Source organism: Furipterus horrens, unplaced genomic scaffold (assembly GCF_987537825.1).
Source record: "Furipterus horrens unplaced genomic scaffold, mFurHor1.1.pri manual_scaffold_6, whole genome shotgun sequence".
In the NCBI taxonomy this organism is placed as follows: domain Eukaryota; kingdom Metazoa; phylum Chordata; class Mammalia; order Chiroptera; family Furipteridae; genus Furipterus; species Furipterus horrens.
Window position 1 is genome coordinate 182,736,749 of NW_028327176.1, and position 131,123 is coordinate 182,867,871.

Sequence of the window (131,123 nt, forward strand, 5' to 3'; positions counted from 1 at the left end):
AAGACTCCATAATTTCATACTCTGAAATAATCAGTGTTTCAAATTCTCCCGTAGAAAGTAAAATTCAAATATTTCATCTGTAATATCATCCATAGAATTCTCAAGAGCACAATGACATTCAAAACAACATCCAGATGATTATTTCACTTTTCAGAATTTTCATTGATTTAGCAGCAGGAGCAGCTGGAGATTTGGGAATCTTTTCTCATGTAATTAATTTTGATCCCAATGAAGTTGTAATGAAGTAACACGTTGGGAGGAGGGAAGGAAGGTGAAGTAGATCTAGTTTCACTGTTGATTTTCTATCTTGGGAGTGACAAGAAGTCATTAAAAAAATTAAAAAGCAGCAGATAAAATTGAGATAATTCCTTGGAAATAGAGAATCACACCAGGACATCAACTGAGATTTGGATGGGAGCTCTATAAAACGGGAGAAAATACTCAACCTCCCTTTTTGTACAATTCTAATAATTCTTTTTCAGGTCAAACATTGATTGGTCTTTTTATTGGGTTCTTAATCACATGTAAAGACTAATCGAAGTATATTATGATGTCATAGACAACATTATAGCAAATCCGAGATTAAAAATTCACAAAAGGCTTCAAGTTAATAAAGAGACATTAAAACCTCTCAAGTTTATAATGTACCGGTACATCTCTTTAATGTCTCTCTCTTTTTTTTTTAAGTAAGCAGTGTTGATTAATGAAACCAAAGTTTCCAGCTTTAAAAAGTCCCAAGCATTTTGGCTGACTCCTAACTCAACAAAAGGTTGAATTAATGTTAAATATATATATATATAATTTTATTTTATTTTATTTATTTATTTTTAAAAATATCTGTTTTTTTAAAATAATTTATTTATTTATTTATTTGTTTATTTATTTTTAGACGGTTGTCTCTCACTTGCGCCCCCAACTGGGGAGCTGGCGTGCAACCTAGTCGTGTGCCCTGCCTGGGAATCGAACCAGCGACACTTGGCTCACAGGCCGACGCTCAATCCACTGAGCTACACCAGCCAGGGCGTTTAAAAATATATATATATTTTAAATGTTGGATACTTATGGGACTCCTTTAGAATCTGTGAAAGGACTTAAAATCTGAGGATTACTTTAACTTGATCTCCTTGGAGTGTAGAAACCTTCCAGGTACCTTCAGCTACCCTCTAAAAATGTGTCCTGAGAAATGCTCACTTCATATTGGGCAAATCATTTGCCATGTCTTGGTTCCAGTCATAAGCGGGTTTAGAGCAGCCCAACTCTAGAAAAATGAGGAGCCACAGCAATACTGCCTTATTGGTGAATACATTTCAATTACGTTCATTCATTCGTTTATATTTAGACAATCTTGAACAAGTCACAGCAGTTATGCCAAATTAGTTCTCTGTAAATAATTGCTTCGGCAAAGGCTTCCACAGTGGCTGAAAATATATAAATGAGGTAAATATATATACACAAATGAAAGAATTAACTCCGTCGTAATCTTAGACTTGAGTCAGTAGTCTATTTTAAATCTTGAGAAATGAAATTGATACACAAATGGCTGGCTATATACACTTAACCCCAAAGCAATAGAGTCTTTAAAAGTTATAAGAATAGCACTTGCCTATACTTGTATATATGATGTATATCTACAGATGGTTGGCCTTGGACTTCATCTGTATAGTGAATTTTTCTATAGCGTCTATGAGAATTTAGATTATTAGTTATACATGAATTGAATAAAATTGCTAATTCTTCTAGTTCACTTTCTTTATAATTAGTAAATGCAAGAGAGGTGAGTAGGAGTTGGATTATTAGATGACAGATATCTTGAGGTAAGTAATTGGTTCAAAAAAAGTGGGCCTTTTAATCAGAGAAAGACTAATACAGAGAAAGACATTATGATTTCACTTATATGTGGAATCTAATGAACAAAAAATCCCAAACAAGCAAAATAGAAACAGATTCATAGATACAGAGAGCAGACTGACAGCTGTCAGAGGGGAGGAGATGGGGGGCTGGGTGAGAAAGGTGAACAATTGAACAAAACAAACAAACAAACAAAACAACAAGCCTCAGAGACACAGGATGGTGATTACCAGAGGGAAAGGGGGGTGGGGGGAAGTGGGAAGGGGGTAAAGGGGGGATAAATGGTGATGGAGGGAAACTTAACTTGGGGTGGTGAACACATAATACAATATACAGATGATGTATTATAGAATTGTACCCCTGAAACCTACATAATTTTATTAACCCATGTCACCCCAATAAATTCAGTTAAAATAAATATATTGCTCTTTTCTTTTTTTTTTTTTTTTTTAAGGGAAAACAAAGGAGTGATAAGTGGTATTAGTTTCAAGAGTGAAGAGTTGACAGGTCTAAGTGAAATTGCCTGAAGGCTTTGTAGCTAGAGAAAGAATCTGCGGGGTAGAGTTAAGTGTTGGTTTGAAACTCTGTTTTAATAATTGTAATTACTATTGGCCTTTCAAGAGGCTGTATTAACTCAGTTGTAAAATGCTTTACATTTATGAAGTCATTTAAAACATTTTAATATGTTTTGCGTATGCACAAGATGTCTAGCTACAACTCTAAATTTTATTGGTAAATCTTGTGTGACCTGTCTTTCTGGAGAAGCTAGCATAAAACGTACAAGTTCAGCCTGCTCTGTGGGCAACGTGTGTTTGTTTTTGAGAAATCTCAAGTTGTTTTTTATGAGAACATTAACTCTCACAGGGAAACAACTCTACCACCAACTGCCCCATGGGAGAAGACGTGTGGGAGCACCTGCGTCCTGCTGTTGCGAGGAGCAGGGGCTGCTGGGGAGAAAGCGAGGTAACTGTCAGCGTGGGTTGAGAAGTGGGAAATACAGAACACCTGCCTTCCTCTCCATCATTGACACAAATGCAAGCAATTCTGAAGGAGTCTTCAAGGCCCTAACAAAGAAAACCTGGGTCACTGGATTTCGAGCCTGGAGTGGGAAGAAAGTAACTGTGCTTGGTACCTCAGAGGCGCTCAATAAATATGTGTTGAAAGAATGAATGAACGAGTGAATGATTGAACAAACTTTGTAACATTCTGAAGAGCTAATAGCATATCCAAGAAGGTTGGGATGTCTTACTGCTGGGGTAGTAAATAACATAACCACTCCTCTTAGCAAGAATAGGAGTATTTCCCATCTACAAGTGAGATGGGAAAGATCCTTTGGTCAGTCTAGGAACCAAAGGCGGTCATGTGTGTGCTTGTGTGAATCTACAAAGGAGCCCGTTATTCTTAACACCTTCTTCTCATGGAGCCGTTTCAGGCAGAAAAGGGAGTAGTAGAATGTGCATATTTTTAAAAGTAAGATTTTGCTTAAAAAAAAAAAAAGAACATGAAGCCTGGCTGGTGTGGCTCAGTGGGTTGGGTGCCATCCTGCGAACCAGAGGGTCACTGGTTCGATTCCCAGTCAGGACACATGCCCGGGTTGCTGGCCAGGTCCCCAGTTGGGGGTGTGCAAGAGGCAACCACACATTGATGTTTCTCTCCCTTTTTCTCCCTCCCTTCTCCTTTCTCTAAAAATAAATAAATTAAATATTTACAAAAAAAAGAACACAAGCATTTTCACAGCCTGCAAACTCAACATGATGCAAGTAGTTGCTAATCTAAGCAGATATTGGTGATGTCTTCCTCAGCATGTGGATTGTATACTGTCGGTGTGAAATCTTTGACCTTGCAATCTGTAAAGGCTAGGAGATGTGAGAAGCTTTGTTAAGAGTTTCCCAAGAACTGAATAAATGTAATCTTACAGAATGGGAACTCTTGATAATATTTGTACCACTTACTGATACATTCTCGAATGTGCTGAGTTCATTGTTCTCACAAGGGCTTCAACAGTGTGGTTAGCTCTCAATATCCTAGCTGAGGCCTAAACGCGACTTTTCTCTGACAATCCTGAGAAGAGAGAATCCTCCCGGAGCTTCCTACAGGAGAATGAAGTGTTGAGCCACCCAGCGTCAGATGGTTGGGCTCCTCACAATTCCATCTGCCAGCTGCGGAACCTTGAGCACGTGGTTTAATTTCTCAGAGCCTACTTTCTCCCAGCACGTGGATAAAATGAGAATAATAGGACCTATTTCCTAGGGTGGTTGTTGTAAGGATTAAATGTGATTGTGGGCACAAAGTGCTTTGAACAGTGCCTGGTACAGAGTAAGTAATGTTTCCTAAATAGTCAAATTTTAAGTTGAAGTGGGTGAAGTGCTTAAAAATGCTGAAAGCCAACCTTTGGCAAATATATTGCTTCTTAAGGGGTAAAATTCCAGAGAAAGTGGTCCTTGTGTACCTTCAAATAAAAATGATAAATTCAGAAAAATTTATTCCAGATAAGTAACAATTAATTAGGCACAAAATATTCTAACGCTGAACCACTGTTTACATCAACTCTCTACTAAATTGTATTAAATCTGGGTATGGGATATTTCTCTGGCATCTAATGTCAATATTCCAATTATATGTGAAAACTAAGGCACCTAATATGCCAGTTAAAACTGGGATAATTCTTCCTGCAGCCCCACCACCTTCGCGTTTATGTGCCATATAATCCAGCTAAAAATTTAATGTCGTTCAAATATGTATAGATCGCCTGCTTTATTCATATAACAAACACTACACTCAAGAGCATGAAGGAAAAGAAAGCAAGCCGCTTAGGCTGATACTATTTAGAGCCCTTATCTGTGGAGAAATACTGATGCAAACGAACAGATCTATCCCATCCCGGTCCAGCATGGCGCACGAAGTGGCCTGGACCTCCGGCACCAGGCCCTCATTTCCAGTAACTCGTCTCATTTCTCCAAATCCCCCAGGGCAAGGAGGGCGGCCAGTGCTGCTGATGACATCGCCTGACATCACGGTTCCGGAAGACAGGAGAGCGTGGGGCCGCTCGGCCCACCTCGTCCGTGGCCTGACTGCATTAACCTCTCAGTCCCCCGCTGCTGCCACGTGAGGTGTCCTAATATGGTCCGACAACGGAGGAGCCGAGGCGCGCTGGCCTTTCTCTTGCTAGTGGGGAGGAGGCAGGAACAAGCGTTCAGAGGCACACAATCTGAAGCAAAGCAAATAGGGCTTTGGGGGTCGCTTCTGGGCGACCTGAAAGTCAACCGCAGCAGAAGCTCCTGCCTCAGGGTATCTATTATTTAAGAAACCCCAGCTAATGCAGTCTCCCCGGAGGCTCGCTGCCCTCCCGCCCCTCACCATCGACAACCCTGGGTCGTCCCCGGGCTCTGGTCCCCATTTCTGAACGGGGGGCGCCCTGGGGGCTGCTCGCCCCGACCTCGGCTCGCCACTCTCGCTGCGCTTTGGGTCCCGGCGGCCTGGGGATAGATGCTGCTGAAAGGCGTGTCTGGGCTGTGCTCATGTGATAAAGCGAGGGAAAAACAAGGGGGAGGAGGAGGAGGCAAAGAGGTGGCTTTTTTTTTTTTTTTTTTTCTTTTAAGGAGTTTGCCGCGAGCGCGTCTCTAGCATTCGCAGTCTGGGCGCGTTCCGAGGAGGAGTGGGGGACGAGAGCGCTCCTGGGACCTCGCGGGCGCACGGCTTCTGGCTCTGCCCGGCGTCCCTGTGATTTGCACAAGGCGTAACCCGGCGGCTGGGCGCGGGAGAACTGCGGAGAAGCCATGGGTGCTGGGAGCTCCACCGAGCAGCGGAGCCCGGAGCAGCCGGAGGCGGGGAGCCGGCCGACGGCCGAGCCCGAGCCCAGCGGCGGTGGCCCCGCGGCGGAGGCGGCCCCTCTTGGAGCTCCGGGGCACCCGGCCATCGCGGCCGCGGACCCAGCCACCAAGGTACGGGAGCGCCGGGCCACCTGACGCGGGGAGGCGGGGGTAGGGGAATCCCTCCGATTTCTGCCTGTAAGAAGTTCCCGGACCGTCCAACCCCTCTGCAAACTCTTTTCAGGTTTTTTTGTTGTTGTTGCGCCGAGGCGAGACCAGAGCAGCAGCGAGTGTGTGTGTGTGTGGGGGGGGGGGTGCTCGTATCTTCGTCGCGGGTCTCCAGGGGAGGCGACTGCGCCATCCGCAGTCATAAAACCCTGCCCTTGCGCGCCGCTAACCGAGCCTTTCTCCACACTCTTCCGGTGGCAGCGACCCAGCCCGCGATGCCTGGGCTGCGTGGGGAATCCGTGGAGAACTGATCCCCGGGCCGGTCCCTGAGCCCCCGGCTCCGCTTTCTCCCAGGTGCGGAAAGTCAGCTGCATGGCCAGGACCCGCGCTGTAGCCTGGCGAACGGGTCACCCGTGGGATCCCCGCCCCGTACAGTTCTTGTTACCAGCTGTGCCTGGAGCGACCTGGTTTTGGTACCCAGTCCTCCTGCGGCGGCTGGAGCAGGCGCCGCCTTCCTGATGCAGAGAAAGCCTGGGGTGTAGCTCGCTGGGAGCCAGAGAAAACCTGGGCAGACGCTGCATTTCCTAAAGCAATGACAGGTCTCTCAAACAAGGCAGCGTCTTCCTTTTCGCTCAGTGCATTGCCTGTGGACTCAGTTGGATAAACAAATACTGGAGTAGTTAGAAGTCCTTCAAGGATGCGGTCTGGCATACGTGAGCATTCCCTGTATTCTGGTCTATAGAGGTAGTGCTGAACCTGCTAGGAAATGTGCATTTTATAGTCTCAAGCCTTAAAGGCTGAAATATAGCTGCTTGGCCACTACAGCAGCCAAGTTTCTACTTGTTCCCATCATTGGATTTTAGATCTATTTTCCAGCATGTGCGTTCATTAGCAAAGCTTCGTCCAGTTTGCTTTGTGATACCCTTAATAGAAAGATGTGGACAGTTGTACTTCATGTTTTTTTTTAAACAATCCATGTGTCGAATTTGAAGATAGAGATTATATGAGGACTTTTACGAGTTATCTCATGATGTATAGATGGGTAACACATATTAATGCACAGGCAAATATATAGGGTGGGAAAAAACCAAGCTGAAATCTAGGTAAATTTTATAAAACTATGACCTCATTGTCTTACCTCTTTAGCTGCCCCATTCTAGTTTGGGCTGAGACTGTTCTTAATAATTAGATTACCTTTAGTCTTTAACTTATAACTACTTGTAAAACCTATGGCCCTTCCAGCTGTAGGTACTATCAAGTACACGTACTAACTACCCAGTATATCTAGATTTTCTAACAGGTGCCTAAGCCTTGGGCCTAAGGAATGTATTGTTCTTTTGAGGTCTGAATCACATTTTAATAGTTATTGTACATCCCTTTTTAATGCCAACTACTGTCAAGTGGTGGTATAACCAGTATTTAGAGTCCGGTAATGAAAATAACTTTAAATGTGTAACTGCTAATAGCTTACTGTCAGGTGCATTTTTTCCTGAGCTTTTACTACTCAGATTTTCTTATTAACAGTTCACAGTGAAATATGGTGCTCCCATCCCAATAAACTCTTAATTTCTTCATTTAAAAATATTCCTTCCATTAAAAAAAATTTATTGATTTTGAATTAAAAGAGAGAGAGAGAGAAACATCAATTTGTTCCACTTATTTATGCATTGATTGGTTGATTCTTGTATGTGTTTTGACCAGGGATCAAACCCACAGCCTTGGCATATCGGGATGACGTTCTGACCAATTTGAATTACCCACCAGGGCTCCATTTTCTAATCCTCTTCTCTTTATGTCCTTCTTCTATAATCTCCCTCTTTTCTGGCCACCACCATCTTGAATCGGCCATGGTAGAAACGGCTGTACCATGTCCTTTAAAAAATGACTTAAATGACATCCAGAATATCACTGAACTTTTTGGCATTCTGCCCAGTTATCAATTTGGAGGCAATCAATACACTTACATGTATCCTTGGAAGATGTGTAGTTTTTCATTTCAATTAGCAAAATTTATCTCTCAGGTTTTGAGGACTTAAGTGTTTTCAGAAGAACTCTCTCATTAAGAATGACTCAGCACATGGCTCCTGCCTCCCCTCTCATCCAGTTAAGCTCCCATTCCTGACCCCTGAGTAGTTCCATCTGCCATTCTAGGCTCTCACACCACCATGGGCTCTTCTTCCCAGCAGTTTCCACATTTGTCAGTTTGGTGACTTGACTAGAAAGTGTTTTTCTAGCTATTCTGAATATTTCACAAGGGCAGGAACCATATCTGTTTTGGTTATAGCAGGAGTTCTCCCAGATGTTGCATGCTGCCTGGCAGGTAGCAGGCTCTCAGGAAGGGGTGTAATGGCTCCCTGGTTTTGATTGGAGACTATCAAGTTCGAGAATACCCTTAGCCCATCTCATTTTTCTACAGTTTAACCTTTGACCTTCTATCATAATCCATCTTAAGTAACAGACAGTGATTACATCAAGTCATTCTCTTTAGTTGTTAATAGATCTAGTGAGTACTTTGGGAGAAATTCAGATTTGGGGATTTTGGTTTCCATTTCCCTAGAAAGAGTGGCATCCTGGGCAATTTCGAATTGCCTGTAATCTCAAATAGACAAATATATTGGCCACCAATATGCAAGTGGCTCAAATGAAACCACTTCAATGCATTGAATTAGTTATGAATTACATCTTGAGCTTTCTTGTTTAGGTCTATGGACATTTGAGGAGGTTTAGACTAATCCATCATTCCCTTTCCACTAGTAGAATGCTGATCATTAACCCAAGGCTGTTAGCAGATTTTTTCCCCCATCTAAATGATACTCATATCATATGCCTACTGCCTATTTAGCAATCCAGCTGACTTTCCCTTTTTCTGCCAATTTCAGTTACCAGCTACTCACTGAATAAGTGCTCACACGGCAAAAGATGTTACAATGAGTTATTACTTCTATCAGGTCAAACTTGATTACTCAAGCCTAACATTTAGATGAAGAAGTCTTGTTTTTGATCTGTGGTATTCTTCAGTAAATTGGGAGGAGTCTTATCTTCCTGTCAATCTTTTACAGTCTTAATATGTAAATTCTGGAAGAAAGTGGCTTGATCAGTTATTTTCCAGGTTTAATTTTGAGACTTGGCTATTTTGGCCACTGCAGGGAGCAGGAATATTAGACTGCCAAACACAAGCGGCAAATAGAGCCACGTTCATCTTCAGTCATCTGTTTTAAATTTTGTCTTCCAAAGAGTTTTAAATCAGGTGGCAATACAGAGTGGAGTATATTGGATATAATTGACAAATTTACCTCCATGATTCTAGCACATCTTGATTCTGGAGACAAGCTCCAGGCCGTCTGGACAGTCATAATTTTCTAAATTAGCCCTTCTGTATTTTCTGTTCAGTCAGTGACTTCAGAGCTAGAAATGGAACAGTGGTCATTTGCAACAGTGTGAGGCCAATGTCCCTGGCACGTGGGAGGATGGGACCTCCGGTCAGTCCATCAGGCTGTGGTTCCATTTGATTATACAAGAGCTGAATCACCAAAATGTAAACATGTACTCAAATGGAAGAATCCATTATCTGATTAGTAGCTTGAAGGATGTCTTTGCCTTTCGTGCATTAAAACGGACAATTGAGTTGACTGAATGTATCTCATAATTCCTCTTCCAGCCTGAAATAGGATGCTTTCTTCTCTTACTTGCTCTCTGTTTACGGGATGGGAATGGAGCCTGAAGGTGGCTTTGATGTGATTATGTCACTAGTTTTACACCAAAAGGACCGGAATTTAAGATGATTAGGTGAGAATTACATGTTTGTTAATGGAGTGGTATTCTTATGTGTGTGGCTACCTGTATTCTTATGGATTTTCCCCAGATTATAAGAAGTGCTGCTATCTGACTGGAATACAGTCCCAAAATTGGAGATGTAGGTGTGAGGATGGCCATTTAGGACAGCCATGGCCTGTGAGGACTGCAGGGCCTTCTCTTGAATCTGTTACAGTCTTTTAGGCCAATAGCTCTATGAAATCAGTGGAGATTTCCACTTGAAATATGTCCCTCTGTAAGGCACAGACCTCAGGTGCACATCCTTTTGAATTAATTTTGGGTCAGCTGAGCTCTGTGACTGGACAGCTTTAAACTGATGTTATAAAGATCATTCTAGTTTGGTATCTTATGGGATGATTAATAAAATGGAAATAAAATGTCTTATTTTAAAATATGATGGAATTTGTTTTTCCTTCATCAGCTTTAACACATATTCAGTGTTGTAGAACATCAAAGAAAGGAAAATCTAACTACGTGGAGCTTGTCCTTGGCCTCTGTATGCTGTAGTCATTCATGAAGTGAGAAATGAGAATTTGTAGTACTCTTATGTTCTGAGAAAAATATAGTCAGTGCTTTTAGCTCGTGAAAAAATCCTGAATATCCTTGAACTCAATTCTTATTCTCTTATAACCAAAAAATGTTTACAATTTAGAATGTTTAATTTAAGAATAATACAATGGAAAAAAAGCAGGATTTGGAAGGGAGAAGCTCTATATGTAAGCATATTTTCAATACATTCTTGAAAAAATCTATAATTATAATTGATCAACCTGTCTATTTTGTTTTGGAGCCATTTTCCTGCAAATCAGCACCATGTTAGAGAATGTAAGTAGGGGTAGGATTTTGTACCCATGATCATCCTTTCGTGTCCTACTCATTAGTACATAAAGGATTGGGGTGAAGATATCAATAACCAATAGTTTCAATCATATATGCCTTTCTATTTGTTATCATGAATAATTAAGTTTTCATAAAGCTGACTGTAGATCTGATACCATTTTTGAATTGTAAAGATTTTGCAAGATGATCAAAAGCATTTGTTTACTCTTATTAAAATAATTTTTATTTAAAGGTATTGCATAACAGGATTCATTTAACATTTGTTTTTCTAAAAATGTTAGTGGCTGAGAACCTCAATTTGTAGAGTGTGGTAAAAAGTGAAAATTACCTATTCTTTCTGACCCTCAAGTACCCACTGTTGACAATAGTTTGAAATCGGTGTTTGTGGTTTCTTGCTTAGTCTTTCAAAAACTATACATGGGCAAGGATATAAATAAAAATAGTTCCATCTTTAACAGATAAGATTATATTATATATATTCAGCTACTTCAGGTTTTGGATATCTTTTCGTATCAGGACTTAAAGGTCTACTCCTATTCTTATTAATGGCTACATACATAAATTTCTCCTTTATGGGTTGAAGTACCATAATGATGTAGCCAATCCCCTATGTTTATATATATATTTCCCTAGTCTTTTGCTATATAAAATTGACACAGGGAATAATATCCTAGTTCAGATATCTTTCTATGTGTGCAAATGTATCTTTAGGGTAGATTTCTGAAGTAGAATTGCTGGATCAAAAGATTTATACTTATTTACAATTCTGAGAGCCCTCTCTAAATCTCTTTTTTGAAGAGATTCCACCACTTTGCCTCCCTCCTGTGTAGGTCAACATTTGCTTCCCAGTGCCTTCGCCTCAGTGGACAGCAGATTGTTGAATACTGGCCAATCTGCACCCCATTTGGCACCTGGATTTCCTTGGTGCAGTTTTATTTATGAGGCTGAGTACCTTGCCCTGTATGTTGGGCTACCCAATCAGGAGCTGGACTGGCTTTCAGAGCATTTAAGGTGATGGTTTATTTTACAGCTGATCCATTTTTAAGGACTTTTTCTCCCCCCAGAAATTATTCAAAATAGGGGAAAAGCAAGTTTAAGAACAAAAAGGCGCCTGAGAGACTGTTCTTTTTTACTCCCTTTTTCCCCCCAAATTAGTAAACTGTCCTTAAATTTATTTGCCTAGACAATGACCTACTTTTTCGGCCATCAATTTAGAGTTTTTCCCTCTGGGAGCAATCTAAAATCTAGTTGCCAGAAATTTCTTCATACTTCCTGATCCATGAAATGTTGGAAAAACGGATTGGGGGCTGCAGAAATCCACTTCCCCTGGGCTTTGTCCTTTCTCATTCTCTTAACAAATGATAGCCTGGCTCGGTTAACTGGAATAAATGTGTTTTCCCAGAAAAACGTAGGTGTTCAACACTCTGGAAACTTCAGGATCTTTCCCAGACACTGCTAGTCTTCTCTTAATTCAAGTATTCATTCAAGTTCAAATGTTTTTGTCTTTCCTAAAGCTTCTCCATGATGTTAAAAAAAAATTAGGAGAAACCCTGTAATTTCATTCTGTCTAACCTTAACCAGTTATAATAAAATGTCATTGTTATGTTTGGTTAGAAAATGAGACAAGCCACAACTTAAGCAGAGGAGGTTACTACAACTGTTTGTTATATGCCGACATTGCCATTCGTGGGAGTGTTGAGAGATTGTATTTTCCCTGGTTCCCAAACCTGGTTGTGCAATTCCATCACCTGGGGATCTTTTGAAAGACGCCCTTGGATCTGTCCTGGGTGCACTGAATCAGAAAGTGTGTCAGTTGTAGGTCTGAGCTTCAGTAGCCTCAGCGCTCTCTAGTATTCTGATTTGCCCGTTGGCTTAAGGAGGGAGATAGGATGTAGGAGCTGATGGAGGGCCAGGGCCAGGCAGTCCAGGCTGTGGTGACTACAGCACAGACTGATTGAGGTTGGAGCTAGTGTGGGTAGGAGAGTGGGTTTCAGATGATGTTGGAAGACTTCTTAGGTATTTTCCGTTTCACATCTGCAGGAGAAAATAAAGGAAAATATTTTCCCTGCATAGTTTCAGTCCTTTATGCTCCTGTTTTGAGACCGTGTGCTGTGAGAAGAGATTTTCCTAAAAAGAACGTGCTGTTCAGAGTGAATAGGTGTTGAACCAAATGCTTTCATATTTCCTGAGCAAGGAGCAGCCACGTGTCCACGTTCACTGTTTTCATTTCCACCTGATTGCCTCTTAAACCTTTTCCCTCATTGATCAGTTTTAAACTGCCTTTGTGCTAGGGAAGTAGGCAGCAGCCAAGGGCTGACTTTATGGCATCTGGCTGCTCCAAAACCTGTGACGACGTCTTAAAACCAGCCTTTCCCCGCTGCTTATCACTATTCAGTTGTGATTCCATAACCATTTCTTTACTGCTTTCTGGGCTGTAGGAACCCATGCTAGGAACCACGGAGATGCAGAGAGAATTCCAGAGCTCAGTCCTAAAAAAGATTGATGTTCTCCCTTTCATATATTTTGCTCTTTAATTCACTAGAAAGTTGATGATTTATGTCTAGAGGGAGAGATCTCAATTCATTTTCCATACAGTTCCCTATTGTTCCAGCACCACTGATTAAATAGTCTGGCCTGTTAAAACTCAAGTTTCCATATATGGGTTAATCTGTTTATTGATTTTGTTTTATTTTTAAAAATTTGCTACTGTGTTTTTGTACACTAAGTTAAAAGCATTAAGGGACCCTGGCTGGTGTGGCTCAGTGGATTGAGCACCGGCCTGCGAATCAAAATGTCGCGGGTTTGATTCCCAGTCAGGGCACATGCAGGCCAGGTCCCCAGTTGGGGGCGCATGAGAGGCAACCACATAGTGATGTTTCTCTCCCTCTCTTTCTATCTCCCTTCCCCTCTCTCTAAAGATAAATAATTTTAAAAAAAGAGGGAATATCAGTTAAAAATTTAAAAAAAGCATTAAGGGAGTGGCTGAAAATCTAGTCAATTATAATAGCAAGTCCATGGGTTGAAGTACTTTTATCTTCTACATCTGAGGTGTTGCCCTCGTTGCTCATGGTGGTGTATATATACAAGGTGTAAGAAAGTGGGAAGCAGGTGTTACAAACTTAGTTTGCCTTCTTGGCATGTAGTAACATTATGCAATAAAAAGTTAATTTAGTATCTCCTAACCACTTACCATATGAAAGGCACAGGTCTAGATGCTTTGGGAGATAAAGAAATAAGACAACATAGCATTACCCTTTCGAACCCAGGTGAGTCGATAGGGTCCGGCTAGAGGAAGCGGACGGTGACAAAAATTGAAGTAAGTTGGAGGGACAGTAGAACAATTGCCATTAGCTGGTCTGTGTCTGTTCAGTGCATTGCTCAGATAACTGCTGTAGAAAGTAGAACATTTCAGAAAGTGTTCAGGCAGATAAAAGGTCATTAGTTGGGAGGGCAGAGTGTACGTGGCATATTAAGGACTAAACAATTGTAAGGGCATGGCAGGAAGAGGATGATAAATAGAGTTTCAGCCAGTCATCACAAGAGCCGTACAGGCAACAGAGAACCAGGGAAGGTTTGTGATAGAAAGCCACGCAAAGACACAGAAGTGCACGCATGGCTGATGCACTGCTGGGAGACCATCTCACATGCCACCATGCAGTGGGGGCGGTGGGTGTGAGACTGGAGTGGCTGGCTTGGGGAGATTCTGTTGGCAAACACTTCCACAATATGGTAGGTGTGTGTATCAGATACTAGTAGGGGACAGGGAATAAGGACTCAGCTTGGGAGCAGTCAGAAATAACTGAGGTTTCCAAAGTTGGAAAACAGTACCTCAGTTTCTCCAGTAGTCAGACAAGAACGTCTCCCTCATGAGGTTGGCCTCAGTCACCCTCTGCTGTGTACCCCGCCGCTCCGACACTGATTTCTCTTTAGAAGGGAGAGCATCACTCCCTAGTAAGAACTTTGAAAAGAGAAGAGGTTTGCAGCGGACTCTGTAGGTGATGAGACCCGTGCCATTTCTCTTAACAGAGGTCTGCGTCGGAGCAGAGACCACAGGCATCGGGGCGATCCAGGCTTGTGGGGCGGTGGGTGTTGGATCACAGCGCAAGGTCAGGTAGCACAGAATAAGAGATGGTAGTACTGAAGGAGCTGTTGGTGGTGTCAATGGAGAATGTGGAACCAAAAGTGAATATTAATTAAAGGCGATACAACAGATGGCACTGGACTGCACAGCTGCGGGATCACCGCTTCATCAGGCAGCAGTGACCATGAACCCCAGCACACTGCGTCCACCTGAATATGAAAGAGCCTCATGGCTGACTCTGTTCCTTCCATTTGTAGGCAGAGAAACTAGGTAGCTTGGGGAGTTTTATCTTTATTTATCATCTTTCTTCTTTGTAATTCTTTCCATCTCCACTGTCTGTCCTTGAGGCCGTTGTTCAGGGGACGATTTAGGGTTTGTTGTTTTTCATTATGTCAGAGCACATGATTTCTTGCTGAATCGAGCCATTCCAGGCTCTGGGTTTTGTCTGCTGCACTGTTCCGTTTCTATTGTCGCTCCCTGACATTGACCAGCCTTATTGGAGACACGCTCCGTTTCATCCTCGATAAGTTTTCCTTACTCCCGCAAATACGTATTGTTGTGATGCATTAAATAAGAGTGTTGATGGATGGGATGGTTTTTAAGCCTTTCATAAAAATTTTCATTCTGCGTGATAATTTTTCACTAAATCAACACACTCTTGTAGAATGCCTCGTAAGAAACTTTTGTTTGAAATTATCCTTCACTTGGGTATATATATAAAATAGTCTTATCCACACCAGTAACATATTGAATGCTATGCAAAACTCAATCATAGGTTTGGTCTATCTACTTTAAATTTATAATTGGTATACAGTGCTGTATGAATTGAGGTGGGGGATAGGATTATAATCTACAGGAAATTTCTAAGAATTAGCCAGTCTCTGATGAATTTTTCTTAATTATTTCAGAAGTGAGACATTTAACCAATATTTAGACATGAGTTCCTGACTCCTATAGTGTTAACGTAATTTGTTTTAAGGATTTTATTTATTTTTAGAGAGATGGGGAGGGAGGGAGAAAGAGAGGGAGAGAAACATCAATGTGTGGTTGCCTCCTGTGCACCCACAACTGGGGACCTGGCCCGCAACCCAGGCATGTGCCCTGACTGGGAATTGCTCTGGCGAGCCTTTGGTTTGAAGGCCAGTGCTCAATCCACTGAGTCACACCAGCCAGGGCTAACATAGATAATTAAATGGAAAATTTTGTTCTTGTTCTGCTCCTTTTTATATGAATTAAGTTACTAAAAAGCAGTGAAAAATGTCACCATTAGGGTTTACTAAATCCAGTCCTGATTATTAAGATCTTTTCTCCAATCCTGATGAAACCTACTATATAAAATTTAAACAAAAAATAGTTGACAGAAAGTAATAGGGGCCAAAATTCAGTTGATTGGTCTTAATATCTAATTGTTTTTTTCCTTGTGAAGCCTTCAGGAGTTTAAAATCAATATGATGTCAGTTTTAGATCTGTGTTTTGTTTTGTTTACATTATAGAAAATTTGTTTTACTTTGATTAAAACGAAGATTGGTTACTCTTTTGGTACTCATTAAAGACACATTCGTTTTTTTGTCCTGTAATGGGAGCTTCTGTGGTGACTAACGACGACCTGCAATATTATCTAGAGTCAAAGCAGTGATGAGAGATTTCAAGTCACTTCTGGAACTGCGCCTGTTAAGAGTCCTCTGTGACAGAGAGGAATGCAAAGAATGCTGAAGTATTCAGGGAAGTAGGTCATGGTTGAAAGTACTACATTTGTCAGAGAAAGTTTCCCAAGCGGTGGCTGTGGTCTGATCCCTACTCCTTACCCAGGGTGCTTTGGTCATAGGCAAACTAGGTGACTGAAGGGACTTGCAGCCTCTGGGAAGGCTGGGCTAAAGGGCAGATTCCCCACGTGTGCCTGCACTCCCTGTACCAAAAATAAAAGTGAGGGCAGTAGATTGGAGACTAGAAAATCATAGACGTGATTTTTTTCTTAATTGCATGGCTTTGAGATAATTATTTAAAGAGTAGATAGGCAGACAATGTATAAGTGTATTTTGGAAGAAAAAGGAAAATTAGAGCCTTCTTTTTTCTGCCAGTTATCAGGCACTGCAGGGTACCCACTGAATTACCTGTAATTACCTTGGACCTTAGTACTCACAGTCTATTGTGGATTTAACAAACTTGTGGAAACCATAACTTGGCGTTAAGTTTCAGTTAAGTGCTGAACAAGAGGTACAAAAATGACAGATCCCAAAGGCGAAAGAGAGAGCACATACTGGTACACTAGGAAAGGTGGCATGGGGGATATGGTAAGCCGAATGTTGGTGTCCCACCCCCCCACCCCCACCCCCAAATCCGTGTGTTGAAATTAACCCTCCATGTGCTGGTACTAGGAGATGGGGTCTCAGGAAGGTGAGTAGGTCATGAAGGTGGGCCCCCATCATGGGATTAGTGCCCTTAGAAGGAAAGACACCAAAGAGCTTTTCTTATAATCAGAGACCGCCTTCAGCAAACCAGAAAGAGAGCTCTCACCAGGAACCAAGTCAGTCCTGGAAATGTGGGACTTTCAGCTTCCCTAACTGTGAGAAAGAAATGTGGTCTAAGTCACCCAGTGCATGGTAGTTTTTCATCATCGCCTGAGCTAAGACTGGGAATGGAATTGATGGTGAATTTTTGAAGGATGAGATACTTGAGAGGAAGCAAGAAAATAATATTTCAAATAATTTTTTAAAAGTGAGCCTCATCTTACTGGGAGAGATATGGAGTGAAAAATAGCCTAGGAAAAATTTTAACTGCAGGACTCTTCAGAAACTTTTAAATATTGGTATTAATTATGTCTCTGCAAAGGGGACAGGTAGTGTGCATTTCACCCAAATACAATTAGGAAATGCCAGGCCAGAGAGGAGAGAACAATTAGAATTGTGACTGAGAAGCTCGGGGAGGTGGCTTGTTTGTGGCTGTGCTGTGGACAGTTCTGAATACTTGGGTGTGGTTTCTGCATTTGCTGTGATTGGCAGTGGGAAACCCATAATTAATTGGAACCTACATATCTACATCTATTAGGATGTAGGTGGGGAGTTGAAACTTAACTCTCTATTTCCAGTCTGAGATTGAGAATAATTCTGAGATATTAAGGAAATATTTTTAGGGGGGTGGGGGGGACAAGGAGGTTGGAATTTTTTTATTTAAATTTTTTTTTAGTTTAATTTTTTTTTAAACAAGGTTACTTTATTTTATTATTTTATTTTATTTATCTTTTTAGAGAGGGGGAAAGGAGAAAGAGAGGGAGAGGAACATCAGTGTGGGGTTGCCTCTCACGCCCCCAAATGGGGACCTGGCGTGCAACCTAGTCATGTGCCCTGACTGGGAATCGAACCAGCGACACTTGGTTTGCAGGCCGACGCTCAATCCACTGAGCCACAGCAGCCAGGGCGTAAGGAGGTTGGATTTTTATTTCATATAAAAATGATTATATTTTTTTATACACCTACTTTTTAAATTAACAACTTGTAGAAAGTTTCTTACTCTCTGCGTAAAATGGAAAAAGAAGGAATATGTCCCAGTTTCTAAATGTACATTATTTGAGAAATGCCTCACATCGCCCCGGAATGAAATATTTCATTTACATCTAAACTTGATGATACCTCTGGGGGGGGTGGGGGTGAGAGAAAGAAATAGAAAATGGAGGCAACAATAAGGCTCGTTAAAATTTTGTGGATAGAGTGCACTCTGGATCAATTTCATTGTTCAAATAATCCCAATAATTGTACCAGGTTGAGTTTGTATTTTCAGTCTGCGGTAAGTCTAATAACTGTTTATAGACTCAATTTCTGTGGCACTTATTAAGTGCTCTGAGGGCCAAACATCCCGGTGCAAGCAGCATTATGCCTTAAACTTCTCCTTAACCATGTTTTCTGGGGCCAAAGACAATTAGACTACAGTGGAGTTAAATGCTGTAAATTATTGTGTTCCTCAGACCCTTTCCAGCTCCTGCAGTGAATACTAGAGGTATTGTCACTGCATATGAACTTGAACGAAGATCGGGGAAGGTCGAAACAGAGCCTTCTTGAATGGAGTTGCAAATCCTTCCTCTGGCAAATGAGAGTAAAGGAAAATGTCACCCGTTTGTTGCTTTTTATGGTCATGAAGAAGGAAAAATCCCCAAAGCTTATGATTCCTTTGCTATGAGCTGACCAGCTGGCTTATTTCGGCTTCGGATAAGAAGTTGAGAGAGACACTGATGTATTTTTTTCCTTGAGCCTGATCAAAGCAAATAACTGTATTCTGGGATTGCAACTAAGCTTCGTTTTTAAGAAAGCTGCTCCTTTGTAAAACCTAAAAATCAGTGCAGGGCTTTTCTTTTAAGATTGCATTGGGCCCTATAAGCAGAAGCAACTTAATCTAGGCATGAAGTACAGATTCTTCCTTCATAATAAATACTAAAACTGTTTATTTTTAAAATTGGTATATATGCACCTAAAGTTTAATAGACCCACTTATTGACCCCTGTCGTCACTGTAACTTCTCAGGCTCCTTCTCACCCGAAGCGCTAACTGGACACGAGGGCGGGGCGGGAGGCATGTGTCAGTATTGTGTGTGTATAGAAATCCGCAGAGAATGAACTCATCAATGCTAAGTCTTAAGCGTCAGGTGCATATAGGAAGAGACAACGTAGAGCTCCTTCTCTCCGTGACTGTCAAGTTACCAACTGGTATCCCGGATTTGAGAAACTCTCAGGGACCAGGCTATCTTGGGGGAACTTGTACACCCTTTTCCCTGTCTTACCAGTTGCTCGTCGCTTCTGCGAGGTCAGTGGCATCATCCCCATGCTAAAAATGAGCCAAGTCAGTGAACATTGAACTCAGATGCCAATGCCCTCTGCCTTTATAGGTATTATAGGGTGTATTACTATATCTTCTGTCAAATCAATGGCAAACAATTCTTCTTTATCAGCCAGCCAGTTATTTCAGATGCTGTCCTCACTCTTTCTACCCTGTCACAGCCTGGAGACAGCTGATGCCAGGTTGTAGGCACTCTTTGGGTGGGAGACAGGATACTCACCTCAATCCATACCTCCTATTCTTTTCCCTGAGTCCAGCCTGGGACAGGCGGAGAGGAGACTATTCTAGGAGGAAAGCTCATGGGACACTGCAGGGATTGGACGACAGAGAGGAAGGGAATGGAGACATCAGCTTGGAGATGGCCCAACAGCCATGTGAGCCAAGGTGACAGCTGGAGCAGGGTGTGGCCTTTAACAGAGGTGGGACTAGACAGCTGACGCTTGAGGATTAGAGGCAAAAGCCTATTAGCTCTCTAGTGTTGATGTTTAAAGCAGTTTACTAGTTTTGTCTGCTAACAGTATAAAAGATGTGTGTTTACTGCAAAATCCCAGGCAGTTCTTTTGCCTGTAAATGCTACATGAAGAGAGTATGCTATACTAATACATGTAAAGATGCATTTTTTTCATACTATAAACATGTATGTAATACTTCTGGTTAAAAAGTTAACTTAGCTTCAAAAATCCTGTTTATGTAGATGATGTAGACTGAATTTAAATATGTAGGAAAATAGAATTTGTCTAAAAGCTTATATTTTAGGGAAAAAGTCAAATTTATGCCTGTAAATCAAAGCAGTCTTTTCTTTTATGAAACAGTTTTATTGATAGATAATGCACATAACATACAGTTCACGTGTTTAAAATGTATAATTCGGTGTTGTTGTTTTTTAGTAATAATACATTCTTAACTGAAAAACAGGAGGCAGGTGATATTTTTTAAATTGATCTGAGTTAGATTCTTTTTATTTATTTATTTATTTATTTATTTTTATTTTTTTGGTTTTTCAATTACAGTTGTCCCCTTTTCCCCCCTGAGTTAGACTCTTATGGCTGCTTAAAACTTTTCCTTCATAAGAATTCAGTTGGCTGCTTCTAAAAATTTTTTGAAAATTGAAGTCTAAAAAGGAAACTCCTATTGCTGTTTGAACTTTAAATAGTCACCAAGGGATTTCATGACCAATTAAATCAGTTAGCTAAACTAACTTTAATCCGGTAGACTTAAAATATAGCAGGAGAAAACTCAAAAAAAAAAAAAAAAAAAAAAAAAAACAGAAGAAACTGAACTTGAATATTAACACTCTGGAAGGAAAAACCACTTAGTTTAAAATTCAAGAATAATAATACTTGTTAAAAATCATAACAGTACATGCATCAGTGTAGAAAGCAATTCTTTCTCCTTACCTCTCCATCCCTCATCAGTCTCTCTCATCAAAAGGAAACACATTATCATCAACATCATCGTTGTTATCATCATCATCATCACCATCATCCTTTCTGGCTTAGAATGGATTATTCAACACATGTATGAGGAAAAAATATTGGTGATCCCTAGGAATCAGCTTGGGTTCACTAAGAATAAACTCAGCATTCATATTTATTTAATTTTCTTTTATGTTCTTTTTATTGTTCTTTCTTCCTTTCTTGGTCTTTTTTGTTGTTAACTGATGGTGATTTGTATTTCACCAAAGAGATTTTTGACAAAAAGAACCCCAAATTTCCCCCTCCCCTTAGTCCCTGGTAACCACTGATCTCTGAAGTGGCCTAATGGAAAGCGGGAGAACCTGTACTGTGAGCCAGAGAGCATCTGTCAGGGCACAAAGGACAGACTGGGAGCCCCTCAGGAGGCCCAGCTCCCCTGCCCTGCATGTGTCTCTTGATCACCTATATTCACAAACTTCAATACAGGCAAGATCTCTACTTCATGTAAATATGATTACATCTGATCCTTCTTCTTAGCTCCACAAATATCAAGTATTATTTTATTTTATTTATTTGTTTTTAGAGAGAGGGGAAAGGAGAAAGAGAGGGAGAGAAACATCAATGTGTGGTTGCCTCTCATGTGCCCCCAACTGGGGACCTGGCGTGCATCCTAGGCATGTGCCGTGACTGGAAATCAAACCAGTGACACTTGGTTCACAGGCCGACGCTCAATCCACTGAGCCACAGCAGCCAAGTCTGATCACTTTCTATATTTCTAAAGATTTGCCTACTCTGGGCATTTCATATAGATGAAATTATATAGTATGTGGCCTTTTGTGTCTGGCTTGTTTCATTTGGTGTAATGTTTGCAAGACTCATCCATGTCGTAGCATGTATCAGTACTTCATTTCTTTTTCTTGTCAAATAGTGTTGCATTGTATGCATATGCCCCACATTTTAGTCATGTGTGCATCAGTTCATGGACATCCGGGTTCTTTCCACGTTCTGGGTATTGTGAATAATTCTGCTCCAAGCGTTAGTGTACAAGCTTTCGCATGGGCACGCGTTTTCATTTCTCTTGGGTACTTAGCTAGGCGTAGAATGGCTGGGGTACGCGTTGACTCTATATTTAACCTTTGGGGAGCTGGCAGACTGTTCTCCAGAGCAGCCACACCATTTCACTTTCTCACCAGCAGTGCACCAGGGTTCCAGTTTCTCCACCTCCTCCCCAACACTTGTTACCTGCCTTTTTGATGCGGGGGCGGGGGCGTGGGGTGGGATTAGGCGGGGTGTGAAGTGGTCTCTCTCTGTGGTTTTGACTTCCATTGCCCTGATGGGTAATGAGGTTGCTCCTGTTGGTTTTTAGTGAACTAAATTTCTGGCGTTCTTCTTATAGGCCAAGTAAAGCTAAAAAATTAAAGATGCCTTCTGAAATGACTGTGTGACAGACACCACAATGAGCCCAAGTGGATATTATGCATTGTGCAGTCTTGACTATTCAAGCCTGTGCCTTTCTGCCTTCTGAAAAATGGTTCTTACAGCCCTGACCTAATGGATATGAAGTATTGTTTCTAGATGGGAGAGTTGCTCAAGTAATACAATGTTCGATGGTGGGAGTGAGCGAAAGTGGTGAGAATTTCTGTTGGTTAAATGCCTCGCACCAGAGGCAATTTCTTCTGGAAGATTCGTCAGTCATCAACATTTTGCCAGATTTACTTTCTTTCTATTATTTATAACTTGTTGTTGTTGAAACTTTTAGACATCAAAATACTTCATTCCTAAAGAGTTTAGCAATGTCTCCTAAGAATAAATTCCTGCATTCCTCTGCTTAACCGTGGTACCATGATCATACTTGGGAAACTGAATATTAATTTAATGACCTGTCTAATATAGACTCCATATTCAAACTTCCCCTGTTATTCCTTAAATACATTTTATACCGGCGTTAAAAAAAAAAAAAATTGGGTCCAGGAGTTAATCAAGGTTCCGAAACTGCATTCAATTATGTTTCTTTTTAAAGTCTCTTAAACTAGAACGCTTTTCCTGCCTTCCTGTTTTCCATGGGATTTACTTTTGTGAAGCGCTCAGGCCAGTTTCTTGCCCAGTGGATTTGTCAGACCAGCTTTTCTATTATTATATCCGGGCTGCACATTCTCAGCCAGAACCCACCTACCTGATGTGGCGTCCTATTACATCACACCAGGAGCCTGATTGCCTCATAAAGGTAACGGCGAGCTTGGTGATAGAAAGGTCTGCTTTTCCCCATGGGGTCATATGGTCGTTGGATGCCCCGTATTCTGTTGGCAATGTTTCCGCATCCATCAATGGTTGCCTGAATCACATCGGGGGTTGCAAAATGGTTCTCATCCATCATTCTTTCTACATTTCTATATCTTGCATTCTTCTGAAGCGCCTTTCATTTTTACCTTTCTCTCTCCTTTTTTTCCCCTTAAAGTTAAAAATTTTTTGCCCTGGTCAGTGTGGCTCAGTGGGTTGGGCATTGTCCCACAAACCAAAAGGTTGAGAGTTCGATTCCTGGTCAGGGCACATGCCTAGGTTGTGAGCCTGGTCCCCAGTTGGGGTACATACGACAGGCAGCCAGTCAATGCATCTCTCCCTCTCTCCCTCCCTTCCCCTCTCTCTAAAAGTGAATTAATCAATTAATTAAGGTTATGAGCATATTTCCAATTTTTATTTATTTCAAACTTATAGCATGGAAAGAAACCTGTATGCCAATTCAAAGACTTCCCTTGGTAGGGACATTTAATAAAATAAGAGAATGATTAGCTTATTATTGTTAGACTGGTTAAAAGAATGGGATCGAGATGGTCATCCTGAAGATCACCTGGTGTCGGTGGTGATGGTTGAGGAGGCGGGTGCGGGGGGGTGGGGGGGATGGCAGGGAAGTAGTTCACTGGAATAACAGATCCTTTAAATTTTTTAATCCTTACCTGTGGACATTTTTTCATTGCTTTGAGAGAGAGGGAGAGAGAGGCAAAGGGCGGGGGGGAGAGAGAGAGAGAGAACGAGAGAGAACCCGTGACCCTTTGGTCTGTGGGTCAACGCTCCAACCAACTGAACCACACTACCACACTGGCCAGGGCAGGAATAATAATTGGCAGAAAGGTTGATCTTTTTTTCCCCCTGAAGGAAGTTATGAATTATATGATGAAACAGAACAAACAAAAATTCTGTTCCAGACCAGGTAGGGGTCTTTAAGCATTGTAAATATGGAAATTAGAAGCTGTAGAAAGAGTTAAAAAGTACCAAAAAAAAAAAAAAAAAAATAGAAGTTCCAATTTAGCACAACCATTATCTCTTTTTATATATTCTTAGAAAAAAGGAATGTTTGTGACTTGGTGTCAGTTCACAATTTTATAGATCGTTTCTAGCTTCGAAAGCATTAAAAACCAACTCAGGTTGTAGAAACAATGGCATGAAAACAGAGGTATGAACTCTAAGCCAGTTTTCACAAACCTGTTTGACCCGTATGTGGGGACCCTGATGCCGATTGTATTACCCTCCTGTCCCTCCACTGGAGCCCTTGGTCAGCCTTGAAGAGTGCACGCACATTTTCCATCTAGAAAAGGAAAAAAGCCTGTGGACAAACAGATTTTTGAAAAACAAATTTACCCTCCAAGAAGGTGATAAACAAAACAGCCTGACTGAGACCTTCCCTGAGAAATCCCCATTATAGGAGTCATTACATTTCTAAAATTCACATTTTGTAGTAGAAGACATTTGAATGAATGAATCGTTAAGCATTAAAAAAAAAAAATCAGAATACTGTACATATTTTATATTGATTTAGTAATTTAAATATTAACAACAAAGCATATACACTGTACTATGCCTGGAAGGAGCAAGCTTTTTTATAGAATGGCTTTCCTGCCATCTGTCTCATGAGGACCTCCTGCATTTCATTTTCTGCGCCAAGTTGGGCTTTTGTAATTTTCACTCCAGTGTGGGATTGCAGAAGAGCTGGTTTGCCTTCTTATTTGTGTCAGATGATTTTATGCAGATTAAACCAATAGAATACTGCATTGACTTGGGAAACTGTTCTAATTATCTAAACATCTAAGATGACTGGTCTTGTTTAATGTTTAGCATTCATCCTTGCAGGAGGCAGATAGCTAGTAAATAATAAAAATTAGATTGAACATAGTTATTAATTGATGACATCACTGACCGTTTGTCTTGGTCTAATAATGGTTGGTTAAAAAATTGGTCAGACTGAAATTTTGTGTGAACATTATTATGATTGACCCTAAAGATTATGTTGAGTCTGAATGGACCTTGAAATACAGTGATTGGTGTAGCACAATAAATCTTGTCTTCCTTTTATCCTTCCCTGTTCCTGGTCATTTGTTTTTTTAATCTTGAACAAAATTTGAATGTAGCAAAGGTAAAATACTGTAGAAGTTAATGTGAATAGCATGGTGTTCCGGCGGTTGGAGTGATTGTAGCAAGCTCCAGAGGAGAGCCAGGAAGGAACTGAAAATGTGGATTCCTACCTCCAAGCTGTTTGCTTCACGTTACAAGTGATTAAGACATTTTCCCAGGTGCCAGTACATTCAGTTGCACGTTTCTGTTTCTGCTTAGGGCTTTAGTGGAACTGAGAAAAGGCGGCCAATGAAACTGAGTTAGCTTTGTCAGCGTTTCGGGGGTGGGTAGGAGCTGTGCTGTTCGCTCCCACCTCTGAACGTGTCACCTCAGTGAGCCTCCCTTTGGACAGAACGTCCCCAAGCCTCACACAAAGGGAAGCCAGCAGGGTTGGGAGTGGCTCCAGGAGCACAATGCACCAGGAGATCCAAGATTTGAAGGAACTTACTTATCATTTATTTTGCCTTTCCCACCCCGCCCCCACAAGCCACAGTGTTTTATCACAATCATATGCTTTTATGAAAGATATAGCTGGCCCATTGATGTCATTGTCCCTTTATTGATTTATCTATTTAATAAGATGAATACCGAGACTTGGGTTTTAAAAGATTATCCCGTATGGAATGATAGGGGAAGATTGCATTTTTCTTGGCAGTTTTGAGGGGGGGAATTCTTTGTGTGTGCGTTTCCACAGGCACATACTCAGTTTCAGCTACGTATTTAAAGCAAATCTTGCTCTTGGACATTTAGTTAACAAGCAAACACACCAACCTAAAAACAAATAGAGCACCTCATAAAATCCTGAAAGCCCAAAAGAAAATGAATCCGTCCTTCCCCAGGGGTGATGACTTCTGCAGCTGTTTAAAGGTGGGTTCTGCATGTTGGGGCTCCCGATCTCCATAGGAGCAGATGGAGAGGCCGAGCAAACGTCTGAGTGTGGTTATTAATCAATGTGGTTGCAAGAAATGTTTGTCAGTTATAAATGGTACATAGACTGGAATGCTATACTAAGCAAAATGCATGTTCATAATGTAAAAGAAAGCCTGGAATTTGTATCTTTTTTGGGGGTGGAGACCTCTTATGATGATCACACCAATACAGATAAAACTCACTTTCTGTACCTACCTGCTCCTTTAAAAAGTGTTTTTAAGATGCAAAATGAATGGAAGGAGGGCCCGTGGTATATATATTATTTCTTAACGTTGAGATGTTTACAACAGGAGAACTTTATAGAAATGAAATAATTTGAAATGATACCTGTTGAATTCCTTTACCTTAAAATTTGATGCTTAATAAATAATAGATGCTCAATAAATACGTATTGAATGAGTTAACTCATGGATCTTAAAAGTAACCAGTTTCCTTAACAAAACAGGAAGACTTAAACCCACAAGTAGACTGTTGCATCCTACTTAACCATTTTCTTTGGTGTGCTATATTTAAACAGGGCTGGAAATCCAACTTACTTAACTTTGTTCTTTTTGAACAAACATAAAAAGGCATTTTAAATGATAATGAAAATATACATAGGAACAAATTTTAGGAGTGATGTGTGGATTTTGTAAGAATTTATTCTCCAACTGTATTGGTTCTCCTGGCACTGGTGTTTTTCCTAATACTAAATAAAGCATTAACCATTGAAATATATGAGACCTGTTAAGCCTGCCTTTAAGGAATAGCTAACAGGCACGCGTGAGCGTGTGCATGCGTGTGTGTGTATTTTTTTTAGGGAAGAAACATTTCTGTTACTACTATGGAAGAGGGATAGTGGAATTTGCCCATATTCTCCTCTGTATTTTATTTCAAATCTACAATAATGAAAATGTAGATTTTCATCACTTAAGATAGTATTTGAAAAATTCATGAATTAATTTAATGTTAATTTCTGTGCAGAAGATAATCTTTGGGATGCTAATGTATGAATGTGGGTAGAATCACAATGAAGCAGAATCCAAGTGTAGTTTATTGCTATTAAAAAAGAATAAGAATTCTAAATCCGGTTTGACTCAGTGTTTTGGAAAAGTCCTTTCTTTGAACCCAGTTTTGTTAGAGCTCACGTTCTCTCTGCAATGGTGTTTCTGGTGTTACAATTATTAAAAGATAGTGTCTAGTTCATGACTTAACTTAGAACAGTGAGTTTAAAACTGTTCTTCATGAAAACTTACCTCATTCTTTCTAAAATTCCTTGACTAAATGTTTAAAGTTATAGTGGATTTAAAATTGAGAACAACAACCCTTGAGTGTTAGTGGTACCTGTATTCCCTCAGTGGCCTGGAGTGCTCACACCCGGAACCTTATTCTAACTCTTGGGAAAACAGACAGTATTGTAGTAAAAGATTGTATTCCTTGGTATTATCTTATTAAAGTGTTATCTTTTTCTTTTCTTATTTTTTAAGGAGAGGGGTGGGGGCAGGGAGAAGGAGACAGGAACAGTGGCCTGGAAGCTGAGCATTTTTAGCATGGCTTCTATTCCTAATAAGGTCTTTGACCTTGGACAAGGGACATTCTTTCAGGGCTTGGTTCTCAGCAGGATAATGAAGGACTGTTGTAGATGATCTTGAGGATGAACACTTCAAACTCTAATGTTCCTTTCCTTTTAAAAAATATCATAGTATTAGATACTTTATTTAATACTCACAACCCCCCATTTTGGCATTGGGTTTTTAATTTGTTTGTTTAGTTCTTAATTTATGAATTGTAAGCCTGTGAATCTTGGGGTTGCCGTCAGGTTGGAATATTTCCATTTCGCTTTCACTTATAGAATAACCATTCCTTATGCTTCCATGTCACTTAAAAAATATATTACAGTAAACTGAGCCAGTCTCTATATTTGCCAGTGAACACATGACAGCTTATTTCTGTGCCCTCCTCTTGTTATTTCCTTGGGGTAAACTTCCAGGCTTTTGGGCTAAGTAGAAAGCCTGTGTTTTGCAGTCAAGATGTAGATTTGAATCCCCAGTCTGCCACTTCCCTAAGACCAGTGGCTTGACTAGTGAGCGTCCTTCTACAGACTGGATGGAAGCTTGTTAAAGGGTGTGTGTTCACAACTGATGCTAATTTTGATGCCACTGGGAACAAATGAGATGTCACTGCCTCATCCCTGATATTGGTAGACTTGACTTAGACAGGTGATGGATGGCATGTGTCTTAGCCTTGCTTTGGTTTTTGCACGCCTTTAGTTTATGAGAGCTGATAAATATATGTCTATGCGTTGATTCATGGATTTAATTTCATGTTATAAACAGTACTTATTGCCCGCTTTATCTACTGGAGTCATAACTATGTGCTTCAAAACTCATGGTTCATGCTTCCACATCTGCAGGCATTCCCTCAGCTAATATTTTATTTTCCAAATTTTTTTTTTTAGTGAGTTGAGTTGCTGAAAGTATCTTCCCTTAGAGCAGTGGTTCTCAACCTGTGGGTCGCGACCCCTTTGGGAGTCGAATGACCCTTTCACAGGGGTCGCCTAAGACCATCGGAAAACAGATATAATTACATATTGTTTTTGTGATTGATCACTATGCTTTAGTTATGTTCAATTTGTAACAATGAAAATACATCCTGCATATCAGATATTTACATTACAATTCATAACAGTAGCAGAATTACAGTTATGAAGTAGCAACAAAAATAATTTTATGGTCAGGGGTCACCACAACATGAGGAACTGTATTAAAGGGTCACGGCATCAGGAAGGTTGAGAACCACTGCCTTAGTAGTTTCATAGGGTTTGGGTTTCCAGGCAAAGCCCCAGTCCTGGCTTAACCCATTGTATCCTGATGATACCACAGAATGTTAAGTCATTAACTCCTGTAGTCCTCTCAACCTTTGAGGTATCTGTACTATTAAATGAAATGTTGCATCCTCTTATCTCGGCAAGTAAACCTTTGTAATGACCTGGAAGGCCTGAGTTTAGAATTCTAGATCCCAGACCTTCTATGTTAGAAGGTGGTAATGCGGGGACCATGACCTCTGGTCTGTCCACTTCCTGACCCCGGCTGCTCCCCACACCTTGAGGGGCCTCCAGCATGAGCAGGTGACTGTCCAGCCCACTGTCCATGCTCTGTCCCAACCCCCATCCTACTCCATAGCAAGTGCCCTTTGGGTGGCACCCTGGCCTAGGGATGCTCTGGGAACTCCACAGTCTTGGGTCCCAGTGCATGTAGGGTGTTGATTTCAGGTAGGTCTGTCCTCTTGGTTCTTGAAGGTGAGGGAAGGGCCAGAGGAGGGCCAGAATGCGACTCTCTGAAGTGGGGGTGTTACAGAAACAGGGGAGTCCAAAAATCCCCAGAGTTTGCGGCTGGGGGATGGGGAGAAGGAAGCAGCTTTCAGAATGCCTCCACATGCCTGAGGCTGGTGGCTAGTGTCTTTCTTATGCAAAATGGCTTTAATGCATCCAAAGCCTCAGGTAGATGGGAGGAGTCTTGAACCAGGGGACTGTATGGAAAGCACACAGAGCCTATGTGGGGTTCTGCCAATGGTCAGAACTGTTTGCAAGGCCCACTGCGTCAGAGGACGCAGTCAGGGATATATAAGCAGCTGCGGACATTTTAGTTCTCGCTCTCTCTCGCTCTCTCTCTCTTGCTCTCTCTCTCGCTCTCTCGCCCCCTCCATGTGGCTTGGTGAAGGGGCCTTCTCCATGCGGAATAAAGAAGCTAAGTTCTCCATGTGGCTTGGAGAAGGGGTCTCCAGACTGCTTTAAGAGGCTCTGGCTCTCGTGTGCTCCCTCCATGTGGCTTGGAGAAGGGGTCTCCAGGCTGCTTTAAGAGGCTCTCGCCATGCGGTTTTGAGGAGAGGAGATCCACGTGGTTTGCAGGAAGAAGGCAGTTTACAAGGAGGCTGAGAATCCAGGCGGTCCTGCATTGAGAGCTGGAGGGCATCACAGCACAGAAAGGACCTCCCCAATCAGCACTGAGTGATTGGCAGCTACTGGTAAAGCTGAACTGTGTTAGGAAAGTAGGGAAAGGGTTTCTCTAACTTTTCTAAAACTAGCCTGGTTTGGTAGGGGGGAGGCAAGGATATGTGTTTGTGGGTATTTTAAAGAGCATAAGACTTAACAGCAGAAATCCGCAAATAACTAAATCTATATGACTGTTAAATAAACAGTTCTTTTTCTTTTCACTGAACTCTGGTATTGAGAGTTATAAATCTGGCGGCGGGCAATCGGGCCCCTAACTAAAGAGCCCGTGGGTTTGTTTTCAATTGGAGCAGCCCAGGGTTCTGTAACAGGGGGCCCTTTGGCTGTGGTCTCAGGGTGTTGCTACCGTGTTTCTTTGAAGCAACAGCTTTCCCCCTGAACCCTCTTGTCTGTTTACTTGATCCATTAATCCTGGGCTAGTCAGAAAGAAATCCTCAACCTTCCCCAGTCACCTGTGAATTTTTTAAAAATATTTTTAGATTTTTAAATTTATTTTTAGGGAGAGGGGAAGGGAGGGAGAAAGAGAAGGAGAGAAACATCGGTGTGCGGTTGCCTCCCCAACTGGGGACCTGGCTAGAAACCTAGGCATGAGCCCTGACTGGGAATTGAACCAGCGACCCTTTGGTTCACAGGTTGTCACTCAGTGCACTGAGCCACAGCAGCCAGAGCCACGTGTGAATTTTTATCCAACATGATTGCATACCATGTTCTGGAAAGCAAGAGCTAAACCAGGATGAAAACTCAGCTCCGTGAGGGTGGGGCAGCATCTCCCTTACATACCCAGCACATAACACATAATGTGCATTAAGTAAGTAATTACTGAATTTAAGCTTGACCAGTGTTAGGGATAAAGAAGCCAGTGACTTTCAAACCAGTAGGAGATAATGAACAGAAGCATCATGGAAAAGGGGCGAGGAAATGACATTCCGCAGCTCCTCACACAATCTCTGGGATCAAAAGGAGGAAGACTGTCCTCACCAAACACAGAGAAATGGAAAGATGGAGCTGGATAACTTTGCAAATAAGTCGGAGATAGACCTCTAACTAGATTCCCCTTTGTTAATCACACCCTGAGTTAAGTAGTTAATCGAGTTAGATTGTAAACCAGGATTAACCAGTCAAGGAGAAATGGGGGAGAAGGGGGGGGCTCATTGCGTTAGTATAAAACCAATTTTCTTTGTCTGCTTTGCACACGCATGCCCCTGGCTGGCGGTGCGCCCGACTCTGCAGACTCGTGAATCAACGCCTGGCTTTGCTGCTGAAGTCCTGTGTCCTGGTGTTTTATTGTGAGCGCTTCTCACGCCAACACCCCCCTCCACACATACAGTAGTACAGCAGCCCCTCCTAGCCTAGGGAGCAAGCTCCAGGTGCTGGTTTGGGGGGCGGGGGGGCGGTTGGAGAGAAGGCCGCCCCCTCCAAAGCGTGATCCCACCAGCCTCCTTCCCTGGCAACCCCCCTCCCCCACCCAGCAACTGGTGCACAGGGGCTGGGCTGGCAATCTCCAGTGCGCCCTGGGAGGTCCTGCTATCAAGGTTGGGAGTTTCCAGGCGCCACGCAGTGATGAGGCACAGGGGTCAGCAGTGATGTGGCCGCCCACCCCACCCTTCTTGAACATGGACCGAGGAGTCTGACAAGTGCACGAGTCAGGGGCTCCCCAGAAAGCTGCTCTTGGGACGCGGCAATGAAAGTGACTGGGGCAGCACTGCTTGCTGCGAGGTGGAGTCCTGAGGCCTCTGCAGCGGGCCTGGGGCGCAGCACTGGCCGCCCTAGCGCAGTGCGCCCGGGCAGCTGGGCGTGAGCCGAGCACCGGATGGGACCGGACGGATCGTGAGCTGTGCCTGGGCAGAGCGAAGCCGGAGGAAACTCTGGTGGGGGTCCATCGTGGTCTTGACATGCAAATCAGTGGTCCGACCTGGGCATTGGCGCAAAAGACTGATCCAATCATCTAGTAGCTGGTTCCCTCCCAAGATTCCCTCGGATAGCTTGGCGCTGTGGCCTTCGAACCCATGAAGTTTTATCCGGTAAAGTGAATGATTAGAGGTACTGGGACCAAACGATCTCAACGTGTTCTCAGACTTTGGAAGAGTAAGAAGCCCGGCCAGCTGGCTGGAGCCGGGGTTGGAATGTGAGCACCTAGTGGGACACTTGGTAACCAGAACGGGATGAATCCAACGCCTGGTTAAGGCACGCGACGGCAAGGCTCATCAGACCTCAGAAAAAGTGATTATCCCAACAGCAATCTGAAACTAGAGGTAGACAGCAGGGAATGGATTAAGAGATTGAGGAACCCTGCTCCTATCCCTGGGGCCTTGTCAGGACTAGGCATTCTGGCGGAGGTGGGGCTGAAGCTGGGGGGACGGTGGTGAGAGAACAGTATAAAGACAGAAAGCCCAGTCGGCCTGCGAGCCAAGTGTCGCTGGTTTGATTCCCAGTCAGGGCACGTGACTAGGTTGCACACCAGGTCCCCAGTTGGGGGCACGAGTGAGAGGCAACCACACAGTGATGTTTCTCTCCCTCTCTTTCTCCTTTCCCCTCTCTCTAAAAATAAAATAAACAAACAATTAAAAAAAAAAAGAAAGAAAGCCCAGAATTAAAAGCGGTGAACACGGATGGATTTCTTCAAAGCTCAGCAACTGTCCCTCACATAACTCAGCCTCAGAGTTGTTATTTCCCATCGGCTCGTCTCCAAAATACATATTTCAGGTTGATACTTCCTATCCAGGGTCTCCACCCTGGTTCCAGCTCTGAACAGGATGCAGTAGCAGCCTCCCCGCCTCCTCTTGGCCCCCAGATTGATGGTTTGGGGGATTTTTAGGATTGTTTGCTTATGGGCATCTTACATCCAGTAAAGCACATGATCTTAAGGCTATAGCTTGATGGATTCTTACAGAATGAACACATGTATAAAGAGCTCCCAGATCAGTTTCTAGAATATTTATTACCAGTGCTCCAGAAGCCTCCCTTGCGGGCGCTCCCAATGATTACTCCCTACTGTGGTCCCCAAAGTCTGCATGTTGAAGCCCTAACCCCTAGTGTAGCTGTATTTGGAGATAGGGCCTATGAGGAGGTCATTAGATTCAATGAGGCCCTACAGTGGGGCCCAGATTAAAAGTATCTGTATCCTTATAAGGAGAGACACCAATGAGAGCTCCGGGTCACTCTGGTTTTCTCTCCCCCACCCCCCCCCTTCGCCCTGTGAGCACACAGTGGGAAAGCAGTCATCTCCAAGCTCAGAATCAGGCCCTTACCAGAAACCACATTGGCTGGCCCCTTGATCTTGAACTTCCCCATCCTCCAGAATTGAGAGAGAAATGTCTGTTGTTTAACTACCCAGGCTATGGCATTTTTGTTTCAGCAGCTCAAGCAGACTAATACGGAGACTTTGGAGACTGGTCTGAGAAGGTCCATAAAGAGAATAAAAAGCAAGGTGCAGAATGCGTGCGCAATGGCCTGGCTTGCAAGATTCTGTGACTTCAAGACTAGATAGTACGAAGGCCATCATTTATGAAGCAAAAGAGTAAGGATACTTGAGCTCAAGTAAGACTAATGCCATTATAAAAACTTACACGTGAAAGCAAAATGCTGTCCCCTACTCCTCAGAGGCAATAAATGGAAACACTTTTATAGGACATTTGCTAACCTAATTGATGTAAAAACTTTTCAGTCTCAAAAGTATTTTCTGTTATGTGAATGGATACCAAATCATGTTTTTCTGTCTTGGCAGTGACTCACATTTCTGAGTTTGCCATTGAACTGTTTTTTCCTCGCCAGGAGGTGATCTTACACATCAGAGAACTGCTTTTCCCTCAGTGGAGAGTTTATGGAAAAGATGAAAAGAGGATGTTTTCTAGCAGAAGAATGCACAAGTTTAAGACAGATGTATAGTAAAAGAATCAAAGTTCTTTTTTGAAGTAACTTCTGCAGTCATAGGTCACTCTTGTTTCGGGGAAAAAATCAGCCTCGTGAAAAAAAGGAGGGGGGGCCTAGATTGTGTAAAGAAAACAGAAAAATATTCATTGTATTGCAGTTTCCCATTTGGATGAGTAGTAGTGGGAGAGAAAATCATTTGTACAGTCTGCATGATGAAGGAAGCCGATACATTTTTCAGTTTCTGTGAATTTGAAGCAAATCATTTCCTGTAAGATAACGATTGATCCCAAAGGGACAGAGGCCTTGTGATCATTCACAGCTATAATGTGGTATCTGCTGGAGGTGATAAGTTACAAAAAGATGAAGATAACAATTTTGAGAGCGGGTCATTGATCAGGATGCTTGTTTAGGAACAGCCATTTTTCCTGCAGAAGCAAACTTCCTGTAGGAATTGCATTAAGTTGAAAGGATTTTTGTTCCTATTTCAAATCAAGTCAGCAGGAAAAGCTGGCATGCGTCTTCCCAGCTCTGTGTTCTGATATCCAAATAATTTCTCCCTGGCTTGCTCTCAAAGAAAGTTCAAGATCAATAGCAGCCCACACTGCTTCATGAGGAACCACCACCCCGAGTTAGGCCAGGTGTTGCCTTGCATTCTTCAAAAACCAAAACAAAGAAGCTTCCTTTTTGACTCATTGAAATGAGACTATTGGAGACTATTTTGCCACCAGTTTAAAGTCTTTGCTTCTGGAAATCATTTAACTTGCTTACAAGTCTTTTGCCAAGTGGTTGAAGAATCAGCCATTTCCACTTATTATTTATTGAAGCACTTTGTGGGTGAAACAAGCCACTTTCTAGTCTTTGTCTATCCAGGTGTCAAAGCAGAGTAACTTGCTGTACTTGACTGAGAGTCTTGGATACGATCTGATACAAAGAAGGTTAGCACTCAGAGCTCAGGAGCTCAGGGCTTAAAGTTTATAAAACAAAACAATCAAACAAGAACCAGAGCTGACGCTGTTGACTGATCAAGATCCCACAGTTGTTGGGGTGGCCAAGCCAGCTGAGATGGTGGTAAATGTATTTTATTGGGTTAAAGACACACAGGCACATCACTCAAACGGACTTTTCAAACGATAGGCGCTACAAGACAGTGCTATTGGAAAGTTGGTAGTTAAACCTCCGGGTTACAGAGATCTCCTAAAATAGTCATATTTTGGGGTAGGGTCTGGGATACGTCTGGTTATCACACACTCCTCTCACCCCCAAGCCACCCCGCCTCAGGAGTAAATGCCTCCTGCCTCCTGAATCAGGACGGGACTCCTTGAGGGTGCTGATGTGGGGAACAAGGCCTGCTCTGTGCATCCCTGTGTTACTGATGAAGCTAAAAATTAAGGCATTAATGGCATTACTGAATGTTCTCTGTAATAGCTGGCAGCTCTAAAAGCTATTTTGACAGGGATAACATATGATTTATAAATTAGGTTAATGGAGTCCCTTTTTAATGGAAAATGCACTTATGGAAGATCACTTATGTTCATGTAATAATTAAGCACCTACTGCAAGTGCTTTCCTCTCTTAGGGTTGTGTATTTCTGGAGGATCTTTTTTTTTTACTAGACATTATAGGACACTTTTTCTTTTTTTCTGTGACCAGGCAAATTTTGTAGGAGAGGGTGGTGAGGCTGTCCAGATGTCGCTTCCCTTGTGAGGTTGTAATAGACTTGACTCTTAGCTCGTCCAGAGTCAAGGCTGAGCGATGCTTACCTTGCAAAGGTTTCTGCTGTGTAACCTGGATTGTGATCCTTTGCTCCATAGGTAACACGGTGATGAGCATGTTTGGGGTTTGGGCCAGTTTTGTTTTTGTTTTGCTTTGTTTTGTGTTAATACACATTCATTGTCCGGAAAACATATTAAGTATCTTAGAATAGTCACCATATTTTTTTTAAACAAAAAAATTATTTTAGCACCTATTAATGCTTATAAGAGCTAGTATTTGGAGTTCCTTCTCCACTGAGTTCAGGTAGCCTGACGGGACCATTTGGGTGACACGAACCCTGGGTAGTGTCTCAAGAAGCCAAAGCGCCATCTTTGCTGAGCACTTGAAAGGAGAGTGGGGTAGGAGACCCCTCCGTCTCGCTGCATCAGCTGGGCTCCGGGATGAGCCAAGGCCCAGCAGGGACTGGCAGGATGTAATACAGAAGCGGTGCTCACCGCTGTCCCTCACCCAGCCCTCGAACCCCTACTGTTGAGTGGTCCCAGAGGAAGCTCTCAAGCGAAGCCCATGGGTCCCTGGCCCTGAGATCTCCAAGCTCAGTTAGGACCCCACTGTCGTTTCACCAAATGCTGCCTTCCTCTCCCCTGCCCCGCAGCGGGGACTCCCAACCTTCACCAGTCTCTTTGTTTTTACCTCTCCCCCTCCCCCAGCCAGTAACCTCCCCTCCCCTCCTTAGAAGTTATTCCTGCGAGGTCCCGCTCATAAAACTACCTGCATGGAAACAGCCTCCCTGGGCATGGAAACTTACCTCTTGCAAACTCACCTGCATGCTGATTTGATTTTTTTTTTTTTTTTTTTTTTGAGAGTTGGTTTCCAGTTACAAATAACCAAATCCAGGGTCCCCACTCACCAATTGTCAGATTCCTTTAGTCCCGTATCATGCCACTGGGACAGTGCCTGCCCTGGAATCTCCTGGGGAGCTTTAGAAATGACTAAATGAGAGATTCTGATTTAATTCGGTTGGGCTTTGGCCACAACATCAACTCTGCAAGGCTTTAGCCAGCCTATAGGTGAAGAAACAGGCTCAGAGCCTGAGAAATGGGCTCAAACGCCTCCGCTGAGCTGGGGTTCTCTCCCTGCCTATGTAATTTAAAGCATGTGTTTCCATTCATTACATGATGCTCTGCTGGGTCCACAGAAGCACGGGAGCATTTTTACCAGTTAAGGGAAAGGTCCTGCCACGACCTGCCTTTTATGAAGCAAGGGGCCTAGACAAAGTCCTCGTTTTACTCACAGACTAACTGAAAAACACTGGCTGTGCCCCGGGAGCTGCAGGGCTGGGTGTACGTCACTTTGATTCGGCCGTTTGCATTCCAGGGAGTGCTGAGCTAAGTGCACACGTCAGAGAAACCCATTTCAGTTCGTCATTTTAATTCTGCTATTAACCATCCTGAAGCCCCAAATGGAATCTCCAAAATGGCCTCTGCAAGTCCATTATTAGAGCTGAATGTTTAATAACTTTCTTAAGTAATTCCTGCCATGGTGCATTGGAAACTGTCTTTAGGTTTTTTTGTTTTGGTGTTTTGATTTGTTTTTTACATAGAAGGAGGCTTTTCTGGAAGCCCCTCAGGATGGCTTAATAGAGCTCTCGCTGGCCCCTCCCCTTCCTTCCTTGTCCCCCGCCTACCATTCTACCAGCTGTGGGTGGGAGAGGTTGTGGCAGTGGGACCCCGACTTAGCAGGTGTCAGAAAGCAGCAGGTGTAAGGCAGACACTTAATCAATTGAGAAGCAGCTTGGAATTCAGTCTTGGAAGCATGGATGTGCTTTATTAGCAAACAGAGCACAGCTCTTTGTGGATTAGCAATTTGCTGCTTTTCGATTCCGTTTCTGAAGTGTTTCAGTGATTGTGCTAGAAATATTTGGAGTACAACATTAGAGGATCACAGGTGTTATTCTCGGTTAAATCACATTAACTTAGATGGGCCATCTTTGCAAATTAAGTTCATTCTATTGAAAATAAGGCAGACGATGGCGCTTGCTCGTTTTTGTTTTCGATGGAATGGAGCACAGACTTGGAAGGGAAGGGGCAACAGGGTGATGGAGAAGTTCTAGCGATTTAAAAAAATCAGCAGTCATTTTAAGCCATGTGGGTCAAAGGCAGTACAGCCACTAACTTTAGATGCTGATAATGTATGTTATTTAACTTTGACAGTTATCTCAATTATCCTTCTAATTAAATAGTATGTTGCCTGTGTTGGGCGATATTTGGAGTTGCTTCTGTTCCCATCTCCGTGTATCACGCCCATCACCAGGGTGGAGCACCTGCCGGGGGCAGCGGGATGCTTAACCAACCAACCGACAACCAACCAATCAACAAACGAGCAAATAAACATACTTCTTGGGATGGGAGAAGAGCTTCTTATCAGAGATCTTCTTGTGCCTCCTCCTTTCCTGTGTCTGCCTTCTCTCCTCTAAATAGGTGATGGGCTTCCAGTGTTGGACCCTCACTCAAGCCCAGATGTACATCCTCTTTTGGATAGTGGAGTGTGATGTGCACTGTGTGTTTCTCATTACTGATTCTCTCCATGGTGAGGTTTCTCATATCGTATCTTGGGGGCATGCCTTTGATTAGAAGAAGTAACATTAGCATCCAAAATTTTTTGAACCTTAAAATGTAAAGTTTACTTGAGATAATGATGCTGGTTTCCAACTTTTGTCAAAATTATTTCTCTGCCAGACTAAGAAACTATTTAGCCTTTCTGTGGCATGCTGTGGATTTCAAAACATTTTATATTATCAAATTCCTAAGCAGGGATGTGTATTTCACTACCAAATGCAGATCCGTTTGAGAAAAGCAGCCACTTAACGAGAGAGTTTACTTGAAGGTGACGTGGTGTGCAGGAAATATGTGGGATCTTGACTTCTGTGTTGACCATGGGTGGGACTAGTATGAACTTGCTGGTGCAGGGACTCGAAAGGAACTAGGCATGACAATTGTCAGAAATGTCTCAGAACACAAACCGGTGCTTTTAGGCTACGTGTTTTCATTGTTGTCTTCCCAGGAATATTTTGCATTTGGGGTCTGTGGGGGCCTTGTGAAGTCAAGATGGACACTGATTTGTCCTTTACATCGTGGAGGTGCAACAACTTGGAAGGGGGGAAATACCTTGTCTTAGACATTCGTGGTCTGTATTATAACACTAGAATATAAGCTTTAGGGGTCTGTATCCTGAGGTGTCTAACTTGGCAAGATTTGTGTACAAGATCTTGATAAGATATGGGCCCCACCCCTTAGGGCCCAATGTCAAATAATTAACTAATAAATGTTAAGTGTTCACTTTTCTGTTGAGTATGGAATGTGAACATTGTTCTGTAGTTTAAGAAGAGTTTAAGTAACGTGAGAAAGGGACTTGTTTCCTGTCCTTAAGACAAAAAACCATTTGAATTGTTGGTTGCTTAGTCTGTTTCCCCAAGTGGACACTCTAGTTCAACCATGAGTAAGATCTATGCTAAATGGCTTGTATTGTTGATTCCTATAACTAGGAATGATTTTCTTGGTTTAAGGCAAGGTGGGGATGGGGGGAAGAATACAGTTCTTCAAGTTCAGTGCATCCATCCCTTAGAGTTCTTTTTTTGATTCTGTGAAGGTGAGTAGTGATTCTTCCCCAGGAGCATTAGGTGGCACATTTGGGTTTGGGAACAAGGATGCCTCATGTCCTGCAATTCCTTCATGCAGTTTCCACCTAGAGGATGATGCTGATGGTGTCAGAGGCTCAGTCTAGGATTCACGGGGTTCTTCAGTCGTATTTCTCCAGCATCTCTCTGTCCTAAGTGCGATACAGACCTAAATGTGGGTGCTCCCAACATTCCAAGGTAGGCATTTCACAGACTTCTGGTTGACCATCTTCACACAGTGAATTGCTGTCAGTGGTGGGTGGTGCCTTTTATTTTCCTCATCTCAAGCAGAGATCTTATAAATTCCCTTTGCCTGAAATCAGCACAGTTGATCTCTCACCTCCCCAGATTTAGAGAGCTCTTTGTTTTCTTTTGCATACTTTCCCAGAGAATCCAGGAGTTTTAATACTTTTAAAAACAACCATAACTTTTTACAGTAGGGTAATATTTGACTGAAGTGTTGTATGTTAAAATATACTGCATTTATCCTGGTGACTTTAGTTTTGGGGAATGTTAGTAGCTGTGGCTCAAAAAGGGTCCTGTAAGTCATTTTAGAAAATGCTACAATGATCTCCTCCTTAGAGGTTCAGAATGCACATTGAAAAAGTCTCCAAAGTCTGAGTAAATCTGCTTAACTTTGTCTAGATCAGTTTCCCAAGCCAATTTGAGCGCAGAACACTTCCGAGATAACACCTGGTATAATGATATTGGTACACCTGGTAAAGTACCAATATTCTTATATACTATTTTGGAAAAAAGCTGATCTATGAAATTTAGGGGCCTAATTTGTAGACAATATTCTCTCTCTCTCTTTAAAGATTTTATTTCTTTTTAATGACAGGGGAAGGGAAGGAGAAAGAGAGAGAGAGAAATATGATGTGGGAGAGAAACATTGATTGGTTGCCTCTCATACACATCCCAGCTGGGGACCAGGCCTGCGTCCCAGGCAGGTACCCTGACCGGGAATCAGACTGGCGACCACCCCACTGAGCCACACTGGTCCGGGCTGTAGACAACATTCTTAATAAAATGAGTTCACTTGTAGTGGCCAATATCCTTTGGGATTTGACTATTAAAATGTGATATTATTTTCTAAGACACTCAACAATTTGAATATTTGAATATTATTCATTTGAATTGCAAATCAGTTTTGCACACTAACAGCAAACTAGTGATTTCGGTGCCTCTCTTAGTTTTCATTCTTCGTCTCATGTCTGGAGGAATGAGTCTGAGTTTTTCATGAATTCTCCTGTAAACTATGAGACATCAGGGATCCATACAGTGACCAGAGACTCTCTGGTGTATATATATATACCCTGCGCCCAGTGGCATTTAAGGACCTGCAAGCTCATGTGCTGTGCTGATACTAGTCCAGAAACTTCCCTTATATAGTGAGCCTTGCAATTTCAAAGGCAAAATAAGATTTATGTTTGCATTCTGAACATTTAGAATTGCCTCCACTAGGATTTAATGAAATTTATGGAGCACAGCAAAAGCGGTCTAAGCCAGTCAAGTATGAACTTGGTTACACGTTGCTTTTTGGTGAGTATTTTTAACTCCTGGCAGTTGGTTGGGGACTGCGAGTCAGACCTCAGAAGTGAAAAGCTGCAAGATAAAATGGTAGCACCCGCAGGGTCCAGGCAGCTGGACCATGTGTTTTCATTGTACGGGGCTGGGAACCACAGTGACTGGAGACGGCGAGGGGTGCCCACCCCCTCTGCTGGGCCCTTCAGACTCACGCAGGCCTGTTAGAAACAATGTCACCAGTCAGGACTTTTTATTTTTATTTTTGTTAGTTTCCTGTGCATCCCTCTGGAATTTCTTTATTTCTTTTTTTATGTTTCCTCTATGGATTTTCTTTTTTTTTTAAGTATATTTTATTGATTATGCTATTACAGTTGTCTCAATTTTTTTCCTCTTTGCCCCCTCTGCCTGCCCCCACCCTCCAGCAATGCCCCCACCCCCTACGTAGTTCATGTCCGTGGGTCACGCATACAGTCAGAATATTTTCGTTCACTGGTTTTGTTTTGTGGAATGTCTGAGTGGAAAGAAGTAGCGTGAAATTAAAAACAAGCAGAGGTTTTATTTAAAGATCACAGGCTTCGGGGCGTGAGTCTTGAAGAGGGGAAAGCTGCCACACATACAGGAGGGTCTCTCGTCTCCTTTAGGAGGACAATGGGGATCTGAAAGAGATCTCTAAAGGTCAGCTCTCGGAGAGAAGGACTTCTTGTATTCGCAGGTCACCAGCACCCCTCCCGACCTGGGGCACAAACTCGTCTCGGTTTCATGTGGTCTGAGAGAGCTTTTGGCTCCGGGGGTGGACAGTGCCTCTGAAACTGGATATGCCGTTCATATTCTGTCTCTTTGAAAAGCCTTGCAAGTTAAAAGGTCTCCTCGTATTTTTCTTTTGCAGATCGCCTTAAATCTTTTTCAAATTCACGGAATATAAATGTATCTTTCTTACTAATAAAAGGATTGCCATAGCACCACTGACTATATATCTTAAGCTAATTAGAAATTAGATCATTACCAAGGGATGAAACATTTTACTCCTTAAGACATGAAACAATTAAAAATTCTGTTGACAGTTTTGACGTCTTCTTGACATTACAGATTTTGGTGACTGTACCCCAAAGTTAAACTGTGAGAAGCTTCTCTAAAGAAAACTTATTTTTTTCTTTTAATTCTGAAAAGTTTTAAACCATATGCAAGAGTAGAGAACAATATAACACACCCGTGTATTCATCACCAGCTTCTGCTGTAATCAACATGTTACCAATCTTATTTTGTATAATTTTAATTTTCAAATTTTATTTCAGTACTTTAAAACACAAGATACGTCATCTGTAGAGCCATCATTATATATCTCTAAGAGCTGAGGATTTAATAAAATATTATAACCATGTTGTTATATCACATATGACAGACTTCACAATCATTTTTTAGAATCATAAAAGAAAGCCTTTAAAAGTACTTGGACGCTGATGTTTCTCTAAGGTTTCACGTCTGCATCTCAGAGGTGGATTGCCCTGTTGCGGAGCATGGCTGTGTCGGGGAGGCACAGAGAGAGTAAAGAGCCTCATCCAGCTTGCTCACGAAACTGACAGTCCACATTCCTTATTATATGCATTACTGATGGAGTAATTGGTTCCCACATGTAGCCTCTATTTTAGTTGCTGCCTGTTTCTAGAAATCTAAATATACATCAGATCATTTTCTGTGTCTTTGTGTTTAAATGAAAAGGGGAATGAAATATTCTTCCCATTGCCTGGGTTGTTGGTTGTTCTGACAGTTTGATCCTAGCGGTATGAATTTGACTTCTATAAAATAAGTCTTCAGCCATTAGGTGGTGAACTTTTTCAGTGATGGTGGGGCATGGGCTCACTAACAGGTACTGTGGAACTGTGTGTGTGTGTGTGTGTGTGTGTGTGTGTGCGCGTGTGTGGAGGGTCATTACAGTCCTAATCCCACAGTAACATAACCTACTTTTGCTACCTGAGGGTCAAACCAATCAGGAACCCCAGGCAGAAAAGGCCACACCGCTCCAGCCGTGGGTGCCTCTTGCTGTGACAGTCTGCTCCAAGGTCACAGCCGTGTTACTGCTCTTGAGCTGCAACGTTGAGAGCCTGTTATCAAGGCAGTGAGACATGCGTTCCCCGTACAGAGCTGTGTCTAGATGTTGGATTCCCTTGTCTCAAGTCTAATGCTGCTTCCTTCAAAGCCCTCACCACAGACATGAGGACAGTTTATAAAAGGCGACCTTGGTGTGATATCGGGGCTGGGGAAATGTTGGATTCGAGCATGTCCTTTGACCGAGTGGACTGAGACTCATAAAATGGCTGCTGAGTGCTTTGCAAGTTAGGGAGAGCATTTTCCCCAATATTCTTTCATTTGAATCCCCAAACAATCCAAAAACAGAGATGGTATTAGTACCGGTTTATAACTGGGGGGATGAGCTCAGAGATACGTTTCCACGGCTAACGCGAGCTTAGACTCAAACCCAGATCTTGCACATGCTGTCCTGTCCCCTGGCTCCCCAGACCTTTCATGCTTTAAAAAGAACGGGGAACAGCTCAGGGAGTCAGGGAGCTCTCCTCCATTTAGACCCCTGTGTAAACGACCTTGCCCCTCTCCTCCTGCCTGGACCGTGGAAAGTGAGGAGACTGAGAAGTCTCCACTCCAGCGTTCTGCTGGGTGCAGGGCGTGAGCAAAGCGGGCAGGAACTCTGGCAGCTTTTCTTCTATAGAGGTCACGTGATGCCCTTTAGCTCACAGTTGTTGGGAGCAAACGGCGCACAAAAAATAGCTGAAACTCATGTTACTAGTTGACGTTAAAAACTTATCATGTGTTAGGTGATATTCCACATATTCTTTCACGTAGAGAAAAATGAGTTCTTTCCCCAGGTTACAGAGAAAGGGACAGCGTGAGAGGCTACATAAGGTGTCCAAGGCTACAGATCAAGTAAGACCTTGCTGTCGCGGCCACCTCCTGTTTGCTGGCCTGCGACGTGGGGAAATGATTGTAAAGTACCAGATTGGAAGTACTGAGTCTTGTGCCAGAGAACCCAGCCCCCTCACCCTGCTTCTGTCTGCTCTGAGCTCATGCCACCCAGGGTTGAGTGAATAAGATTTGGTTTGCATTAAAAAAAGCTCCTGAAATATGATTTCACTGTTCAGTTTCTATCTTAAAGCCATTCTATTTTCCCATGAAAATTCATGGGACTCATAGAAGTTAGAATTAAAATGCTTCACTTTCTTAACTGTTTCCTGCCCACACTAAAAGTAATCTAAAAAGAAACAACTTGTGAAGGAAAGGCTCTCCCACCACCCAGTTATAAAAGTAATCATGTCAATTAGAGAAAGAACAGAACACAGGAAAGTAAAAAAATAAAGGGTAGCAAATAATCTTCCTTCCCTTCCCAATGATAATTTGGTATGTTGTGATATTAACAATTTTGGTAGTATAGTTGCTATTTTATAGTATGTTCTTGTATGTATTTATGATCATTCTGTATATGTAACTGTTTAGTTTGCTTTTTAAATTTAATATGATGACGTAAATTACATCTCTACACCGTTATATATGCTTTGTAGGTACCACTTTTAGTGCCTGCAAACTAGGCTGTAACCATCCCCCCAGTTTTGGGTATTCATGGTTTGAAGGGGTCTTTTTTGTTTTTTTGTTATCTTTTCTTTCCTTCTGAGTTTTTTGGAGTGACCTTAACTCTAGGAATTAGATCAATTTCGTTTCATTAACCAAAGCGTCCCCTCTTCTATCCCTTGCGCTCTGTCCTAAAGTTTTATGCCCTGTTTAGATTCGGATTTTACAAAGATTTCCGCTTAGGTTCGTTTGAAATGTAATGGTTCCTTTTAAAACAACTCTTTCAGTTACTTTTCCAACACCTTTTGGAAACCACAAAGAATTCTGTTAGTATTCTGTAAATGGTAGCCAAATGAAAGGGAAAACTTTTTAGCACAAAACATAACCTAGGATGGTAGGTATTCTCAGAATGACTTAAGACTTCCATTCTTACAGCCGGGGCCCTTTTTATGACCTGGGCGGTCTGGTTGTTTCCTAACTTAGCTACTCTGCTCCTGAGCAACTCAGCCCTGAGGCAGAGCATTTAGACCACCCGTGTTGCTCGGTTCACCTGGTTTGAGCTTCACTTCCTGGAGCTGCAGAACTTCTCAGGGCCCTGCTTCCTTGGCTGGGATCACAGCGGTAGCTTCCTTATGGCGGAGGATTGAATGAGCAAACGTATATGAACGTGTCTGTGAAATGAGGACATTACTATATGAGGAGCCTCCGAGTGGTGATATTCTCAGCTCTGTCTTGGTTGGTGTTTTTGTTAATGGCTTGGCTAAGGACATTAATATGCCAGTCACATGTGGAGAGAATATGAACAGAGGAGTTAAAGCTTCATGAGGGCACTTTGGTCCGTTGGCTCAGAAGATCTGAAAAGATTTATGTTTTCCCTTTTTTTGTAAATTAAATTTATTGGGGTGACGTTGGTTAATAAGATTATAGTTTCAAGTGTATTTTTTTTTTAATTGTTGACACTGTTACAGATGTCCTCCACTTTCCACTCCTTTGTGCCCCTCCCCCTCGTCCCAGCCCTGGGCCTGTACCACATCGATGTCTGTGCCCCTGGGCAGTGTACCTTTCTGTGACACATCTCCTGCATGTTGCATGATGTGCCCACCACCCAAGGTCAGGTCATCTTCTGTCAGCACGTATTTGACCTCTTTACCCTTTACTACCCCACCCCACTTCCTTCTGGTAACCACCACACCATTGTCTGTGTCTGAGTTTTTCATTGTTTTCTTGTTTGTTCAGTTGTTACTTTGGGTTTTATATCCCATATATGAGTGAAATCAAATGATTCTTAACTCTTTCTGACTGATTTTGCTCAGCATGATATTCTCAGGTCCATCTATGTTGTCACAACACTTATTGTTACAGAGCAGGTCCCTCCAAATCCCCAGAGCCTGCGGTGGGGGGATAGGGAAAGGGACAGCTTTCAAGAAGCCTTGGCATATCTGACTGGTAGCTGGTGTCTTAGTTATGCAAATGGCTTTGATTCTTCCAAGGCCTCCAAGGAGATGGGAGGGGTTTTGACTTTGGAATGGTGAGGAAAGAGTATACAGGGCCTGCGCAAGGTTCTGCGAATGGTCAGAACTGGTTACCATGCCCACTGCGTCACAGGTCACCGTCAGGGATTTAAAAGTAAGGCAGCAGTCATTTGGGGAGAACTCCACATGGTCTGCAAGGGAGAGTCGTCGGCAGCCGTCCGTCTCGAGAGACGATGGTGTAGCTTCTTAAGAGTCTATCTGCACCGCCGAGAATGGCTGTGCAGTCCGACTCGGGAGTGACACGGTATCTGTCTCCTCCCGTGTTGAATCGACATCTTGCGATGACGCTGGAGTGTCCTCTCCAGTGGAGCTGAAGCTACAGAGCCTGGGCAGGGTGATATGGAGGGTCTGCTGTTGCCCATGCAGCAGACCCCCCCTCTCTTCGCAGCTGAAGGGTCCAAGGGAAAGACGGAGTCAATACAGCTTGGCTTCAGGTGCGCCGCAGGAGTTGCCGGTGTTGACTACAACGTCGAACCGCCTTAGGGACTCCGGCTCCGGATTTTCTGTCGGGGTTTACTCCCCTAGCCTTTCCCCTGAAGAGGTATGCCGCAAGGCAGCGGAGGTTTTTTGGAGTCAGAGTTTTCCTTCTCTGATGTGCCCTGACTGGAAGATCGAACCAGCGACACTTAGCTTGCAGGCCGACGCTCAATCCACTGAGCCAAACCAGCCAGGGCTGCAAGGGAGAGTACCATGTGGTTTTACAAGGAAAGAGAGATCCTTGCAGCTTTGAAGGCAAAGGCAGGAAAGAACCATGTGTGATCCAGTGCAACACAGCACATGTTTCCCTGGACTGTTGGACGGAGGCTGATGACATCGTACCCCAGATCCTGAAGGAGACAGCTCATGGATAAGGGATGGGGAACTTCTAGGCATGTTTTTGGCTTATAGCCTTTTGGGGAATAAGGGAAGTGCTGAGTCTGTGGGAGAACAGGGCTCTGAGCAGGAGTGCTCACAGCCCCGCCCCAGGTTGGAATGTTGTAAATAAAGACCCATTTTTCTCAACACTAATTGTTGGGTCTTACACCAAAGCACCATGTGAAAGAACCCCCTTTTGCCTAGTAAGTCAGGTTAATAGCATGCTTATAGCTTAAGAGCCCAGGGACTGTAGGGGTCAATGTATTTTTTTATGTTTATAATGATGAAGTGAATAAAGAGAACACCATGTCTCTTCCCTAATCCATCTCCGAAGGATAAAACCAAACAGCAATTCCACAGAGGAGTTAAAAATTTGGGATATGTAATCCCTGACTTTTTTTAAGGCTTCTGCAAACATCGGAGCAAGCACTCTCTCCTGCCCTCCCTGTTAGTTATTTTTATTTTATTTTAAAGGAATCATAAAGGAATCAAACATTCTCAGCAGCTTGCTTTTGTTCCACTTCAATTGGACATCAGTGTGACTAAACTTACCTCATTCCCTTCAGTGCTGTTTATTATATGGATATCTCATAATTTCATGCATAGCTGTTGCTATTATAAGTTGCTGTACATGGCATGCCTTTGTGCCAGCACTTGCATGCGTGTGTAAAGCCATATCTGGTAGAACGGGTGGTGGAGCCAATGGGTGTGCACACTTAAAATTATTCTCCAAAGATATTGTTTACTGATTTCTACTCTTGATTTCTATTTTCTTCTGTTTGGTTTTCTTAAAGGTTTATTTTCAAAACACTTTCTATTCGAATGAAGAAAACACATTGAAGAGTTTTCTTGACACATCTTGTCGTGGATTTAAAATCCCTCCCGGATCATCTTTTTTATTCTAATTGTTTATGTGTGTGTCCTTCTTCTATTCACAAGATTCTGGTTCCTACCGCCCCTTAACGGTTCTGCTTTGTGGGGGTTGCTATGGGAGTCAGGTGATTTACGTGCTCAGGGCCTCATCTATCTCCTGGACTGGAGGACCCTGGGTACCGCCCACCTCTGCTGTCACCTAGTGAGAAGGAATAGCCAGGAGCATCACTTCCGTGGGGAGCAGCGTGACCTTAGCAGGCTCACCTCCGCTTCCCCAACACCCTGACAGCTGTCAAGAGCTCATCTGTTTTGTTCACTCATTAAAGAGCTTGATGCTCCTACTGCTGACCGCTGCGCAGAAGAAAGCGGGACAGGGGACATCGGGTCCTTTTCCTGAGATGTCCGGGCGACCATTTTGGAGATTCTCAGCTCTTTTCTTACGGGAATGAGTGGAAAAAACTGTTGCTGGAAGCATTGGAGGTCTTTTTTTCAGAATTTGTTTAGTTGTAATGTGGTATTACTCTTCGGGAATAAACTCTGGCTGACCTACTCGAAGGATATAAGCTTGAAAACACTGAGGGTTTTGATTTGCTCAAAGGAGGCGCTTACCCTTTTTGAAGCACAAATCCAGTGGGAAAACAGGTTTTCTGGTGCTTGCTACGTTTAAGTGCAAGGAGCAAGGCTTTCAAGTCGAGTTCCCATCTCAGAAGACATAATTTTTCAGAGAATGGCTTATGACAGGCCGGATATGTGCTTATTGATTATTGATAAAGAAATGCATCCTCAGTGTATGAAACAATTAGGTCATGAAAAGCGTGTATTCTCCTTTTTTTTAATGTATTTTAAAGAATGCCCATGTGCATATATAGACACATAGAAAGGACAGAAAGGACTTCAAATGTTAAGTAGCTGTGGGCTAGGTTTCGTATGATTTAGGGCGACCCTAATGTATGTGTAACTCTCAGAGGCACGGGAACCGTTAGTAATAGTATGAATTATTTAAATGGTCGGGGATGGGAGAAAAGGAAAACAAAACCCCCTTTTTATGGCAAGGAGAAAAGTTAATTACCCATTCTCAAGAACACACGAGGTTTTGTACAAAGCATTTCTAAGTGAAACACAGAATGGTGAAAATGTCTGAGTGTGGCTAGGAATGAAGCCCCATTTTTGTGTGGGGTGTTGGTGTGTCTTAGACTCTGAATGCTCACTTGAGATGTCACCCATGGGGCACAGCTTGGGTACACTTGCTGGATCCAAACTATGCGTGGGCTAAAATAGGCTCCAAACTTAATGTTCACACCGTCACCATCAAAGTCAATTCATTCATGCCTTCCTGTGGTAGAGACAGTTGCCCTGTGGTCTCTGGGAATGCCTAATCCAAAATTTATTTACCACACTTCAGATACAAGGAAGGCTAGCAGGTGATCTCAGTTTATTTTTTAATTTTAATTTATTTTTAGAGAGAGGGAAAGGTAGAGAGAGAGAGAGGGAGAGAAACATTAATGTATGAGAGGAACAGTGATCGGTTGCCTCTCTCACACCCCCTCTGGGGACCTGGCTCGAAACCCAGGCATGTGCCCTGACCGGGGGTCAAACCGGCGACCTTTCAGTTTGCAGGCCGGCACTAAATCCACTGAGCCACTCCAGCCAGAGCTGATCTCAGTTTTTAAGACTCATTTTACTTACATCATCTAATATACTTCACTATATCCATGTATCACTTCTAAACGTAGATGAAAGTTTGTGCCCTGTGTCCTGTAAGATCCTTCACGTTTGAAGATACTTGATCTGACTCCGGCTAAAAATATTTCAGATTTAATAATTAACAAAAAAGTATGAGAAATCTCTCAAGAATTATAGAAACTCTGTAGAATGGTAAATTCTGTAAAACTTCAGAGTTCTGTTTCCTAAACCAGGAGCACAATTGATCAACATTTCCTGAGGTATTAGAATGGCTCTCTCATGTTTCCTATTTACAGCAGTCCCTCTCTGTATCACGGTTCACTTATCACGGCCTCACTGTATCGTGGGATTTTTAAAAATATTATATTTAATTATTTATCGTGGATTTTTTGCTATGTTGCGGGATTTTGCAGTACTGTATGCATATGTTGTTAAAGTTACGAAGATTTAAGAGTGCAGAATATGTTTAAGACCATAAGCAGTGTTTATAAAAGTGTGGAAAAGGTTAATAAGGGAGTAGGAAAGGTTAATAAGGGAGCGGGAATGGTTTATAAGAGTGGGAAGGTTTATAAGGCCTTAATATATATATAAATACTAAAATAAATCGAAGGCTCCTACTTCGCGGATTTTCACCTATCATGGGGGGTCTAGAACGTAATACCCTCAGTAAGTGAGGGAACACTGTAGTTGCCATATTATGGGCTATATGTCAACATTGTTTTATTTAAGATTCATTGGGTTACCGTGTAGCCTTACAATAATATGTTTCTTGCTCCCCTTCCCTGATTCTTCACGTTGTTAATCAAATATAAGTCTAACCTGTGCACCTAGCTAGTGATATTTAGTTAAAATACTCTTAATCGCTGACATTTTTGCTGATGAGCATTGTGGAGACCCTGCCCCTCCTTTGCTTTGTCATTGGGTTTCATTTAAAAGTCCCATCTTTCATATTTCGGTAAGAGAAGACTTTAAGTGGAAATGTAATCTGAGCATTCTAAGAAATGGACTCTGCATGGGCCTGGTGAAGCCAACCGTTCCATCGGCAGAGTAAGTATTAAAGTACAGTGGGATCATTTCAGGAGGCAGCTCATGCAGTTGAAGGGCAGCTTTGCTGGGCGTGGGGAACAGCCAGGTGAAACCAGTTTAGCACAGCTGCAGCTTTTTGGATTGACTGTCTTGAACCCACTGGCCCTTCAAGGCAGTGATGGACGTTGGTGATCTGGCCAGCGCGCTCTGTTGGTCTGGAACGATGACTAATGGGGTGGTAAGCTTCGAGATTCCTTTGGAGCCGCAGGTCTGGATACTGCGGAATGCTCTTTGAGGCATTTTGTCATTGTGCGTAGGAACAGGTCCTTCATGGCTCGTCATGTGTGGAAAAACCGTGGGGGGAGGCGCGTCAGTGGTGAGCCCTGGCGCCTTCAGGCCACAGCCACCTCCATTCCTGAGCGGTGGGACCTTGTCCAGCCCATCTGATGCTCTTCAGTCACTTTGCATCTCAGCGCCCCCATCTGTAAAATGGAAGCAATAGCACCTGCTCAGGTGGTAAGACAGATGAGAAGAGCATATGAAGTATAAAACATTGTGGAGCGCTTTAGGTTCCTACAGGTTATTGTGCCATGTTTATCTGGCTTAAAGCTTTTTACCCATATTCTCATGACCTAAGGGCATGGCTTTGTGTCTACTCTTTTTGCTACTGGTGACCTCCATTGCACAAGTTACCTTATAGGGAAGATTGCAAATGACTGTTTTAGTAATACTTTTTAAGGAAAAACAATGACTGTAAAATCATGCATTACATATCTCTTTCTTGTTCACTCTGGATGGACTGGCCTTTGAAGGGCCTTTCAACTTGCCCCTCTTCTGCACCCCCTTTACCCTTTTATCAAACACCCCTTGCCTGGGAACTTAGATCTCAGTTTTACCTTTACTTCCTCTACAAAGCCCCCCACTGTGCCCCGACACCCCAGCCTAGGTTAGGGCCCTCTGTTTATTGTCATTTGTCCTATGTATTCCTCCTTCAGGACTGTTTCTGAAACTGTGAGTTACTAATTGTTTTTTTAAACTGTCTGTGCTCTACTTTGAGAAAGACACATTGTTACTTATGCATATTCTAGTCAAATATGTGTAATTTCTAATCGCAAGGAAACATTATTTTAAAGTAAAAAATATTTTTAAAAGTCTGGCTTCCATGGTAGTTTGTAAGCTCAATATGGTGGGGACCGCACCTGACTTATTCACTGTTTGTTAGGTCTCAAATAAGCCTGGAAAGGTGGGTGTGTAAATCATGCATTCACCGTGAGTGAACAGTGTATACATTTCCATGGATACAAAGCCTTGTCTGTGTGACAATAGCTCTTGGTACCTTCTGTAAGGTACCTGGATCATTCAGATGAATAAGACTTAAATCTTCATTGTCATTGACCCAACATCTCTCTGTGTTTCTCCTAAATGATCTATTTTTCTTGAAGTTGCAGTATTTCTATCTTGCCTCTGAAGACTGACATTGAGCTTTGTCTTCCCCGTAGCTCCTACAGAAGAATGGTCAGCTGTCCACTGTCAATGGCTTAGCTGAGCCAGGAGAGCTCAGCCTCCAGGAGGGAGCCCTGAATGGCAAGGAGGAGGAAGTCATTGTCGCAGAGGGTAAGCCACCTTCCAGGCTCTGGGCCAAGCCAGGGGCTGGAGGGTAAACAACACCTGCAGTGAATCCGAGGAGAATAATAAGCCCAGGTCTGGGCAGAATATACATACTGTCATCCCCCCTGGGGTTAATGATGTTGACAACAACAGCAGTGAATCGGTTACAAAAAGGAAGTATTTATCTGAACATTTGGGTAGACCCTACACTTTGTTTAGGAAGTTATACCAATCCTTGGGTATAGGAAGTGAGGTCATGTTTCCTCTTTCTTAGACATTTCTATCTGGAACTTAGTGCCTTTTGTTTCACTTTTTCACTGTGGCCTTGTCCCAACTACTTGTCTGGTGTCTAATGTGAATCCTTATCGGGAACACTGGAGTCATGGTTGCTTTGAGAGTCACTGTCTCCCACTCAAAAGAAATAGCCCACGATATGTGCCTAGATTTTCCTGGTGGTGTGCATTTCAAGGGACACACCTCTCTTTGCCTAAACTGTGATGTGCTGCATGTTTGTCGCTCTTGCACCTTGAGATCCTAGAGGGGCAGTTACTGGAATGTGTACCCTTCACCACACTACCAGTAGTTTGACTTCAGCCCGTGTGGAGTGGCAGAAACCACACCTCAGGGGCAGAATCAAGCACCATGACCAGTAGGTCTCCCAGGAAGGGCCACATGTTGAAAAAGACCCTTCCTCCATTCTTGAGGTCTATTTTCATCATTCTATTTAATCATAATTGAAGGAATCATTTAACAACCACTATCAAAGATACATGAATTGATGATCTGGCATACAGTACACTGACTTTTATGTGTAATGTTAACAGGATGACTGAATTAGAAAGTCCTTTGAAAGGAGACTGGCCATTGCCTTGGTTTGATGAGATTCTTCCAACATGTGGAGCCTGTTTTTGTCCAGCGTCCCCATAAAACCGCTTCAAGCTGTAGGGGTGGGAAATTTTTCGTCTCTTCCCATCTAGGTTCTTTGTCTGGTCAAAGAAAATGACATGGCAGATTAATAGGAGAAAAATAAATTTAATTACCAACCTACGAATTGGGGGAGGGGGCATAAAGACAGGAGACTCAAAAGGCAGCCAGGTAATTGAAGCTTACATAACCTCCTGAGCTAAAGAGAGGGGTAGGGGTCTGGAGAGGCAAGGGCGGAGAGGGCCGTTCACAGGAGGGCAGAGGAGCTGTCTGCAAAACAAAGGTTGCTCTGCTCAGTTAAGTAGGTAAGTTTCTTAGGTAAAAAGGAGTCTCTGGTAGTGGCTCTCTTATTGGTACGGGCCCCTTTCCAATGTAAATCTAGACAATGGAGGGTGGAGGTAAAGAGTTTTTCCTGAATCTGCTGAGTTTTGACTCGCCTTTAGCTCACTCAGATTAATCCTTCTGTCCAAGTGGCAGATTGGGAGACTTGTTTTGAAGCCCTTCAATACTGCTCTTTCTGTGGCACCATGGGCCCAATATAAAGTTAGAAATATGTACAGTCTTACAGAAGGAGGATTTGTATAATCTAGTGGGAGAGTTTCAAATAATTTCTACCAAAATAATTGCAATGGCCCAACTCAAATTCCAAAGTACTTTGTCCTTCTTGTGTTAACTTTCGAATCAAATGAAGCCACAGCAGTTTGGAGTCTTCCTTGGCCAAGCCAGTGTGCTGGGTGCTTCAGGGAAGACGAGGACATGGCCCACCACTTACAGCGCTTGTCATCAGGGGAGACAAGAAGCTAGGCTATGGCAGGAAACATGAGATAAAAATAAGGTTAAGACGTGGTGATCTGATGAATGTTACACGAGGTAACATTCAGAGTTCAGGTGGGGTAATCATTTGGGGTCAGAGGGTAGGTTGAGATCTGGTGGCTAAGGGGAGGTTGGGTTTAGATTTATGGTGATAGGGGATGCTGCCAAAGCGAGGAGAATAATAACAGCCAACACCTCACCAGTTTTTATTAGGGTCCTGGAACTGTGCCTTTTGTGCATTATGGCCCTAAAAAGCCACAGCAACCCTATGAGGTAGGTTGATAACATCCTCAAGATTCAGACCTACATCGGCAGATTGCCAAGGGTGAGCTCATCACCACTGTGCTGTTACTGAGCAGGGCACCTCCACAGGGTCATCTGTTGGAACCGTGGATGCAGAGCCAAGGGTGGAATGGAAACTCAAAAAGGAGAACAGCTGGGTGGTAGGTCCCTGAAGGCAGCATGGTGTTTAGAAAGTATTGAGAAGGCAATGGGGGAGCCCTGAAACGTGCCAGCAGGGTGGTGCCAGCCAGGCTTCTTACCTGACCCTGTCGTGCAGGACTGATAAGAGAACGGAGACAGGGGCAGATGCCCACGTTTTCATATAATCCTTCCTATCTGTGACATGTTTACTGCAGGTCTGCTGGCCATTTATTTTCCATTAGTCTAGTTACAATTTCATTCAGATTTCAGCCATGTGGGTCAACACTATTGTTACAGAAGATGATCTGTCCCCACGCTATGGTTATTCCATTTACCCCGAGGCTGCTGACCCTGGCCTTGGGGGTCTGAGCAGATAGTAGATGCCTCTTGCAAGAAGAGTAGTCATCCATATACTTTGTTCTTCAAAAGATCCTGCAAGGTCTTGTCATCTAGGGAAGAACTGCCCCCCTGCCACCCCCCACACACCTAGGGCATTTTCAGAGGCCCTCCCTTTGGGATGAGCTCTTGCTGTTATAGGCAGAACTGTTATTCCTTTGGGTTATTGGGTCTCTGGAACAGCTTGATACACTTGCTTTGTTTCTTCTCACCCCATTTTGTCTACCTGGTAAGGGAAATACAGACAGAGTCCTCATGTTAAATTATTGAACAAAACTTTCCGTGCTTCTTCTCTTGACATCAGTGATAATCTGTGGTTAGATTTTATAAGTATTTCCAGAAATCCATTCTACATGTAAACAAAGGCATCATTTGTTAATCTTTAATGGAGAATTTGGGGGACCTTGGTTTCTACTACCATCCACTTTAGGAGCAGATGTGACTTATCTTGGTCCTTGGCGGGGGTGGGGGGGACGACTGGCCAACAATGGGCTCTGGTCCTACCATAAGTGGGTCAGTTGTGGAAGAAGGGGCATTCCTGCTAGAGTGTTTTTAGTCCAGAGTGACTGACAATATTTAAGACAAAGGCATCAGTGAATATATTTCTGCACCTTTGTTGTTGGTGGGAACTGGGCTCTTCACGGCATCGTAAGGAAAGCATTCTAAGGACCCACGCGTGGGAGACTGTGGTGTGGCAAGATGGTTTATTTGGGAAGGCTGCCCCTGGCTTTCCAATGTTTCATCTCTGCCTGTACCAGCATGGAAAAAGTCCAGCTGTGTCCTCAGCAAGGCCAAAACACAAGCCAGTGTCCAGAGTGTCTGCCTCATATTAAAGCTTATTAGTCTTTTGGAGTCCGCGCCATTTTCTGTGGGCCATGGTAGCTGCTCAACCCACTGGTCACGTGCTCCTGGGTGAGAGAGAACATGCAAATGCATGGGATGAGAGCATTGCCTGGTGGAGGAGAGACAGACAGACAGACAGCGCTTCTTTGTTCCTCTGGGATTACATTAGCTTGGGTTTGGGACAGACCAGGTGCTTTTTCAAAAGAACCAGTAAACTTCCCAAGCTTTTGTGGGCTTTTGATAGGGCCACATCCCCTAGTTAGACTGACAGGCCTCTGATCAAGCACCCCCACCCCCACCCTGCGTCCCATACCCCTCCTGTGCCCCAACAACAGTCAGTCCTAGAGGGCGAGGATGAGGAGTGTTAATCCGCTTGGTGGAGCAAGAGCAAGGCTGTGGTCCCCTGGGGTGTTAAGTTGTAGCTTCCTGGTGAAGCAAACAGATTTATGCTCCTTGGTTTATTAAACTCAATGTCTAATTCCTTTTGCACTGCTTTCTTATTAATAATTAGCTAACTACCTACAGTAACACCTTGACTTTCTTGTTCTCTTCCTGAGACCAGAAATACTGGTAATTCAGAACCAGTCCTCTTCCTATAATGAAAATGGGATCCTCTTTCTTTATAAATGTTCTTTAAATGATAGAATCAAGGAACTGCCTAGAATGTGTTCTAAACTGTGTAGCAGGGTCATAATATGTACGTTTGGGAGGGGGCTTGAGGACGATTTAATTTCAGGGGCCATCTTTTAGAGAGTATACAGTAAGAAATATTTGTTAAAATGGAAAACAAGTTACTTCAGCGTGGGAGATTTAGTTCCTTCTGAATTCTTTTTTGGTAATTTGTCATTTATCAAAACTGCTTATATAGAAATGCAGCCCTCTCCCAACTAGAATGTTCTATCACAGCATGTCACTCCCCGTATTCATGCGGGCTGCATAAGTGCTATTGGTTTTGTGGAAAATCTGCTTCTGCTGAAAAGATTAAAACAAAAAAACAAAACAACAAAAAAAAAACCCCTCATTTCTCAACCTAAATTGTCATTTGTTCTATAGTCTTTGGCTTGTATGTTTTTCCATGAGTTAAATGGCTGAAAAAGATTTTTAAAACATTCTGTCTTGGTCTGGGTCCAATTTTAGATTTAAAACTTTTGCAGGCGTTTGTGTGAGCCAGTGAACAACAGTGGTCTTCCTGGTTGTGACGTTTTTGTTCACATGGGCTTTGTGCTATTTGCATATCCAGAGTGAGGACATTTCCACCAGCAGGTGGGTGCCAATAGCACGTGCCCCTGGGGGCCCGTGGCCTGCCACCCAGGTGCACAGGCTTTGTAACACTAACAGGGAACCCGACCAGGTTGTTCAGGTAAGGCGCCTGCCTGCGGACCACTATTGTATATCTGCTCTGAGCCCGGGGGCAATCGCCAACCCTACGGGAAATAAAAACCAAAAAGAACCTCTCAAAATGATGTTGCTTACAGCAGAGGTTTTCCTGAGGGTGTATTTCTCACATGTCCCAGGATTCCCCTTTTCTATCTCTGGATATTTCCCCACAGACACAGTAACAAATGGAGGCTTCATTGCTCAGTTATCTGGAAGCTTAGCTTGCAACGCTGCAGAGAATTTCATTTCTCAAACGGTGCTTCGTATCACAGCCTTTGCGTTTATTAAATTTGCTGTTTGAACCTGCCAGCTCCCGGTGTAAAGTGTGTCCCTGGGATACGGACGGGCCGTAAGGTTACTGCCAAGTGACCGCGGCCCTCCCTGCGGATCTTGTTACCTCACAGAAAATCCATTCTGGACTGACAAGTCGTTTTCCTTTGCTTTTGATCATTTAAGAACTTTCTGGATAGCGAGTACCCTCAGGGCTGCTCCAGGTCTATGTTCAAAGATGATTCCCCTCCCCATCCCACCCCCAAATACTTCTTTTTCTCTGAGATGGCTTTCTCCACTGGAAAGAAAGGTTTTTATGATTCAAATTTCCGTATCAGTTTGTGACATAATTGCTACCTCATTACTATGTTCATGAAGACATGCCTGTTGTCCACATTACTAGTTCCATCCTTCATTATTTCTCTCCACTTGTCAACAGCTGGCATTCCATATGTCTGTCTCTCAGCCCCCACCTCTGGGGGGGACTAAGGGGGCTGGGGGGAGGGGCCTCTATGGTTCAGTCCTGAATCCTTTGAGCCTGGAACAGTGTCTCACACGTTGTAAAGGCTCAACAAATATTTGAGTAAATAAAGATGTCGTTTTAAGTTACTTCTGTGGGAGAGGACGATCTGTTAGCTTTTTATCAATTTATTTCCTGCCTAGTTAAATATGCAGCTTTAGAGATTCACCCAAGGCGTTTTTTTGTGGCATCAGCACTAACAGGGCCGGACACTGCTGAGCACGCCAGCTGCACTCCCACAGGGGCTGACTCGTGGTTGCCCAGGTGTTACCTGGAAACGTGGAATCAGACCCTGACCTGCTTGTGATTAAATGAAGGCTGCTAGTCCTCAAATGCTATGAAGTCCAAGTGCTCAATAGCCAAAGAAAAGGATTTTTGGTTTTCCCCACTTTGGTATTTCGAGTACATTATTATAACATGACATTTTTTCGAGCTGTATCCTGTTTTGTAGTATTTGGAAAACTGGGGGAAAACACTCACCAAATAGGCCTTGAACTTAGGCAAAAGCACGCTAGTGTGCGGTTTCTGGGAACTGGTTTTCATCCATTCCCCCGCTGCGCAGCCATATTTTTAGCGTGCGTCTCTGAAATTACTTATGTCATTGACAAATTTCGGGTATAATACTCTAGAGCTTTCATCTTTAAAGAAACACAGATTTTTTTTTTCCTTTTTAGTAATTAACAGCCAAACCGCCTAGAGAAGACTTTTTTTCCTCTGAACTATATCCAAGTCTTGACAGTGTAGTAAACCTTTATTTTTCCTTCTAAGTTAAGAAATGGGGGTGGGGAAGGGAAGAAGGAGTAAGAACTTTATTTACCCTCCCTCGCTTTTATAAATCACTTCAGTCCACTGCGTAACCTTGATTTGAATACGTCCCTTTATCTCATGGAGCATCAATTTCCATCTGGAACATGAGCATCCTCATCCATCTGTGAAATCCTATGACTGAGGAACATCAGTATTGCTAGTAATATAGGTATTAGAAACCAAATGATGGATTAGCTGTTGAAGACAGCCAAGTGAGCTTGGGCAGGTGGGAATCCACTTGGTAATTTCATTATGCCTTCTTATAAAGACACTTTTATGCTTTTTCTTTTTAGTCTCATCTTTAAAAGCCATCTTCTAGAGTTGAAGTTTTAATTTAATGAACAAAAAGTTCAAGAGGGGAAAATGTATTGAAGAATGTCTCCATATGTAATCAGTTAGATACAAAAGAAAGATAAGTAGCTTCATAAATGTGTCTACAGGTAACATATCTCTCCCCCTGTACAAGAGAAGATGGGAATTATGTAATTGGGGTTTGTTATGGCCCAGGATGGGTGAAAGATGTTGATAAATGCCATATCTACTTGCCCTAAGGACTGGCCGTCAATCTTGAATTACTGCAGAGATTTGTAAGTGGTTATAGTTGGAGTCCACTTCAGTTCCTCACCAGTAGGGTCGACCCTCTGGTCCATTTGAGGAAGAGCATATGGATGGGCTTGTCCAAATAAGAATACCAAGATTCAGACCCTTATCCCCTTGGAGAGGATGAGGTGGTCCACGATGAATCATCCTCTACTGTGATTAAGCCACTAATGGATACCTTAAATTATTCTTTTTTAGCCATTTAATTTATTTAATGAAAAAAATGTAGGTGCTTTCTCAAAGACTGATGCATCCCCGGTTTCACCTAATATAGCAACCCCTGAATGGTCTTACTCTGATACGTTCTAGAGCGCAATGTCCTTATATTATGTGAAGAGATGCCTGGATAACTTCTAGAAGATATATTCTCCGGGCTTAAATTTTACAGCTTCTTAGCCCATCCATGGAGTCTTATTCCTGAGTACCATACTTGGAATTTTTTCAAACTACTTTTTAGTTAAAAGTGTCTGTGCAGTGCCAATGCCCACCTCCGACCTCCAGTGCTGACAATGCATGCATCTGTTATTTTGGTGGGCAGCAGTGTGTGCTAGATTTAATTCATTGGATGAACCAGCTTTAATACGTCTTTACGTTGGACTTGCAGTATTTAGCCTGACACCAACACAAGGCGGTTATCCTGCTATATTCGTTTGCTAGGGCTGCCAGAATAAAATATCACAGAATGGTAGCAGAAGCTACAGAAATTTATTTTCTCGCAATCTGAGGCTGGGAAGTCCAAGATCAAGGTGTCGTCACGTTCAGTTGCCCTGAGGTCTCTCTCGGGCTTGCCAATTATCACCCATTTCCATGTGGCCTTTCCATCGTGCTCACACACCCCTGGTGTCTGTGTATCCTACTATTCCTTTAAATATATATATATATATTATTTAGAGAGCTGGGAAGGGAAAGAGAAAGAAAGGGAGAGAAACAATGTGTAGCTGTGTCTCATGCGCCCCCGACCCAGGCATGTGCCCTGACTGGGAATCGAACCAGTGACCCCTTGGTTTGCAGGCTGGAACGCAATCCACTGAGGCACACCAGCCGGGGCTCCTAATATCCCTTTTTAAGAACACCAGTCAGATAGGATTCCAGCCCACCCCAGTGGCCTTATTTTAACTTAATCACCTCTTTAAAAGCCCTCTCTCCCAATACAGTTAGGTTCTGGTGTGCTGGGGTTAGGGCTTCAATATACAAATTTGGAGGGGACACAATTCAGCCCATAACACCTGCCTTCATGAGGGACCAACTGAAAAGTCAGGACAGGGACCAAGAAGCCTTAGTGGAAGGGAACTGTGAGGCTGGCTGTCTAGCCAGGCTCCTGTCCCCATGTCAGAGGCTCTTCTGCTTGAACCCTGGAAGGCTGGGGAGTCCCTCTAACAGGGAGCCCAGCTCTGTTCCCGGTGCTGCCTTCTGAAACTGCCGAGCACAAGCTCACCTCCTTTTTCCACTCGGCAGCCCTCTAAATATTTGAAAACATTTATCATGTCTTCCCTTTCATCTTTTCTTCTCAAGGCGAAACATCTCCAGAGAAAATAAGCTGTCTCACATTAAAAGAAAAATGCCGGGGCTCATATGTATATATATTTCAGATATGAATGTGCGTGATGGAAGCTGGCCAAGCATAACTGGGTTTTCGTTTCAACATTCCTGCTCCTTAAAAATAGTTTCTCCCTCAAACTGTAAACGGTGAGAACAACTTCGTTTGCTTCACGCCGAGGATTACTATGTACCAGGTAAAGAATTGGTTGGCTAGAGGCGGTAAGTACACTGAGGTAGACTATGTTAAAGAGACCCCTTACCAAGGATGTCGATAAATGAGCCAAAGCCAAAAAGAATGAAGAAAGTATCAAATGTGTTCCTATGTATTATCTTTATTTTTTAATCCTCACCCAAGAACATTTTTTTTTTTTTTTTTTGTAGCTTTTAGAGACAGGGGAAGGGAGAGAAACATCGATGTGAGAGAGAAATATCAATTGTTGCCTCTTGTTTGCGCCCCAAACGGGAATCAAACCTGCAACCTGGGTATGTATGTGCCCTGACTGGGAACCGAACACACAACCTTTCACTTTGCAGGAAAACGCTCCAAACAACTGAGCCACACCTGCTAAGGCTGTTGTTATGTATTTCTAATGCTGGAAATATCACTCTTTTCTCATCCTGATCTTTCCCATTGGGTAAGGCCTTACCCAATGCAATAGCTAGAAATAAGAATAAAATAATTCCCACTTTCCAAATCATTGTTTGTTATAAACGAAGTGGCCGAGTCACAGCCTCCAGCAGAACGGTCCCAGCAGAGCCAGGGCTGGCACCTAAGCAGCCAGCCTCCAGCAGAGTCCCCGAGATGAACCTCAAGCTCCGTGGCCTCATTGTCTAAACCCAGTGAGTGAACTTTGTACAAAAATGGAGCTTCTCCCTCCTGCTGGCCCCAAACATTCCCCGAGTTGTGTTAATTTCCCTTCAGTGTTCAAACACGGCACTCCGTCAGTGTCATCTTGATCGGTGTATTCCCACTGGAACCTGGTGCTGTTCTGAGTCTTAATGTCCAGGACGGCGTGTCTCGTTTTTTCTGTCCTCCGTCTCCCGATGATCCTGTGGCCGTGACTCCCGTGTGACTCCATGTGCTCAGCTTGCCCTTCACCTCAGGGAAGCTAGTTCTTCTCTCCCCTTTCTTCTCTTTTCAGAATTACCATTACTCAGATTTTAGACTTTGTAGCATGGTCCTAATTAAAACTTTTTTCCCCCCTATTTTTTTTTATCTCTGTGTATTTGGCTCTGTGTTTTGGGGAAATGTCCTCAAGACTAGATTTCATTTGGTTATTGTATTTTTAATTTCTAAAAACAGATTTTTTTTTTTTGTTCTAACTTTTCTTTTTGAAGTATCCTATTTTCTCTCAGCCCCAATATCTTTTATGTCTCTGAGGACTTAAGAAAAAATTATTTCTCTGCATAGCCTCTTTAAAAGTTGGTGGGAAAAAATAAAAGATTTGACTACGTTAACTTAAGAAACAATGAAAAAGACAGCTGTGCCACTTAAACTTAAGAATGGGAATTTAATTGCTTGCTACTTAGGAACTCATCTGTAGTCAAGCCATCTGACCTTATGTAGTGGCTGCAGGCGGAGGACTCTAGCATGGGAGTCTCGGTAATAGGGCGGGAGGGAGGGAGGCGGGCTTATAGGGTTTGGGTTTAGGCTACTGAGAAAACAGAGGAACCAACTCTGGATTGGACCCTAAAGAAGTTCGGGCGATTCTGTGATTGGGTACCTTGGCCATTTCTACACGGGAGTCAAGCAAGGAGATTACATTGTCGTTGGGAAAGAAGTTAGCAGAAGGGGGCGGGGGGTGCTCTGGCCACGCACCGCTCCTGAACACTTGCAATGTGGTTAACCCCATTGGAGGTGTGCTCCACTTGGGATTCAAAGACTTAGTACAACAGAAAAACGCAAAATTAATAAATTTTCACATGGCATACCTATTGACATAACATGATGGATATATTGGGAGAAAATAAAATATATTAAAATTAAGCAAGTGTTTCTTGTTTCTTTCGGTGTGACTGCTAGAAAATTTGAAGTCATGTGTGGCTTGCTTAGGGGTCACAGTGTAATTCAGGCAGAGAGCTATGGAAAACGTAGTGGGTTGGGTAGGCAGTGAGCATTTCTTCCGGTCTGTCCCTGCAGCTTGCCCCTCCCTCCTACTTCTTTTGGTTAAGAATTCAGGCAAATAAAAGATTGTTTCTCTCTCTTCCTGCAATGCAAGCCAACTCAGGCTGATTACTCCTATTAGGATGCATCTTTGAAAGATTGACGACAAAGATGCTTCCTTTTTATAGAGTATTTTTCAAAGGCTGCCTTAAACGAGGCTTACCTATATTTAAAGCAGTATTTGTCGGCCTTCTTTTCACAGTGACTCCCTTGAGAAGTCTCCTGGGACACCGTTTTCCCCTAATTGCCCCCCCCCAAAATTTTAATAGTACAGATATACTGTGTATCAATTTATGTTCTATATATGTATGTGTATAGTGTATATATATGCTTCATACATAAATAGAGTTAACTTTTTTTTTTTTAGCCTCCTCCCCAGGAACCAGTTTTCACCCAGTGGGGACAATTGTTGCCACATTAAGAACGCATGATTTACAGTGCTGACGAGGATGTGTTAGAACTGTCATTTTCATCCACTGAAGAAGTGAATGATACTATTTCTCTGAGAAAGCCAATTTTTGGTGTATAGAGCCTTAAGCCTTTTTAAAGAAGATTTTATTTATTTATTTTCAGAGAGAGGGCAAGGGTGGTAGAAAAAGAGGGAAGGAAACATTGAGGTGTGGGAGAGAAACATCAATCAATTAATTGCCTCTCGCACACCCCGAACCGAACCGAGGACCTGGCCCCCCAACCCAGACATATGCCCTGACTGGGAATCGAATCAGGCGACCTTTCAGTTTGCAGGATGATGCCCAGCCCACTGAGCCACACCAGTCAGGGCAAGACTGTTCTTTTTTTTTTTTTTTTGATGTTGTATTCTCACTTCTTACTGTCTTAAATGCAAATATTTTTGCCATATTACTTATAATCGCACAATAGTAGGAGAGCCAAACAACATGGAAATGGTTACATAAAAGAATGAGTCATTAAAAACAAAACAAAAAAGAAAATGCACGATTTAAAACAAGCAGAATAGCTTACATGCATTCTGCTTCTAGAATATACCCAATAGTGCTAGAGTTAACCTTTGTTTGCACTTTGGAATAACATCAGCATGCGCGGTATATTTCTCAGCTGAAGCCCAAAGACATTTGCCCCTGGCCACGCAGCGATCAGGACCAGCAGAACTGGAAGCCAGCTTTTCAGACTTGGCACCTGCGTCTGTCCGCCCCAAAGACAGGCGTTCATAGCGTTATGATGAAGAGACACTCAGGGTAGACTTGACTTTTGTTCACATATTTGCCCAAATCTGGTAGCGAAGCACGTTTTTTCTTATTTCCTAATTTTAAAAAGATCATGCTGTGACTTTAACCTGACTTCAGCTTACTAATGTTTATGTCCACGACTGGAGAGTTTAAGATCGTGGTTTAGGCTGCCTTGCGTTCTGATAGAACTCGGAGGAACAGCTCTAAGAGTCAGGGGCCTGCGGTGCCGGGCGCGCTGGCCAACCCAGCGCCAGGTGCCCAGCATGCTTCAGTCTCACTGTAAAAGTGACAGAAGGTCATTGAGAAGATCTGTGAAATACAGGGAAATACTGAGACAGAAATCACTCATAATTCCACTCTGCTTGGCTCCCCGACTCCCCCGGGGACTTTTTACCTCGGTCTTACATATTCATTTAAAAGAGCAAAATTGGGATTATGTGGAATATATAATTTTATACTGCTTTTACCCTGAACAAAAGAGGTTTGGGTTATATATATATATATAAAATCAATGTAGGTGTTTTCCTTGCCATAAATGCTTCAAAAATGTTGTTTTTGTCAAATAATCCACTCAAGAGTTGGATATACCATTTTCCTACCATTGGGACACCTAAGTTCTTTTTATTTTTTATTTTTTTTAAAGATTTTATTTATTTGTTAGAGAGGCGGAAAAGGAGGGAGAAAGAAAGGGAAAGAAACATCAATTGGTTGTCTCTTGGCACGATCCCAACCGGGGACCTGGCCCGCAACCCAGGCATGTGCTCTGACCGGGAACTGAACCAGTGACCTTCCCATTTGTGGGACAGTGCCCAACCCACTGAGCCACACCAGTCTGGGCAGGACACTTAGGCTCTTAAATAATTATATGTCCCAAGCCAGTAAACATTCTCATACATAAATCTCTGCCTGTCATTTGGCAAATTTATAGAAATAGAAGTGCCAAATCAAAGAATATAAAAATATGGGGACTTGATAAAAGGAGAAATAATGCTTATTTTACATCACTTTATTATTTGGACTGTATTTTTAAGTATTTATTTTCCCTTTGCTTTTTAAAAATTGTCTTGTTCTGTGGTTTTTAAGCCCCTCTTTAGCTCTTCTGGTGTATTACAACAGTCCCTGAGGAATTAGTCTTCAGATTATTTGTCTTGAGGATTTTGAGTCCAAATAACCATGTCTATATAAACATGTCCAATCCAGCTGGACCATAAAATTCAATTAGCTGGTATTTGTCTGAGTTGGTAGCACAGGGACAGAGACCCAAAAATATACTGAGCCCAGAGTCTGCCCATCTTGGTGGGTGAAAAGTGGTATCTCATGGTGGTTTTGACTTGCATTTTCCTCATGGCTAATGATGTTAAATATCTTTTTATAAGCTCATTCGTCATTTGTATATCTACTTTAGAAAAATGTCGACTCGCATCCTTTGCCTGTTCTTTATTTGGGTCACTGTATGCATTACAAAGTTTTTAAGATGTCATTCAAAACCCTTTGTAATCTGGCCTCAAAGGTAATATTTCTCTCATATCCAGTTATCTGCTCTCCCCTGGTCTCCCCAAGTTGACTGAGCTTGTAGCTATAAGAAACTCCCAAAAGACTCCCTCAATGTCATGTTCTTCATGTCTTTGCCCACGCTGCCCCCTCTGGACCCCAGGCAAGGCGGTTCCCTCCACCCCCATCTGTTCAGAGGCTGGCTCAGAAGTTTTGAGGTCTGTACACTTTTACCTCTGGGTGTGTCTGCCACCCAAGATGGCTCCCTGAGGCCAAGCACAGCATCCAGTTGTATCCCTGGGTGCTTAGCTTAATTAACACGGAGCAAGAAATTGGTAAATACTCGTTGAATGAACCGTGAAGTTTCGGGAAAACACTTTTTCTGTCATCTATTTATGTTACTGGTAAACATTTTCCCATAACTTTTGCTGTGGGTAATGATGTCATCCTGTAAAAGTTCTGATTTAATACAAACAAGCAAACAGGGAATGGAGTGATCGTAAAAGAAAGGTGCCTGCATTGTACACTCACCTTGGGTGAGATCTATCCTCCTGCGTTTATCTTGGTGGATGACTTTTCTTTATAAATCCAGACACACAGAGGCTCAGGGACCAGCTACGCCACACACTCTGTCTTGCTTAGGTGGAGGACAAGGGAGAACTGTCTGCTGAGTGAGTCAATAGCTTTCCATGTGACCTCTTTAAGAATAAATCAGATGTGTTAGTGTCTTTACCAATGACAAAAAAAATAAGTGAAAAGTTTAAGCGACAAAACCGAACAGCAATACAAGTTACCTTTTTAAATGTTGTTTTGGGCCTAAGCTTTGTAACTAATGAAGTTTCTTCCTGTTCAGCTCTCAGGGAAACAACTGTTGCTTGTCCTATTGTTAGAAGTTATACTTTGGGGATGGAAAAGAGCTGGTGGTGAGGCTAGGCAAGGTCATGATCAACTGGTGCATCCTTAAGGTGAACATGTGTGTTTCAAAGGTGGCACCCAGGTGCTGTCCCTATGAGCTGGTGTTGAGAAATTTAGAACTGAGACCTGAGATGCTGGAGGCAGCCGGGACTCCTGGGACAGCTCTGGGGAGGGGTTTGGGCTCCACCTGGGGACACGGTGTGTGGGCTGATCCCCATGCTTGGGAGCTTGGGAAGACCGCAGGCCACTCAGTGAATGGGCGTGAACACAGCCCCCAGAGTCAGCTTTATCCATGATCGGCACAGCCAGGACTCTGGGGGGCTGGGCTGGGAGCATCGGTGCCGGGAGGAGAGGAATGCAGAGCTGCCCTGACCCCTTGGGTATGTGGACTGTGGAGGGACCCTAGCGCCAGCAGCATATCTCACACACCAGACCCTCATAATAGAAGCAATTTGCAAACCAAAGTTAAGTCCCCTTTATGGCAGATAAAAGGTTAGGGAGCTGCAAAGTGGTTCGCCCTGAGAATCAGCTCCCAGGCGTCAGGATGAGGAGCATCACTCCCTGTGCCCACGTGGACTTAAGGCAAGGCTGGCTGGGCCTTTCCGGAGAGGGTGAAGCTGATTTTTGTAACAAGGTCAGAAGGCCTGACGGCAACTGAGTATGGTGCGTAGCGCCCCCTGGTGGTCCGAAGGGGCAACTACGTGCCTGCCATGCCAGCCCCTACGCCTGTACTCGGGTTTCCCTTTTTACTTCAAATCATTTTGTTTTATTTTTTAATTACAGTGTACATCCATTATTATGTTGGTTTCAGGGGTACACCCCAGTGATTAGACATTACATAACTTCCTAAGTAATCACCCCGATAAATCTTGCACCCACGTGATATCTCACCACCACCCTGGTCCACCCCAGACCCCCACCCTCTCCCCTGGCCCCAAAAAATAATGAATACGATCTTCAAGTTCTAAAGGAAAGAGAAATAGTATTTTTTGTTTGCTGAGAGGAAGAGCTTGTGTGAATGGGGTCAGACAGGCAAGGCGTGAAACGATAAATAGGAAAAGAAGGAAATAAACCCAGGGAGCTAAATGGACCTAACCTCATCAGAGACTGACATACAAAAAGTGTGTCAGAATCGGGAGAATACACCAACTCTTATCACTTACCATGTGTCTTTATACAGAACAAACCTGAAGTTTCAGTGAAAAAGAATTTAAAAATTTAGGGCTGCCTGAAATTTTCTGAATTTTTAACATAGGATCTAACTAATTTTCATCTTGTGTACTGGGATATATTGTCTCTGTGTTGGAATGTGGCACAGTTTGATCTAAAAGTTTAGCTTTTACCATTAAAAAAACGAATGAACAGACTCAATGCTCAATAATTTAAGCTTTTCAAAGTTGCCTTGATCAAATGTTGAAGACACAGTGTTTGCCTGGTAGCAGCCCCCCGCAAAGAGTTCCAGGAAACAGGCCACCTGAGAGTGCCACCCTTCAGGTCAGCGCAAGGTGTGCGTCAAACAGATGGCGAACGTATGAAATACTACAGGTGCTAAAAAAGGAGCAGCGTTTTGCACCTCATCAGCTTTTAAACAAACATAAGGATACAGAACACTATTAAAAATGGCAGTAGAATTTAATATCTGTGCAGCTCTTTCCTTCAAGTCATAATATTAAAAGCTGAGATACAGAACTAAATCGGTGCCAGGGATGAAGTCATGGTTTAGATAAAAATGCTGCTGACTCTTAAGCATTAATTCATCCCAGCAACGATTAAACCCTCCCTGGGTCTCTGCAGAGCCTTACTGACCACTATCAAGCCAGCTACGAGGAGGGCCCCTCTCCTTTCAGATAACCACGTGACTGGAGTCCCCGAGCGGCGGCGGGGGCGGGGCCAGCCCCTGGCCGCGGGCGGAGGGTGGGTCTTCCTATAATTAGCCGGGAAGGGCGTCCTCAGCCACTTTGTGCTGCAGCTTCCGCGGCACCTTGGGTTCTCCCTACCACTTTGGGGGTGGCTTGGCGCTTAGTTCTTTCTGATCACAGCGGGACAGCCCAAGGTGGCTAAGAGCCCGGCCGCTGCAGCCAGACGCCAGAGAGCCAGGACCCGCCGCTCTTCTCACCTGGAGGAGCGGGTAACTATGCTGGGGATCATCACAATCACAGGTAAGGCAGAGCCAGGTTTATCGTGTTCCCCCGCGGCAGTGGCAGGTGGAGTAAACGCTTTCTTCGCTCTAACCTGCATTTTTTTTGGGGGGGGGGACCTCGAGGTCAGCGGCGGGACGTACCGATGGGCATGTAATTCTCTCAGTGGGCTGACTTCTGATCAGACGAGCGTTCTCTCTGTGGATCAGGAAGAACCAGACAGACCTAACGTTCTCATTTTGTCAGGGCAGGTTATCTTCCTGCTGTGCCTAGGGGAGCCCTTGAATGGATTTGGTTAGGGACTGCCCCCCCCCGCCCCCTCGCGGAGAGGGACCACCGCACCAACTGAATCGGTTCATGTTAGATTGGGGGGAATTTCAAAATAGGTTGTGGCAGCCTAATCACTTGCTGTCGTAAAATATTCAATTCCTATTTGTAGAGAAATAGCAAATGTTTGACTCTCGACGTGCATATTAAGAGCTTTCAAGGAAGGGTACACTTGGTGATTTAGAGGACCGAAATGTTAGCACTGGTTTAAGTGGTGGGTTTAGTAAACAAATAGTTACTGTAAAATTGGTGGCTAGCAGGTAACGGCGTTAAGGCATGAATAGTAAAAATGTAGGTTTCTTATACTCACTTTCTGGAAGTCTGGCTGAGCATAAGTACCTACCTCCAGCAAATAAGTTACATATATCAGACTTGTCGAGTGTGCTTATAGCTTCTGTCACTTGGTTTTTATCATTTCATGGCTCCTTAGGAATTTGCCTGTTATCCCCCTCTCTGACGTTTCCCGCCATCAAGAAAATGAAACCTCATTTGTTAATTTACTTATAAGAGCTGCTCTTCTTTAAATATTTGAGATCATTGCTCATCGAATCTGTATGTTTTCTTTAAAGCAGAGTATAGAAGAATTTCTAGGACTTAATTTTTTTCTCAATCTAATTGCTTCTGCAAAGCCTTGCCCTCTTAAAGAATATTAAATGAATGTGGAAGTTTAGCCAAACTCAAAATATTTCTCACTTCCCATAGATGAGCTTGTTTACTTTGAGATTTTCTTAAAATCCTCCCCCAAATTAACTTGACTAGACTTTCTGTCCTTTACCTAGCATGAAAATTTACATGGTATCTAGAAATTATTAAATAGACTGTACAAAATTAAAAAATTAAAAACACAAAACTCTCCATTTTTTCCCAGATCATTACTTTTCTGTGAATGAAATATACATATGCCAAACCCTGAAGGAGGCTGCCTGGGCGTCTGGTTTGTGGGTGTCACAGCTGGGGATGGGGCTTCTCTGATCAAAACTTTTTTTCTGGGTACTTTTTGTATATACCGCCTGGTCTTTATTATATTCACTATTTGATTAATTTATCATAGACTGAGTTTGTTATGGGAAAGGAAGGTGGTCCTTTTTAGCCTTAATTAGGAGTTAAACTTAGGAAACTTGAGGGGGCTTTTAAAAACTGGTTGAGTTAATCCAAATGGAATGATATGTTATTGGAAGCGATTGGAAGGGCTTTCTAGTTTTTAAGGCGACCTCAAGTAATGGAATCAGTTGCTTTGAGTTTTTCTTACAGTACAAGAGAGAAGGTGGCAAAATTTAGTACCTTTCCTGGTAATAAGAGTGCACAGAAGGAAATCTTAACTCCAAAAACATTATAACAGCAAATAAACATTTTGTAGTGGAAAAGAGGAATTTCAAGTGTCATTTTTTTCTTCTGCAACTTTTTTTCTGATAAGATTTACAGCCAGTTGTCTTTAAATAGTTGGTCAGAATCTTGAAACGCGATGAAGACTTTTGTAATTGGCAGTAAGGATTAATTAAGTATCAGATTACTCATCTAAATGAGTTATTCTAGTCCTCTGTAGTAGTTACGTTATGCAAGGAGCATTAAGTTTCACAATTAATAGGAAGGGAACAGGAGGATAACATTCTTGTGGAATTACTTAGGAATGAGCTTTCATTTCTGAAAGTAGGGAAACTGACTCTCTCCTCCCCAGACCACCCCTCCTCTGAAATGGATGCAGCAGGACTTGAATTATGAAATGATTGGTTCTTCACATTACATACTATCTATCACCTTTCCTGAAGTCTTTCCCTTACATTAGCAATAACTTAGCTTAAAAACTAGCAAAGAAGTGATTTGATATGACAATGATCAAAGAGGTGTTCTCTCCCCCACCCACTTATTAATGACAGCAAAAAAAAAAAAAAAAAAAGAAAGAAAGAAAAAAAAAAGAAAAGAAATTTTTTGAATTAGGGAACTCAACACACAGCTAGACTAACTGCAGAGCATCGTGAGGAATTAGGGCAACATTCTTCTTTAAATCTTAAGTAAACTGGGGAAGAAAGAATCCTCCAGCATCCATGCAAGTTCTAGATGATTTAAAGTGCATTTCTCTATGCAAGCCATTTTACAAGATGAAATAAAAATACCCTTTCCCTGGCTGTTTTAATCTGCCATGAAGGTAGATTAGTTGTCAAGAAACTTGTGGGACATGAAATTCATACACTCATGACTGCCGGAGTAAGAACTACCACTTAGTGCCTGCTGCGTGGCCTTTATCATTATTCCTCACTATAACCCTGCAAAACGTGGTTAACTCCCCCTTTGTGCTGAAAGCTAACTTTCTCTTGTGTTCTGCAGCTACTAAGGACCCCTTTCTTATTATGTATAGCATTGAATGTCACATAAGGCCAGATGGGGGGGGGGGAAACCTGTGTGCTCCTGTAGTGGGTTTTGCTTATCTGAGTTTTAATCCCAGTTAAACCTCCCCCCTTGGAGGTTTTGTGGTTAATGAGCCTTAGAACAAGGGGAGCTGGGCGTGTAGGATATAAGGGATGGATTTAGAATGCAGAGAATTCCTGGAGACATTCCAGAACAATGCTGCAACTCCTGGGGGAAAGTTAACCAGTTCCAGATGTCACTGCGGGCCCGCCTGATGTGCTTGGGGACTGGAGAGCGCTAGTTATGCTACACTTAAAAATTAAGCGAGTGAGATAATAAATTTAGAAAAGCAAAAGAAAAATAATTAAATGAGTGAAAGCACCTTGTGTGGACATTATTCTAAAATCGTTTCTTGCTTTTGAGTAATGTTTTCAGCATGCCACCATGAGCAGGCATATTAGAGTCTTCTCCCAGAGAAAGGGAACTGAGGTATCTGGCTTCTGTGGAAATGTTCATGTGAGAAGCAAGACTTGTATGAGGATGTTTTTAACTAATGGTTGATGTGGGAAAGTCATGTCGCACAAACCATGTCCCAGGCAAGACTGTGTCGGGCATGGTGTCTGTGAGTGTGGACCGTTGCAAGGACCATAGTAGAATACTTCCCGCCCTTTTAAGTGGCTGTGGGGTGGGGAGAGGACCAGTGATGAATGGGACAGTGTGAAGATAGAACTATATTATCTGTCAGCTCTGCCTCCTGGAGGCTTTTCCAGGTGACATGCTCCTTTACCAAAACTTGCCATCTTCGATGCCTGGTGAGAATGTGGAGTTTCCAGCCAAAACATGACATTGTGAATGAGCACCATGTTTGCATTTAGGGGCGTAGAAGAGACCTACTGGATTAATAGCAGGGTTCTTCCAAATGGCCGGATAATTCAAAGTCCCACATGAGTGATAATCATACGTGTGCCAGAAAGGCCCACAATAAAACCAGTCGATTACATATAAGGACTTTTTTGGTGCAGAGGAAGTGCATCCATAAATCAGTGATGCTTGGGTGATCAAGCTTTGTGATTGTCCTATCCAATCGGGCACATCTAAGGCACATAGCAATTCTGTTGGGAGCCAATGTGTCAAATGATAGCAGAGAGGGTTAGAAATCATTTTAAAGTACATTTATTAAAATAAAACATTTTTAAGTGTGGTTATGAATGGATTCTACTATGCCGACTCTGGGCAGGGGAACACTGGCCTGTCTTTCCCGGGAGATACTGTCATTCCCGGCCGCTTGTCACTCACCTACTCCCTTGACTCCTGGAGCCAAACCTGTTGGCTTGGTTTTCTCCTACCTGTGCTTCTACCTGTTCTTTTCACTCCATTTGCTCACCCAGCTACGCTCTCTCACTCACTCAGAACCAGCATGCAGACAGCACACAAAAATACCTTTAAAAATTTTTTTTCTGCTAACCACAAACTAGAACATGAGTGGGACAGACGATGGCTGCCTGCAGATCTCTGCCTTCAGCCAGAGCCTGGGAAGTGCAGGCTGAGTTCAGTGTATACACGTGTGGGAAAGAAGGAGGGAAGTTTAACACAGAAAAGAGGGCTGCAGCCACATCTGACCAGCACTTGGTGCAAAATGGGGTACAGAGTCTAATAGTCTTTACACGGTGCAAAGAGAGAGGCAAGAGAGATGTCCGTGCCTCATTTTTTCACTTCGAAATGTTTATATTGGATGACACAGATGTAAAAATAGGTGCAATCTGGCATTCGCCTTTCAGGATTTGGAAGGATATCTGAACGTCGTGTCGTGGTGAATATCTGCAGCGTGTTCTTGTCCAGAAGGTCTGGGGAAGTCATGGGCTTCCCACTGGGGAGGGCTGAAAGCTGTTCGATGCTGCCCTCTTCTGTTCGAAAACATTCAAGGGTTTGGACAGGGATTTTATGCACGTGAACGTTCAGGACATAGTGTGATAGGGAAAAATTGGACCGGTACAGATTGTTTAACAATAAAGGGACGTAAAAATAAATTGTGCTGCCATTATATCACTTTCTAAGACATTGAAAAACTTAGAAGAAAATTTAAATATGAATAGTGATTATCTCTGGATAATTATAACTATGGTTGTTATTCCCATTTTCTGTATTTTAAAATCTATAATTTACATAGATTATTTTTTGGAATTGATAAAGACTTTAAAATAAATACTTCTGTTCTCAAGAAAACAATGAAGGAAAAAAGAACAATTGTAGCTTTTGTTTTGTTATTATTATAGATGACCAGCTGGTAGTTCATCCTCCTGACTAGTATTTGTAGGAAGGACTGGAGGTGACCTTACAGGTGAGGCACTAAGAACAGAAACTTCAAGACATTTTGTTTAAGGACCCCTCACTAATAGGTGGTGCAGCTGAAACTGAAACTGCCTCCAAGAACATCTTTAATCTTCTTCCCTTTTCCCTGAATTCTGTCTTTTTTGGGGGGGGATTGGGGGTGGTAAGGGGAGAGTAGTTTTTTCTATTACTCAGTACATTGACAACATTTATTTTATGTTATATAATGTGAGGCAGAGATCCAGTGATCTCCGAACTCAGGTAGGGTGAATCATCACCCTCTCCTTTTCTGTTTTCTATATTTTTATTACTTGTTTACTCTTCTCAGTGGTTTTTTTTTTTTTTTTAAACAATAACTTCAAACTTACAGAAAGTTGCAAAAATAAAAACAGTCCAGGGAACATCCAGATTCAGCTGTTGTAAACATTTACCTCATTTGCTTCATCGTTTACTCTCTATGTTGGAAAAGAAAACAAAAACAAAAGCCAGCATGAGATGAGATTTTCTGAACCACTAGAGGTCAGTTATACACATCATGGTCCTTTACTTCCTAATTCTTCATGTGTATTTCCTAAGAATAGAGATACTCCCACAGTGCAGTTATCAATGTTATACATTTATATTATAATACTTTAAAATAATGTATCCTTATTTCAGTTTTACCAGTTAATCTAATAATGTCTTAACATTCCCCCTTGCACTTATGAGATCCATCCTTGGGTCAGGTATTATATATTATATTCTTTAGCATCTTTTAAGCTAGAACATTTCCATAGCATTTGTCTTTTAAAACATTGACATGTTCAAAGCATGTAGTTCTCTCCCTATTTCCACACATTCCTTAGATTGTGTTTGTTTTCTCCTGATTCCATTTAGATTATTCATTCTTAGCCACGGGTCTGTCCTTTTCAGGGTATGGCACCCAATGTCTGTCTGTCCCTCATAGGTTGATCTTGAATTCTTGTCTTTTTTTCCCTCCTTGTATAATTAGGTTTCCCCCACCCTTTCTACTATTAAGCATGTCAATATCCTGCTCCTGCCTTCCGCCTTATTCCCATTTAGTACCCACTGATTGTTGCTTTCCCCAGGATTTACCATGATAGTTGCAAAAATGATGGTCAGGTGATCTTGTGAATCTGTGAATGGGTGAGTAGGATATATGTGTCTCTTCCTTCCTTCCTTCCTTCCTTCCTTCCTTCCTTCCTTCCTTCCTTCCTTCCTTTTCTTCCTCTTTCTCTTTCTTAAAGAATGACTGTAACCATGAAGTAAAAAACAGCTTTTTACACTGAAATGGAATTTAAGATGCTATCACATCAGACATATAGCAGTTTTCCCATTGCAGTGTGGAGCTGACATGTCTAAATACTTTATCTTGTCATAAGTTAAAATGTTGTAATGATTTATGGAAAATAAGAATTTTAACACTTTGAAGAATATGGAATTAATTTTCCTTTTAAAATGATAAACTGTGTTTTGCTCTTCTGTCAGCCTTTGGCCCACCAGAGATGCCACACACCTACTATATGACATTGGTCAAGTCAAAAGGCCATTTAAAAAAAAAGCAGACTTTATTTTTTTAGCTCGTTTTGGGTTCACAGCAAAAATGAGTGGAAAGTACAGAGAGTTCCTCTGTGTTCTCTGCGTCTCCCACTATCCACATCCCTCACCAAAGTGATACAGTTGTTAACAACCGATGAACCTACTTTGACTCATCATTATCACCCAGAGTCCATAGTTTTGTGTTAGAGGTCGGCTGTTAGTGTTGTACATTCTGTGGGTTTCATACAGTATTCCCTCACTTATCGCGGGTATTACATTCTAGACACACACACCCCCACCCCCGCAAAGTAGGAACCTTGTATTTATTCTACCCTCTTAAACCTACGTAACTTTAACAACATACGTATACAGTGCCGCAAAATCCCGTGATACAGTGAGACCGTGATAAGTGAACGGCGATACAGGGAGGAACGACTGTATTATACAAAGTAGTTTTGCTTCCCTAAATAATCCTCTGTGCTCTGCTATTCCTCCCCTGCAACACTGGTCTTTTACTGCCTCCATAGTTTTCTCTCTTCCAGAATGTCACATAGTTGGAATCACATAGCATGTAAAAGTTTCAGATGGGTTCTTTTACTTACATAATGTACATTTTAAGGCTTCTCCGTGTCTTTTCGTGGCTTCATGTAGCTCTTTATTTTTTAAAGCGCTTAGTAATATTTCATTATCTGGACGTACCATAATTTACCCATTCACCCAATGAAGGACATCTTGGTTGCTTGCAAGTTTTTGCAGTTATAAATAAAACTGCTGTAATCATCTGTGGACATAAGTTTTCAACTAATTTGGGTAAGTACCACGGAGTATCATTGCTGAATCTTGCGGTAAGAGTATGCTTAGTTTTAGAAGAAACTGCCAAACTATCCTCCAAAGTGGTTGTACCATTTTGCATTCCCCTGTGAACCAATAGGAGGGACCGTTACAGCTCTGCCCTCAAGCCATAAGGCTCTACAACTACATATGATAACTATGTAATGGGAACGAGCGCGAGGTCCCAGTTTTGTGCTGATAGTCAAGAAATTAAAGCTCTTGCAGCCTAACAAAAGCACGCACAGGTTCCTGCCGTGCATTGCGGGTCTGCGAGCTGACACTGAACGTGAACTTCCAGCTCTGAGAGTAGAGGGTTTGGCCACGTGCTCCATGAACGCCCTGCTTCCTGTAGTGCAGGTGAGAGGCAGTTCAGGAACCCAGCAGCAGTGAGGGTTAGCGGCAGCGTGGCTGTGCTTTAGCAGGCCTGGCTATCGGCCTCCAGTGCGCTTGGGTTTGAAGAGGGACCCCACTGGGGGGATGCCCAGAGCCGCCCGGAGGCTTTGCCTTATAAGCTTGCTTGGGGCTGCGCCCTCTGTGACGCACTTGCTTGGTGGCCCCCCCCCCAAGGGGGCGTTCCCATCCGCAGCACCGTCCCCTGGCGGCCACCAGGCTCCACCCAGCGATGGGGAAGCAGGGTGGAGAAGGTTGGGCCTCTGCGGGGCAGCACGCACCATGCTCTGGTGGAGTAACCTCTGCTGTGAGTAGTATGGCCCCTCCCCCATCCGTGCCATGGGCAGTTCACCCAGGGGACCTCGTGGGCAGGACGGCTTTGAGGGCCACTGGCGGTCGATTAGTGGTGGGAGCAGGGGTAGAAAATGCTACAAGTCTCAGAAAATCTTCAGAAAGGTGCTCTCACTAGAGAGCCCGGAGGTGAGCAAAATCGGGGATGTGGGACAAGATGGAGCCGGCGTTGCTATTCCGGATGCAACAGAGCGTAAGCGCTGCCAAATGATGAAAAGTGAGTGGGACCTAGGTTTCAATGTGGGTTCCGAGATGAGTGGGTAACCTCGTGATCGCGCGCGTTTTGGGGCAGGATACCCACCTCTAATGGGCACGTGTGTGCTCATAGTTGGCTTTTATGTTAGAACCTAATTTAAGCCTCGGCTGCCAGGCTAGGTAGTTCAGAAGGCTACCCAATATATCCTGCAGCCATTAAAGATCAGGAAGCTGTGACTGAAGCGGTATTTTAGGAAGCACGGTGGCTCTGTAAGGGCTGTACAGACATGCTGAGTGCAGAAGGCAAGTGGAGCTGAAATCGGGGCCGAGTTCAGTTTGTCCAGCCTTTGCGCAAAACACGAGGGCGAAGGCGGCATCTGGGCCCGCAGGGGCCCCGTCTGGAAGAGCATTCTGCGGAGAGTTGCTCCTAGGATTACATAGGTCAGAAGAGGCTACAGACCAGTTGACAGGATTTCATTTTTTTCTGTGATCCTATATACCTTTTTTAAAAAATGTGTTCAGCCCATATATCACTCTGTATAAAGAGAATTTTTGAATCTTGCTAAGCTATACCTAGCTATTTTGTTCTGCCACTTGGCAGCTGTTCATCTGTGTTTCCCTAGTGTTGACTGTAAACATTGCAGTCATCCCAGAATGTAAGAAAAGTGTTGCAAATTGAAACACGGGTTCAGGAACATGGAAGGAAGAACGGGGTCTGGCATTGCAGGATTAGCATCTATTTTCTCCCACTCTGTTAGCACGGAGTTCCTGCATTTTCTAGTGAATTCTAGAAAGGTTAGTTAATAACCTGGTTTTTACCTCCTGCTTGCTGGCAGGAAGTGTATGTTTGTGTTCATTACTAGTAAAATTGTACTAGAATAGTTTATTTGGGGGGTCTGACTATTTTTCTCTGTACGTCCAATGATATCATCCACCTTTTAAAAAGGATCACACCTCTTGTGTTGCATTAGAAATGTTTGCGGAAAGTCCTCTCGTATGTTTTTATGATTGGGGAAATTTGTAAGAAGAATGCATGCCGTGGAGATGCATTTAAAGAAATCCTTCTTGATGCAGTAGAATGACTATAAGGATCAAAATGGAAGTTATGTCTAAATTTTGATGAGCATTTTTTCGTAAGGATGTACGCCCTGCTCCCATTTACTTTAGTATCAATCTTGATTCATGGGTTTTTTTGAAAATTCAATGCATTATAATCCATCACTGTCACTGTTCTTTTTTATGCTTCTAAGTTTGGCCAGAGGGAGCCCCTTCAGGCTGGCTCCTGTGTTCTTTTGATATGCTCCCCCTCAGCTTTTGAGCACCTCTTTTCTGTTATGCTTAAGTATTCTTTGTACTTTTCTCCCAGCCCAGAATTTTCCAAGGAACTCTGGTGTCTTTTGGGGACATGTTAAGAGACCAGACTAGTGATCACATAGAATGCCCCTCCTTTACTTTTGCCTAGATAATTTATTTGTATTGTTATTTGCTTATTTCTCTAACCCTGTATTTTTTATAGAGTGGGAGTTGGGTCATGGATTCTGGATCACGGATGTGATTCTATTTTGCATTGCAACATAATGCACAATATCAGGTTGACCTGCCCTCTGTGATGTTGCGACTGCTTACATATAACTAATTTTTTGATAGTTGATCTTCTTAACTTCCTTGTTACAGGGAACCAGAAGAGCAGAGTAGCACCTTTGAACCTGAATTTTTTTAAAGGTCATTTGAAAGAAGTAGACATTGCCTATTCTATTGAGATTCACAAATACTGTTCAGACCCTGACCTCTCCTGGAATTGCCTGACCTTAAAGAAAGTATTAATTGGCTGTATTTTTAAAATATTTAGTTTTCTTGAATTGTAATCATTTTATCCTTTCTTTTCTCACCACTCCTCTCTTTTTTCTATTAATAGTTGGACAGAGAGACTCTGAAGATGTGAATGAAAGAGACCCAGATAAAGAGATGGCTGCCAACTCGGCAGTTGTTCAAGACATCACAAAGGAAGGGCAGGAGGAAATGCCTGAAATAATTGAGCAGATTCCTTCCTCAGAAAGCAATTTAGAAGAGCTAACACAGCCTGCTGAGTCCCAGACTAATGATGTTGGATTTAAGAAGGTGTTTAAGTTTGTTGGCTTTAAATTCACTGTGAAGAAGGATAAGAGTGAGAAGTCTGATACTGTCCAGCTACTCACCGTCAGAAAAGAGGACGGGGAGGGAGCAGAAGGAGCAGATGGGGCAGGTGACCACCAGGAGGTCAGCCGGGGGCCTGGAGAAGCCACACCCAAAGAAGGTGAACTGAAACAATTTACGGAGAAACCGGACGAGACCCTGAAACATGAGCAGAGCAACACCGAAATTTCTCTTCCAGCTGAGTCTGGTCAAGCTGCAGAGGAAGGCAAAGATGGAGAAGAAAAACAAGAGAAGGAACCAACCAAATCTCCAGACTCTCCAACGAGTCCAATGGCCAGCGAAACGGCATCGCCCTTCAAAAAATTCTTCACTCAAGGCTGGGCTGGCTGGCGAAAAAAGACCAGTTTCAGGAAGCCGAAGGAGGAGGAGCTGGAAGTGGTTGAGAAGAAAAAGGAGCAAGAGCCAGAAAGAGCAGACACGGAGGAAAAGGAAAAGACAGAAGACACCCCTGAGAAACTGGGGGCTCCTGAACAGCCACACCCGCAGGGGACCACAGAGAGTGCTAAGGATGCCAGAGTATCAGCTGAATATGAGAAGGTGGAGCTGCCCTCTGAAGGTCAAGTGCAGGGGTCTCCTGATGAGAAACCCGCCCCTTTAGCAACAGAAATATTTGATGAAAAAGTAGAGATCGTTGCCGAAGTCCACGTTAGCACTACGGAGAAGCAAACAGAGGAGCCGAGAGCGGAGGCAGAAGACATAGAAGAGTCCTTGCCATCTGAAAAACTGGTTGAGACGAATGCGGAACCTCCTGAAGAGTCGGTGACGACCAAAGCAGCGTGTGCCCCTGAAGGGGACCACACCCAGCCACCCGAACCACGTGCTGATGAAAAGCCGCCTACGCACCCTGAAGGCATTGTGAGTGAGGTGGAAATGCTGGGGGCGCAGGAGAGAGCTAAGGTGCAAGGGAGCCCTTTAAAGAAACTTTTTACGAGCACTGGCTTAAAAAAGCTTTCTGGAAAGAAACAGAAAGTGAAAAGAGGAGGAGGAGATGAAGAGGCAGGGGAACATCACCCAGTCGGAGCAGATTCCCCAGATAGTGCGGAGGAGCAAAAGGGCGACAGCTCTGCTTCCTCCCCCGAGGAACCCGAGGAGATCACGTGTCTGGAGAAAGGGATCGCGGAGGCGCACCAGGAGGGGGACGTCGAGGAAGGAACTACTTCCGACGGAGAGAAAAAGAGAGAAGGTGTGACTCCCTGGGCGTCTTTCAAAAAGATGGTGACGCCCAAGAAACGTGTCAGGCGGCTTTCTGAAAGCGATAAAGAAGATGAGCTGGAGAAGGTGAAGAGTGCCACTCTGTCTTCCGCGGAGAGCGCAGCGTCCGAAATGCACGAGGAGGTAAAGGGACACGGGGAAGAGCCGAAGCCCGAGGAGCCCAAGCGCAAGGTTGACACTTCGGTATCCTGGGAAGCTTTGATTTGCGTGGGGTCATCCAAGAAAAGAGCAAGAAAAGCGTCGTCTTCCGATGAGGAAGGGGGACCAAAACCGGCAGTGGGAGAAAGCCAAAAACCAGATGAAGCAGGAAAAGACAAAGAAGCAGGACCAGACACCGTCCCTGCTGGTTCCCATGAGCATGACCAGGGGCAGGGAAGCTCCTCACCTGAGCAAGCGGGAAGCCCCTCTGAAGGGGAGGGCGTTTCCACCTGGGAGTCATTTAAAAGATTAGTCACGGTAAGAAAAAAATCAAAGTCAAAGCCGGAAGAGAAAACTGAAGAGTCTGTTACAGGGACTGGTCTAGAACATTCAGCTGCAGATGTTGAAACCGGGAAAGAAGAGTCTTGGGTTTCAATTAAGAAATTTATTCCTGGACGGAGGAAGAAAAGGTCAGACGGCAAACAAGATCATGCCTCTATTGAAGATACGGGGCCGACTGAAGCCCACGAAGATGATGCTGACGTGCCAGCCGTGGTACCTCTGTCTGAGTATGATGCTGTGGAACGGGAGAAAATGGAAGCACAGGGTGCCCAGAAAAGTGAGGAGAAGCCTGAGCAAAAGGGAGCGGTTTCTGTGTCGGAGGAGCTCAGCAAGAGTCTTGTTCACACCGTGACTGTGGCTGTCGTGGATGGGGCAAGAGCCGTGACCAATATTGAAGAAAGGTCGCCTTCTTGGATCTCTGCTTCAGTGCCAGAACCTCTCAAGCAATCCGGAGAAGAAGCCAAGCCACGGAGTGGAGAGGTATTTGAACAAGAGGTTGTGGCAGAGGAAAGCGCCCTTGTCACCAAAGCTCTGCCTGAGAGCCAAGAGGCCAGTGACAACACGATTGTCAGCGAGATGGAATTAACCTCTGATGCCGTGACAGCTGCAGAAACCACGGGGGCATTTTGTGCTGAAGAAGCAACGGAAGCCTCTGGTGCTGAAGAGACCACCGACATGGTCTCGGCTGTTTCCCAGTTAACTGACTCTCCAGATACCACAGAGGAAGCTACACCGGTTCAGGAGGCGGAAGGCGGCATGCCAGACACGGAAGACCAGGACAGGCGAACTCAAGAGGTCCTGCAGGCGGTTGCAGAAAAAGTTAGAGAAGAGTCACAGCTGCCAGACGTCACAGGACCAGAAGATACACTTCAGACAATGCGGAAAGTAAAATCAAAAACACCAGAGGTGGGAGAAGAGGATTCTCAAGTGCCAGGTCTGAACCAAGAGATGGACGTGGTGTTGAAAGGACGAGTTGAAGAAACGGAAACCGAGAATTTGACACAAGGGGAGGTAAATGTACAAGCCACCCCAGAACGCTTTGAAAAAGTGCCTCAGATCACCGAGAGTGTAGAGTCCAGTGAGCTTGTAACTACCTGTCAACCGGAGACCTTGGTTGGGGTAAAATCGGAGGTTATACTGGAACAGGCTGCTGCCCTTGACTCAGCTGAAACTCTTACAGACAGTGAGACCAATGGAAGCACCCCAGTAGCAGATTCTGAAGCTCTGCATATCACACAGCGAGACAAGGTCATGGCCATCCATGTCGATAACGAGGTTGCATCTGGTACGGGATCCCAGGTCACAGAAGCAGAGGCAGTTCCTGCGCTGAAAGAGGTGCCCCCAGCACCCTCTGGTTTTCAGTCTCAGGAAGAACGTAAAGAACATTCAAAAATGGGAGAGGTTCTAGAACGTATGGCTAAGGAGGTATCCATGGAAACTATACCCACTCTCTCAAAGACTGAGGTGATTCAAGAGGTTGGCCAGTTTGCTGATGACGAAACCAAAGATGTGCCATTTGTTGAAGGACTGGAAGTGTCTGCAGACACAGAAATAATAGCCGGTCAGAAAAAGATCTGCGAAGTTGCCCTTCAAGGTGAAGTTACTAAAGAAGCTGAATTTCAAAAGAGTGAAAATATTGACCTCCAGAGTCATACACAGTCTCATCCAACCGCAGTGGCAAGAGAGATGGTAGTTCAAGTAGAAAAGGAAGAAATGGAAGCAAAGCCAGCTCAAGTGAGTGAGGAGAAACTTGAGCCAAAAATAGCTGAAGTGCTCAGTAAACAGATGGTCCAGACAGTTCACGTGACCATCGTAGACGGGGAAAAGGAAGTTATCAGTTGTGAAGAAAGTTCTTCTTGGCTTATTCAAGAGGAGGCAGTCTGCACAGAAATTCAAGTTCAAAGCTCTGCAGCATCATTACCTCTAACAGTTGCAACAGTAGAGGAGAAGGTCTTAGGAGAAACTATCAAGATTTTAGAAACAGCTGGAACCCTGGCGTCTGCAGATGCATATTTGGAACCAGAAGAAGAGTTCTCTGGAAGAGAAGACTTTATTGTTCAGCCAGGGGAAGGTGCAGTGCCCGTAGGGACTGAGTCTCGGGTGGAATCAATACCAGTGATAGTGCCTGCTACCCCCGAAAAAGGCATCAGTGCTGACCTGGAAGGAGATAAAACATCACAGAAAGAGAGGTCAGATGATGACTACAAGCAGGTTAGCTGTCAGGAAGTTAGCGTGAGTGAAACAGAGGAAGATTTAAAGGCGGAAAAGGAGATTTGGCAACTTAAGACTGAGAGCCGTAAACTTGTCCAAAATGTAATTCAGACAGCCGTTGACCAGTTGGTGGGTACAGAAGAAACAGCCACCGATTGCCAGACACCGGCTCAGCTGATCAAAGCCGACATTCAGGAAGCTGAACAGCAAATTGAAAAAGAAGAAAAGGAACTTCAGGTCTCCGTAGAGGATGAAACACAAAGTACCACAGCCAAAGAGGGGTCCGCACTGACCGCTGCGGAACAAACATGCTCAGATGTTTCCAAAGACGTGAATGCAGCTTCACAAGAGGTCATGGCCATGGAGATCAAAGGCTCCAGTGTAAATGACCAGCAGCTGGAAGAGGTGATTCTCCCAACCCAGGAAAAGAGAGAAGCAGCTGGAACAGAGTCTGTGCGGGAAGATGGTGACCAAGCCGGCTTAGGAGAAAGAATAGAGAAGCCTCTGTCTGAATCCCAAGAGGATGAAAAAGGTGATTCTGTCGATTACCCCGAGAAGCAAACCACAGCCCTGGAAGACCGTGATGCTTTGGGAGTCTTAACCAAAGAGTCTGCGGATGCAAATGGACCAAAACTAAAAGAGAAGGAAGTAGAATTTCAGGACGGAAAAGGGCAGAGCAAGTCAGAAAAGGAGACCAAAATACCAACACAAGAGGAGGCACCGAAACAAGAGAGGCAGCCAGTGACACCAGAACTTACAGAATCCTAAAACACCATGTAAGTAAGCTTCCTTTTCTTCTACAATTTTTCTTCATTAATGCCATTTGTTAGCAGATTTTTTATAAGGGAAGCAGGAGTTCAAATAATTATAATTTTATGCCGAACTTGCCATTGGGGAAATAACTATCAACCAGACTAGGTCTGGGCTAAGTTAGGTTTTTTCTCTCTCATTGAAATGCCATTCAGTCGTATAGGTGTCATAAAAATAATGATTTCATTTTACCCCCAGTGTGACTGCTTTTGAAGAAAATAAAGGCCTGCTTGTGTGTGCCTAAGTGTGCATGTTTGTGTGTGTGTTTGGCCAAAGACCTATGAACTACTTTGTGCTCACTCAGCTCCGTACTGAACTGTCCATTGAATTTTTAAATAAGAAAGATGATTTTTTTTCAGCAGTAGTAACAAACATTTTTTAAAAAAGTTCCAGGGCATGTGACGAGCCTGACTCCGTGAACCGCAGACATTGGTTTTGAGGTCATGGAGCACATGTTGCGGACCCTCGCCCCCTTGCTTTCTTATAGAATTAAACAACGGTATCGGTCTCCAGTGACTGCAGCTCACCTTCACAGCTACTCTGTGGTGGAATAAAAGAGGAGGGAAGAAAAGGGAATCTTACTCACTGCTGAATCTTCCTTTCCCCTCTAGTTACCTTCATGTATTTGCAAGACCAGACTGTGAAGACAAGTAGTGGAACAAAATGAATGCTGCTCCTGAGACCGAAGACCAATATTTCAGAACTTGGACAACTGAAGAACAGGCCCATCAACTGATCTCCTTCCCAGGGCCCCCCCGCCGACAATCCCGAGGCTTCATCGGGAGCTACAACCGGCTCACATTCCAGCTTTTGAAGACCACCCTGTCGTTTTCCCTTGATACCATGTAACGTCTCTCATTTAAGGTCCTGAATTCTAAACCTGGAACTGGAGTTGGAAATACCTAGTTCTCCTTCTCAAACTGGAGTATCATTCTTTATGTATTTATATGTATGTTTTAAGTAATCCTCCTCCTGTATCTATTGTATATTTCTTCTTAATGTTTGAGGACATGTGCAGTCTAGTACATTTCTTTTGTATCACACAGTACATGACGAGGCATGCGACCACAGTGGAGCCTTGGGGAGCTTCTTTATGACCTGTGAAAACAGCTTCCTAGAAAGAACATTCCTTGATCAGATGCTACAGCTTTTATTTTAAAATTCACTAAGGATTAGGTCTCCGATTAGTATTACTCTGAGATTGGTCACTTTCCTAGTATGCACAGTGTGCTAAAAATAAGTTTGTTTTTTTTTTCCTTCTTTTTTGAGGGGGGAGGGAAACACACAGAATGCTCCATTGTTACTGTGAAAGTTTTCTTTCTGGCCCAATAGAAGTTGGAAGTTTTTTGTTGTTGTTTTTTTCAGTAGCACATTAACTTGAAGTCTTTTTTCCTAATTGTTATGGATGTTTGGACAGATGAGTGTGCTTAGCCCTGACACAAAGTAGTGATATTTCTTTCATACTATTAAGAAAAGAATTGACTGGCTTTAAAATTTTTGATTCTACTCTTAGATGTTGGACCACATTCACACACAGCATGAAGCAGGTCAGGTTCTTTGCAAATGGTATTTTGATAGATGCTGGCTTGTGTCTGTGCCATATTTATGCCCACTCTTTTCAGACAATGTTGCATTATGTTCATTTCCAGAAATTGTAACTTGACAACTGATTTAAATAAAATATTTGCTTCACTTAGATTTGCTGGTTTTATTAGCTACTAGGAAGCCTGGGACATATGTTTGCTGCATTCTAAAAGCAGAATAAGTTAGAACTTTGTCATGTGGTCTCTGTATGATGTTACTTACCACTTTATACCAGTTTGAGCTGAAGTTCAGAGGAAGTGAACAGCTAGGTATTTGCCAGAATGAGCCAGGAGCTTTTCAGATTGACAGTGCTGTTACAATGCTACCATCTGGTGGTGTCTTCCTGAAAAGGTCAGTTTTCTTAGTTAATACTTTGTTAATGACATGTTTCTAGAAAGAAAGCTTAAGAAGGCTTAATAGTCAAAACACCATGCCTGACAGGTGATCTATCTTAGGATTTTTTAAATGTTAAAATGACTTAGGATTCTCGCTAATATATGAAGGGTTCTGTCAAACAATTGCCACACAAAGAATAAGTCACCTGTCTACCCTAAAATTCCACTTTTTCACATGCAAAATTGGCCTGGCATATATACCTCTTAAATTTTAACCAAACTCAGTACTCTAGTTTGAGAACTTAAGTTCAACTGCCAATTAGTGGTTGTAAAACGTAACATTCTAGAAAGACTAGAATAGTCACAGCAGAAAGAAAATTTGCTGTTCAAACTGGAGAGTAGTTTCTCTTTTACCAACAAACCTGACCACAACAAAATTGGCTGTAGTAGAAAGGTACCTCCTAAGAGTGTACATGACCTTGTGTCTGGAAAGCACTGAATCTCCTTTTAGGAGTTAGTCTAATGTGTAATAGCGACCTGTGCTTAATTATTAAACTTTAAAATTTCCAAATTAAAAAAAAAAACAACAACACTCTGAGCTAAATAGCTTCTTTTGCCAACTTGAGACTTTAAAAAAACTGCTAGCGTCAATTTTTGAAGATCAAAAAGTATTGGAGATGACAGTGATTTGTAAGGAGTTCACAATAGCTCCAATATTGACTTCCTCTCTGTTGCAGGAAGAAACTTTGTGCTATTTTGAATAGATTACAGATTTTTGTAGTGTGTGGTAAACAGGTTTTCTTTTTTATTTGTTTGTTGAAATGCCATCCTGCCACTTCATCCCATTTGTTTGACATGTGGCAAACCAGGTCCTCATCACCGCCGGTGTTAGTCATGACTGCCTCTCATACTAATTCATAATCTGGACATGCCCTGGATTACTCCTGTAATTCCTTCTGTACAAGCTCTGTACCTCTGTACATCAGCAACAGTGTTTTATTAACAAGAGACATGCTATTAACAGTAGCGTGAAATACTGTTCTGTATCATAATTCTAAAGCTGCTGTTACTTCAGGAAGTTCATAATAACCACGTAAACCGCAGAAATTGGAGCAAGTGCCTAAATTTTGCTGTTTTTGGCATTACTGTGGAACCATGTACAACAGAAAGCAATGCAAACCTTGTAACCTCTCGCCACTTCTTGTAATTGAGGACTATAAAATGTTCCCCTTCAGGTTATTTTGCTAATGGTACACACAAGTTGCCTCTCTGTACACATATACTTTGTTCCAAGAATTTCCTTTGATGTTTGGAGCTACGGATAGTCAAGGGCTGACAATTTTAGCTTTCGGTGTAAGCTTCAAGCCTAGCAGTTTTCTTTAACCTGAGACAGTATTTGATTCCTAGTTCTGTTTGGGGGCAAACTTTCATTTATCTAAATAAAATGCAACCTAATTGAATGCCATGGATTTTCTTTCTGTAATTTCACCTTAATTCAGTTTTGATTGCTTGTCTCTTTCCTGTTGTGATATTCATCACACATTTAACCTCTGCTTTTAACTACTTAGTCATCCCTTTGAGACACTGTCCACAGAGCATCATGGGAGTTAAAAATGTATCAGGGTTATGTATGAATGCACATAAATCTCTTATCGGTGATTCTTAATCTTCTGGGGTTGGGGCCCCTTTAATTGGAATCTTATTAAACCTCTGGCTGACCCTCCAAAAACCCAAAAGTGAACACCCGTGTTATGTACAGTTTTTGGATAATCACAGACCTCTGAAACCCCAACCAACACTCAGAACTAGAGTTAAACCCCTTACCCAACTCTACAAGACAGGAAATGGACACAATCCAAGGATTCCACGTAGTCAGAGGCTGGAACCCGAACACGACCAATGTGTTCAGTAACTTCAGGTTTACATGACTTCATTTCCAATGTGATTCTAGAAATGGATCTGCTGGACGACCTTGCATTTTTGTTCAAATGCAAGTTTCTCCTCACCACCAAATTCCTAATGACCTCCAGCCTAGGTCTCTGTAATTAGGAGAATGATCTGGGGCCTGCTTTTATTTATGAGAAAGTTGAGATTTAGATAATCTCCTTTTGAGGCAGTGGTTCTCAACCTTCGTAATGCCGCGACCCTTTCATATAGTTCCTCGTGTTGTGGTGAGCCCCAACCATAAAATTATTTTTGTTGCTACTTCATAAGTGTAATTTTGCTACTGTTATGAATTGTAATGTAAACATCTGATATGTAGGATATATTTTCATTGTTACAAATTGAACATAAAGCATAATGATTAATCACAAAAACTATGTAATTATATATGTGTTTTCTGATGGTCTTAGGCGACCCCTGTGAAAGGGTTGTTCACCCCCCAAAGGGATCACGACCCGCAGGTTGAGAACCGCTGTTTTAAGGGATAACACAGGTTTTGGCTAAGGTGGCCAGGGCTTGTGGATGACATTGAAGATAATGATTTTTAAAAAAATGTCACAGCTTGGAACTCAGACCCATTTCTTGGCATCGGAATATAACTGGTGTCCTTGCAGTGTTCTACTGTAATCTCAAAAACTGCATACTTTGCCATTGCTTAATGGCATCAAAAATTTTAATACCAGAGAAGAGTCACATCTGACCTCTTAGGCGAAGCTTCACTATAACACTACTATTTGGAGACCAGAGGTCAAGTAACAACAGTTCCAAATTGATGAAATTAGGACCCAATGTGTTATTTCCCTACAACAGGATATTGAACACTAAAGCCTAGTTCTAACTGAAGCCTGTGCTTTTCCTTCTAATCGAAATAATTTGGCGTAATTAATGAGCACAGAGAAAATACCATATATTAGGCTAATTTAAAAACCACATTGTGCCTGATCCTTTTAATCTTCGTTAGCTTTTCAGAGCTGACCCAATTCCTGGAAAAGCAGGGGGGTTGCCTCTAAGCACAATTAGGGTTCTTTTTAAAGACTACAGAAACGGATACTGCCGGGTTGGCCAGCTATTTCAAGGAATGAGATTAATCCTAAAACGTCATTAAACATAAATTAGCAGGGAAATGATGCTATGCTGCTGACTCCCAGGGCAGTGTTGTGGGGTCGGGTGGTGGAGGAGTGTCCCGAGTTTTTGGTTACCACAACGCTGGGTGATACGGAAAGCGCTGATCAGTTCCCTGGGGAGGAGTAGGAAGGGGCTGTGGAAGGAGGTTGCCCAAGGCAACGGTAGGCAGTCTGGGACGGGATTGGCTGAGAAGCTGCCTCCAGGGCTCAGGGAACTATAGGCGAAATTTGAAAAGGGCTCGGGCTCTCTGGCTCTCGGGCTGTCTTCCTCCAGGGTGGCTGGACGATTGTTCTGCAGCCGCCTGTGTTTCCCAGCGAACGGTATTTGGATGGGTTTTGGATGGGAGAAGAAACTCGGGGCGCAGCCCAGGATCGGGCTGGCCTGGCAGAGGGGGGCAGGGTTTTTCTGGATCTTTGGGCGTCCTGGAGGGGAGGGGCTCTGAGGCAGAAGCCTGCCATTCTCCCAGAATTGTGTAGCTTGTCTATCTTATGTTGTTTTAGTTTGTAAACTAAACCTATAGAAATAATATAATTAAAAACGAACAGGGGAGGAAAAAAAATACTAGGGGAATTCAGGTGTTAAAGATATTAATTAGCCTTAACTGATAGATAGGCTTAAGTGACTAAAGCTGTAACTAAAGAGTGAAAGATTTTTAGCCTTAATTGATAGGCCTGAGTGACTAATGCATGCCTTAGCCTGGCCTCTGGAATTTTGTCTGGAGGGTGGGGGCAGGCAGCAGGACCCCCACTCGTCGTCGGCAGCCGTCCGTCTAGAAAGACGATGGCGTAGCTTCCTGAGAGACTATCTGCACCGCCGAGAATGGCTGTGCAGTCCGATTCGGGAAACTGAAGCTACAGAGCCTGGGCAGGGTGATATGGAGGGTCTGCTGTTGCCCATGCAGCAGACCCCCCCTCTCTTCGCAGCTGAAGGGTCCAAGGGAAAGACGAAGTCAATACAGCTTGGCTTCAGGTGCGCCGCAGGAGTTGCCGGTGTTGACTACAATGTCAAAAGGACCCCCACTAGCTGTTCAGTAACATAGGGTGTTTCTAGAAATTAATGAGATTAGAGGTACTCATGATCCCGCAAGGCCCAGGACAGCCCTTTTTTAAGAAAGGGTTTTCGATCTTAAATGCCCATGCAGTAGAAATTTTCTTCCAGCTTTCACAGAATTAAAGGCTGCAGTTGGGAGGAGACTAGCTAACATGTTACCATAATAATCCAGACAGGAGCTGATCAAGGCCTATAATAAGGTAATGGCAGTTTGGAGAGAGGTGGGTGAGATCGAGAGATAGTGGGGAGTATAATCAACAGGACAGGATACCTGGTTATCTGTCCTGGGAACAGTGTGGGGTGAAGAAGGAAGTTCCTGGGTTGCCACCCTACCTGCGGGGTCCTGTACTGACATGGGTGGAGGTGGTGAGATAATATTAACTTTGGAGGTGTTCCATTTGAGAGGCTTATGAGATCTCCAAGGATAAATGCAGAATGGGCCGCTGGGTAGACAGGTCTGACAAACAAGAGTTCAGGACAGTCAGACATCAATGGTTCTTCTGCGAGGGAAAAACCACCTGCACAAGATCCTTGCAACATTGCTTAAAATCTCATGCACACGCTTTGGTGACTAGGAGAGTTGAGGCTTGAGAGTTCACTGACGCTGTCATAGTCGTTTTCATTTCAGAATGTGTAACCAGCCCTGGCTGGCGTGGCTCAGGGTGCTGAGCGCTGCCCAGCGAACCAAAAGGTCGCCCTGTTGGGGGCACATGCCTGGGTTGTGGATTGATTGATGTTTCTCTCTCTCTCTTTCTCCCTCTCTTCTCCTCTCTCTAGAAATGAATAAATTAAACCTTAAAAAAAATGTGTAACCAAGTACTTCACAAGACTTTTTCCTGTTCTGAAAGTGCTTTACACACTGGAGAGCAAAATGCACTAATATTAGTAAGTAGCATATTATGCATTAATATAAGTAGAAGAGGAGGAACGTTGATAACATTGTCCACTAGAAGTAATGTTGTAACTGTCGGTGCCTGCTGTGTCCTTGACTGTTTTGGTGGGTTCCAAATAATGGCATTGACCTTCCTAAAATTTTATAAATGCTGTGTTTTAGAGAGGAAACACCCCTTTGTGCCGCCTGCACTTGCTTTTCCTCCCCCTCTCCCTGGTGCCTTTTCAGTATTTGTGGCTTGCTGGCACATCCCCCTGAAACACCTGAAAGTGGGGAGAAACGAGAGGTGGGGGCTCGGGGTGGGAGGTGCCCCCTGCTGTCTCCCGGGCCACTCCCGAGGCCTCTGGGACCGCATGTCCGTCAGGCTCCTGGTTCTCTGTGGTTGGCTGCCTTCTAACCTTTGTCTGCTTAGGGGCATCTCTAAGTGAAAAGGTAAAAGAATTGTTTGGTCCTTTTTTTTTGTTTTTGTTTCTTTGTTTTTTGCTAACAGCCCCCCCAAATTTAAACAACAGTTATTGAAGGATTTCTGAGGCAGGGTGCTGGTAGCAGAGAGGGTCCTGGATGGGAGACCTGGACTCTATTCACCACTAAGTAGTTTATGACCTTGGCCAATGGCCTTTCACTATTGTGTCTCCTCATCCTGATCCTTCCTCCCTTACCGTAAGCGGCCCCATCGAGGTGCCCTCCTCAAAAACTATGTAAGGTATTGGTGACTTCTCTGTGCTCACAGGTTAACAAGGGCATTGAGAATGAGAACACGGAGATATAGAATAAACCCCACGGTCTCAGACAGGCACCAACCTGTACCTTGCACACATCTCATCAAGAAACAGCTTGCTTTGAATCAAGAAGCACGCTAAGCCCTGGCTGCTGTGGCTCAGTGGATTGAGCGTCGGCCTGCGAACCAAGTGTCGCTGGTTCGATTCCCAGTCAGGGCACATGACTAGGTTGCACGTCAAGTCCCCAGTTGGGGGCGTGTGAGGGGCAACCGCACATTGATGCTTCTCTCCCTCTCTTTCTCCTTTCCCCTCTCTCTAAAAACAGATAAATAAAATAAAAATTAAATTAAATTAAAAAATAAAAGCATGCTAAGAATGGTACATTATTAGCTCCCCTGGTTATTATTATTCTGAGAAGCGTAGAACCAAGAAAGGACTATATACTATAGCAAAAATTATATAGTAATTCTGTGGTTCTCAAAATGTGGCTGTTGGCATCATTATCATCATCATCATCATCATCATCATCATCTGGAACCTGTTCAACATGCAAATTTTTAGGCTCACCTGGACAGACTGAATTAGGCACTCTGGGGGCAGGACCTGTGATCTGTTTTAGCAAGCCCTCCAGGAGATTCCGACGTGCTGAAGTTTTAGGGCCACCTTGGAATAAGACTATGAAACAGGTTTACATTAATTGCCTCAAACATAGAACAAATAGGTTAACAGTTGAAAAAGCTTTCCTCACCTGACCGCCCCCCTCCCACCCCACCATCCACCTGTTTCTACCCCCACAGAAAGGTTTGCATATTTGGGATAGTATCATCTGAGCCATGTGCGAGTTTGAATCCTGGCTGACTCCCACTGGCTGGGTCACCTCAGAAAAATTACTTAACTCCTCTGGACCTCAGTGTCCTCATCAGTAATAACGGGACGCATGTCTGACAGGACTGTTGGGAGGAGCCGATGTTAGCACCCAGCACACAGGCACCCACTACAGGATCTCACTTTCTCCTCATTCAGTCCTTCAGTTGGCAACAAATTCTTTAAAAGGACTGATCTTCACGACCACAGGGGATTCTGGTCAGGACAGGTCTTATCCATTTTCCAGAGAATAGCACAAGGTTGATTCAAGAGTATAATAACCACCTCTTTAAAAAAAATCCTCACCAAAGACACGTTCATTAAGAGGGGAAAAAAAGGGAGAAAGAAAGGAGAGACACTGACTAGCTGCCTCTTGCATGCTCCCTGAGCAGGGGCCAAACTTAGGCATGTGCCTGGACTGGGAATCAAACCCGTGACCTTTTGGTTTAGTGACAACACTCCAACCAAATGAGCCACACCAGCCAGGCTAATTCCCACTTTTTATGTTCAAAAACATTTTGATCTTTCCTGAGAATAAAATGACAGAATAGTATTTCATCCTGCTCTATTTCCTTTTTTTTTGCAGTAAAGATTCTCAGTCTAATTTTTATTTAGAGCTGTTAACAGTTTAGTTGATATTCCAGTTGTGTTTAAGGAACAAGTTTCAGAAAAGGCAGATTAATTGATGTCTCTTAATATAATTAACTTATTTGCTTAACATTTCTAAGCCTAAATCTCATTTCACTGCAAATAATGCACAGCAATAATTTGTCCTAAAGTGGATGACTGAAAAAAGTCAAAATGCAACTGAAGTATTTTGAAGGTTATGAAACTCAGTCAACCTGAAGAACAAAATTACAATCCATTACATTCCCCATGCAAACAATTGTCTTAGAATTAATTCCTAGTGAATTCCTGAAGAGAGGGCTCCACTGCCCCCATCAAATTCCCAGCCAAATTGCAGGACATAGTCCCCCATACATGCTCCCCACCCATCTTCCAAGTGTCTGTACTTAAAAAAACATCAATGTGTGGTTGCCTCTTGTGCACCCCCAACTAGGGACCTGGCCCGTAACCCGGGGAATTGATCTGGCGAGCCTTTGGTTTGAAGGCCAGCGCTCAATCCACTGAGCCACACCAGCCAGGGCTGTATTTTTTTAAACATAGCAATTCAGGGTTTTACCTGAAGTGTGACCAAAGCCTGCCATTTTGAATTGAAGGGTTCATTTTGAATGCCTCTTCTTTTCCCCTTTCTTACAAGGTGAAATAACAAAGAACAGTGTCCAGTTCTTATGGTGAACAAGGTGTGTCTACTCCACCTTCTTGTATCATTATCCAAAGCTGCCTTATTTATCAGCGTTACTGAAAAACTCCTCTGGTAAAATAAAATCCTACAGTACTTTACCAAATCTACTGTTTAGCAGTGTTTGTTGAACGAATCCCTTTTTACTGTTTCCCCTATGAAGGGAAAAAGCAGTAGAATGAGTGGCATTAATAACGGCTAGTATGAGAACGACAGCTTAGAGGAATTCTGAAGCTTAGGTGTGTGTTCGTACCCTCAACTGAAGTTCCTACGGTTTATTGGCTTATTTAAATCGGTCCTATCAGAAACTCAGAAGAAGTTGTTACATGTATAACCTCTTGGGGTTAGATAGGCACCCGGCTTCCAGGGTAGGGCGGGTGGGCTTCCTTATCTGTCCCCTGCTATGCTGGGAGGAGCTGGCATCCTGCAGGACAGCCACAGTGGAGGAGACTGACGGCTGGTGCTAAGAGCCCCTGCACCCCACACACAGTGAGTGAACACAATGCCTGCCCTTCCCTTCGACCCACCGAGTGGCGGGAGCTGAGCAGGGCTGACCGGCATCTTGCCTCACCCCTCTCTCCCCACCCACCGGATCTCTTGCGATCCCCACGCTCTCTGATCTTCAAGACCCTGTCTGTTGGCTGCATCCCTCGTCCCTTCAAGGCAGCCTGGGGTGGTGAGGGCAGCTGTGGAGGCCAGCCCCAACTTCTGCTTTCATAGATATTCAGAGACTTAATTTGGCACAAGATTCTCATCTAAGCTGGGAGATGTGAATATAGGATTTTTTTTTTTTCTAAAGAAAACAGTCGAAACCACTCAATACTGAATAATCCAGGTTTACATAGCATGAGTTTGTAGGCAAACACTCCTCAACCGCTTTTTCTTCCTTGTAAAAGGAAGTTGGGTAATGCCATCCCCAGACCCACTCCTGCTCAGACTTTGGCTGTTCATAACATGTTCTATAGAGTTTACGCATTTGAATCGCACTGTATTATGACCCAATGCAGTTATCCATGTCAGGAAATCACCCGAAGTTCTGCAGACACAGGAGGAGGAGATACAGCAAGAAAATGACTCCTTGGGCCACAAGTAATGCACAGATAAAAATCATACAGCCATTTAATTAAATGTTTATTCAATGAAAGTATGTATAAAAACTTACAAATCTGAGAACTCAACTATACATGAAATAGGGTGATGGGAGAGTCAGTTTTAACATATACGTACAGCACAGCTATTAACTGTCCTTCCCTCTCCCCTTCGGTCCTTATTTCTGGCTTCTGTTTTGTCCTGGGAGGCTGTTCTGTTATTGGCCTAAGGGAAGACTAATGAACAGTTTTACTGCTTTCAGGCCAACAGAGGAAACTTCAGGTGTAGAAAAAAATCTGGAGACTAAATATCCAAGTCTTGCTTTTCCCCAAACCTCAATTATGTTTTTTGGTCCTGATTTCTCTATGCCATTTTTGATGTTTCAATGAATGTTGCCAGGAAACTATTAGTATTAATTCTTAAAACCACTAAAGCTACCACAAGTTCCCCTGTAAGATCCTGTACCCTTTTTCCTGTAGTAGACACACACATTTAAAAGCAGCAGGTGGATGCTAAAACATATTTACCACTGGCAACTGTTAGAATGGCATGTCAGTTCTATTCAGAAGAACAATCTATAGAACAGTACTTTCGAATCTGATTTCTAAAACCAACAAATTTATCTAAAATGAAAATACAGTATTTTGTTGTTCACCTTTGAAAGAAGCCAGCAGTTAGATAAGGCATGTGCATTAATTCACCTGTTTATAGTAAGGATCCACACATTTTCTCTGACAAACACACAAACTCACAGCTTGTCATGTTTTATCCAAAAATTAAGATTGCCATCACATTATTACTTTTTCTCTGTGTTTTGTTCAAGTAGGTTTCTTAACTAATGATTTCTCTTGACTGGACATAATCTCAAAGGATGCATTGTGAAATAAGACACCCGGAGGATAAATACTAAGAACATTCTCTTGGGTTTAAAACTTTCCACCCCGAGATTTTTGCATAGTAACAAAGCCCAGTTGTGTCTCTAAGAAGCATGCTGTGTTTTCTAACGTCGTTCTTCTGAGAAGGAAGACACTACCCAAGGAAGATCATAATTTTAGCTTACCGAATTGAATTCTGGTTGTTTTGTTATATACCCTTCATTAGTTCCAAGTATGCTTTTAAATAATCTAAAGCTCAAAATCCATTTGAGTTTATCAGTACTACTGACTATGATCTTTCCGATATTCCCTGAATAAAAGTAAATGTTCCAGGTTTATAATGCACAAAGCCTTTATGGAGGAGGGGCAGGGGCCGGCGGGAAGGGAGAGAGGAGAAAGGGACCCGGGACCTGTTTGTATCATGCCATAGAGAACTCTAGTTCTGAATTGGGACAGGGAAGGAAGATAAGTCTTTGTAAAAACGACAGTTTTAAAAAGGTAAGTAACGTTCAGTCTAACAACACCGTTTCCTGTTCCTTTTTAATGGACGCCAACACGGGATGGTCGGGTTCCGTTACTTCAGAGTCCCCACTGCCCAGGAGGATGGACCGCCCCTCGTCCAGGGCAAAGACGTCCGAGTTCTGGTTCTGGCACGCGTGTTTGACCACCTCGTTGGGAGTGGAGAATGTTTTGTCACACAGGTTGCATTTGTAGGGCTTGTTAGTTTGGACCAGCATGTTGTCCATCTGGCTCCCTTCCTCGAACGTGCAGAGCTCCAGGGTCTGTTTGTCCACCATGGTGTACGTGTCGATGCTCTGGTTGAGGCACACGTGCCGCGCAGCCTGGTTGGCCCTGCAGAAGCTCTTGTCACAGGTGCTGCACTTGAAAGGCTTCCCGGTGTGGATGTACATGTGCTCCCTCCAGTGGCTCTTCTGGATGAACTTGCGCCCGCATATCGTGCACTCGTACTTGCGCCTCTTGACCTCCCTCTCCTGGTCCGCCTGCTCCAGGTTGTCGATGTCCGCGATGTCCGAGGGCGGCGGCGTCTCCGAGTGCTGCTGCCCGTCGATGATGGGCGAATCGGAGATGTGCTGCAGCTCACTGTCACTGATCATGCCAGTCTCAGGCACTTCCATGGCGTCCTTCCCGAGGTCCGCCGCGCCGCCGCACAGGGACAGGGGCGCGCGGCCCTCGCCGGGCTGGCCGGCCGCGAAGGGGACGCCGGTGTGAATCTGCAGGTGCTCCCGCAGGCTGCTCCGGAGGGTGAAGCGCCGCCCGCACAGGTGGCAGGCGTAGTACTTGGGGAAGCTGCCGTTCCTCTTCATGATGCTCGGCTTGACGTGGGCTATGGTGAGGGACGCGGGCTGCTCGTCCGAGGAGGCGGCTTCCAGGTTGGTCTCCTCCGCGGCAGCAGGGGCAGGGACGGGAGTGGAAACGAGTTCTGGAGACAGGGAGGTCTGCAGGGGGTCCGGGGGAGCTATGTGAGTCCGATTCACCTGGGTCAGATTCGGAGTCAGCTGAGACAGCTGGGCGGCTTCAGGCACCTGCTCCTGGCTTATCCGGGAGGTCTGGGGCCGGGGTTCTCGCGCCAGCTTTTCAGGGGCCGAAGCAATCTTGGTGGCTTGTCTCAGTTGATGATCCGCAATCTGAATGCCATACAAGGACGAAGCCAGCGGGAAAACCTGGTCAGGGTGGGAAAAGGCTCCTTGGCTGGCCAGGCTGGCTTCCTGGATTAGAGGGTAAGCGTGTAGAAACTTGATGCCCTGTTCCAATCGAACAGGATCAATCAGCTGAGGTGCCATCTTTCCAGTGTACATCAGATGTAAGAGATAGCTGAAGATATCGGGCTGGATGTCAGTTGGTTTCAAACGGACACATTCACTGAAAGAAACAAGTAAAAAGTCTGTAAGTCAATGTCAATCCCTGTCTCAAATGATAACACTGAGCCTGACGGGGAAAAAAAAAAACCCCGGCACTTTTTAAAAAGGCAAATGAAACAAGAACATTTCCCATTTCTTACTGTAAGTTTAGTGAAATGGAATGGGATACTCAAGAAGATAACAGGAATCGATATAATTTAACAGTAACTATATTAAGAACAGAGAGAAATACAGTAAATATATTTTAAAGGACTAAGAGAAGTTCATGTGAAACAAATGTGATATCCTAACTTAGACTCCTGAAGTAGTTTTTTTTCTCTTAGTAATTTATGTAAAATTGTCTTGTATTGAGTTTGTTTTATGGAGAGGATCCCTTGCTTTCCATCAGTCTGAGGGGCCTGTGACTCAGTAATGGTTAGGGACTGCTGACCTGGCTCATCTTTGGGCTAAAAGTCCAGGATTCAGTATTGATCCAATGCCATCCAAAGCTCAGCAGGAGATCTTCTAAGCTAAGTCAAACAATCTACCTGATTAGAAAGCTTCTTCAGTTGTAAAACGACATGGGGAACTGAACTAGTATGAACAAGTGCCTAAGAGCAAGACTACAAAAGTGAGAGGAAAATGAAGCCAGACTCTGCCTGTGTTCGGCAGCCCCCTGACCCACATCCACAGGACGGTGGGCATCGTGGGGATGGGAACAGGAGGCCAGTCACATTCCAGTCTAGTGCAGTCAGATCACCTTCCCGGTACTGCCAGGCGGCCTTCAAAAGCAGCTGTGGTATTGCTGATTTTCTAACTCTCAGACTTCAGTGTTTGCATCAGCCCAGAAAAAAGCACACTGATTCAAGCAGCAACAGTCAAGAGGTTCCTAAGAGCTCATCTGGACCATCAGCAATGACAGAAGTTTTACTACATCATTAGGTATCAGTGACACATAGCTATACATATTATGGCACATATGCTATCATCCATTCAGTGAATATACTGTATAGACAATGCATTTTCAACTCCAAAGACACCTTCCTTGAATGTCTTTAAATTTTATAATCATTTTTTCAAAATTTGTGAAAATTTAATTTTAAAAGTTATTTTAAATCGTTTTTCAATTACAGTTGACATACATTAGTTCCAGGTGTTCAGTTCAGTGATTAGACATTAGATAATTTACTAAGTGATCACCCTGATAAATCTCGTACTCATCTGACACCATACGTAGTTATTAGAATATGACTGTATTCCCTGTGCTGTACTTTACATCCCCATGACTTCTCTGTAACAACAAATTTGTACTTCTTAATCCCTTCACATCTTTCATTCACCCTCCCAACCCCCTCCCATCTGGCAACCATCAAAATGTTCTCTGATCTATGAGTCTGTTTCTGTCCTGCTTGTTCATTTATCTTACTTTTTAGATTCAACTGTTGATAGATACGTATTTACTGTCATTTTACTGTTTATGGTTTTGGTCTTATTTTCCTTTTCTTCTACTTACAGAACACCCTTTAACATTTCATATAATACTGCTTGGGTGGTAAGAACTCCTTTAGCTTTTTCTTTTCTGGGAATCTCTTTATCTGCCCTTTGATTCTAAATGATAGCTTTTCTGGGTAGAGTAATCTTGGTTGTAGGTCCTTACTTTTCATTACTTTGAATATTTCTTGCCAACCCCTTCTTGCCTGTAAAGTTTGTTGAGAAATCAGCTGACAGTCTATGGGAGCTCCCTTGTAGGTAACTAACTGCTTTTCTCTTGCTGTTTTTAACATTCTCTCTTTGTCTTTAACCTTCTGCATTTTAATAATGATGCATCTTGGAGTGGGCCTCTTTGGGTTCATCTTGTTTGGGACTCTCTGCACATCCTGGACTTGTATGTCTATTTCCTTCACCAGGTTAGGGAAGTTTCTGTCATTATTTTTTCAAATAGGTTGTCAATTTCTTGTTCTCTCTTCTCCTTCCAGCACCCCCATGATGCAAATGTTAGTGTGCTTGAAGTTGTCCCAGAGTCTCCTTATGATATCCTCATTTTTTGGATTCTTTTTTTCTTTTTGCTGTTCTGATTGGGTGTTTTTTGCTTCCTTGTATTTTAAATCACTGAGTTGATTCTTGGCTTCATCTACTCCCTGTAAATCCTTCTTCACTTCAGTTAGTGAAGCCTCATTTCTAACTGGTTCTTTTTTATGGTTTCCATGTCTTTTTTTATGATGTTGAAATTCTCACTAAGTTGAGCATCCTTACACCTACTGTTTTGAACTCTGCATCTGTTGGTTTGCTTGTCTCCATTTCCTTTAGGTTTTTTTCTTGTTTTTTCACTCAGGACCTGTTTCTTTGTCTCATTTCAGCTGCTTCCCTGTGTTTGTTTCTATTATTATGTAGAGCTGCTGTGTCTCCCAGGTTTGGTGGAATGGCCTAATGTAGTAAGTGTCCTCTAGGTTCCTGTGGCACAGCCTACTGTTCACCTGAGCTAGACACTCCAGGTGAGCCCCCTTCTACACCCCTACCGCATGGGCTGTGTACATTCTACTGGTCTAGCTGAAACTTGATTGCTGTTGGCACATCAATGGAAGAGATTTCCTCCTAGGCTGATTGACTGCGAAGACTGGCTGGGACCACCATGGAGGATCAGCTGTGCAGGGGCCTACCCCATGGTGCAGAACTTACTTCAGTGGGGCTCTGGTGCCTGCTGAGTCTGCCCCTTGAGTGTGTTGCTTGTGGAGGTGGTTGGGTGGCTGAGGGGGGTACATTGATGTGGCTGAAGCTATCCACATGATGTGCTGGCTCTGGGTCCTCCCAGGAGGTGCAGACCAAGGTCAGCCACTGCCTATGTTCTGCCCAGGGCTTCCTGGCATGAGTGACAAAGTGATCTGCAGATGGCTGCTACTTGTGCTGGGCTTCGGGGTGCCTGAGAGAGGCCAAGCTGTGAACCAAGGCCAGCTATGCTAGTGCTGGGCCTGGGGCCACTTAGTGAGAGGTATGGGGCATGGAGAGGCCAGATGCTGCTCTTTTGTGCGACTTTAGGAAATTCAGAAGCATGTCCCAAGACAGACCATTTGTATGGAAAAGCCAGTGGAAACAGTTTGGGTTGGGCCCACTAGTTGGGTGGGGCCAGGTCTCAGTGAATCATCATGGTGGGGCTAACAGTGATAGCCAGATTGATGGAGACTCAGATATGGCCCCCACCTGCTGTCTCTGTGGTGGGGAAGGGGGAGGACTCAGAAAAGGAACAATGGTCTCTGCCAGCACTTCTGTTTGGGAGAAAGCTACTCTCCAGCTGTTGCACTGATGTTGGACAATTCAGTTTCTCCCTATGTGTCCCTGGCACTTTTCGAGCTGCTGCCCCAGCACTCGCTCAGAGGGATTGAGTCTGACTAAGTCTGTGCTGCAAGCCCATTGGAGGGCCCTTTAGAAAGAACACCTGGGACTCCAGAAGCCCTCGGTTTCCCTCAGCCACAATCCTGGCTGGTTTTTACAGCCAGAAGTTATGGGGACTTCTCTTCCTGGCACTGAAACCCTGGACTACGAGGCCTGGTGTGGGGCTGGGACCCCTGAGTCCTCAAGGGGGTCCTCCACTGCTGAGATATCCAACCTGATTTTTATCTCCCACACATGGATGTAGGACCAGCTGGTGTTGAATCTCCACCCCTTCTACTAGTCTCAATGTGACTTCTTTATATCTTTAGTTGTAGGACTTTCATTCAGCTAGACTTCAGATGGTTCTGAATGACGGTTGTTCTGTAGTTTAGTTGTAATTCTGATGTGGTTGTGGGAGGATTCGAGTACTGCATTTACTTACACCACCATCTTGGCTGGATATAATCATTTTTTATTATACTACTTCTTACAATTATAACTTTTTGTCTCCTTTACCCATTTTATCTTATTAACAAATAATTTCAACATTCTAAAATATTAACAGTATATTTAGCTCTTCTAAATTTAATGTTTTATTCTATTAAAAAAGGGAAAAAAGTGACTTTAATAGTAGTTTGTGACAGAAAGGATTTCAATAATTACTGTACTGATATATTTTGAGATAAATGCATACAAATTATCATGTGAAAAATATGTGACTACAAAGTGTGAAAGCCAAAGAATAAAGATCAAGCCTAAAAACTAGCATCCCTTAACCCAATAAAGGGGAAAACTTACATGACTATTTAAAAAAAAAAAAAAAAAAAGACAAGGAGTTCATTCGTATCTTTATTTGGACTCTTTTTATAGTCCTTTAAATTACATATTTATATACCTTTAAATAGAAATCCCATTAATTACAAGGTGAGTACCAACAATATTTTTTGTATATGCTGACATATTCAGATGCTCTAGGAAGTTCAATATTCAGAATAAAGCTTCAGAGATTATGTGTGGTGAAAAATTAACTAAAAATGTAATCAACCCCAAAGTGAAGACATAACCAGAGGGGATCTTTTCAGGGCCAGGCAGAGGCCCACAGAACTGGGAAACCATAGGCCTTTAGGGATGCAAATCACCCCCAATAGAAGACAGGGTATCTTTTGTTCTGCCAGGATGGAATATTCCTCCTGGCACAAGGAAGAGTTAGAGTTAGTGAGCCCGTCTGCCCCCTAGGAAAGAAAAGGAAAGGGCAGGAATCCAAAACTGGGACTATGTTTTTCAGCTTCCCTGAGAGGCACCAAGCAGAGCCCCTTTATATAAAATAGTTGTAAGTTTTATAATTTTCTCTCATGTGTTATTGTATAGGTTGTCCTCTGTCCACCGCCTGTGAACGGGGGTGACTGGACAGTACACATCTCAAGTTTTAAAGAACTATGTGTAGTCTCTGATGGCAAAGAAGAGGTGGGGTTGGGGAGGCTCTGGTCCACACTTCAGCCAGGCTTGGAAAGAGAAAGGTTCCCAGGGGCCCCGAAGAGTTGGTGAGAAACTCCCAGGGAGAGGAAGACAGGGACCCTGGGGATTACTGCCAGGGCCCTGGGGCCAAGGCAGTTTCCAGACAGCAGTTTATCTTTATTTCTTCATTATACCTTTTTTTTTTCCCCACTTAAAGCAGAAGCAGATATACACACACAAACAGGTAAAAAAGTTCTAAGTTCCTCGTGTCAGATTCCAGCCATCTCTATCCTTGACTGCTTTCACTCCCAGGCAGCTGACCTCCTTTCTTAAATCATTCAGCTTGCTATGGGCCACTTTGGTCCCTTCCGAGTCCTCTGGGAAGAACATAATTCTCTACAATACAATTATACCAAAGTGGCTTGATTTGCAGATGTCTGTTTGACAGAACTCTTTTATGTAGGAAAACCATAGTTTTTGCACAGCTACAAGCCCTTTGTATAAACTTCCACAGTAATTTATAATTTCAATTTTTCCTTCACTAGAATCTAAAGAACTTTGAAAATAAAGGTTTTCAAATGTGAGACACTGTCAAGAGGCTGTACTTTAACAAGGCCTGTCTTTGTAGTTTGATTTTTGATTGCTGCAAGTCTGCGGTCCTGCATGATTGTTACTTATTACTTAGGAAAGCGTGCACGGGACAGAGACATCTAGTGGTAACTACGGGCAACACACTCTCTAAGCAAAGTGTGCAAAAAGGATCTTCTCACCCTCTCTTAGTAGCCGGATGGCAATTCTTAGTGGCTTGCAAAAAAGGTCTGGTTTAGAAGCACGTCTGGTCTGCACCCAGTATTTGCATTGTCCCAATGAGGTGGGCGAGGCCACTGGGCAGCAGCCCCAATGGCACATGCCATCTCCGGTGCAACGACACACTATCGCTGAGACTTGGGACTCCTATCTACACGGATATCACGCTCCCTTGCTGGAAAGTCCTTCACTTACTGCCCGGAACTTAAGATAAGTTTCCTGCATCTATTTAAAACTCATTGTATTCTTTTACTCTCCAAATTAAAATCTTTTCCTTTTCAAGACAGGTTTAATTCATTGTGTTGGGACTCCTAAGTATAGGTTAGCTATGAAGTCTCGGAGGATGAAGTAAAGTCTCCGACAATGACTAAAAGGGAGTGTCTTGAGAGTCACAAGATAAAGCATATCAAGTGGCTATTATGTACAAATACCTGAATTATACACTATGTAGTTAAAAAGATTTGTAAAACCCAGGGTCTGCCCTCAAGAATCATACAAATGAGGGGAGGAAAATATACAAATAATAGTAACAAAGGGAAAATGGATAGATCTTACAAAATGGCATGAAGTGCTAGGAAATGTGAGAGAGGAAGACAGCTTTTGATCCTTTTGGTTCATTTGGTCAGGGGAGAGGTGAACTGGGACTTAGGGGGTGGGCAGAATACCAGCAAAGTGGGGTTCAGGTGTGGGGTGGGGATGACACCAGAAGACAGTCAGGCTTCAAGCCTGCGGGGCTTTGAAAGGCAGATAAGGAAATCTGTGTGTTATTCTGATACGAAGTCGGTTCCCTCTAGGTTTCTAATCACAGGAATGACACAATCTAGATTTCTGGTCCAAGGAACACGACAATCACAGCAATGTTCAGGAATATTAATCTGACTGTAATGTGGAAATGATTAGGAAATGGAAGTGAAAAGGGGAAGGAAAGGATTATATGGAAGATATTTTGAAGAAAACCTGATTTGGGAACTGATAAGGCAGGATTTAAGATTTTAAGTATGGGGTTTTCAAAGATTTTTAAAAAAGGGGCACAGGAAGCTAGGAGGGACCCCAGGCAAAACTGAATTCAGTTTCAGATATGCTAAATGAGATAAAAGGAGGAAATACACTATAGTTGTCTGACAGGCAGCATGGGGCCTTGAGAGGAAAATCAAGATCAAGGTCAGAGCTGTCAGGTTGTTGCCAGCAGAGGCCCACCAAGAGAGTGCACACAGAAAGGATCTAAGGGCCCCAGACCAACAACACTCACCAGGACTCAGAGGGCAGAGAAACGTGGGCTACGCAGAGCTGTCAAATGCACATGACCATCCTTAAGGAAGCAAACAGTAGCAAAGACTGCAGAGGACAAGGACCACAGCGACGAAGAGGAGAGTGGTTCTGACGAAGAGGTGACCTCTGAGGAGTGATTTCCGCCAGGAACCACAGCGCCCACGGGGAGGAAGAGTGTGGGCTGAGGCCGGTACAGGCGAGGCCATAGATCCCCCTGAAGAACTTCCGTAGCCCAACAGAGGACAGCGGCTCTCTAAGTAACTCAGGGAGACTGCGGTGGAAGGAAGCGCTGACCCTTCACAGGCTGGGGGTGGGGGTGGGGGCCTAAAAGTGTAAAAACAAAAGGTACAGAATGGAAACTAAGGAGTGGGTGGGATCTGGGCCCTTGATGTGCAGGAGGAAAATCCTTTTCCTTAAACACTGAGGGGCCCTTTTCTCCAAGAGAGGAGAGGTGGGAAGAAAAAAAACAAGTAAAGATACTGAGATTGAATCGTTTTAAGAGAGAAAAGAAGACCATTGCAGGAATTAATGCCATCAAGCTTCTCATTAGAGGAGACAAAGACAAATACTGGAATTGGGAGGAGGGGTGGTTATGCAAGGGGCAGCCGGATTGGGGAGAGGAAGAGATTAATGAGGTCTGGCAGCAGCTGGCTTCCTCATGGACCTGGTCTGGGGTCTGGACCGGGCAGGTGACACTGGCGAGGGTCCCTGAAGGGGCTGCTTGGGGCTTGAAGGCCCATGATTCCCAAGTGCTACTGGAAGGCCGAGTCACCAAGAGAGGTCACGAGGAAACTGGGAGCCCTGGAGCCCAGGAACAGGGAGTGAGACCCATGTCTTGCTGAGGGCGAAGCGCAGGTGCAGTGGGACAGAGAGCCACGGAAGGTCAGAGTCTGCAGCCATTAGATTATCACAACCACGTTAGTTACCTGGTCTGATGGACAAACAACATCTTAAAGTAATTGGAGAACGAAGCAAGAACTGATTTGTGTGCCTTGAAGTACACATCGCCGATGGCAACCGTGCAGTCACACAGGAAACCAAACTCTCGCTGAGCGTTTAACTGTTGCAGCAGAATAAGTCCATGGTTGGCCAAATCCATTTTTTTAACAATCTGCAAAGCAAACAATTTTTTTTAAGAAAGATGATTCATAAACAAGTATGTGTTCTTACAGTTACCAATACTAACGATCACAGGGAACATGCCAGGCACTGCTAAAAAAAGTTCCCTCAGTTTGCTCACGGTCCTGCCTCCCACCGCACAGAGTTGGGCACTGTGGGGGCACTTAGGGGCTGCTCGATTTGCCCAGGTTTGCGCAGATGGTTTAGGTGGAGGAGTCAGGGAATGAACTCAGGTGGTCTGCCCTCCGGATGGCAAATAGTCCCCGGTCAGTTAGCCTTTTAGTTTAGGATTTCAAATGCAAATTTTAACGATCAAATCTCCAGAGTGAGAAATTGAGGTGCTGGGTGGGGCCACAGCAGGGTGGGGGTGAATCTTATAAGTTCCAGGCAGTTTCCCAGCCCCTACAGTGGGTTATGGGATGCCCCTGGCTAGGAGAGAGTAAACGCACATCCCTTACACTCTCTTACACTCTCGGAGTCAGGAAGCTGGATGGGCTTCCAGAGGTGTGAGTAACAGCGCCCAGGCCACCTAGCTAGAAGGTGATACCAGATTCTAAGATCTTCATTCCTCAGTTCAGCCTAGCAAACCACTCGACCTGAATCCATCTACAGCAGGAGAACTCACTCTAGAAAAGCTGGCTCATCAAAGCAGGAGACGGCTTCTACACGGTCAGGCACCGTTTATAAAAGTCCACGACACACAGACAACAGTATCCTTAACAGTATACCTAATGCTTAGATCCTTTTTCCTGAAGATTGGGACCAAGGCAAGGATGTCTGCTCTCACTAGTCAACATAGTCCTGGAAGTTCCGGCTGGTGAGTGCAATACAGCAGGAAAGGGACTAAGGCATTCAGACAAAAAAAGAAAAAATAAAACTGTCCCTGTTTGCAGGTGGCTTAGAAAATCCCAAGGAACATACAAAAACTCTTAGAACTAATAAATGAGTTTGGCAATGCCACGGGATAGAAGGCAAACATAAAAATCAATTGTAATTCTACATATTAACTTTGAACTTGTGGGCCATGAAATTAGAAATATCCCATTTACAATCACTAAAAAATGAAATACATACATGTAAATCTAATAAAACATGTATAAGACTTGTTTGTTGAAAACTACAAAATGCTTATGAAGGAAATCAAAGATCTAAATAAATGGAGAGACATACTGTATTTACAGTTAGGTAGACACAATGTAGTAAAAATATCAGTTTTCCCAAACTGATTTATAGAATTGAAACAATTCTTATCAAAACCCAACTAAGAATTTTTTTTTTAAAGATCTAATTGGCTTTATTAAGCAAAGTCATGAATCAGGTAGCATCCCATCTAATAAGCTGAGATACTCTCCAAGTAAGATTTTTTTTTGTAGGTATAGACAATAATCTAAAATATCTAAAAAAGAAAACTTTAACCTAAAACTAACTTTAAATAAAAATGAACTCAAAGTAGACTGCAGACTCAAATCTCAAATGTAAGACACCAAATTATAGCTTTCGGGAAAAAAAAAAAAGGGAGAAAACCTTAAGAGATCTATTGTTAGGTAAAGAATTTTTATACTTGACATCAAAAGTACAATCCATAAAAGAAGAAGTTGATAAATTAGACTTTATTGAAACTAAAAACTTCCATTCTAAGAAAGAACCAGTTAAGAAAATGAAAACAAAACAAAACAAAACCAAAGCTGAAGAATAGGGAGAAAACTTTGAAAACCTTTGCAAACTTGCCCTTTGATAAAGAACTAGTATCTAGAATATATAAAGAATAGGCAAAACCCAAGAGTAAAAAAACCTATTGAATTAGAGAATGGGCAACAGAATTGAAGAGACCTTGCACCAAAGAGGACGAGCAGCTGGCAAATAAACACATGTAAAGACGTTTAACACATTAGCAATTCAGACAGCAAATGAAAACCACAATGAGATTTTGCTACAAACTTATCAGGATGGCCAAAATAAAAAAATAATGACATCACCGAATGCTGGCAAGGATGCTGAGAAAAGGTGTCACCACGCACTGCTGGTGAGGATGTAAAACCCTGTAGGCGCTCTGGAGGGCAGTGAGCAGTTTCTTAAAAAACTAAACACGTAAATACCCTGTTACCCAGCAATGACACTCATGGACATTCATTCCAGAGAAATGAAGACTTACGTTTCCACAAAAACCTGCACGTGGCTATACACAGCAGCTTTATTCCTAACAGTCAAAAATTAGAAACAATGCAGATGTTCTTTAATGGGTGAAGAAAGTGTGGTATGCCCCTACAACAAGAACTGCTCAGACAGAAGGAGAAATGAACTACAGATACGTACACGCTGATGAGGGTGAATTATGTGGAGTGGAAAAGCCAATCCCCTAAGGTTACATACCGTGAATTCCATTTACATAACTTTCTTGAAAATTCTAGAAATGGAGAACAGATTAGTAGTAGCGGAGGGGTGAGAGGAGCAGGAGGGAAATGGGTTCTGCTGTAAAAGGGAAGCATGAGGGATCCTCATGGTGACAGCTGTGTCAATGTCAATATCCTGGTTGTGCTATCAGACTACAGTTCTGCAAGATGTTTCCATTAGGGGAAAACAGGTAAAGGGCATCCTGCTATCATTTCTTGCAATTGCATATGAATCTACAGTTATCTTGAAATAAAAAGTTTAATATATTAAAAAGCCCAAGACACAAAAATTAATTAGGCAGATTAAAAAAAAAAAAGATAACTTCAGAATTACAGAAGCTACTGTGGAGAATGCATTACCAATAAACTTAAAGCAAAAACCGACGCAGAGCAATTCTCACTCAGCCGGTGAACTCCCCACTCCTTCCTGTTGTAGGCATTAACAGACGGATTGGGAAATTGGCAAGTGTCCCCTAAAATAAATGAATCAAATGGTATATTTTATGAGACTGAGCAGGTCACCAAGCAAGAATCCAGAATGTCGAGTTCTGTGTTTTCTACCAAGAACTGGATCCCCATTTGCAGTAATTTGAATATAAAGACTAGACCGCAGCCTCACTGAAGTGTGAGACTCGCTGGCGTGGGTCAGGAACAGAGTTCCCCAGCGTTGTGTGTGTGAGTCAGGGAGGGGAAAGCTCACAGACAAGAAGTGGGGACGGGGGAAAGGCATGGGCTTCAGGACCAAAGCAGAGAACGTGCCAGGTTGCAAAGTAACCGGGATTCCAGAGGAACCTCCCTCTAACCTGACCTCCGCCAGGGCATAACTGTAGAAGCTTGTCTTCAAGGCTGTTCTCTGGAAAGTGCTGGAAGACTTCCTTTTCCATCTTGCTAACCTGCTTTTCTCTACAAATAGTGTATGTATCCTCTAAGAGCAAACTGGGATGAGCTGCTTTATCACGTACTCTGACGCTGGTTGCAGTGTCAGGCATCACTTTCACCAGCAGCTTCAAAGAGACTAAGTCGTTGCTATTAATTCCTTGATGTTATCATGAGCGTGGCTATTATTTATGGAGTATTTACTGTTATTCATTGCCATATGCTACTCATTTAATTTCATGTTAACTTATTTGAGCTATTTGAGGTTGTTTGCTTTTTTTCTTATTGCTCTGAAAAATCCTTTCTATAGAAGGAAACCAGGCCCTTTGTCACAGCTGTGGCTAATATTTTTCTCTTTTGATTTTGTTTTACAGAGACTTCTGACATGTAATTTTCTGTTTTAATGTCATCAAACTTAACAATATTTTATAGGAGGCTTTTGAGGTTTTGTATTCACAGATACGTTTCATCTCCTTTGAATATAGCAAATGTATGGCTCCCTCTCATCCCTTAAACAGATGAACATAAGTATGCTATTCAGACCCTAAGAAGGAAGCCATGATAAAACTGTGAGATGTTTCTTTTTTAAGGGAATCTACTAGTTATTTTAGTGTCTCAGTTTGGAACCTCTAGGATAGGAAACACACGGAACATGCCTTTCAAATACAGAGGGAGAATCAAGGGTACAGGAGTCTCAGAGAAGAGAGAGAAGTGAAAGGAGGAAAAATGAAGACAACAGCCACACCCACAATTCACGTGGGAAAAGAACCTTATACAGATCAATTGTGAAAAATCTTATTTTAGAGACTAAAAAGTCTTTCTGGGGAAGAAAAAATAAAACCCCTGCCCCACAGATTTTTACATCTGTGAATGAGCCTGAGATACAGGGGCGGAGGGCAGAGGAGGGGGACCAGGCCTGGATTCGGACAGAAGGGCCTCACAGGCAGCCCCCACCCCACCCTGCCCAGCTATCGGCACTGCCCTTCTCCAGATCTTCCTTCCTCATCGTGGCCCCTTCCTAATAACTCCCACGAGGCTCCACTTGCAGAAGAATGCTGTGTTGGCTGGGGAGGCAGCCTCTTCCTGGGCTGGCCCTGCTGGAGGCCACCCCCACCTCCTGGAAATGAATGTCTGCTCTCCCACCTCCACCAACTGCTCAGCCAACCACGTCAGCCCCCCTGCCTTGAAATGGCTCACGGAGGTCACCGGGGACCACTGTCCTCCAGCCCTGTGGATGAGTAGCTTACTCCATCGCTCTGCGGCACTTAATACCCTTCCTCCGGCACCATCAATATTCTGTTCCTGGCTTCTAGGCCACTGCACGCTGGTTTTGGTCTCACCTCTGGCTATTCTATTTTAATCTCCATCAGTGATTCCTCATTCGCTGATGCTCCTCTGCCTTTGCTCCACAGCCCACTTCTCATTCTGCAGGCTCTCTTTAGTGATCCAATCCACTTTCACTTGGCTGTCCCATAGGAACCCTAAATTCAATCTGGGCAAAACAACCCAAATTCTCCCCTTCCTTCCACCCCCTGTTCCCCAAAAGGACAGTAAGAGCCACAGACACAAAGTCATTCCTTCTGTACCCCCAGTTTAGTGCATGGCGCCCACATCCACCCCTTGACCAAGCCAGGAATCTCAACTCAGCTTTCAGGCCTCTGCTTCTCTCATTCCCCACACACCAGTCACCCACCCACATCCCACCAGCCTGGACTCTAAGCCACGGCCACACCCTGGGCCTGCCACACCCATCTCCTGTTTCCTGCTCTAGCTCCTCGAGTCCATCCGCAGTGATCTTTCCAAAGGGCCAAAGGACATCCCTATCCTGCTTAAAATCCTTCTGTGACTCCCTCCTTCCTTTGTGATGAAGCACAAATTCTTCAGCATAGCTTACCCGGCCAGCATGACCCAACCCCTGCTGACTCTGCACTGTAAGCTCTAGTGTGAATCGAATCTAATGGCTTCCAGACTTTCGGATTTCACAGACCTACTAAAAACCAATCAACCAGCCTTGAAACGGGGGCTCCAACAGACTGTGGCTCCCTCTTTTCTTTTCCAAGAAAAGACATAAAATAGTCACATACCTGGTGGGGACGAGAGACTTTTAAATATAAATAGGTTAAAAAGACATAATGTCAGAATAGCTTTCTAAAGGAAGGGCAAGTTTGGCACTATATGCAATATATGGAAAAACATTTTGTTTTCTAATGCAAAACATCACAACCTAAAACATTATGACATTAAGTTGCATTGAATTGTTTTCTTGATACAAGGGTGTCTGCTTGGTAATCTTTACAAGTGATCATTAAGTATCCCAATTTGTTCTGAAGTCCAAGCATAATCAAAAATCCAGTTTCAGGCCCTGGCCGGGTAGCTCAGTTGGTTAGAGTATTGTCCCCATATGCCAAGGCTGCGGTTTCCATCCTCGTCAGCACATAAGAAGCAACCAATGAATGCACAAATAAGTGGAACAAAAAATTGATATATCAATGTTTCTCACATCAAAAAAAAAAATTCAGTTTCATTCAAGTATGTTAATAAGAGACAAAATGATGTTATTTCATTCACTTCGGACATCCTGGATGAACTGGGATCAGATGAAGAAGAGCAATATTCTTTGCCCAGAAGGTCCTGAATGCCAAGGACATTGCTGGGTCCTAAGTCCGCGACACTCACCGCTAAGGCCTCACTTTCAGTGCTGGGCAGCTCAGCAACCTGATTTCGACACACGGTCAGGAGAGTGGACCTGTTTGAACAGGGCCTAAGACCCTTGCGCTGGACCATGAACATGCCACTTTCATAAGGACTCCCCACTGCCATCTGCCCCACCCCCCAGCTCTACCTGTCCTCTGCAAAAGTTCCCCGATCCTCAAATTAGGAGGCTCTTCCTGTCTCTGGGCCATCTGTGAACAAGCCAGTTTACACATGTCTGCCTGATGCTTCCTGAAAGCTGGCACTGAGTCTTATTTGTCACTTATTACTTTGTCCGTGTGCACAGCATACTGTCTGGTGTTCAATATTTGTTAAATAACTTAATAACTATATGTTTGGAGAGGAGAGTGATGAGCTCCAGTCACAGCTTGGCTTCTGACTAGCTGGGTGATTTGGGGTAAAAGTTCAATTTCTATAGATCTTAGACGAACCTAAAAATTCTCATCAATTTACTGTGTACTATATTTTGGAAGAATATTTCAATTTTAAAATGTTATTTCATGTTTCTTCATGCTAACAATTAAGTGCTGAATAGCGCTTTATAGTTGATGATAACCCTTCACACATTAACATTTAACCCTCAATAATACCATGGTATATTGTTTTCTTACTATTATTAATTATAATAATTTATAACCACAGCATTAATAAAAAATGACCACTTATGTGCCAAGTTATCCTCTTTCCAGAAGAAATTTAGACTTAGAGAAGTGAAGTAACTTGCCCACAGGTAGGGAGAGGTCTTAAGAAGCAGATTTGGGAAGTGGATAGACATCTGGTGAGAGCTTTCTAAGGTGCCAGGCACAGAGGATGCAATAATATGCAGAATAGAAAGAGCTCCATGGTGTAATCAAATAAGTACACAAATTAATAATAGCTAACTCTGATAAGAGCTATCAAAGAAAAATATGAGGTCATACACTGGGGTCTAATGTAGGGACTGCGGGTCAGGGAAGGCTTTTGTAAAGAAATGCCAGTTAAGCAGATAAAGAATGAGAAGAGTCAACTGGGCAAAACAGACTATTCCAGGCAGAGGGATCAGCATGTGCAAAGGCCTTAAGATAGATAGCACAGAGTAAAATGCAACTGAGGAACGGAAAGGAGGTCAGTGTGGCTTTAGGGCAAAGAGCCAAAGAATGGGGCAAGAAGAGGCTGGAGACTCAGGTCGTGTTAAGGATTTTGCTTTGCATCTTAAAAGCAATGAGAAGCCACTGAAGGGGATTTCCAGCAGGGTGACAGGATCAGATGTCTGCAATTGCAAAACGAACTAATTGGGGTGGGGGTGGGAGGGGTGGTAGAGGCGGGAGGGCGAGGAGAGACATGTTAAAAGTCGTGGAACATTCTGGCTGGGTTGCTCCGTTGGTTACAGCTTCATCCTGATACGTCAAGGTTCTGGCTTCGATCTCTGATCAGAGCACATACAAGAAGCAACCAATGAATGCACAAATAAGTGGAGCAACAAATTGATGCCTCTGTCTCTCTCCCCATCCCCCTCTCTCTAAAATCAATAAAAATTAAAAAGAAAAAGAAGTGGTAGAGAAGGGAGATGACAAACTGGGTGCAGTGATAACGGGCTGAGGGTGGGGTGGGATTTGAAAGACAGTTGGAAGACAAAACCCCAACTGGCTTGGCTGGTGGATTAGACGGAGGAGGACGGGGATAATCCAGGTGTCCCAGATGACGTCTACATTACTAACCTGTGTAATGGGACAGATTGTGTACCTCTACAGCCGGAGAGGGAACACAGGCAAAATGCAGTTTTGCGGGGAATATGAAGTTAGGTCAGAGATGTTGGGATTGAGATGCTTTAAAGACAGACCCCCAAGAAGACACGTAGAGTACATCTTGGTTATAATCGTTTGGAGTCCTGAAATTTTCACTGGGATTAATGTCTTCAGAGAAGCCAGGTGTGTCTGACCCCAGAAGTCATATCCTTAAATCACTATATGATAGTTAGAGAAGTTAAAACTGTAAACAAACAGAAGTCAATTGAACGCTGGTCTTCTGGGTGTAAATTTCATGTTCTTTCCACTACCCTACCTGGCTACATAGATCATTCCTAAAACTTCACTGAGGGCCATCAATCAGACATGAAACTGAGGACTTATATAAAGCCCCCAGCCATTTAACAATGGAAATGGAGCTTAAGTGGGTTTTCATGGAATGCCTTCTTCATGTATGTGTTTTTTTCCTTTAGTAAAATCAGAGACTGTAGGACATGTCATGTTGAAAGAAGGAAAAAATACTTTCCAAAGCCAAATGTAAATGATTGTTTATATTAACGCTTTGGGTTTGGTCACCACTGTTCCTCACACTGGTAACGGATACTCCCAAATGTCAAATGCTTTCAGTTTCCATCACTAGCACACGTGGGCTGATCCTTCAGTTACGCAGCTTTTGGAGGTGCAGCTGAATGGGACAAAAACATAATTACACTATATAGTCTGACAACCCAAGTTCTTCCTTCACTTTCCATATAAGAACAGGAGGCCAAAACAGCTTGTGGGAACTTGATGATTCACTTTTTAAAGATAATAGCTCTCTTAAGATACTAAATACCACTTAGACTACCCATTTCAAGAGCACTAAAAGGTCCTCTGAAGTCCTTAGTATTATTTAAGTGAAGCACATATGAATATTGTAACGCACAGGACGCATTAATAACAGAAAGCACTACCCAAAAGTAAGATTGATTCCTTCAAGTGGTTTAGACCACTTACCAGGATGAAAAAAACTGTTTTTTGCAGTTACTATTATTAATAATTAATACTTGAGGGCCCATAAAGTAAACTTGAACGAGCCTGGTCATTTGAATTTTAATATTTTTAAAACTGTATCTCAAAGCTAGGAAATATATCTTATTTAGTGTTGGTGACAGATTGGTAACATTTATTTAGCAAATCCTTTTCTCCAATAATTAGAAAAAGGAGGGACATCAACCAATAGCACTTATTTTGACTTTGTAAAATAAGCCATTGCATTTATAAAAGATTTGTCTTTTTAATTATATTTTGCCTAAGTTAGTATTAAAATTAGTTTTTAATTTTTGAGTATAAGTTGAGGTCAGTTCAGGGACAGTTTAGATGTCAAGGAGAAGGAGGTCAGAAATTTATGGCTAATAAAGAGCTGATATTAAAGTAGTAATTCTAAAGGCATTATGCTACAATCAACTTTAAGGAAATCTACATGAGCACATAGCAAAATTTAAAACCTAATATAATTTGCTTCTAATAACCCACCAAAGTAGAGATTGCCTTCCTTTTTTAAACGCTGTATGATGATTAGTAAAATCAGTCTGAAGAAAATAGTCACCTAAAGGTATAATGCAGCATCTGCCAGAGGGGAGCACCACATGTGTTTTAATTAAGTCTTAATTGAGTAATTTATTTCAATATTTTAGGGCAGGGGTTCTCAGACTTTTTGGAATCAGGACCCCTTTACACTCTTTAAACAAAAATTATTAGGGACACCAAAGAACTTTCATTTAAATGGCACGACAGTTTCCAGCTCCAAAGAAGCCGATCCCAAGCCAATGTCACGTATCAGCCTTAGATAATTCCTTCAATCCTCACCACTATTTCAGTAATTTTCAAGCTGGGAAAAGCATATCCCCTTATAGAGAGGGATATGGAGTATTCTCAAAGTATATATTCTTAGAGGGTTGGGGTGAAGATTTTATATTATTTTATAAATTTTTTTATGTACAAAAACACAGAATTTGGAGGACAGTGCAAAGTTCACATTAATCTTTAAAATTAAAAAACAAACTGTCACCATGGCAGTTTTTATTCTGTGACCTAAAACATGCTCAGTGTTTATTCTCTGCCGCCGGAGGGTTCTGGGAGGAGTTTGTGGAGCACCGTCCATCTATTTACACTCTCTCTGAAGAGCTTTAAAACTTGCAAGTAAGCAGCTGGACTGTACAACAAAGCTTTTGCGGGTGGTTTACCTGCCACCTTTTAAAGACTCCTTCACTGTTGACTATTGGTGGTAGTTACTTAACACTGGTATATTAATTCTTGTATTTTGAAATCTTATGATGGTTTCAGTAACAGGTCAATTCTTTGGCTATGGATAAACATATACCCCACACATATAAGTGAGGCATGCCCAGTTTAAAGGAATGTAGTATTAGTAGCAATCTCTCTTCTTAAAATCTACCTTTTAACAATTTGAGAACACCCTGAACAGACACTAAGAACGCAAAATAAAATTAAACAATTTTGGTTTGTAATAAATCAGACAAATGAGGATTTAAACTATCTTCATTCTGCTTTTCTGTTGAAATTTCAGGCCTGACTGAAATACTAGTGGTATGCCGTCCTAGAAAAGGGCAGAGCAGCCCAGTTAAGGAAACCCAGAGCACCCTGGAGTTAAGTGAGCCCGTATTTTCGACCTTTTTGTTTTTAGGACAATAACCTAGGAAAACGAATATAACTGAAATACACACTAAGCGAGCTCATTCTACGAAGAACAAATGAGCACTGCAGATGGGTGGGGGGAGCAACAAGCCCGGGATATTTCCCTAAGGCCTAATTAGGAGTTGAGCAGTTGCAAGTTCTTGCAGTAAATGGCATAGCAATAATCAGCTGTATTTGCACTCTGCCCGCTTTCTTGCCTGCTCTACTACCCTTGCTTTCTTCTTGATGGCCCTCTTTAAGTCACTACCAGCTCAGAGCGACAAAAACCTCGCTTCCTAAGAATCGCCTGCACTACCAGCTCTTCATGCAGCTTTGTTTAAACACTAACAGTTTGGCGGTTTCGCTACACAGAGAAAAAGACCCGGGGTTGGGAAGCGGCCTTCGCGCCCCGATCTCCCCTTCTCGCAGACCTAAGCTGTGAGCCCTGCGCCGGCAGAGAGCGCGGCTGGGACGTTAGTCCCAAGCCGCCAGGCAAAGCAGGTCGAAACCACAGCGTAGCTGCGGGCCTTTATCGGAGGCGCTCATCGCCGGGGGAGCGGAAGCCCGAGACCTCCCGCTCAGCACGCCCACACCCGCCGTCCGGGCCGCCGCCCGCGACCTAGGTGGCACCCAGGAAGGTCTACATTTCCCCAGCCGACCGGAGAGTGGGCCAACGGCCGCCCCGCCCACCCTGCTCCGCCCCGATCCAGGGGGCGGGGCCGGCCAGACGCGCGGGGGCCCGGAGGGACAGGCGCCGTGCACCCCGACCCGCCCCCATTCCCCAGGGGCTGAGGGAAAGGCGGGGAGGGGCGACGCACTCAGGCCGCGCCGTCCCGCGTGCGCGCGCGCGCTCGCGCTCGCCCCAAGTCCCGCGGAGTTTAACACAATGCCGACGCCTACGCCGTGCGCAACGCCCCGGCCAGCGCAACAGTCCCGGCGCCGGGGGCGGAGGGTGGCCAAACAAGGAGAAGGGAAGAGCGCGCGCGAGAGCCGGAGACAGCGCGAGACCCAGAGGCCGGAAGCGCGCGTGCGCGCCCCCGCCCGCGGGCGGGGAGGCGGAGCCGCAGCAGTAGCGGCAGCAGCTGTAGGAGCCGCTGCAGCTGGGAGAAGCGCCAGAGAGGCCGGGCCTGCTCCGGTCGGACCGGATCCCTCCCCTCCCCCTCCCTCTCCGCTCCCCTCCCCCAAACCCACTTCCGCAGCTCGCGGCCTTGCCGCCGAAGAAGCAGCGGCGGCAACAGCAGAAGGCGGCGGCGAGGCGTTGGAAGGATTACGCACCTGACGGGCCCACTGCTTGGGGCCCCAGCGCGGGACGCTCACCGGCCGCCACCGCTCGGGACGCACTTCGCGGAGGCGGCGGGAAGGGAGGGACCGGCGACGGGGAACGGAACGCGAATCGCCCCCTCCCCTTTCTCCCTCCCTCCCTCCGATCCGCCGCCCGCCCTCTCGGCTTCCGTCCCCTCCCCCTCCTGCAAAGCCCCGGATGGAGCCGCCGCCGACTCGCCGCCGCCTGGCTCCGGGGGATGGTTTTGTCAGGCGGCCAGAGTCCCGGCGCCAGGCGCAGCCGCCGCCGCTCCCAAGGGCGCCCCTGCCCTCACTTCCCAGAACTGGGTCCCCGTGTGGCCCGAGCCCTCCGCCTGCCTTCACCCGGAGCCCCGCGACGGGGGTCATTCGACTTCTTTGTTGCCACCGTCGCTGCCGGAACCGTTTGCGAGCTCCGGTGGCCCCCGCCCCCCCTCCGCCTTCCCGGAGCCCGGGCCGGGGGCGGCACGTGGGCACCAGCCCCGGGAGGCGGAGGCGGTGCGTGCTTACCTGTCGCCGGTGCTGCTGCGGCAGGGGGTGTGGAGGAGGCACCGCTGGGCAGCGTTGGCCGCTCTCTGTCCGCCGCCGCCGCCTCTCCCTTCGGCGGCTGCTGCTGCCGCTGCTGCTGCTGCCGCGGTCGGTGTCTCCGGCGCGGCGGCGGCGGCGGCGGCGGGGCTTTTCCTGTCCGGTTACGTTAAGGTCACATGACCGAGAGAGCGGAGCGACTAGTGCAAAGAGGCTGAGAGCGGCTCCCGCCGGGGGGGAGAGGCGGCGAGAGAGCAGTGGCGGCAAGAGCCCCCTCCGCCCCCTCCCGCCGCCTCCCTTCCCCCCGCCCGCCTCCGCCTCCGCCTCCTGCTGCTCTGCCGCCGCCGCCGCCGCCTGCAGCACTGACTACACGGCCGCTCCCGCCCAGGCTCCGCGCTCTGCTCCAGCCAAACTTCTGTAAACCATGTGCAGCCGAGGCGAGCAAGGAAACTTCTCTCCGCGTCCTGGGGCGGGAGGCTTGAGTCACAAGCCCCGTGTTTACATACAGGGTTTAGGTAGGACGACCCTGGGGATGCTCGGGGAAGGGATGGGAAACGGCTGCCCGGACCCTTATGCAAGCTTCTGCTTGACATCTCGGCCCCTGCCTTTGTCCCTTGACTTTCTGGATTAGCATGCGTTTAACCTAAAGGCTGGAAACGGAGCGGACTTGAGAACCGGAGGGATGGTTATGAATCACGAATGCCCTTTATCACCAGTGGTAATCGAGAAGTCCTCCTGAAGCAGAAACGCCTGCTTGTGCTGTGTGTGGAGGCAGCGGCGCTGGCTTATAGACTCGCTGAGTGCGATCTAAGACGTTTCTGTTAGTATGGAATTTGATGTTGATTTCGGTCATTGGGTTTTAGCTTTTGAAGCTTGGGTCCAAAAATGGCTAGGCTGCAAAGCATGTTTGTTACTTAAGAACAATTTACTCTCCTGTAACGCTTGGCTTCTGAGGTGCGGTTGGAGTGGATTCCAGAGTTGGCCGTTCTGTAAACTGAGAGGTGCTGAAATCTTTTTAACAGCGGGGTCCCGGAACGGAACAGGGCAAGCAGGGGACTTAGGTTCTCTGATAGTCATTCTTGATGTCTCAAAGTTTACTGTTGTGTTGTCATTTTGATAGGATTTTACATCTGTCGAAGCACACTTTACACTTCAGTCCTTTGAGAACTGGACTTAACCATTTATTTATTTTACATGTGTTTTGAAGACTCAGAAAAGAATGTGGCTTGATTTGCAAGGGAATGGCGGCCACAGTTTCCAGGGTACTCTGGTTTTAAAGCATGTTATCTTGGTTATAAGGTCCTTGATTTGATGTTGAACCCGTCTGGGTTTACACAGCACAGAGGACTGGCACATAGTACACAGATATTTAAGGCAGACTTACTGTTTTAAGACAGTTAATTTAACATACAAAAGTGTCCCTTCTAAAACTCTTTGAGTTTGCTTTAGTAATCCAGTTAGTGGGACCGGGGCTACTGATGACTAATTCCTTCTTTGAATACAGAGCAAGCAGCTGTGTAGCTATAGTAGTCCGAAGTGAGTAATAGATTTCGTGCATACCTGCCTTGAATTTTTCTTGTTCTTTGATCAGTTAGATAAATGACTTGTTGAGTGGTGGAATGTTTGCCTGCAAAACCAAGTTCTGATCCTGACACAAGTATTTCTAGTGCACTGTCACCGCAGTATCAAAGCGGGCCTTCAGACTGGCAAGCCAGCTTTCTTGGATTGTCTCTGCAGTTGAGATGTCTTGTCTTATTAGGAAATTAAAGGAATTTTGGTTGGTAAAAAGCCATAGTTAAAGATCATTGGGTTCTTAGTTCTTTAAGACCTTGACTCTGAACTTTCTCAAGTTTATGGTCTGATGGAGTAGGTGCTCCCATGGAGAGAGAACTGATTTAAGAGACACTAAGGGAACAAATGGGCAAAACTAATGTTAAGGTTGTAGATTAAAGCCATTGGGTAGAAACTTGCCTATGTGTTTAGTCATTGGCTTTGAGTCACAGAAACTGCTTATTCTTAAATCAGCGAATGGTTTCTCAGTACTGTACTGTATGTAGTTGTATAAAAATAGACCCAAGGGTTATTCCTGAAACTCAGTCTCATTCCTAGAGAAAGTGCTGTCAAGGACTGACCAGTCTAGCCTTCTCTTGAGGAGTTGCTGGTTCTCTCTCAAGACATAGGCATGCATGCTTTAATTTTGTGAATATCCTAATTATTTTGAATTTTAGTCACCATCAAGTTACAGCATTGTAAGAAATGCTATACAGTTTCTATCTGCTTTCTAAGCTTGTTGAAGTTGAAATGTTTAGATGGACACACATGCAAAGGTTGGAGAGAAAACCTTAGTCCTTGGCAAGAAGGCAGAATAGGGCCAAGGGGAGCTGCTTTAGTCTGGTGGTGGGAGAGCCCCAAATGCCCTGAATTAAGTAATAAAATAAGTTAAATCATCTGTTTACTGTTTATGTGCTCATTTATTTTGCATTTTGGGCATTTAGCAAAAATAGTTTCACACATTTTCAAAGAAAACCACAGTGCAAGGAAATAATCTTGAGTGGATTCATCAAAAGTTGTACATAAAAATTCTGCAGACTTGTAGTGCTGTACGTTTTGATATGTTAATGCTGAGGCACTAGAGAAGTACGCGCTTGCTTCTTTCTGTGAGACTTGGAGAGTGGGCAGAAAGCAATTTAATAATACTGTACTTACGTCTTTTTCTGGCAGAAATTGTAGGTGTGTGTGCTCAGGTTGAAGATGGAATTTCCTTTAACATTGATTACTAAAGTAACAGAGGAAATAATAAATGTGGGTAGGTCCCAGAGCAAGTTTTCCACTATTATTTTATGGGTAGCCTCTTGGGTTCAGAAAACGACGTGCTTTTACATGCTAGACTTGCAAGTCTACCTTTTGTGTTTTACATGAAGCTTAACATATAAGTCAGGAAAGAGCTATTTTGAAGGTATCTTATGTGTCATTGATTTGGTTATAAAATTGATAGAAAATGCCTATTTTATAATTGGTTGCTGTTGAGACCACGTTCCCTCAAAGATTCCCTCGACTTTAAGGGAACATTTTGTTTTAAACCTAAGTGTATGCTGTGGGTTTCAAACTTTATCACTAGTGATTCTAAGAAATACATTTTGTTAAATGCTACCTGGTATACATATATGTGTGAAGTTGAAACAAAATTTTCAAGATGTAATACCTTTTATCAGTTACTTACTCTTCTGTCTTTTCTAACCAGTTCATTTTGAAAAAAACCCGATTGTGGTGCCTGAAGTTGATTTCATCAATCACAAATGGATCAGGGTTCAAAGTTTGAAAATTGCTTATCTTGCACAGTTTCTGTGGATCAGGAATAGCTTAATTAGGTTGGTAGTTCTGGGTCAGGGTCTTTCACGAGGTTACAGTCAGGATGGTGAGTGGGCCAGAGGATCTGTTTCTGAGGTGGCTCACGCTCACAGTTGCCAGGTCTCAATTCTTTTCCATTGGACTGCTTGAGAGCCCTCATGATGGTGGTGGTTGCCTTCCCCCAGAAGTAGTGAACCAAGAAAGAGCAAGGAAGAAGCCACTCCCATCACTGCCACATGCTGGTAGTTAAAAGCAAGTCATGCCCTGACCGGGTGGCCCAGTTTATTGGAGTGTGTTGGCTCTTGCACCAAAAGGTTGCTGCTTGGATTCCTGGGCAGAGCACATACCTGGGTTGTGGTTTGATCCCTGGTCGGGGTGCGTATGGGAGGCAACTGATTAATGTTTCTCTCACATTGATATTTCCCCCCTCACTCAAAGCAGTGGTCATATCCTTGGGTGAGGATTAAAAGAAGAAAACCAAGTCCCTAAAGCCAAGGGGAGAGGTATTAAGCTCCATGTCTTAAAAGGAGGAGTATCAAAGAATTTGACATGTTTTAATAACCACCAAAGTTCTATATTTTTCCTGTTTATGGATGAATTAGAATTGAACTAGAAGCCTTACTGAAGTAAATCTGTAAGTAATTATCATTATCATAGTTAAATTTTTTTTTCCCTTGGGGGCATCTAGTCCCATTCTTTCCTCAATCTCAAGTCTGATAAAGTGGACTCAGAGAAGTTAAGTATTGATCTAGCCCAGGGCCATTCATTCTAGGGAAAAATAAATTTTTCACTGCCTTTTTTTTTTTTTTTAAGATTTTATTTATTTTTAGAGAAAGAAGAAGAGGGAGAAAGAGGGCGAGAAACATCAATGTGTGGTTTCCTCTTGCACACCCTCAACTGGGGACCTGGCCTCCAACCCAGGCATGAGCCCTGAGTGGGAATCGAACCTGCGACCCTTTGATTTGCAGGCCAGCACTCAGTCCACTGAGCCACACCAGCCAGGGCACTCTGACTTTTGTTATGAATAATTTGTGCTGATACAGATGAGAAAATTGGCTGATTTTTAAGAAATCTTTTCTAAAGTTATAGTGTATATTTTGTTCCCTAGTCTTCAGTTTGCAAGCCTTTTACGTGATAGTAGTTATACTTTCAATTTCTCTGTCCTACAGATGATGCTTGATGTCTGGATGGCTTTGTAGACTCCTCACACCAGCGTCTTCCCAGGTGCCCCATTGATTATTTTGAGGACGTTGGGGGTTAGGGGTGCTGATGCTTCCTCCCCCAGTTGAAAATCCAAGAACTTTTTAAAATTGTCACCCCAAGATACATTTTTATTGATTTTAGAGAGAGAGGAAGGGAAAGGGAGAGAGCAAACCATCGATGTGAGGAGAAGCATCAATTGGTTGCCTTCTGCATATGCCCCGAACAAGGATTGAACCTGCAGCGTAGGTATGTGGCCTGACTGGGAATCAACACGCAACCTTTTTTTTGAATTGTTCTATTACAGTTGTCCACCTTTTCCCCCAGTGCCACCCTCCCCCCCGCACCCTGCCCACCCCTTCTCCCACAGTCAGTTCCCACCTCGTCCATGTCCATGGGTCATTTATACTAGTTTCTTTACTAAACCCTTCCCCTACTTACCCCCTCCTCTCCCTTCCCCCCTCTCCCCTGGTCACTGTTAGTTTGCTCCTTGTTTCCATGCCTCTGGTTCAATTTTGCGCATTTGTTTGTGTTGTTCATTAGTCTCCTGTATTAGGTGATACCATATGGTATTTGTCTTTCATCGCCTGGCTCATTTCACTAAGCATAATTCTCTCTAGTTCCATCCATGTTCTTGCAAATGGCAGGAGTTCCTTCTTTCCTTCTGCTGCACAGTACTCCATTGTGTAAATGTACCGCAGTGTTTGATCCACTCATCTACAGATGGGCACTTAGGCTGTTTCCAGCACTTGGCTGTTGTAAATAGTGCTGCTGTGAAGATAGGGGTGCATAGGTTCTTCTGAATTGGGGTTTCAGGATTTTTCGGATAAAATCCTAGCAATGAAATTGCTGGTTCAAAGGCAGTTACACTTTTAGTTTTTTGAGGAGATTCCATACTGTTTTCCACAGTGGCTGCACCCGTCTGCATTCCCACCAGCAGGGCACTAGGGTTCCCTTTTCTCTACATCCTCACCAGCACATGTCGTTTGTTGATTTGTTGATGATGGACGTTCTGACCGGTGTACAGTGGTATCTCATTGTGGTTTTTATTTGCATCTCTCTTGATGGCTAGTGATGTTGAGCATCCTTTCATATGTCTATGGACCCTCTGTATGTCCTCTTTGGAGAAGTGTCTGTTCAGGTCCTTTGCCCATTTTTAATTGGCTTGTCTGTCTTCTTGGTGTTGAGTGTTAAAAGTTCTTTATGTATTTTGGAGATCAAATCCTTGTCTGAGGTATCATTGGCAAATATGTTTTCCCATACAGTTGGTTCCCTTTTCATTTTGCTGATGTTTTCTTTGAGCATAAACTCTTTAGTTTGATTTATTCTTTCCTTTATTTCCCTTGCTTTAGGAGATATATAAGTGGAAATATTGCTATGTGGGATATCTGAAATTTTCCTGCCTATGTTTTCCCCTAGGACTTTTATGGTGTCACGGCTTACATTTAAGTCTTTGATCCATCTTGAGTTTATCCTGGTGTGTGGTGTAAATTGGTGACCTAGTTTCATTTTTTTGCATGTACCAGTCCAGTTCGCCCAACACCATTTGTTGAAGAGGCTCTTTTCACTCCATTTTATGCTCTTTCCCCCTTTGTCAAATATTAATTGGCCATAGAGACCTGGGTTTATTTCTGGGCTCTCTGTTCTGTTCCATTGATCTATATGTCTATTCTTATGCCAGTACCAGACTTTTTTGATTACAGTGGCCTTGTAGTATAGTTTTATATAGTTTGATACCAGGCATTATGACTCCTCCTACTTTGTTGTTCTTTCTCAAGATTGCTGAGGCTATTTGAGGTGGTTTCTGGTTCCATATAAATTTTTGAAATATTTGTTCTAGGTCTGTGAAATATGTCATTGGTATTTTAATAGGGATTGCATTGAATCTGTCAATTGCTGAAGCTGCCTCCTTTGGTGTGTGGGATGACACTCAAACTAACCAAGCCACCAGGCCAGGGCTGATGGAAACTTCTAACTCTACAGCAGTTGGCCTTTCGGATCCATGTATTTAACCAACCCCATGTTGAAAACAGTATTAAAAAAAATTTTTTTTTAAGGACTGTTTATTCATATTAGTAAGGGAGAGAAAGAAACATCGATGTGAGAAACATTGATTGGTTGCCTCTCATATGTGCCCTTACTGGGGATTGAACACGCATCCTAGGTATGTGCCCTGACTGGGAATTGAACCTGCAACCTTTTGGTGCACAGACAATGCTCCAACCAACTGAGCCACACTGGCCAGGGCTCAAAAACAGTATTTTTGATCCATGGTTGGGAATCTATGATTGGGAAGCTGCTGTGAGAATGTGAAAATACTGTTTTTGATCCATGGTTTGTTCAATCTGAAGATGTTTGGCTTTCTTGGTTGAGTGAAGCCCATGGATAGGAAGGGCCACCTATATTTACTGAAAAAATAGTGTATAGGTGGTCCTGCGCAATCCAAAGCTGTGTTGCAAGAACCACTTATACTCATTAAATGAATTTGAACTACTTATTTTTAGCTCCAGATGCTACCTGTATACTGACCGCAAGATTGTACTGCTGTGTAACTAACTATACAGTTAGCACATTTCCAGGACCTAAACGATGTTATAACTTAAAGACGGTAAGGGTTTGAGTGTAAAGAAAACTATACTACTTTCTGCTTTGAAATTTTCATGGAAACTGGAGCTAGAAGGATTTGTTCTCAGACTAGTTTTGGATTAATGGTACAAGGAGCAGAGTGAGACACTGGTATTGGTAGTGTGAGTGAAGCCAGGATCAATTTCTGAGACCTGCCTTGATTTAAAAAAAAATCCATTAGGCTTTTCTGCATAATAGGTGGAGATAGAGTAAATTACCTTATACTTTTGCTACTGCGGAATTGGATAATGGCTGCTTTTTTCTTACACTGCTCTCCGGTTTCTCACCCCCAGGATTCTTGACAGTCCCATTCTGCCCTACAGCACTGGTCGTATATACTTGTGTGATTACTCTTGTTACTAGTCTACCTGTGTCTTGTATCCCCCATCCCTGCTGTAAGCTCCTTAAAAGGACTGGCTCTTAATATACAGTTTACATTGAGTAGTATAAATGAAGCTGATATTGAAACCAAATCTTGCCGGGTGAGTAGATGTTTGAAATCCATATTTACAATAGTTTTATGATGTGTTTGGGGCACTGTGCATTTCTTAGCTATACTCCGTCAATATGCACCTTATTGTTGGTGAGTTGTTGTCATATTCTGATGAGTCGCTTCTTAACTGGCATGCATGTTCTTATTATGTTTCCAGAACCGTGCTGTCTCATTCAGTAGTAAGTAGTCACGTGTGGCCATATAAATTAATGTCACTAGCCACATGTGCTTTCAGTAGCCATGTGTTACTACCATATTGGACAACACAGAAATTAAAGGACTTTTCCATTGCCACAGAAAGTTATGTTGGTTGCTCTAGAAGAGCAATTTGCAACTGGTGTGCCACAAGAATTTTTAAAACATGCAATACGTGACTATTTAGTGAGAAGCAGACCTCTTTTCCCTTAGATTGTCAAATAAAAAGAATGATGGCTATTGACAACAGCCTGCACAACAATAGCTGCCTGGTGTGAATGCCCTGTTTTGAACCACAAGTATGTAAGTCATGTAATAAGAGTTGCATCTTATTGGTTGCATCGCCTAAGATTGCATCTGATTGGTTAATTCTTGGTACCAGAAATCCTTATGTACAAGTATAGGCACCTGACTTTTTAAAAAGTCACTTTGGAGCAAAAAGGGTAGGTGATTACTACTACTGTTATTAATCAAAATTACACCTATTTTGTCAGTTGGCAAAATATATGTTTTAGCGTGCTGCAGAATTTTAGTAATTAGCTTATGTGTACCATGAGATGAAAAAGGTTGAAAATCACTGCTCTAGAATCATGTTTTGCTCATTTACACATTTTTACATCTGTAGTATGTTCCGTTAGGAATTGAATGAGGAAGCGTAGCCCCCTGACATATTTGGGGGAGAGAGAGTGGTTGGTATTTATGAATGAATAGAGGGGAGAGAGCACGGGCTGCTGTTGCGGAGGTTAAGAATATAGGCTTTGGACTCAAATCGGGTTGGATCATGCTTTGTCCCTTAAGCTGTTTGGCTTTGGGCATGGTACTTAACCTCTGAGCCTTAGTCTTTTGTTGTATGCAAATTGGGATATATTTATCTCATAGGGTTTGTGAGTATAAAATAAGTGTATGTAAGGGGGCTTAACGAAATGATAGGATCATTAACATATTTGAAAGAATTATTGATTTAAAGAAATTTTTAGGATTAGTGTAGTTGTGAACTTTAATATAGGTATACATTTGTGTAACAACCACCAGTCAGGATATAGGACAATTCCGTCACTTCAAAAAGCCTCCTCATGCCGTCCTTATGTATACTTACTCTCCTCCCGCCCCTTCCCCCGGGCAGGCACTGATTTGTTCTCCATCCTAGTTTTGTTTTTTCTGGCATGTTGTCTAAATGGAATCGTACAATATGTAGTCTTTTCAGACTGGCTTCTTCTCTCAGCCAAGTTGAGTGAAAGATTCATCTAAGTAGTAAGTATCATGTATTAGTAGTTACTACTGATTTTTAAAGAACTTTATTTTAATTTTGAAATTTAAAAAAAATTTTTTTTTTTATTTTTGGTTTTTCAATTACAGTTGTCCCCTTTTCCCCCAATCTCTCTCCCCCACCCAACCCACCCCCTCTCCCGCAATCATATCCCTCCCCGTTGTCCATGTCCATGAGTCATTTATACAGGTTCTTTGACTAAACCCTTCCCTTACTTATCCCCCTTCTCTCCCTCCCCCCTCCCCCCTATTGACTGCTGTTCTGCTCTTTGTTCTATTTAGTTCCTTTGTGTTGTTCTTTAGTCTCCTGTATTGGGTGATGTCATATGGTATTTTGCTTTCTTTGCTTGGCTTATTTCACTAAGCATAATTCTCTCTAGTTCCATCCATTTCTTAAAACAGTATAGCCCTGGCCAGGTGGGTCAGTTGGTTGGAGCGTCATCCTGTGCACCGAAAGGTTGCTGTTTCATCCCAGGTCAGGGCACATGCCTAGGTTGCAGGTTTGATCCCTGGTCAGAACACGTACAGGAGGCAACTCCTCAGGTGATAATTAAAAAGAAAAAATAAACGTGAACCTGAATTTTTGCTTATAGAACTGTGTTTTGCCTGGGGTTTTTAAAGTGAAGCAGTATTTACAGGAAAAAACTACTACTCCGATCGATAACAGCTGGAGGTATCTGTATATATCAACTTGTTTTTCTCCGTAAAGAGGGTTGATCATTGGTAAGGGGAGGGTCCTGTTTTTAGTAGCTTATCTGTAGAGTTGCAGCAGAGTCCTGATTTGAGAAAGGTGGCTGTTTAAACATTAATTTCTAAAATGTGCTCTGGAGGTGGGCTAACTAGCTGGTTACTTGCCCAGGCCTTTCCCTCTTTAGCATTTCAAGTCTGACTGCTCCAGGAAACTCCTTAGTGTCAAGAAACCCAGGATCTGAGGGTGCACCATAAAGGAAGTTTGTGGATTTCATTAAATAACCACTGGACAAGTATTCCAGCTAATCTTGCTGTTAGGGTGCTTAGACTCAATCTCCTAAGGTAAGCAGAACTCAAAACATGAGGCTTTTTAGATTAGGATCGACACCTTCAATTTAAGGACTAGTGTTAAGTGGTTTAGATTTGACTGGAATTACATCAATAATGAGTTTGAAAAGTGTCTGTAGTCCATATCTTTTTTAAAAGATCTACTTATTTTTAGAGAGAGGGGAAGGGAGGGAGAAAGAGGAGAGAAACATCAGTCCCTTGCCTCTTGTGTGCCCAGGTGGGAGAGAACGAACCTGCAACCCAGATGCATACCCTGACTGGGAATTGAACTGACGCCCCTTTGCTCTGTGGGATGATGCCCAGCCACTTGAGCCACAGTGGGTCAGGGCAGTCCATATTTTTATGTTAGCAATATTTTAAAAAATTGTTACGGTAAGCAAGTCTCCAAGTCTCCTGCAGAAGCTAAATTAAAAGTCAGGTTTATCCTTACCTAGAGTTTTTAAATTCAGGTAGTTATATCTAAATCTCACATAAACTTTTAAGTTCTTTTAGCTATTGTGTTCCCCTTTCCTGACTTTTCAAGCCACTCCCCTACCTGTTCATAGAGCATCTTTGCCTTTCATCAGATGAGTCAGTTTACTCATTTCCCTGCTGCCTGCATTAAGAGTGTAGGCTCCGTGACAGCAGGGTCACTTTGTATTGTCTTGACCACTGTATCTTAGAGCCAGGAAGTAACACGTCATAATTAAATGGAAGAATGACTATCTCTCTGAGTAGGTTTTACATCCTGCATGCTTTCCAGCCTATTTTATTGTAAGTCTAGGGGATGTTGAAACATTGTGTTTACAGGAACATTTAAATGTATGTTTTGTTTCAAATTGTGCAAGAGTGAGAATGTAGCCTTTGAAAAAGCCTGTTTTGTTAACCCTCTGTGAGGGGAAACCTCCCTTGAAGAAAGGGAATTTAGAATAGTGACCTTAAATCTTCCTTCAAATGGCCGATTCAGAAACTATGGATAAAGTTGAAAGTAAATAGATTTGGACTGGAGGTACTCGAAAAAATTCCTCTTCTCATTCTCGTCACCTCCCAGCACCTAAGTGACACTTCGAAAGTAGGGAGATGCGAGAAGGAGGAGATTGGGCTGGGAGAGGAGTCCCTGAGACACGTGGCACTTAGGGCATTAAGTGGTGCAAGAGGGTGCTAATGAGTTACTCCTGTATAAGCTGAGTAGTAGGCTGTAAGTCCGTGGTTCTCAGAGTTCAGTAAGCCTGAGAATCTCTTGTAACGGCAGCCTCGGTTCTGATTGTAGAACACAGGCATCAGTCCTCCGTTCTGATTGTAGAACACAGGCATCAGTCAGTAATCATGGACACCCAGCTATTGGCGCATGCATTTGGTCTGAGGACCATGCTTCAGAAAAACTACTCTTAAGTAGTAGAGAAAGATCACACAGTAATTAAAATAGGTGAATGTGATTATTTTGTCAAAAAATGATAATACTAGGAACAATGTATCGATTTTATACGTAGAAACACTTCTGCCTCTGATGGTGCAATTATCTGAGAAGGCACCCCTGAATGCCTGCTGGTAGCTGCTGGGCATATGTAAAATGTGTAGTGTAGAGCCTTTGAAGCAGTGCAGGAAAACTGCTTTATAGTTCAGTGTACCACTCCATCTGTCCATTCACTAACATCTCTAACTCTCAGTCATGTTTCTGAACTGTGGATTCAAAGGGGGACCCTCGGGGTTGGATGCATCCTCCATTTAGTCTCAAATCCTGTATGGATTTTGAACTGAGGCAGTGCCATTATTAAACCCATTTTACATGTGAGGACTAGAGAGGTTCAGTGATGTGCCCAGGGAGATACAGCTAGTTCAGTGCTGGTAGGAGCAAGAATGCAAATCCAGGTTCGTCTTAATTACTGCACTCTGAGTGACAGAAATTTGATCCACTTTGAGGAGCGCTTCCAGAGCCACTGGTGAGTGTAGTCAGACTCGAGGCTCTGAATATTCCAGGATGAGTTCTTGGTCATTTTGTTCTTAGAGAAGTTGTGACCCTGAAGACAAACTCTTTTGTGTTATAGCACAAATTTTAAAAACTCTTATGTAACTTCAAACTATTATCATAATTTTAAATAGTTGAAAAAGATATAATTTTTTTTTAATTTTTATTTTTTGGTTATTCAATTACAGTTGTCCCATTTTTCCCCCATTGCTCCCCCCTCCCAGCCCATCCCTTCTCCCGCAATCATATCCCTCCCCGTTGTCCATGTCCATGAGTCCTTCATACAGGCTCTTTAATTAAACCCTTCCCTTACTTATCCCCCTTCTCTCCCTCCCCCTCCCCCCTACTGACAACTATTCTAGTCTTTGCCTATTTAGTTTGTTTGTTTGTTTTGCTCTAGATATAATTTCTGATGTAACACAGACATGGATAGTTAAGAATAAAGCTGTCATATCTAATGTATCTAGTGGAATGTAATACCATAATCAGTCATATCCATCATGGTCCAGTTAAACATACGTAAATGATTCAAATTTAACATTGCTCCTTTTTCTCCTTGAAAACATGTATTTGTTAAATTTCTACCACAAAATGTTATCCTAATAAATTTCTATGCTTGAAGGCCTTATTGATTATCTTTATTTCTTTGCAACATATTTATATGTTAAATTTTAATTTGTCATGACCAGAAGGCAGCATGCTCTGTGTGTGTGTTAAAATTGTTATAATTAATACACAGTTGACCCACAAGCAAATTGTACATATTGGTACTTGGAGTCAAATTTTATTGGAAAAACCTCTTATAGGCAGGAGATAACATATTCTCAGTTAAAGGCGCCTTTGTTGACCAGGATTTCAAATTGTCTTCCTGTTTGGCTTCCCAAAGGTTTAAAAATGTAGGCTGAATATACTTCAAGGTTTTAAATGTAGTGGACCAAACTCAGGTTCAAGCTAGGGGGGAGCTGCCTTCTGTACAGTGTAGGAAGGGAAGACAGGCTTGGTACTCTGATCACGGGTGTGCGCCCCGCACAGCGGTTTCACGGACTTGTGCCTTGGAGAGCCTTTGGTGTCCTTGGGGTCTAGTTCCTCAGATAGAAGACTGCCACCTTGGAAGAGCTCCTATGGGGTGCTGCAAGGGACTGGGGTTCACCTTGGCACTGTCACAGCAACTTAAGGCATCAGGAGGTGAGAAGGTAAGTGTGGATTTTCTTGGTGGAATTCTGTGTAGCAGTTAAACAAGTTGCAAAGTGACAGTGTCCCAATTTTGAACAGAATAATCCTCTTCAATATATATGAGAAAAATAGGAATTTAAATTTATTGTGACGGGATGGGCAGTGGGGCAGTTATGCATAAAAATAAGAAATGAAGATTAAGACTTTGCTTTTTAAAGTGTTAATTATCAATTAAAGATGGTAAGCATAGAAATGTTAAATTCTTTGTACTTGGTGTACAAAATTCCCTTATGTGTGTGTGAAACAAAAAAAAAAGT

General features: G+C 43.3%; 2 protein-coding genes and 1 long non-coding RNA gene across 5 annotated transcripts; 2 read left to right on the plus strand and 1 right to left on the minus strand.

The window, feature by feature from the left end:
* The first annotated feature begins 5,463 nt into the window (after positions 1-5,463).
* AKAP12 (A-kinase anchoring protein 12) lies at positions 5,464-87,045 on the plus strand. 2 transcript variants are annotated; one of them, XM_090279979.1, is made up of 4 exons: positions 5,464-5,789; positions 51,923-52,037; positions 78,676-83,632; positions 84,278-87,045. In XM_090279979.1, exons 1-3 carry the CDS (start codon positions 5,625-5,627, stop codon positions 83,622-83,624), a joined length of 5,229 nt encoding a protein of 1,742 aa, XP_090136105.1. In that variant the 5' UTR covers positions 5,464-5,624; the 3' UTR covers positions 83,625-83,632; positions 84,278-87,045. The 2 variants fall into 2 exon arrangements, with proteins under 2 accessions (XP_090136105.1, XP_090136106.1); XM_090279980.1 differs by lacking the exons at positions 5,464-5,789; positions 51,923-52,037 and adding an exon at positions 68,266-68,477.
* A 1,850-nt stretch (positions 87,046-88,895) lies between these two features.
* LOC150007958 (uncharacterized) lies at positions 88,896-93,458 on the plus strand. The gene is made up of 3 exons (XR_016511863.1): positions 88,896-88,974; positions 90,482-90,589; positions 93,441-93,458. It is a non-coding gene; the product is annotated as an uncharacterized LOC150007958 (long non-coding RNA).
* Positions 93,459-94,596: 1,138 nt separating this feature from the next.
* On the minus strand, positions 94,597-117,799 carry ZBTB2 (zinc finger and BTB domain containing 2). Of its 2 annotated transcripts, none has more exons than XM_090279981.1 (3): positions 117,509-117,799; positions 105,129-105,313; positions 94,597-97,327 (listed from the first exon to the last, which is right to left on the minus strand). In XM_090279981.1, exons 2-3 carry the CDS (start codon positions 105,299-105,301, stop codon positions 95,956-95,958), a joined length of 1,545 nt encoding a protein of 514 aa, XP_090136107.1. In that variant the 5' UTR covers positions 105,302-105,313; positions 117,509-117,799; the 3' UTR covers positions 94,597-95,955. The 2 variants fall into 2 exon arrangements, with proteins under 2 accessions (XP_090136107.1, XP_090136108.1); XM_090279982.1 differs by lacking the exon at positions 117,509-117,799 and adding an exon at positions 116,975-117,086.
* Positions 117,800-131,123: the final 13,324 nt, after the last annotated feature.

Bases quoted from the DNA above. Each gene is read 5' to 3' on its own strand.
- AKAP12 (XM_090279979.1), top strand. From the start codon at position 5,625: ATGGGTGCTGGGAGCTCCACCGAGCAGCGGAGCCCGGAGCAGCCGGAG. The intron at 5,790-51,922 runs GTACGGGAGCGC...TCTTCCCCGTAG, and splicing joins CCGCGGACCCAGCCACCAAG to CTCCTACAGAAGAATGGTCA. The intron at 52,038-78,675 runs GTAAGCCACCTT...TTCTATTAATAG, and splicing joins GGAAGTCATTGTCGCAGAGG to TTGGACAGAGAGACTCTGAA.
- ZBTB2 (XM_090279981.1), bottom strand. From the start codon at position 105,301: ATGGATTTGGCCAACCATGGACTTATTCTGCTGCAACAGTTAAACGCT. The intron at 97,328-105,128 runs GTAACTAACGTG...TGTTTCTTTCAG, and splicing joins TTGTTTGTCCATCAGACCAG to TGAATGTGTCCGTTTGAAAC.